This window comes from Haliotis rufescens, unplaced genomic scaffold (genome assembly GCF_023055435.1).
Source record: "Haliotis rufescens isolate VD_foot unplaced genomic scaffold, xgHalRufe1.0.p SCAF_16, whole genome shotgun sequence".
In the NCBI taxonomy this organism is placed as follows: Eukaryota; Metazoa; Mollusca; class Gastropoda; order Lepetellida; family Haliotidae; genus Haliotis; species Haliotis rufescens.
In genome coordinates, this window is record NW_025963846.1 from 13,164,602 (window position 1) to 13,288,469 (window position 123,868).

The window sequence follows — 123,868 nt, forward strand, 5'->3', positions numbered from 1 at the left end:
ACATGAGCTCAGTCAGTATTGTGTTGGATCTACGTCACAAAAATCGTATGTGACGTCATGAACAAGGAACGCAACAATACGTCGGTCATGATTCTGAAGTGTATTTCGCAAACAATAAAACAATGGGGCAATTGGTATGAACTAACCAATCAGCAATAATATCGTGCACATGTTAACACGAACACTTCAGTAAAATGATCACAGTTTGAAAGCCTTCACGTCACAATTCGAATTCCTATCAAAATGTGTGAATAATTCACAAAAGTATCTGCTATTTTTGCATGCACAAGTTTTGCCTTTTTTCAGAATGATTGAATTTGGAGTCGGAAAATGTCTTGGCCATACTGGGCATCTTCTTAGCATTGGTGACCATTCTTCAACGCTGTACCATCCTACCAGATCCCAGGTCACCTCTACCGGACAGAGACCCAAGGAACTTTTATCCGCTCCGAAATACAAAGTCATTTTTGAGCCAAGAACGTCTTTATCAAAGTATGCTAAGAGGCCTTTAATAACACAGTGGTTTTGAACCTGAGCCTATCGCCATCTCATTGTAGGTTCCCTGATTGTCATATGATAAAAAATAATCTGGTTTGAATGTTATTATAGTGTAATGTGTGATTGAGTCCGTGAACTAATGCTTGTTTAGGTCGCTGTCATCTCTATTCAAGCTACATCATGACGACCTCTAAATAAGACCCGTGAAGATCCGGGGTAGAATAGGTCTTCAGCAACCCATTCTTGCCATAAAAGGCGACTAACGGGATCGGATGGTCAGGCTCGCTGACTTGGTTGAAGCATGTCATCGATCCCAATCGTGTTGATCGATGCTCATGATATAAATCACTGGATTGTCTGTTCCAGACTCGATTATTTACAGACGGCCGACTTATAGCTGGAATATTGCTGAGTGCGGCGTAAAATAACAAACCAACCAACCAACCTCTCAATAATTTCGACTAACCCATCGATGGGACCATGGCACACAAGCCAGGTTACATACGTGACATGAGGTGTAATAAGATATATGCCAAATTAACGTTCCATGTTCAGTAATTTTGAATGCCTTATCCTATCGTAGTTTTGATAAAACGCTGCTGACTATATTGATTGCAATAAATTGTTGCATAAATGACACCTTCAAGGTGTGTTCGTGACCTGTTCAATTAGGAGATAAACCGTGTTTTCAAGCTAGAAGCGAACGCGCGGCCTGAGATTTCAAATGTTACGCTTAGGCAGGGTATGAAACTCCCAAAAATTTCAGCCAGACCACAGGACTGGCTAGCTGAAATACTTGCCAGCCCTGACCAAAACCTGCCTGCCCACTATAATCATATGTTTCTCAGGATAAGCTAACGGGGTTTCTTTTTGGTTACATTTTATCATTCATCTTTACATGTGAATTAATGATTATCATCGGGAAATATTTAGAATATTGTCACATATGAAATATAACCCGACCGTCGGGCAGGGGGATTTGAAAATCTGGCAGCCCGAGTTGAAATCAACCCGTCTCGGATGGTCGGGCAGGCAGGTAATTCGAACACTGGCTTAGGGAGGATAAATATACAGGTAAGCTAGCGCTACATTGAAAACACGGGAGGTTTATCTCCATTCTAACATAACAAATGTAATCACGAACTCCTTGCTGAAATAAAGCAGGTACGATGGTTGGTGCTGTGTAGCACTATAAATCGGCATCAGTCCGGACTAGTACAAGCAGCCACACACACACATACACGTACATGCACGTCGCTATATAAGTGCAATAATCTTGGACGCGACGTTAAACCCCATTTCACCTCACCATTATATTGTTGATGCATATTAAACTGGCATTAGCTGCGTGCAGCACAGCAACTGCGTGAGGCAACGTGAAGTCCACACCGCACGTCACTATTATGACGTCACACCGCTCATTGGGACGCAGAATATATGATATCAGTCATACTCGCTTTTGTCCCTAAAAATAAATCCTCCATGTCGATTTGTATCGTGTTATCAAGACAAAATATATTGCCATGTGTACCTTGTAGTAAAAGGGAATCTGCATTTTATAATTAAACTGCATTCGGGTATGTTTACTCATTATTACTTATAAAATGCCCACAGTGATGGATAAAGACGTACCTTTTTATTAACATTTCAAATTGGTTGGTTTGTTGTTTAACGCCGCACTCAGCAATATTCCAGCTATAGGACAGCGGTATGTAAATAATCGAGCCTGGACCAGACAATCCAGTGATTAATATCATGAGCATCGATCCACGCAATTTGGATCTATGAAATGCATCAACCAAGTCAGCGAGCCTGACCACCCACATTCCATTAGTCGCCTCTTACGACAAGCATAGTCACCTTTTTGGCAAGCATGGTTTGCTTAAGACCTATTCTATTTCAGAGTCCGCGATGATGCGGTCGTAAAATCGGCCTTTTCAATCAGAGTTGGTCATTGTGACTTGATACGTCTGACTGACCAATCAGAATTGTGTAATTTCCAAATTCATGTTTGAATGGTGTTTCAATTCATTCCACCGTAAAAACGTCTACCTACAATTGCTCGATGCCTGCTAGGAAACCTACAAGCTGCCCGGCACGCCTGGCCCAGGTGTCTAAAGATCCATGATTCGCTGTGCAGTGTAGTGTCCCAAAGTATTCTGCAAATATTTCTTTTTTTATTTCTTTTTATTTCGTTTTTTTAGGACATCATACATGACAGAAAGTTTTTCTCTCTGACACTAGAGACATTTCTGGAGGAAATTATTCTCTTCCTAATAACATACAAGGATGTTGCGCCGAATATCAACCAATGGTTTGTGGCAATATTCCTGACTGCTGCTGGAATAGTGCTGGATTTGGCGTAAAGCAACAAACAAACAGTGATAAACTAATACATATGTGAGAAGTGAAACCATAATTAAATCAATTGAAGCCATAGTCTACGATAAGTTTGAAAGTGTTCTTGTGACGATGAAATATAGTACCGACCTAGCAGTGGCGCCACAACTACGCTGTGTATTCCAACGAGCGTTGTGGAAAGTCGTTTGCTGAGCACAATCAGCATGGGAAAGCAATATGCTTCACAAAACCCCACGTTTTCCCTGTAATTACACCCAGTGATCTACACAACTAAATTTTGCTACCTAATTACAAAGGTGTTATTGTATCAAAATTATTTACAATGAATAAAGCGAGTTGTTTTTCTTCTGTCTCAACAGTTACAAAGGGCGGATGCTAGTCCCTCTACTACGACCACATGCTGTTTATGTTGTCTGAGTTGTTCGTGTTCAGACCTCATTGCATTCTTTCTCCAAACAACATCCCGACACGAGTTTTATTTAGGAAAGAATCCTTTAATATAATTCACAGCAGCCGGTATGATAGGCGGAAGTATACTGTTGATGATCACAGGTAGAGCAGTTTCCAGCTTGGTCATGATATCGGAATTATCGTCATTTAATTCTTTTCGCGTCTCCTCTCGAAAGTCCGGCTTTTCGGCCTCATGTCTTTTAATGGCTTCTTGCTCCTTCCTCCTGCTCTCCAACTCCAACTGTTTATCTGATTCCTTCTTTTCTTCCTTCGCTTCATTCACAGCTAGTTTCAGTTCTTCGATTTCCTTTGAAAGCGCCGCCATCACACTTTCAGCTTTACTTTCAGCTTTTTCGGTTTTCTCTCTTTCCAGTGCTTCTATTCTCTCCTCCAATTGTTTCCTCATATTCAAGTCTTCATCCTGTTTCATCAGAAGTTTCAGCTCGAAATCTCGCCTGATTGCATTTCTCTCTTCCTGGAGTTTCTGATCATGTTTCTGTCTCAACTGTTCTTCCCTCATCTTCATGTTCTTCTCAGCCTCAACATACATTTCACTGGTGTAGCACTTGCCCCCGTTGTCAAGGAGCATCCGGTCCACCAGTGTGAGGAAGTCCTGGACATCCTTGTTCTTCTCCTCATCACTGCCTCTGTTATTGAAGGCAATACATCTGTTGTTGCAGGACTTGAGTAGAACTTGCAGTTCCTGAGGTACTTTCTTCAAGTACTCTTGTAGAGATATTTTTTCATGTTGTAGATCATCTTTTCTTGTGAACAGAACAATGAGGTAGTTCAACATGTCACACCCGAAGACCTGCCTGAAATGTTCAACGGTATCATGCTCTTCCTTTGTAAAACGGTCAATCCTGACAACGAGGACAAAGGCATGGGGACCAGGGGCTGTCATGCCGATACATTTCACTACTTCCTTCGTGGTTTCAGCATTTGTCATACCTGTGTCAAACAAGCCAGGGCTGTCGGTTATTTGAATGTCCCTGTTAAATCTGCTCCCTCTCCCTCTCTTGCACGATTTGGTTACAGATGACCCACAGGCACTTGATTCGAATACTATGTCCCCCAAAATGTTATTGCAGGTGGCACTCTTCCCTGACCCTGTTCTACCAAGGAAAACTATTCTCCTTTCATTGGTCGGGCAGAGGTCTGTGGAACACCCATACGATGCGCCTGTAATTGAGAAGAAATTGAGAATAACAAAACGATTAGTGATGATAACGTATGAGAATTTGATAGTATATGGCACGTTCAGACATAATTGGGATACCAGCTATGAAAACACTGTCATTGTAAGCATTTTGAATTTGGGCTGGTCCCGTGCGTAATACAATTGCTCATCACGCCGAAGACCAAGGTTCGATTCCCCAGATGAGTGCTATGTGTGAAACCCATTCTTGGTGCCTCCGTTGTGACATGGCTTAAGACTGCTAAATGCGGCGTAAACAGTGTACAGTTTTTACGGTGGTATAGGAAAATTAAAAGAGAAAAAACAAGAGAAGTACCTTTATGCTGTTGTGTTTGATAATAACTCATTGGCTCTGGATAAGTTACATTTGGTAGTCCAGGTTCCCGTCGTGGCTTTGCCCTGTAACATGCCATGCAGTTCTGCCGGTCGCCACTGTTGATGAGTGTGCATGTCCTGCATGTCCATTCCTCATCTTTAAACACACCAGGAAGTCATTTATAGTAATCATTTCCGTCCCAAATATACCAATAAGAAACTGATGTGTTTTTGTTTGTTTATTGTTTGCTTGTTGTTTAACGCTGCAGTCAGTAATATTCCAGCTATATGACGGCGGTCTGTAAAATAATCGAGTCTGGACCAAACAATCCAGTGATCGACATCATGAGGATCGATCCACGCAATTGAGTGAGTGGGTGAGTTGGGTTTAACGCCGCTTTTAACAGTATTCCAGTTATATCCCGGCGTGTCAGCTTAATGTGGGAGGAAAGCCGGAAGTGATGCAGGTCTCAGACGTTTACCACTTCGGTGAAACCCACGAGCACTGGTATGGTGCTGACAAACCAAGAAACATAAAAGGGGCGAACCGGGATTCGAACCCACAATCATAGGTTTCTGGCGTGCCCAAGGGACGCAACTCTGCATAGCGTATCGCGGCGCCTTAGACGACTGGGCCACCCGTGCCCCCTCCACGCAATTGGGATATATGACATGTATCAACCAAGTGAGCGAGCCTGACCACCCGATCCCGTTAGTCGCCTTTTACGACAATCATAGTCGCCTTTTACGGCAAGTATGGGTTGCTGAAGACCTATTCTACCCCGGAACCTTCACGGGTCCAGAAACTAATGAAAGTGTAAACGCATACATGAACATATTTGATCAACCTTCTAACTTATCTATGCAATATCACAACTATAAGTATAGACTTTAGGAGTTTCTTACGTTATGTGATCTAAATAGCAATAACATGTTTATACGTGTACCTATACTGTTCACACAATATATAGAATATTCACTTCATGCCTTTCTGATGTGATAATGGTTATTGATATTTCCTCATTTCTTTAAACATGCTAAAAATGAAAAACAAATATTACACCTACCCATGACTGAAGGTATCCAAGCAGAAAAAAGCGACGATTTCGTCAATCTGTCAAATCAAAAACATAAAGTGATTCCCAAGCTGTTATTTATGAAGGGTCCCAACTATTTGTTTATCTAACTAAAAATTGTCTGAGGTTGTCGTTTAGAGAAACTGTCACAAAACACACCCGGCCATTATAAATCAAAGCATTTGTCAATTAGTAGGATGTGTGAATTCAAAACCAAACTCAAACACCCATAGGTATGTATTTTTGTTTTGTTTCTTAATCACTGGTGGTGCAGAGTTGGGTCCCTTGGACACCCCAGAAACCTGTGATTGTGGGTTCGAATCCCGATTCGCCCCGATTATGTTTTAAGGTTTGATAGCACCGTACCCGTGTTCATGGGTTTCACCAAAGTGGTAAACGTCTAAGACCCAGTTTCCTGCTTTCCTCTAGCATTAAGCTGACACGCCGTGGTATCTTGGAATTCTGTTACTGAACGGCTTTAAACCCGACCCACTCGCTCGGTCTTTTGTTTATAAAATTTTCCAATTCAAAGTTTTTTTGTCATTTTATGTTTCTCCTTAAGAATTATTATGAGATTAAGTCAGGTCATTTACATGAACAATTCCAGATGTATCGCTGTAAAAGGAAAGAAGTATGAAATTTATTTTTATCCTTGTGCTCATGACATGACATCAAGCTACACCGGTGTGACTTGGCAAGTTTGTTGTTTATACAATTCAACGATTGATCAATTCGTGACTCCATGTTCTGTAATAAAACTATATCTTCAATAAATTAATAAGATCGCTGAAATCTTAAAATTTCTTGTTGAGCATGCGTATTTCGAGAATATTACAAAAATAGCTGGTGCTTAATACATAAGAAACATATTTGTAGGGACTAACTGTAATCCAATGGAGGTAACATTGTCGCTTATTTGTCTTGTGTATAATGATTATTGTTCTGGGTGCCGTTGTACAAAACAACCTTAGCGCTACGTTAACGTATGGGAGTTACGATCACCTTAGCGCTAAGATCGCTTTGTACAACGGCACCCTGGATAACATGTCACAGAAACGATATACAGCGGATATTCAATTTTCAAACATTACTGATAATGTGTTTATACTGATCTAACAATACGGATAACAGTTTAATCTTCATTCATCGTGGATTTGTCATCTACCTGCCTTTTTTGCCAAGGACATAGTATTCATGCACAAATCAGATAAGCCGAAAAGCTATGAATTTGTGTTTTGTTAAGAATAAGGGGACTAGAGAGTAACGCACCAAACAGACAATTTCCTTCGACAGCAAAGAAGGTTGATTCACCTGTGTATAACTACACGACGATTCACGTAATTGTCCAAAAGCTTTATATGCTTTGAAACTACAGGTTAGGTAGGCCTTGTTACAAGATAAATAGCTGAAGCATCTACTTACGTATACTAGTATACAACTGTATATCAATACAAAACTGAACTGACGCTTCTAATCACAGTGCATAGAGTGTATTAAGATTACTACATTGGTAGTCTTGAACCACAATGAGTAAATTCAAAATGAAGTGAAATGTATAGAATATTGATACCTGAATCTGAGAATAACGATCCCTGCATATATTCACACGTATCAGTATTTATTACCCACGTGGTGAAAATTCAGGTGGTGAGATACTAAATCCGTACGTCACACGTGTGTCGTACAAGGTTGACCTTGTTTTATTCGTTTTTTAACTGATAACCGTGACCTCTGTCACACCGGGACTACTTTTTTCATTCATAAAAAATCGCAAGACGTCATTCATTTGGCAACCATACAAAATAGTCACACGTATCAAATTCGGTTTGCATTATATATAAGTTATGGATAGAGCTTCTAAAGACATTATATAATTAAGCTATATCAATTTACAATGTAGTATACGACTACCGATCAATAGAGCGAGGGCCCCATGAGCGTGACGCACCCGACCACTTTCGCAACTTTCAATTTGATTTAACGTAAAGGGATAATCGTGGTGAAATGAAGTATGTTTAAACTATCTGGACAGATATTTAAACGTACTTGGGATGATCCGGTTGTGCCATCAGTGTCCCCTTTGAAGCGTATTTTGTGGCGCTGTTTCGGGAGGTGTTGTTCATGAATGAACGTACACGACCGCACTACCGAATCACCAAAAGTGAACAGTTCTGATAGTTCTGATCAGTTGATTTTTTGTTTAGTGACACTTTTGATTTCTGATTTTGAGCTGGGTAAGTTTAAGCTTATTTCTGGGAGTTTAGGCGATAATTTTGCTGCTTTATCTGCCTTTTCATTTCCAAAGATTCCTACGTGGGCGGGGATCCAAATGAACTCTATTTGTTTTCCTGCCTTAGTTAAGTTGTTTGAGCTATTGAGCATTTGATTTATTAGTTTGGGGCGGTTTTTAGTGTTTTTATTTTTGAGGGCTTGTAGTCCACTGAGGGAGTCGGTTAGGATGAGGATTTTTTGGTGTTTTTTAGATTGCTGATTGTGTAGTGCTGAGGCCATGCCCATTAGTTCGGCCGTGAATATGGATTGGTTGTTTGGGAGTCGGTAAGATTGTGTGTTTTTGGTTGGTTGTGCGATGTGGACTCATAAAACCTGTGTGTTTTGAGATCGGATCTGAGGATCCGTCTGTGTATATGTGACACCAATTTGGCCAATTTTCATGTATGTATGCTAGTGTGGTGGTTTTAGCGATGTTAGGACCGGTCTGTTTATTTAGTGTATCGGTTAGTGTTGTGTCTATTTTTTGGTATTTTAAGTTTTGGAGTGAAGATATTGGATGATTTATTGTTTTGTTTAAGATTATTTATTTTGTGTTCATTTAGGTAATTGGTTATTCTTTGGGAAATTGGAGTAAGTAGTGGATGTTTCCGGGCTAGGGCTTGGTTTCTAGGGCTAATATTGTTTTTTATTAAGTTTTGGATTAGAGGGTTTGATTGGGACGCGGACCAGAAGTTTAGGGTAAGTTGTTCCCTACGCAGTTTAAGTGGCATTTCTCCCGTTAAGGCCTGGAGTGAGGTGGAGGGGGTGCCATGTTGAGTTCGTGTGATTAGTTTTAGGGCCTGATTATCTGAGACAGTTGTAATCTGCCATACCGCGAGAATACGTGCTGCATCTCCGAGCAGCTCGTTCTGTGAAAACACACTTCTCCTGAACCTGACTTGGACCACTCAGTATTATTGTCGTGATGGTTAAAAGACGCCATAAAATCTCTATATATCTAGCAACTTTTTTTTATATAAGCAACCCCTAAAGCCCCCTTTTCGGTTGCACACACCACTTTCGCGCCTTTCGGAAACACATTAAATGGCCTGGCCGGGCCCGTGTGCGAAATACGCATCAGTCGGAAAGCGCACGTTAAATCTCCAAAGTAAGTAAGTAAGTAAGTAAGCAACTTTGTTTTACAGTCGTGATGTTTAAGATTATTAACCACCCGGGACAAGTCGATCCGACAGGTTGAATGATACGCAGGATGCAAAAGGAGGTAAGCGCTAGTACGGTACAGAAACTGAAGTAAGTTGGGCTCTCTTAGTTTTCTGTATGCGTACACATCATCACGTCATACTGGATTTAATTTAGTTTCTTATTCTAATACTGCTAATCTTTGTCAGTGGCCAGTGAAAGTATCACAAGGGAAAATTCCAATATATACAAAATATACAATTTGGTATATCCAAAAATATACAATTTTGTATATATGGTATATCCAAAAATATACAATTTTGTATATATGGTATATCCAAAAATATACAATTTTGTATATATGGATAGATTTTACCACTGCTTTACTCAGTTCCTTTTTACTGGATTCGCACAATATGTGGTTGATATTGAAAATATTACTAATAATACCGGACAGTATTATTGCATGTGACAAATATACTTTAAAACTATGTTCATTATGACAACTATATTTGGAGTGTTTTACATAATAAAGAAATAGAAGATTTCAGCAGACTTTTGTAACTGTTAGATATATAATACGTCCGCCTACTGTTTACAAATAAGATGATCTATACATACAAGTAGTTCAGAGTAGTTTTAAACAGTGACGGTAAAATAAATTTATCGTGAATAGCGGCAAATGTGAATATATACAATTTAATATATATGTTTCTGTTATGTCATGGTATGTTGATTCTGAATCTAAAATATTGCTTGATATTGTTTGCCAAACAGTTGTATGCACTGTCCATCGTGATACTTCTACTTAAGTATATAAAAAAGGATGTTTGTTTAGACATGCGTTCATTGTAAACAACGGCGCCGTGTTTTCGTTTGCTGGTTAGCTTTTACAGGTCAAAAGCAAAGTTAATCGCATTACTTTCGTGACGCATTTTAGGCCTGTCATACAGTTCCTGAAACAAATATATCCAATACAGCCGGTGCATGTCAATCATATTTGGCAAGACTAGATTACTGCAGTTATATATTTTATCAATATAATCAAACAATTGTTTTTATTTTTGTAAAATATGTTCATTTCAGAAACTGGATGTTAGTCCAGCCAGCGGTTTAAACTCGCATTAATTTGGTTACACGTTTCATGATTTACAGTATTCGTGAAGAAGATGTAACAATTAGCCACAATTAGAGCCTTTGGTAGGAGTAGAGGGAATGATAAGCATAGACTTGCTAAGTATTTTATGATATTCATGATAGCTCAAAAGAAACTTTGATTTATGTTTGTAGTACACCCCAAAAAGAGGGATAACACAAGTGATATATAAAGATGACATACAACTTATACATACTTACGTGTATAAACTACTATCAAACAGTGAGGATAACAGGTGTTTGCATAGAGGTGAGCGTATCCTGCACCACCGGTGGAACAAACACACGCATAGGCAAGTTAGTTGTTAAACCCGAAAAACACGGAAACGATTAGCACAAGTCAAAACAGAGAATTTCATCGGACATAACTCCATTTGCTACTTCTGTGGTAGTCACCAATCAACCCATTTATACTTCCAAAAATAGCTTTAACCCTTTTAAAGCTTTTGAGAAATTCAACAGTATGGGTTTGGTCTGACAAAGCAAGAAGCACAAATGGGGCATGTTTCGGCCAATGATAAGAGTATTCTTGTAAGTCTAAGGGTCCAACAGAAGTTATTTCTGCGACATGCTATTTCAAACCCCAAAATTCAGAGGGATATATATGAAAAGAAAAATTGAAATAATACAAATATAAATTCCTTCCAGGTGAAGGCTATCACTTGAAATCAAATTAACAAAGCAGATTTTAGTCAATGATACATCTCTTGGGGTAGAAGTTTATCTCTGTCACCATGCTATCGTATTTCTGGAAAGGAAAGTTAACTTACAAAGTTGTAATATACGTGAAAGGCTTAATGTTGCTGATTAAGCGCAAAGATATAAACTCTAACTGACTGCTCAGTAACATTCATGTAATATTAGTATATTCAAATAAGTGTACTTGTTCTAGGTGTGTGTGACGTGGATACATATATCTAAGCGTATAGAAGAAACGTCAACAATCTTGTAACTATGTATAAAATAATAAATAAGCCATGTCCTTCATATATAACTGATCTTATAACACCAGCTGTGTTACAGAAGGTCAGTTATAATCTCAGAAACCGCCAGGATGTTGTAGTTCCATTTGCACGGACATCTACGTTTAAAAGGTCTTATATTATAGATACATTAGGCCAATGGAATAATCTATCATCAGGAATCAGGGATAGTCCGTCAATATCTTATTTTAAAGCTGTCGCATCTGAGCAGCCTACATCACCACCTATGCACTATAACTGCGGTGAGAGATCTACAAACATATTGCACACTAGATTGAGACACAATTGTAGCACACTAAATTCCAACCTGTTTCGTGTTAATTATCTGATACTATTTCCTGTAAATGCGGAGCTCCTTGTGAAAATTCATTCCATTTCTTCTTCCAATGTACCTTATATGATGATATTCGGGAGACATTACTGACAGCTATCGATAATCTTGGAGGACAAAAAACTCTAAATAGTATTCTTTTTTTGTGATCCAAACTTAGATGTTTTCCTGAATACAAAAATATCCTGTCTGTACACAAATTTATAGAAACGACTAACAGATTCAGTAGCTAGCATATTATTGTTTCCAAACTGTTAATCATTAATATTGTTAAATCTATGTACAACACTAACATGTATAATATTAGCATATGTATGAGATGCACACTTTCTTCACTTTCCAGCACATTGTACATATCCTTCATATGAGCACTGTATATAAATTTATATTGCGCCCTATGTTTCCACAATGTGATGCTTCAACTGTAAACTGTTAATTTTCATTATGCAATATTATGTATAACTGTATATAGGGAGAAGGTGGTAATAAGTGCTGCACTTGTGCCCAATCCCTTTGTCTGTTTGGACAATACAATATGTTTTATAATAATAATAATAATAAGCAACCAATGTATTATGATCAGGGTCCATTGTATCCCTTCAGCAAGTGCGAATCAGGTCCTAACACATCTGTTTTGTCATGTATCACGCGCTATACAGTCGAAACTCGCTTATCCGGACAATTGCTTTTTCTAAAATGTTGTCCGGATAAACGAGTTTCTGGATATCTGAATACCTTGTTATCTGACCAGAAGTCCTTCCCCTACCTCAATTCTACCGAGGCATATGTGAAATGAATGGCAAAAATATGATTTATGAAGGATCGACCAATTACTAATAAAATACATTGTGCTGTACAGACCTATGCAGCATGCTGTGACAACGCACTGCATGATTGAAACGGCTGAAGAAATGCATATGTAGCCTAGTTTAGACTATGCACTTGTTTTGTGTACAGATACGACGGCGAGGTTGGGGCAACCTGACGCACATGAGCATTAATAGCCATGTTTACCTGTACTAGTTGAGAGCCCAGGTTGAAGTCATTCATGTGTGAAAAATGTTGTCGAGGCATCTGTAAACGGCTAAAGAAATGCAAATGTAGCCTAGTTTAGACTATGCACTTGCTTTGTGTACAGATGTGACGTCGAGGTTAGGGCAACCTGACACACATGAGCATTAAAAGCCATGTTTACCTGTACTTGTAGTTGACTGCCAAAAATGCTGTCGAGGCATCTGTACATCTTCTTTGTCGAATTGCATTATTAAAGTTCATCAAGATGAGACATCATATACATTCATATATATTTGTTGAGCACGAAACCTTGAAGTGTAGCCAGGACATTTCCTCGAAACTATTGGCGGCCATGTAGCTTCAATATCTTATAAATTATATCACTGAACATAGGTCAAGGTGTATTCAGTCAACAAAGATCTGAAGGGCTCTATTTCCTTCATCGAACACACTATGCGTTCATCACAGTTTGTGACGGATTACGGATACGAACGAACTAGCACTTGTTTGGAAGGTAGGTTTTGTTAAGATTTGTTATCTTGTTCTCTCTCTACCCTCTACTTCCTTAATCACAATTTAAATCCTAAATAGACTTTCGGGCCTAACAGTTCTGACAAAGATTTTCTTAAGAAAATACAGTAAAAATGCTTGACTTTGAGCACCTTGTTTTCTTTAAATACGATGTACCGTGACATTATAAAGTGGTATGTAGGTAGATATAACACTAATCTATAGATGTAAACACATTTGAAGTTACGTCTGTGTGTTTAAAGTTGATTTTGATCGCCCGGGCTAAGTCGGACCCAACACAAGCCAAACACTTCTGATAGAGACTATGTTGAGAATGTAGAGGGAAAAGGGCTTCACTTTGAGCACCTTGTTTTCTTTAAATACGATGTACCGTGACATAATAAAGTGGTATTTAGGTAGATATAATACTAATCTAAAGATGTGAATCCATTTGATGATACATCTGTGAGTTGAAAGTTGATTTTGACAGCCCGGGCCAAGTCGGACCGAACACTTGTGTGACTGTTGAGAGTATACGGAGAAGAGGTCTACTTTAACCAACGTGTCTGCTTTAAATACGACGATCAGTGACATTATAAAGTGGTATTTACTTATATATAGATCATTCCTATAAATATATACACTATGCGCACAGATGGAACGTTGTATCACGATAGCTAGAAGTATTTGATACGTTTCAAATCTTATTTCGTTTAACGATTGCTCTTTTACATGTTACCAAGATCAGCGACGCTTACACACTGCTCAACTTTCTGGTTTTCAAGCGATTTACTCCGAATTACTTATTTATGGTGCACCTTTTTGTTTGGTGATTGTTCATTAATGTCATGTGTGTATGTTGCATCAATTATATGTAGGTATGATCGCCGATAATGAAGTAATTAGCCAGTAACACTTTGGCCCGTCTTGGCCCGGCCCGGCCCGACTTTTAGGCAATGCCGTTTTCTTTTCTTATTCCGGTGGTGACCTTGCCCTTCGATCGTTCGAAGCTGTCACTGACATGCAAGCAGACTTGAGTTTGTTGATTTTCACGTCTTCAGTATAAGGGTGGTACAGTTAACATGAATGTCTTTGGCGAACACTCTGATTTCCCTCTTCCAAAATGGTACGAACATGATATAAATTCAGCTGATAGATCAAGGAAACCGAACCATTTTGATTGTACAGACGGGACACCGGCAGTGCGAGTGACCGACTGTTAGTCCGATATTCAAAGCGCGGCGCTAGTGTGACTTTTCAAATTTTCATATAGGTGTCCTTCGTACAAACAACATGGCGCTTGAATAACCATAAGTTGAAGAATTTCTTCCAAAAGGATCTTGAGCGTCGGTGCTGTTTTGTTTGGAAACACAACTGCAGGGGCATGTTGTTTATGCGTATGCATAGACATGTCAACAATGCCCATATTTGGGCATAGATCAATATTCATGCGCAACCAGATTTTGCAACCGGTTTCAGTTTGGTCGGTCAACGAACGAAAGTTGTGATGTATTTACACTTAAATATATATTTAACGTCGCTCGGTCAGATACCATAGAAAGTCCACTCGTTTCGTAAAAATGGTATCTAACGAGAACGAGTGTAGTATTCTCTATATACGCCCCAGCCACATTGTATAGGGAATTCACGATCGCATAACCCCGTGGAGATTCTGGGGAAGAGCGGGTTTCCGGTATCCAAAGCATAACGTACAAGCCGACTGAAGGGAATCGGTGTGGTCAGGCTCTGTGACTTGGTTAATTGTGTGTACTTTCAAACATTCGATTATTTACAAGCCCATATATCTGCTCTATGACTGGCTGCGGGTTTCACTCATTCACTCACTAATGATCGGATGTCTGTCGCTTGCTGGCACATCGTCCTGTGAAAATCACACATGTCACTAATCTTATAGGGGGCAGTTTGCGTTGCAGAGAATCCACAGGGAGGTGCACGCTGATCCATTACGCTATTAGCACGATGTAGGGCATTGGTACTGCGCACTATAAAGAGGCATTTATTATAATTACGTGTAAAGTTACAAGTTCAAAAATTAAAGTGAATTGCTGCATCTTCTTACCCTGTTTAAAGCGACGTTTATACCAACCACGAACCTTTTCCTCCGGCCCCCGCAAACAGACTGGTTATCGACAAACTACGTGAGTCACTGGGGCATTATGTTCTAACTACATACAATGCACGCATACATATTCCTCAGGATTTGACAACGTTATCGAGAAACAGGACGTATTGACGTCGAATCATTTTTTCTTATGGTTGAATAACGGCGTGACGTTTTGCAAAAGTTTGAATAGATATTTATAAACTGACGTCATAGTAGTGAGCGAGAAAACAGCATGTCGAGTGTACAGGGCGTAGCGGTGTTTAGCGTGACTTTCGGTCTTGTACGCGCAGGTATTTGACTCTAATGCATTCAGATTGTGACGGGTGACACAGGTTCACCTTTTCGCGAAAACCTGATATCATATTCATGCTGTAGTCAGAATCGTACAATGGACTGTGTGCTTATCAGGCTGTGGTTTCTGAATAATGATTATCTGATTTTAGTGATGCAATAAAGTTAAGTCCAAATTCAGATTGTAATCATTGTATCAATCGGATAAGTGAGCAAGCATAACACCTGTTTCGTCCGAGGGGTAGAGTGGGCTAAGGTGTCGGGGTTCGCTGATTTGCGATTCCCAGTATCTCCCTAAGTATGATTCTTGGTTTGTCTGCACCCAACTCGTTCTCGTGGGTTTCAGGATATTTGAAAACGTCCATGACCTGCATCACGTTGGGATTTCCTAAGTTTGCACAGTAAGCTGCAAAGCCGAGATATGACTGAACTACGACCCTAAACTCTCTCCCCCCCCCCCCCCCCCCCCCCCCACACACACACACCTCACTCACTATTGGAATGTTTTCGTTCTGTTTTGCTTCCAAGGTCTTGACGCTTCTTTTTTCATATGCAAATATGAATACACCTTGGTTCTAATTCAGTTCTTGGGTCATGAGCGGTGCCAGAATCAACAATTTTGGGTTGGTTGGAGTACTAACCATAACATGTTCGAGGGTCCACCATAGGGCAAACGCCTAAGACACAATTTCATGACTCACTTTACATGTGGAGTAGCCAGCCTCCATAGAATTCTTGCTAGGTTCACAACTAACCTGGGGTGGTCGGATAGCCTAGTGGTTAAAGCGTTCGCTCGTCACGCCGAAGACTCGGGTTCGATTCCCCACTTGGGTACAATGTGTGAAGCCCATTTCTGGTGTGTTGCTGGAATATCGCTTAAAGCGACGTAAAACCATATTCTGGATCCACTATCACTCACTATACGATGGTATTATTCACTGCCCAAAAGCCCTATAACTTACTGCTTCTCGTAAGAGTTAAATACGGATTATTTGATGAGTTACCACTGAGATAAATAATTGATCGATGATTGATTCAAATTTCGGTGTGACATGTCTAGTGTGAAATCTTGTTTAAGCGGCAGGAACATACATATGCTATACTCACACATACATATGCTAAAAACAAAAGCAAAGCAGTAAAATCGTAAATATGATCATTTCTGCATGGATTGGGTTTGATCAGTGTGGAAAGAATGAGGTACTGCAGAAATGTGGTGAAAAGATGGAAAGATGGAAAAAACTATGTGAGAGCCTGGCGCCGAAACACACCAACGTGATATGCACGTGCAACATCACTTGTTGGGCTATAAAAAGGTTTTCAAGCCATCACAATCGTACAGCAAATGAAAAGCGAAATCATGCCATGACTGACGGAAGCCCAACGCAACAACGCCATCGGCCGTAGCCAGTTTTTTTCCACGTAGTACCAAGCACCAGTAGAAGACTCGGGAAGCGTTACCAGGCACACGGGACAACACTTGAACTTTTCCAGATCCGGTCGACCACGCATGACTAGTGGAGGACAGGACAGATTCATACCGCTACGTCACTTACGTGAAAGGACCACCACAGCCATCTCTGCAACTCCGGCAATACCAGGATTGCGTAGGATATCAGCGGTGACGGTGAGGAATCTTTTACGCGCTTAAGGTATTCGTGCAAGAGGACCAGTTCGAGGTTCCATGTTGACGGACCTGTATCATCGGACGTCAGTGGTGTCAAGGTCACAGTGTATGGCCACAGCTGCGATTGGAACCACTTTGGGTTTGTGATGAGTCAGTGCGTGAATGAGTAACTATTACTTTTAACCTCGTAAAGCAGCCATGGACACTAGACATGGCCTCGCACATTGTACCTACATTACGACATTGTAATTGCACCCCACCATGTCGTCGCAAACGCTTTAACCACTAGGCTATCCCCCAACCATATGTATTCGTTTCACAACGGATCTTACCGACTTTTATCTCATACCTACCTTCTCACAACCGAATCCTTTTTGAAAACGGACTGGAATGGCAGTGTTAAAGAGATAGGTGCTCGGAATTCCAATCAAAATGTTTTGTAGCGAACAAACACTAATCTATCTTATAAACATATAAACATGTCGTCACCGAATTGAATGCTCAATGCACATGTCTACAAAATGTCTACTAAAACTCAAATTTACAAGCACGAAAGTTGCCTGACATACAAATGGCGGACGGACAGACAGCACATCGGATCATGAGATCTATTGAACCTTCGATCTTGTAAACAGGTACTCAATGATAAGTAACCACATTGTCCTGATATAACGTTTACCTGCCTTCATTAAACGAGGCAATACTCTATATGAATGGACTCATCACAATTTGGCTTCATGATTTATGTACACTGGCAAGTAGTTATTGCAGTTTCCAGATTTTTTTAATATCACGGGACGTACATAGGTAGGTTGTGCAGAAGGGAGACTACGAAAACATTTGACGTGATATTAATAAGATAGACCCGACACGAAAAAGACCATTTCCTGACGTTTGGAATGGTTACGGTATTGATGTAAATGTAAACATTTCCAAGTATTCCAAATCATTTGGTTATGGTCATCTGTTTATTGTATGATAGGCCATAGACCCAAATAAATGAGGTGGATACAATACAGTACATTATACGTATACAAGTAGAATCACATGTTTTATTTCTGTACATTTCTGGTCTTGAGGGCATATTTGAAATATAACATAACATATTTTAAATCGAGATAATTTGAGTTTGCGATAAGGCGAATAAATTGTTGGACTGACGGCCGAATTACATATTCATTTTGTATGTATTGCTTTCGAATATTTTTTTTAAGGATGGACATATAAAGGTAAAATGATACAGATCTTCGATATTGCTTAGATTACAATATGTTCATAATCGTTCAGCTGTTGGAAGTATGTGGTGATTCCGGCATCAATAAGCCTATACATCTAACTCGAGCACGAGCAAAATCGGTAGCAAATGTACACAAGGTCGAATCTATTAAATATTACTCTACTTCAAGGCTTATGTTGTAAAGTGTATAATATTCATATCTAGTACTAGATGATAATATATTGGTCTATTCTGGCTGTACATGTCTTTCAAACGGGACTGAAAAAGGTAAGGAAAACTTACTATACACATGTTTTGGTTTGGTTTGGTTTGTGTTGTTTTACGCCGCACACTGCAATATTCCAGCTATATGATGGCAGTCTGTTAATAATCGAGTCTGGTCCAGACAATCAAGTAATTGATATCATGAGCATCGATCCACGTAATTGAGATCGATGACCTGCATCAACCAAGTCATCGAGCCTGACCACCCGATCCCGTTAGTCGCCTTTTATAGCAAGCATTGGTTGCTGAAGACCTATTCTATTCCGGATCTTCACGGGTCGTACATCCAACATCTTGGTAGGCCCAAGCATACCCAAGACTTGAACTGAACAGATGAGAGAAGGAAAACCTTCATTTCGCTGTCTGTGGAAAATTTCAAAGACGTTCCAATCTGAAACATACGTTACTGCCGCTCGTAAAACTCAGAGGTTCACCATTTAATTTAGTACATATCAAACGGAAATCTACAAAACGTTAGGACATATATCTGATGCGAAAGTTCGTTCGAAGGTTCCATTGTATTCTACTATTAAACAGTGCCGAACTCGTTTGTTGTCTTTATATATTTACTTGTCACAAAAAGGTAAAATATAAAACAAACTTCGCCCAATACGTTGTGATGCATAAATTTGATAAAACATAATTGATTGTGAAATGTATGTTCATTTTGTAAGCAGGGTTTAGTATTTTTAAGGAGATAAAACCTATTGGTTAACGTGCAATGTTGCAAAGTCATGGTTAAAAGGAAAACAGTTTAATTCATAAGACTGGGAAGTATGAAACAACGTTTTATTAATAGAAACAAGTACAACATGACAAATATTGCTGTGAAATCTTTTTGTATCACTATGATCTACAGTCATATTCTCTTTTTCGACCCTTAGGTGGGGCGGTCGGGTAGGCTCGTGGTTAAAGCGTTCGCTCGTCACGCCGAAGACCCGGGTTCGATTCCCGACAAGGGTACAATGTGTGAAGCCCATTTCTGGTGTCGCCCGCCGTGATATTGCTGGAATATTGCTAAAAGCGGCGTAAAACCATACTCACTCACTCGATCCTAAGGTAACCCCTTAAGAATTCAGGAGTGGGTTCTTCCGTATCTACCTAATTTGTTTCAAATGGCCCTGCGCGACAAGACTGAAAGCCAAATAGACCAAATCCATTGAAAAAGATTGCCATCATATATTGGATTCCTCAAATTTGTACATGGATTGCAGAACTATTTGAACGTTCCTCGCACTTTCGAAACTTTTGAATTGTGTTTTTAGTAAAGTTCCTCTTGTTAAATCAGACAGCCCGTCTAATAGAATTTACTAACTCTGGATCGAATAGAGAAAATCACACTGCTAAGGGGTTAAGAAGTTTACACAGACTTCACAGACATGCGTTGTATGAGCTTAGAACATGCTTCCGTTTGGTATGTAGTAGGGTCGTTACAAAAAAATTACTTACCACTACATATTACGAATATGTTTCTATATTGATATAAAAATGATGATCTAATGCATTTTCAATTAATTAATTCAATTTGTAATTACAAAGAATTTCTAAGGCACCGATAATATAACAATCTGGCGGACATTCTATTTCTCACGTCACATGTTTTTCAGTACACCTAGCATCGCAGCAAAAATTGATTTCTTTCTCTCTGTCACTCTGATATTTTTCCCCGAAACGTTCTGCAGCAAATCATTCTTTTCAAAAAGGGATTTTGCGCAAAAATATCAACCACTAGTTTGTCGGTAATTTTTTGCTGGCCGCTGCAATATTCCTGACTGTTGATGGTTGGTTGGTAAGTTTGTTGTTTGATGCCGCACTCAGCAATATTCCAGCTATATGGCGGCGGTCTGTAAATAATCGAGTATGGACCAGACAATCCAGTGATTAATATCATACGCATCGATCCACGTAATTGGGATCAATGACATGCATCAACCACGTCAGCGAGTCTGACAACCCGATACCGTCAGTCGCCTCTTACGGCAAGCATCATGGGTTGCTGAAGACCTATGCTACCCGGGATATTCACGGGGTGATTGTTGATGGAATATCACTGATTGTTGATGGAATATCACTGATTGTTGATGGAATATCACTGGATGTGGCGTTAAACAACACACAAACAATGCGCAGGCAAATCCATATATAAGACGTATATTCATCACATGAAGTAACATTTTATGAATTGATTAAATATTCTATTTGTAACCATAAATATGTCACTCCCTGTACATGATTCTAAAGTACTGTCTAAAGTACTGTCCTGAATGTGTAATCTGCATCGAAACACAAGTGTTAACTAAGATACAACGTCTTTCTCGAAACCCCATGTGTATCATGTAATCACACACAGCGATATAGACAAATTGTTAGCTATTTTCATTGGTGTTATTGCCTTAAAAGCAATTGCACTGCATAGAGCTACTTGAATTGCATTTGTATCAATGTTTACAAAAGGCCGGGTGATGGTCTCATCAACACAAACACAAATGCCCATTCCAAACAAGTTGGCCTTCGAGTGGTGTTTTATCTTTTAAACAGCCCTTTTAAAAGCTTCCCAGCAGCCGGTATGATAGACGGAAGGACACTCCCAATGAGCGCAGGCAGCACTGATCCAAGCATGCTCATTATACCGGGTTTCTCTTCATTGACTTCTTTTCGCGTCTCCTCTCGGAAGTCTGGTCTTTCGGCCTCAAGTCTCTTAATGGCTTCTCGTTCACTCCTCCTGCTCGCCAACTCCAGCCGTCTATCTGATTCCTCCTTTTCTTCCTTTACCCCTTTCATTGCTAGTTTCAGTTCTTCCATTTCCTTTGAAAGTGCAGCCATCTCATTTTCAGTTTTCTTTTCTGCTTCTTCGGTTTTCTCTTTTTCCAGTGTTTTTATTCTCTCCTCCAATTGTTTCCTCATATCCGCGTTTTCATCGTGCTTCATCTGAAGTTTCAGCTCGAAATCTCGCCTGATTGCATTTCTCTCTTCCTGGATCTTCTGTTCATGTTTCTGTCTCAACTGTTCTTCCCTAATCTTCATGTTCTTCTCAGCCTCAACATACATTTCACTGGTGTAGCACTTGCCCCCGTTGTCAAGGAACATCGTGTCCACTAGTTTGAGGAAGTCCTGGACATCCTTGTTCTTCTCCTCATCACTGCCTCTGTTATTGAAGGCAATACATCTGTCGTTGCAGGACTTGAGTAGAACTTGCAGTTCCTGAGGTACTTTCTTCAAGTACTCTTGTAGAGATTTCTTTTCATGATGTAGATCATCCTTTCTTGTGAACAGAACAATGAGGTAGTTCAACATGTCACACCCGAAGACCTGCCTGAAATGTTCAACGGTATCATGCTCTTCCTTCGTAAAACGGTCAATCCTGACAACGAGGACAAAGGCATGGGGACCAGGAGCTGTCATGCCGATACATTTCACTACTTCCTTTGTGATGTCAGCATTTGTCATACCTGTGTCAAACAACCCAGGACTGTCGATTATTTGAATGTCCCGGTTAAATCTGCTCCCTCTCCCTCTCTGGCACCTTTTGGTTACAGATGACCCACAGGCACTTGATTCGAATACTATGTCCCCCAAAATGTTATTGCCGGTGGCGCTCTTCCCTGACCCTGTTCTGCCAAGGAAAACTATTCTCCTCTCATTGGTCGGGCAGAGGTCTGTTGACCACCCATATGACCCCCCTGTAATACAAAAGAAATTAAAAATAACTCATTCATATTACAAATTCGTAGTAAATGTAATTTGAATTGCCAAACCGTTATGCATTCACAGCCGTGACCCATAAGTGGTACATATTCCCACCTTAAGCGTATTCATATATGCGTTACAGAGTTGTATCTCTGTCATGATAATTGCTAAACACAATTCTATCTTAAAATCAATTTAATAGTAAAACGTTGATTTCTTGCGCAACCGAGTTGTGAAATGAAAGCATATTCTGCCATAATGGTAGCATACACCATGCACATTGGTCATGACGTGATGGTAATAAAACACTGGTGATGATCTGATATGCCAATTTGCAATTATATATCACTCTCGAAGAAATAATTGTGATACCATCCTGAAAACACTCTATCTTTTTGGACGTTGAGGCAGTCCTGTGTGTAAAGCGTTGGCTCAACACATCGAAGACCCATGTTCAATTCCCCACAATGTGTGAAGCCCATTCGAGGTGTCTTGCATATTACTTAGTAAATAAGTGAAAATTCTACTCAACTAATAATAGAATTAAGGGTGGTTAAAAAACATCAGTACCTTTTTCGGGTTGTGCTTGATAATAACCCATTGGTTCTTGATTGAAAACATTAGGCAGTCCAGGTTCCCGTCGTGGCTTTGCCGTGTAACATGCCTTGCAGTTCTGCAGGTCGCCACTGTTGATGAATGTGCATGTTACGCACGTCCATTCGTCATCTTCAGACAAAGAACAGTTTTTCAGTATAATAGCAAATAAATCAATACACAATCTGACAAAGTAAATGTGAACCCAAATAGGATATATCATTTTGTAATTCATCTTTAAACAAACCAATACTTTATTCATAGTCCTTATTTTAGTCACACACCAAAAATATCAGAAACTAATGAAAGTGTAAACACATACATGGAAATATGTACTAAGTCTACATGCTTATGAATTTACTTGCGCAACTATAACTATTAATGCTTAAACTATAATGACCCAATAGCTATAACAGATGCGTTTACCTTCAGATTTTACACAATGTGCAGGCTGTTCAATTGTAATTCTGATGTAATTATAGTGTTTATTCATATATAGTCAGTTCTTTAAACTGTTACAATAAACAGGCTAAAAATTAAAAAACCCATAAATTCACCTACCCATGACTTTGTGTATCCCAGCAAGTAAACAATTATGAATTCTTCAATCTGTCAAATTAAAACACAATAGGTGAATACAAAGCTGTTATATTTAAACCACAACTATTTATTTTTCAACTAAGTTGTTTTTACGTTTATCGATCCAGAGTTGTCGGCATTTTTGTCATCAGAGCGTCAACACATAGTTGGTGTGTCAGTGGGTTTAATACTGCTTTGAACAGTTATATCATGACGTATCGGAGACAAATTGTCACAAAACACCAATGGCTGTTATACATCAAACCATTGTCCATTGAGGAAATACACCAAGGTTAAATCAAAACCAAAAACCAAAAACTACTAATTGTTTTGGTTACACAAAATATGATAAAATTCGTCCCAGCATATTATATTTCCTTAAAAGGAGCTATCGTGAATAGTCGGGTTACATTCGTCATTTACATCTTGATCTCAATACAGATAAAATGGTATAAAGCTACATGTACACTGGTCTGTGTATACAGTTAGAAGACAAACATAAACATCATTTATACATTTTATACATATTTGTTAATAGATTTCATCGTGCCTCCCAAACAGTAAGAGCTTCTGGTGTAGTCTCTAATTGTGTAACTAGACAGAAACCAAACATATCATTGAGTCAATGGGTGACTCATTTTATACATATACTGAGGGAAACAAATAAAGGAACACCATTTCATTGGAGTGTCCTTTTATTTATTCCCAGGGAGAACGGGTGGCCCAGTCGTATAAGGCACCGCGATTCGCTGTGCAGAGTTGCGTCCCTTGGGCACGCCAGAAACCTATGATCGTGGGTTCGAATCCCGGTTCGCCCCGATTATGTTTTTAGGTTTGTCATCACCATACCCGTGCTCGTGGGTTTCACAGAAGTGGTAAACGTCTGAGACCTGCATCACTTCGAGCTTTCCTCCCACATTAAGATGACACGCCGCGATATAACTGGAATACTGTTAAAAGCGGCGTTAAACCCAACTCACTCACTCACTCACTATTTATTCCCAGATTTTTACCCACAGTGACATCCATAGCTTGGGAACAAATCCTGGAAAACAATAAAGGAGCACTTGTATTTTCGTGTGTTCCCTTATTTGTTTCCTTCAGTATATTTATGCCATTGACGAATCGGTTCATGGGGCTACTGAAAATGCCGACATTGGTTTTTTTCTCATAATTTTGATGAAATGTCCAAAATTTTATCAGACTCTCAAATATAGTAAATCGCCTGTCTCTATTTATGATTTATTAATTGCTGAATTTTTAAAATATACCAGTGATATTCTTTTCCCATACCTTATTGTAAGATAATGCTTATTTCCCGGGATCGTGGTCAGTCGGAATAACTGTTCCATTACACAAGCATGGATATACACATGGTACATCCAACTACAGGTGTATGTCAGTTCTCAGTGTTGTGAATAAACGGTACATGTCTATCCTCAACAGAGGATTAACATACTGGTGTGATGCGTACCGTAACGTTGTAGAATCGCAAGCATGGACATGCAACGGTTGACAATATTTTTACATTACAGACTATTATTGAAAGATACTTACATGAATGTGAACAAAAAGGTAAACCCTTTGCACAGTTTCTGGATTTTTCTAAAGCGTTCGACAGTGTTTATCGTACTAAATTGTGGCTACTCTCAAAAGAAAGAGGTGTATCTCCAAAAATGATGTGTTTAATCAGTCTATAAATCAGTCACATCTCGAGTAATAACTCATTTCCTGAACTGTTTCAATGTCCACGCGGAGTCCGCCAGGGTTGCGTTTCTATTATCTATTTTTATTTATGAGCTAGCAATCGAAATTGAGGAAAGCTGCCCACCAGAAATCCAGCTGCACCCTGTATAGATCTGACGCTATTGTTTCTTTTGCTCTTTGCAGAAGATATTATTCTAATTTCAGATACTATTGGGGGTTTGCAGAAACGAATTGATATTTTTGAGAAATATTGCATTGATTATTAATTAGATGTTAATTTGGATAAAACTAAAGTCTACCATGAATTGAAAAATGGTTTTACAAAGGGACGAAACTTGAGTGTGTACACTTGTACAAATACCTAGGCGTTATGTTTTTTCTAGAAATCTCTCATGGTCCAGACACTTCGAAAATGCAGCTCTACAAGGGAGCTCTGTTTTTGCATTTTAAAGTCTTTATATAAAGTAGATATTCTTGGTCATGACGAATGAATATTTTAGAATATTTGACATGTAAATAACTCCAATATTGCTTTTTGGATCAGCGGAATGGGGGTTGTATCAAAATGATAAAATGGAAACTGTACATGTGTTGGCGTGTTAGCACTTTCTTGGTGTTAAGATGTCTACCCCTAACCACATCGTGCGTGGAGAGTGCGGCCGATATCCATTATCTATTTATGCTTATACAAGATGTATTAGTTCCTGGCTGAAGCTTATCTCTATGCCTGACTCACGTTATCCATACAGTGTGACAGCATGATGTTACAGGCATCTAATAAAGGCAAACAGACCTGGGTTTCGAAATATAAATATATCCCGTTCAGCTTTGGTTTCGGATATATATGGGAACAGCAGTATATTCACCTTCCAAAATCTTTCTTATCTGAATTCATGTCACGCCTAACATATACCTATGAACAGAATTGGCACAGCATGCTCCAAAACGGTACTAAAATATCATCATATTGATTGTTTAAAGTTACGTTTGGAACAGAGCTGAACCTCAATTGTATATCTGTCAAGAAATTCAAAGTGGCCCGAGCACAATTTCGATGTTTTTCACATTAATTGCATATTGAAATTGGTAGATATGTTAATATACCGCAAAGTGGTCGATTATGTCAATGTTGCAATTATGGATATATAGAGGATGAATGTCACTTCCTATTAGTTTGCTCTGCGTACAAACATCTACGTACAAAATATATACAAGAGACTTATAGCCTTCATCCTGATAAGAATAAATTTTATCTTCTAATGATCAAAAGAATCGGTACGTCTATTCAAAATATAGCTATGTACCGTTATCATGCGATGCCCCTACGTAAAATAATTCTAAGAATATCATAAATCTTCTTTCTTGCCAACTATAAATATGCTGTATGTATTGTACACGTCATGTAATCGAATGTACACATGAGCCGTTGAGCAACATTTATCGAAATAAAGAGAGTATAATATATACATTTTCAGCTATTAAACTATGTCCAGAATAAACAGAAATGATGAAACCTATGTTATTGATTATGTGAAGAATATTTCTAAAATAAGGTTTGTACTAAATACAAAACAAACTACATTGCAGGGACTGATGGTAATCAAAGGGAGGTAACTCCGTATTATGTAGCTGCCGATGACATGCCTTGTGTAAAATCACCATCACACCAACTTTAACCCTACCCTATTTATAAGCATACGGCAACGAAGCAAACCCGAACCGAAGCGCTTGTCACAGAAGATAACCTTTGATATCAGGGTTACACTGTACGAGTAACATTCACCGCCTACAACCGCAGTGCATGTATGACGGCTGTGCGCCCGATACTGGGAGCTTCCCTTCATCTGTGCTATTTGGGTTATGCAAGCGACTTATTTTCGCTTTCGCTGTTTTCGATTATCTCAACTCTATTTATATAAATTTAACACGGGTGTTTCAGAGTTTCTCTTTCGTCATTAATTTGATATTTTTAAATCCTGATCATTCCACGTCATAACCTGTACGGTACTATGTTTAGTGTAGTTGCCTGTCGCGACCAGCACTTAACAGAGGTCACAGTGGCATGCTTTGTGTCCATGTTGTACGGTATGGATAGAGACAGGTGGGTGTCGGTGGCGGCGGGTGTCGGGGTAATGGAAGTAGCTGTAGGATTGGTAGTTGATAGTGGATATTTGTTTTGGGTAGAGGAAGCGGTATTGGGTAGGGCGTGGTAGCTGGAAGGGTACCGCGGCATGGTAGTGTCGGTATGGGCAGTAGAAGACGCGTGGGTAGTGAGGCGTGGGTAGTGGAAGTGTTGGATATACTAGTAGTATGTCATACGTACAGACCCTGAAACAAACATATCCAATACAGACTATGCAAGTCTATAATGTTTGGCAAGTCTAGATTACTGCAGTATCAGAAAATGAAGAAAGTCTCTGGGCTCTTTTTTATTATATTTTAATTATTTTAACTCTAATTAACAAATGTTTATTTTTGTAAAATATGTTCATTTCAGAGACGAGATGTTAGTCTATTGTACTACTAGTAGATATGAGTAGTGGAGGTTGTAGCATTATAGGGTAAGAGTAGGAGCAGTTGGATATTTGTAGAATATCTGGGTAGTGGGTAGGTGATAGTGGTGGTGGATATTGATACGAGTAGAGTGTAATGGATAGATGATATCGGCCATGTGTATTAATAGGGGTAGAGTATATTTGATAGTGATTGTCGGTACTGGAAAGAGGATTCACTTGTTGTAGTGGATATTGGTAGGAGTAGAGGGTAGTGCATAGAGGATAGTGGAAATGGGTAAAGGAAGGAGAAATAGGTACGGGTTGCCACAGTTGGATATAGATAATGGTAGGAGTAGAGGGTAGTGAGTAGTGGGTAGTGGGTAGTGGGTAGTTGAAATTCCTAGTGGTAGGTGTAGTGAGTCGTGGTAAGGGTTTTGGTAGAGGATGGTGCTAAGCGTAGGGTAGCGTATGATGGGTTGTAGGGCAGGGTAGGGTTAGAGTATATAAGGACACTCGCTGTGAATAACAAAAACTTATCAATGTGAATCGCATATGCCATTACTACAAGCGTACTAATTATTGACATTTTGAACTCGGGCCCGGCACAAATAGAACATTGATGCAGATCAGAGCTAACTTGGTTTAGATCATGTATACCAAATCCAAAAGTGTATGTTAAGAGATAAGGAGCCACCCTAAAGTCAGAATTTACAAATAGAATGAGGAATATACTTTTTCCACATAATGAGGAATCGAATTTAAACAATGAGAAAGCAGCGTCACCACTAATACTAATGACAAATCAGATGTAATCAGTATTCATATCGTTCTGATATATAGTTTACCTACCTGCATGGGACAAGGCAGAGGTTGATCAATGAATGAACGCTATACTGGTGCGAGGTGGGATTTATACGGCCAGAGAAATAGTTTAGTTGGAATGGGTTTTCCAGTCTCCTGACAAGTGAAACTAACTTGGTTATGTTGTTGAAAATGACCTTGATTTGGATGACGCACCAAGAAGGAGACTGGCTGACGTTGTCCTATTTATAGCACAAGAATGCTATCATCCTGCCTATATAACTGGCGTTTGCAGGATAGTTGCCCACATGCTGGATGAGAATGGTGTGTGTGTGGTTCAGATACTGATAAACAGGAGAACAGGAGAACTGTAGAGTATTGCATCCAGTTGTGAATTTCATTCGACCAATGTTGATTGATCTGGTTACAAGCACGCCGCGAATCGGTTAATTGTCAGATGACTGTTTATGCTTGTAAATGACGGGTTTGATAGGCGTTGTTACAATATGAACAGCTGGGGTACGTGGGACGACTTGGGAAGACTAGGTGTTTGGTATCCAAAGCAAGTCGTAAGAGCCGACCAATGGGAGGTGGTGTGGTCTGTGACATCGTTGACTGTGTCAACACGGGATTGTGTTGATCGGTGTTCGTGCTTTCAAACATTCGATTATTTACAAGCCAATATATCTGGGTTACAACTGCCTACGGATTTGACTTATTTACTCACGTCTGTCCCATGGTAGCACGTTGTCCTGTGCAAAACGCACCTGACAGGAAAAAGCTAAAGGAAGGCTCTTCCTCGCATAATCTCCAAGGGGGTAAAAAGGTAATTTGAGTGTACACTAGTCAATTGCGCCATTAGCACCATTTAGGACATTGATAAGACACAATGTTAACATGAATTTATTATTACAATTATGAAAGGTTTTAAGAACAGAAAGGGTACAAATGGAATGGAATTGACGTCACTTACCTATACCAGCTTTCCCCGAGTGAGTGAGTATGGTTTTACGCCGCTTTTAGCAATATTCCAGCAATATCACGGCGGGGGACACCACAAATGGGCTTCACACATTGTACCCGTGTCGGGATTCGAACCCGGGTCTTCGATGTGACGAGCGAACGCTTTAACCACTAGGCTATCCGACCGCCCTAGCTTTTCCCGAAATACCGTTTAAAGCGACTTAATAACAACCATGAACGTTTTACTCAGGGCCCGTGCAATGTTTAAGAAGCCAGTGTATAGACGTACACAGTACTTACACGAGGCACATGGACATAATTGTTTTCGTGGGTATAACGTCTTGACATGGTAATAGCTATATATACACACATACTCCTCAGGAACCGACCACATTCTCGAGAAATGGAACGTTTGTTTTATATATACACACATACTCCTCAGGAACCGACCACATTCTCGAGAAATGGAACGTTTGTTTATGACGAGTTGGAGCTCCTTATGTTCGATAAGCGCAGTTGTTGGTTTACCCAGATCGGATAACACGGTACATGTACGACTAGATAAACTGATGTCATAGCAGTAAAGAACGAGGTTAAATAGTATTCATGTCACGATGTTCACATGTACAGACAGACAGACAGACAGACACACACAGACAGACACACAAACAGACAGACAGACAGACAGACAGACAGTAGGACAGAGACGGACACAGACAGACAGACAGACAGACACAGACAGACAGACAGACACAGACAGACAGACAGACAGACAGACAGACAGACACAGACAGACAGACAGACAGAGACAGACAGACAGAGACAGACATACACAGACAGACAGACAGACAGACACAGACAGACAGACAGATAGACAGACAGACAGACAGACAGACAGAGACAGGCAGACACAGACAGACATACAGACACAGACAGACAGACAGAGACAGACACAGACAGACAGACAGACAGACACATTCAGACGGACAGACACAGACAGACCGACAGACAGACAGAGACCGACAGACCGAGAGACCGACAGACAGACAGACAGACAGACAGACAAACCGACAGACCGACCGACAGACAGACAATTTATTTGACACAAGCCATGATGACCTCTGGTCATACAAACTATTACAATATATACAGGGCGGCGAAGATGGACATACATAGATTGGGAATATTGGTGAGTGCGGCGTTAAACAATAAACAAACACACAAACAACATAGATTGCGTTTAGCTGTTGTGTCTTAGCTGGAATGCTTCATGTACACATTTCCCTTTCTCTGGACTTTAATATTTTCTGCTGCAATTGACCGAGTTTATACAAGGAGTGATTAATAATATATTCCTTAATTTGACGTGATCTGAGGTGGTAATATAATGGACATTTGCTTACAAAATGAAACCATTTCCTGTGAATCATTATCCTTACAATTTATACACTGCCTTTAATTTCCTCTCGAGGAATACTGTTGTTACCTTGTCTACCGGTCTCAATATATATTACCACACCTCCATGTCAGAATGATGAGATCTGAACGGTTCACGTGATAATATGTATCCCGCCAAGGAGGGAAATAAATTTCTGAGCGGGAGAATAAATCCCTTCTACCCCGTTTGGAAGCAAAAAGCCACACGCTTTTTCAGAGTCAATAAAGGTGACGTTACATAGCACATGTTAACCTCAGCTCAATCGAACAACTATTTTTGACAAACTTTGAATTTGTTTTAATTATTTTACAACGTCATATTAAAACATGTCCGTAAGATAAATTCGTTGTAGAAATATCACTTGGTGTACATGTGGTTTCATGCGTCCCGCTTACAGGTTCATTCCACTCTCGCTCGTGGTACCCCGAGTGATGCTGCTACAATTAACAATGCATGAGATAACAGGCTTTTCAGTTTAATGCATATTATTATAAATTGGTCACTGGTATAAGGGTAACGCTATTTTTCAGGGCATTATCATTTGCAGAAGCCCGAGGTCTTCCATTAACTGCCCGACGAAGGAGGGCAGTTGAAAAGACCGATAGCTTCTGCAAATGATAATGCCCAGAAAAATAGCGTTACCGTTATTATAGCTAAAATGGATGGAATTTTTTATCAAATAAAAAGAAACAACAATATCGTGTTTGAAACATTTACTGCAATCAACACGAATGTCACTTACCCACTTTTACTATATGGAAACGTCATAGAACAAATCAGTTGACGTCACTATTGAACGTGACGTCACCGATCCTATCCTTTGACGTCACCTAACAACGGGCGTGATAATGGCCCGTCGTCAAGTAATATGAGGGCATTATCAAGTTACAGTGGCCCGCTCATTTCTGATAACATGCGGGCGGTTTAATGATAATTCTATCCATTTTAGCTATAAAATGATGCATGACATGACATAGTTAAATCTCAAATAGTGACGATACCAGGTGTTCGCGAAAATGTAAGCGTATCCTGCTCCACCTGTCACAAACACAGGCACATGTGACTCTTTCCATTTAATAAAGTGGACATTATTATAAGGATAACGCTATTTTTCAGGGCATTATCATTTGCAGAAGCCCGAGGTCTTCCATTAACTGCCCGACGAAGGAGGGCAGTTGAAAAGACCGAGGGCTTCTGCATATGATAATGCCCTGAAAAATAGCGTTATCGTTATTATAGCTAAAATGGATGGAATTTGTTATCAAATAAGAGAAACAACATCGGTTTTGAAACATTTACTGCAATCAACACGAATGTCACTGACCCCATTTTACAAACATGGAAACGTCATAGAACAAACCAGATGACGTCACTATAATACGTGACGTCACTTTCTCTACCTTATGACGTCACCTCACAACGGGCTTGATAATGGCCCGTCGTCAAGCAATATGAGGGCATTATCAAGTTACAGTGGCCCGCTCATTTCTGATAACGTGCGGGCGGTTTTATGATAATTCTATCCATTTTAGCTATAATAGTTGATACATACTGACAGTGGAGTCAGACATAGTATGATTGGTAATATACGCATATTTGCGTTTTATTATGCCTCAAAGTGAGATTGACCAATCAGAGAGCAGAACTACTTACTCCATATGAGTGAGTGAGTTAATATTTAACGTCACATCGGCAGTATTTCAGCTACTCCATATGAGCCCGTATACTCGTCAGTAAAATCCAAGATGGTAGTTACTGACCTAATATAAGACCTTTTCTGTCAGTAACAGCGATCTTGGATTTTCCAACACCCACCTCACTTATTTCACATGACAATTCTGATACGGAAATTCTTTATTCGACACTGTTTTGTGTTTCAATAAAATTAATTTTACAAGTACATTAATATTGTTTTAGATCACGTTCGTGACTTTATAATTAAAGATTATAGTTAAAATTATCAACAATGTTTCGCCTCTAAGGTTTGATGAGTAGTCTCCCTTGGACCCTTAACGTCAACAGTTGTAAGTGTCAAGTTTTCATTAAGACATGACATGTGCGATATGGATACTAGACAGTGTGAACTTTTCGGCATAGAAAATTCGTTATGGTGTCTTTAGTTGCCGTATACGCTGTCATATTATGACACCGTACACATCAACTAAATAGTATCCCACTTGAGAAGACGCACTTTTTAAGCTCTCTGCGAATTCCAGGTGAAATTATGTTCTTAGTCAATTGATTAATTATCCCTAGGGACCGATCATCTATTATTCTGGGAATACTTTTTCTCTTACAGGAAGAACTGAACATTTGAATTTCTCACATTACATTATTATCAGGACATCCAACATGCCAACAAAAAAACAAAATATTTTTCTCTCTGACGCAAACAAATCTTTTAGAAAAATACAGTGATGTGCATAATATTAAACACTGGTTTGTCTGGCCCAGATTAGTTTACTCACAGGCAGCTGTGATATTTGCTGACTGTTGATGGAATATTGCTTGATGTGACATAAAACAATAAACAAACAAACGACTCATTGAGATATAAGAAGTTTATTCATCACGTGAAGCCATATTTTACTATTAGCATAACGTTTTATTTGTGACCATGAAATATATCTCAAGTCACGTCCTTGCAATGGCGTCACAACGTCACCGTGTAATCCAGTGAACACTGAAAGTGTTATCTACGTGGGAACACAATTTGTTTAATAAGTACTAAAAATGTGTTGTACCATGTAATTAAGCACAGCGATATGTGGAAATGTTTTGCTGTATAAAAAAAGTTGTTATTGTAGCATAAAAACTTATTGCAACGAATATAGATCCTTGCAGTTCATTTGTACAAAAGGGCGGATAATAGCTGATGATTCGATAACAACCGAATGCCATTTATTTTATTCTCTATCAAACAAGTTTGTCCGACAAGAGGTGTTTTATTTTTTAAACAATCCTATAATTAACTTCCCAGCAGCCGGTATGATGTGATTAATATCATACGCATCGATCGACGTAATTGGAATCAATGACATGCATCAACCAAGTCAGCGAGTCTGACTACCCGATACCGTCAGTCGCCTCTTACGGCAAGCATCATGGGTTGCTGAAGACCTATTCTACCCGGGATATTCACGGGGTGATTGTTGATGGAATATCACTGATTGTTGATGGAATATCACTGATTGTTGATGGAATATCACTGATTGTTGATGGAATATCACTGATTGTTGATGGAATATCACTGATTGTTGATGGAATATCACTGATTGTTGATGGAATATCACTGATTGTTGATGGAATATCACTGGATGTGGCGTTAAACAACACACAAACAATGCGCAGGCAAATCCATATATAAGAAGTATATTCATCACATGAAGTAACATTTTATGAATTGATTAAATATTCTATTTGTAACCATAAATATGTCATTCCTGTACATGATTCTAAAGTACTGTCTAAAGTACTGTCCTGAATGTGTAATCTGCATCGAAACACAAGTGTTAACTAAGATACAACGTCTTTCTCGAAACCCCATGTGTATCATGTAATCACACACAGCGATATAGACAAATTGTTAGCTATTTTCATTGGTGTTATTGCCTTAAAAGCAATTGCACTGCATAGAGCTACTTGAATTGCATTTGTATCAATGTTTACAAAAGGCCGGGTGATGGTCTCATCAACACAAACACAAATGCCCATTCCAAACAAGTTGGCCTTCGAGTGGTGTTCTATCTTTTAAACAGCCCTTTTAAAAGCTTCCCAGCAGCCGGTATGATAGACGGAAGGACACTCCCAATGAGCGCAGGCAGCACTGATCCAAGCATGCTCATTATACCGGGTTTCTCTTCATTGACTTCTTCTCGCGTCTCGTCTCGGAAGTCTGGTCTTTCGGCTTCAATTCTCTTAATGGCATCTCGTTCCCTCCTCCTGCTCTCCAACTCCAGCTGTCTCTCTGATTCCTCCTTTTCTTCCTTCGCTCCTTTCACTGCTAGTTTCAGTTCTTCCATTTCCTTTGAAAGTGCAGCCATCTCCCTCTCAGCTTTCTTATCTGCTTCTTCGGTTTTCTCTTTTTCCAGTGTTTTTATTCTCTCCTCCAATTGTTTCCTCATATCCGCGTTTTCATCGTGCTTCATCTGAAGTTTCAGCTCGAAATCTCGCCTGATTGCATTTCTCTCTTCCTGGATCTTCTGTTCATGTTTCTGTCTCAACTGTCCTTCTCTCATTTTCATGTTCTTCTCAGCCTCAACATACATTTCACTGGTGTAGCACTTGCCTCCGTTGTCAAGGAACACCCTGTCCACCAGTGTGAGGAAGTCCTGGACATCTTTGTTCTTCTCCTCATCACTGCCTCTGTTATTGAAGGCAATACATCTGTTGTTGCAAGACTTGAGTAGAACTTGCAGTTCCTGAGGCACTTTCTTCAAATACTCTTGTAGGGATTTTTTTTCATGATGTAGATCATCTTTTCTTGTGAACAGAACAATGAGGTAGTTCAACATGTCACATCCGAAGACCTGCCTGAAATGTTGAACCGTATCATGTTCTTCCTGCGTAAAACGGTCAATCCTGACAACGAGGACAAAGGCATGGGGACCAGGAGCTGTCATGGCGACACATTTCACTACTTCCTTCGTGATTTCAGCATTTGTCATACCTGTGTCAAACAACCCAGGACTGTCGATTATTTGAATGTCCCTGTTAAATCTGCTCCCTCTCCCTCTCTGGCACCTTTTGGTTACAGATGACCCACAGGCACTTGATTCGAATACTATTTTCCCCAAAATGTTATTGCCGGTGGCGCTCTTCCCTGACCCTGTTCTGCCAAGGAAAACTATTCTCCTCTCATTGGTCGGGCAGAGGTCTGTGGACCACCCATATGACCCCCCTGTAATACAAAAGAAAATTACAAATTCGTAGTAAATGTAGTTTGAAATGCCATACATACATGTATGTGCACTCACAACCATGACCCACAAGTGTTACATATTCTCACATAATACAGATACATCACTGCCGTAAGTCTATGCATACAGTTGTAACTCTGTCGAGTAAATACCTATACGTAAATGTATTTCAAAATCAGTGTGCTATTATAAGGTTGAAAATAGGCGCCACCGATTTGTGAAATGAATGCATCTTCTGACCTGATGGTAGCAATGATGATTATAGGGGTGATACTATAACATTGGTGACATAATTTGGTATTTGATATTGTATAGCACCCTCCAAAATAATAGTAATACCAGCTACTAAACACACCAGTCATCGCTAGCATTTTGAAGTCATGTGGGTACAACGTTGGCTCATCACGCCTAAGGCTCGGGTTTGATTCCCGACATGTGAAACCCATTGATTGTTGTCTCCGATCTAATATGGCTTAAATACTGTTTAAAGCAGCGGCAACATTCAACTCAATTAATCACAGAATTTACAGTGATTTCAAAATATCAGTAGAGAAGAAACAAAGAGAAGTACCCTTTTGCTGTTGTCCATGATAATAACCCATTGGTTCTGGATTGAACAGATTGGGTAGTCCAGGTTCCCGGCGTGGCTTTGACGCGGAACATACATTGCAGTTCTGCAGGTCGCCACTGTTCACGAATGTGCACTTTCCACACGTCCATTCCTCTGCATCGTTAAACAAACCAAGACTGAATTTATACATCTATTCAGTCACAAATAATTAAACCAACAAGAAAACTAATGAAAGTGTAAACATATACATGGAAATATTTACTTCCTCCTTATTTATGTACTCGTACAACCATAAAACTACATTTGAGAAGTTTAAAAAAAATTAAGTTACACTAAATAACAATAACACGTTGTATGTCTACACTGTATACTATACTATACTATACTATACTATACAAAACTATACTATCTATACTATACTATACTATCTATACCATACCATACCATACCATACCATACCATACCATACCATACAATGTACATGTTATTCGGTTAATCTTTTTCTTATGCGATAATGGTTATTGATATTTCCTCATTTCTTGTAACAGATAAAATGCTAGAAATGAAAAAACAAAATTTCACCTACCCATATCCATGACTGAACGTATCCAAGCAGGAGAAATGTAACGGATTCTTCAATCTGTCAAATTAAATATATAATAAGTGATAACAAAGCTGTTATTTTAAAATGTGCCCAAATAGTTGTCACTGTTGTGAGTCGATAGTTTATCTCTGCTTTGAAACAATATTGCAGTTATATCACGACATGTCATAGACTTCTAGAGTAAGAGTGGCTATTAAAATAAAATTATTGTCAATAAATAATGATAAAATAGCTGTATTAAATCAAAACCCAACATATTACACCCAAAAGTACTAATTTTCATTTGTTTACAAAACAATTTCAGATCAAACGCTGTATTTTCTTTACAGTGAAAAGTCCGCTTACTTTCATAAAGCATTACAGATGTACCTCAGTTTTAAAGGTAAAGAAGTGGGATGTTTATTTTGATCTCAATACTCATTAAAAGGTATCATGCTACACTGTTCTGTCTTTACAAGTCCAGTTTGTCGGCACCAACCCGTGCTCGTGAACGTCTGAGACCTGCATCACTCTGGGCTTTCCTAACTCAGTAAACTGACACGCAGTGATATAACTGGAATACTGTTCAAAGCGTCGTTAAAACCAACTCACTCACTCATTTGACAAGTTATTAGTTGTGTACACAGTGAGACAAAGGATCGTACTTATAATATTGTAAGTTTTTATACATGTTCTGTTTTAAACTTATATCTACAATGAACTGATATAGTCACAGTAACGTTTGTTGTTGAGTATACATATTTCTAAAATACGTTTTGTACTTGATAACAAATTACATTGCGTGTAATCCAAGGGAGGTTACATCGTAAGGTATATGTAGCTGCCGCTGACATCTGCAATAAGTAACGTTCCAGTGAGATATTACAGCGGTTACTCTATCCATTGTCCTATTTTGATCACAATTCCTCTTTGTATTTTCACAATTGTGGCTTAACTTCGATCTGTAACTAATACATGTAATTAATTACAGGCAGTGTTTCATAAGTTTAGAGTGAAAAAGACTCACTACATCTACTACTACTCCTCCATTTCTCCTCCTCCTCATCCTCATCCTACTACTACAACTATAACCACCACTCCTATTACTATCATCACACTACTTCTGCTACTGCTGTCACTACTACTACAACTATAACCACCACTCCTATTACTATCATGACACTACTTCTACTACTACTGTCACTACTACTACAACTATAACCACCACTCCTATTGCTATCATCACACTACTTCTGCTACTACTGTCACTACTACTACAACTATAACCACCACTCCTATTACTATCATCACACTACTTCTGCTACTACTGTCACTACTACTACAACTATAACCACCACTCCTATTACTATCATCACACTACTTCTGCTACTACTGTCACTACTACTACAACTATAACCACCACTCCTATTACTATCATCACACTACTTCCACTACTACTACAACTATAACCACCACTCCTATTACTATCATCACACTACTTCCACTACTACTACAACTATAACCACCACTCCTATTACTATCATCACACTACTTCCACTACTACTACAACTATAACCACCACTCCTATTACTATCATCACACTACTTCTGCTACTACAGTCACTACTACTACAACTATAACCACCACTCCTATTACTATCATCACACTACTTCTGTTACTACTGTCACTACTACTACTACTACTACAACTATAACCACCACTCCTATTACTATCATCACACTACTTCTGATACTACTGTCACTACTACTACAACTATAACCACCACTCCTATTACTATCATCACACTACTTCCACTACTACTACAACTATAACCACCACTCCTATTACTATCATCACACTACTTCCACTACTACTACAACTATAACCACCACTCCTATTACTATCATCACACTACTTCTGCTACTACAGTCACTACTACTACAACTATAACCACCACTCCTATTACTATCATCACACTACTTCTACTACTACTGTCACTACTACTACAACTATAACCACCACTCCTATTACAATCATGACACTACTTCTACTACTACTGTCACTACCACTACAACTATAACCACCACTCCTATTACTATCATCACACTACTTTTGCTACTACAGTCACTACTACTACAACTATAACCACCACTCCTATTACTATCATCACACTACTTCTGTTACTACTGTCACTACTACTACTACTACTACTACAACTATAACCACCACTCCTATTACTATCATCACACTACTTCTGCTACTACTGTCTCTACTACTACAACTATAACCACCACTCCTATTACTATCATCACACTACTTCTGCTACTACTGTCTCTACTACTACAACTATAACCACCACTCCTATTACTATCATCACACTACTTCTACTACTACTGTCACTACTACTACAACTATAACCACCACTCCTATTACTATCACCACACTACTTCTGCTACTACTGTCACTACTACTACAACTATAACCACCACTCCTATTACTATCATCACACTACTTCCACTACTACTGTCACTACTACTACAACTATAACCACCACTCCTATTACTATCATCACACTACTTCTGCTACTACTGTCACTACTACTACAACTATAACCACCACTCCTATTACTATCATCACACTACTTCTGCTACTACTGTCACTACTACTACAACTATAACCACCACTCCTATTACTATCACCACACTACTTCCACTACTACTGTCACTACTACTACAACTATAACCACCACTCCTATTACTATCACCACACTACTTCTGCTACTACTGTCACTACTACTACAACTATAACCACCGCTCCTATTACTATCATCACACTACTTCTGTTACTACTGTCACTACTACTACTACTACTACAACTATAACCACCACTCCTATTACTATCATCACACTACTTCTGCTACTACTGTCACTACTACTACAACTATAACCACCACTCCTATTACTATCATCACACTATTTCTGCTACTACTGTCACTACTACTACAACTATAACCACCACTCCTATTACTATCATCACACTACTTCTGATACTACTGTCACTACTACTACAACTATAACCACCACTCCTATTACTATCATCACACTACTTCTGCTACTACAGTCACTACTACTACAACTATAACCACCACTCCTATTACTATCATCACACTACTTCTGATACTACTGTCACTACTACTACAACTAAAACCACCACTCCTATTACTATCATCACACTACTTCTGCTACTACTGTCACTACTACTACAACTATAACCACCACTCCTATTACTATCATCACACTACTTCTACTACTACTGTCACTACTACTTCAACTATAACCACCACTCCTATTACTATCATCACACTACTTCTGCTACTACTGTCACTACTACTACAACTATAACCACCACTCCTATTACTATCATCACACTACTTCTGTTACTACTGTCACTACTACTACTACTACTACAACTATAACCACCACTCCTATTACTATCATCACACTACTTCTGTTACTACTGTCACTACTACTACTACTACTACAACTATAACCACCACTCCTATTACTATCATCACACTACTTCTACTACTACTGTCACTACTACTACAACTATAACCACCACTCCTATTACTATCATCACACTACTTCTACTACTACTGTCACTACTACTACAACTATAACCACCACTCCTATTACTATCATCACACTACTTCCACTACTACTGTCACTACTACTACAACTATAACCACCACTCCTATTACTATCATCACACTACTTCTGTTACTACTGTCACTACTACTACTACTACTACAACTATAACCACCACTCCTATTACTATCATCACACTACTTCCACTACTACTGCCACTACTACTACAACTATAACCACCACTCCTATTACTATCACCACACTACTTCTGTTACTACTGTCACCACTACTACAACTATAACCACCACTCCTATTACTATCATCACACTACTTCTGCTACTACTGTCACCACTACTACAACTATAACCACCACTCCTATTACTATCATCACACTACTTCTGTTACTTCTGTCACTACTAATACTACTTCTACTACAACTATAACCACCACTCCTATTACTATCTTCACACTACTTCCACTACTACTGTCAGCACTACTATAACTATAACCACCACTCCTATTACTATCATCACACTATTTCTGCTACTACTGTCACTACTAATACTACTACTACAACTATAACCACCACTCCTATTACTATCACCACACTACTTCCACTACTACTGTCACCACTACTACAACTATAACCACCACTCCTATTACTATCATCACACTATTTCTGCTACTACTGTCGCTACTAATACTACTACTACAACTATAACCACCACTCCTATTACTATCACCACACTACTTCCACTACTACTGTCACCACTACTACAACTATAACCACCACTCCTATCACTATCATCACACTACTTCTGGTACTACTGTCACTACTACTACAACTATAACCACCGCTCCTATTACTATCATCACACTACTTCTGTTACTACTGTCACCACTACTACAAATATAACCACCACTCCTATTACTATCATCACACTACTTCTGATACTACTGTCACTACTACTACAACTATAACCACCACTCCTATTACTATCATCACACTACTTCCACTACTACTGCCACTACTACTACAACTATAACCACCACTCCTATTACTATCATCACACTACTTCCACTACTACTACAACTATAACCACCACTCCTATTACTATCATCACACTACTGCCACTACTAGTGCGACTACTGCTGCCACTACTACTACAACTATAACCACCAATCCTATTACTATCATCACATTACTTCTACTACTACTGCCACTACTACTACAACTATAACCACCGCTCCTATTACTATCATCACACTACTTCTGGTACTACTGTCACTACTACTACAACTATAACCACCGCTCCTATTACTATCATCACACTACTTCTGTTACTACTGTCACCACTACTACAAATATAACCACCACTCCTATTACTATCATCACACTACTTCTGATACTACTGTCACTACTACTACAACTATAACCACCACTCCTATTACTATCATCACACTACTTCCACTACTACTGCCACTACTACTACAACTATAACCACCACTCCTATTACTATCATCACACTACTTCCACTACTACTACAACTATAACCACCACTCCTATTACTATCATCACACTACTGCCACTACTAGTGCGACTACTGCTGCCACTACTACTACAACTATAACCACCAATCCTATTACTATCATCACATTACTTCTACTACTACTGCCACTACTACTACAACTATAACCACCACTCCTATTACTATCATCACACTACTTCTGCTACTACTGTCACTACTACTACAACTATAACCACCACTACTATTACTATCATCACACTACTTCTGCTACTACTGTCACTACTACTACAACTATAACCACCACTCCTATTACTATCATCACACTACTTCTGTTACTACTGTCACTACTACTACTACTACTCCTACAACTATAACCACTACTCCTATTACTATCATCACACTACTTCTGCTACTACTGTCACTACTACTACAACTATAACCACCACTCCTATTACTATCATCACACTACTTCTGCTACTACTGTCACCACTACTACAAATATAACCACCACTCCTATTACTATCACCACACTACTTCCACCACTACTGCCACTACTACTACAACTATAACCACCACTCATATTGCTATCATCACAGTACTTCCACTACTACTGCCACTACTACTACAACTATAACCACCACTCCTATTACTATCATCACACTACTTCTACTACTACTGTCACTACTACTACAACTATAACCACCACTCCTATTACTATCATCACACTACTTCTGCTACTACTGTCACTACTACTACAACTATAACCACCACTTCTATTACTATCATCACACTACTTCTACTACTACTGTCACTACTACTACAACTATAACCACCACTTCTATTACTATCATCACACTACTTCCACTAGTACTGCCACTACTACTACAACTATAACCACCACTCCCATTACTATCATCACACTACTTCTAATACTATTGTCACTACTACTACAACTATAACCACCACTCCTATTACTATCATCACACTACTTCTACTACTACTGTCACTACTACTCCTACTAGCTACTGCGATCACCACCACTCCCACTTGAACTTTCCCTACATGCATACAGCAACGAAGCAAACCTGAAGCGAGACGCTTGTCGCAGAAGATATCTTCTAATGCCAAGCGTGTATTGCTTATTACACTGTACGAGTAACATTCACCGCCTATATTCCATACAAGCGCAGTGCATGTATGACGGCTGTGCGGCCGATATTGGGAGCTTTCCTATATCTATGCTATTTGGGTCATACAAGCGGTCTAGTTTCGCTTTCGCTGTTTTCTCTTATGACTCATCTCACTGTAATATAAATTACTCATGGGTGTTTTCAGTGTTTCTCTTACGATATCAACTTGCCATTTATAAATCCTGATCATTCCACGTCATAACATGTACAGTACTTTGTTTACTGTAGTTGCCAGTCGCGACCAGCACTTAACAGAGATCATGTAACATGCTTTGAGTGAGTGAGTGAGTTCGGTTTTACGCCGCTTTTAGCAATATTCCAGCTATATCACGGCGGGTGACATCAGAAATGGGCTTCACACATAGTACCCATGTCGGGAATCGAACCCGGGTCTTCTGCGTGACGAGCGAACGCTTTAACCACTAGGCTCCCGGACCGCCCCAGTACGGAATAGACAAAGACAGGTGGGTGACGGTAGGGGCGGGTGTCGTTGTAGAGAAGGCGGAGGCGTAGTTGATGATAGAAGGGGCTGTGGTATTGGTAGTTGAGAGTGGATATTTGTTTTGGGAGGAAGATGTGTTTGTTGGTTTGTTGTTTAACGCCACACTGAGCGATATTCCAGCTATATGGCGGTTGTCTGTAAATAATCGTGTGTGGACCAGGCAATCCAGTGATTGACATCATGAGCATCGATTCACGTAATTGGGATACGATGACATGCCTCAACCAAGTCCGCGAGCCTGACCATCCGATCCCGTTCGTCACCTTTTACGACAAGCATAGTCACCTTTTACGGCAAGCATGGGTTGCTGAAGATCTATTCTACCCCGGATATTCACGGGTGTTTGGGTAGAGGAAGTGGTATTGAGTTTCGGTAGCTTTCGTGCAGTGGTAGTGTCGGTATGGGCAGTGGAATACTTACTGGTAGGTGTTCTGGGTAGTGGAGGTGTTAGGGGTTCTGGTCGTTGGTATGAATAGTGGATGTGGAGGTGGTTGTGGTAGTCTGTAGTTGTCGCTTTATCGGGTTGTGGTACAAGTTGCTATTGGTAAGAGTAGTGTTTTGTTGATAGATGGAAGTGGTAGTGGGTATTAGAAAGAGTAGTGGGTAGTGCATAGGTGATAGTGGTAATGGATATAGGGCAGTGCACAGAGGATAGTGGTAGTAGTATTGATAGAGGTATGGGCAGATGATAGCGGTTGTGGATAAAGGTAGGAGTAGAGGGCAGTGTTTAGATGATAGTGGTAGTGGGTACTGGTAGGAATAGTATGTATCACCAGTTGTAGTTGACTTGGTAGGAGTAGAGGGTAGTGGATAGAGGATAGTGGTAGTGGTATTAATAGGGGTAGTGGGTAGATGATAGTGGTGGTGGATATTGGTAGGAGTAGGGGGTAGTGGATAGAGGATAGTGTTAGATGATAATGGTGGTTGATATTGGTAGGAGCAGAGGGTAGTGGATAGAGGATAGTGGTAATGGTATTAATAGGGGTAGTGGGTAGATGCTAGTGGTGGTGGATATTGGTAGGAGTAGAGGGTAGTGGATAGATGATAGTGATTGTGTGTACTGCAAAGAGTAGTGGGCAGAGGGATCACCTTGTAGTGGATATTGGTAGGATTAGAGGGTAGTGCATAGAGGATAGTGGAAATGGGTAAAGGAAGGAGTAGGAGGTACATGATAGTGGATATTGGTAGGACAAGAGGGTAGATGAGGGACAAGAGGGTAGATGGCAGTTGATAGTGGAAAGTCGTGCTGGTAGGTGTAGTGAGTCGTGGTAAGGGTTTTGATAGTGATAGTGCTAGGCTTAGGGTAGGGTGTTGTAGCATATGATGGGGAGTTGAATGGTAGGGTTGCGTTAGAGTAATGATCATAGCGTACATAAGGATACTCGTTATTAATACAAAATAACGTCCAAATGAATCACACATGCCATTACTACAAGTATAATAATAAAATATTTAGATTTTGAAATATGGCCCTGACACAAACTGATCATTGATGTTAAGGAGTTTAGGGCACAGGCTGGTAGTGGATATTGGTAGGAGAAGAGGGTAGTGGGTAGTTGATAGTGGGATGTCGTATTGGTAGGTGAAGGTTTGAACTAGAGCAGTGACACAAATAGGACATTCATGCAGATCAGAGCTAACATTATTATGTATATCAAATCACAAAGAGTATGAAGAGTTAAGAGTCGAGTCAGATATATATATATATATATATATATATATATATATATATATATATATATATAAAGAATGGGGAATATTCTTGCTGCCGTGATGGTAAACTCTTATTAGCAGCGTTATTACTAATACTAATGACAAGTTAGATGTTATCACTATTCACTTCGTTATGATATAAAGTTTACCTACCTGCATGTGATGAGGCAGAGGTTGATCAAGGAATGTATGCTATACCAGGTGTCAGGTGGGATTTATACATACTGGGAAATGGTGTAGTTGGAGGGTTTTTCCAGTCTTTTGATAAGTGAAACCAGCTATGTCTTGTTTGCGAAAATGTGTCCTGAATTTGGATTAAGGAAAGGTCTGACGTTGTCCTATTTATAGCATTTGTGTTTTGAAACGAACGAGAGAACTGTTGCGTAACGCACCCATCTGTCTATTTCTTTCGACCAATGTTGAATCAATTGTCAGCTTACATTTTTGGCTCGTAAACGACTGTTTTGATAGGCGTTGATACAATATGGGCAACTGGGGAATGTTCGTTACTTGCATTTATGCAACAGTGCATTTCAGTATACAACAGTAGCAGTCGGGTAACCTAGTGGCTAAAGCGTTCGCTCGTCGCGCCGAAAATCCGGGCTCTGGTGTCCCCCACCGTGATATAGCTGGCATATTGCTTAAAGCGGCTTCAAACCCTACTCACTCACTCAATATACCAATTCCATACCCACAGTGCATGAACTGACTGTTTTAAGATAACTGCTTTAATAGTCTTCGAACCGCAATGACTCAATATGAAATGAAGTGAAAGTTATCTACTATCGAGATCTGAATCTGAATATCAAGATACCTGTTCACATTCATACGCTTCAGTAGATTTCAACAACGGTGTCTGAGGAATTAACGACCTATATCCCTGTGTGGATTCAGGGGAAGGACAGGTCCACGTTGTCCAAAGTATCTCGTAAGTTTGATTGTGAGTCAACTCGTGTTTGTGTGGATCGTTGTTCATGCTTTCAGTCTATCTAACATTTACAAGGCAATATATGTGATTCTCAGCCAGCTGTATCATGGTATTTTATTTTATCCACATCTGGCTCGAATTGTGGCCTTACTATCCTCCTCAAATTGCAGGGATAGTTCCCCCTAAAGTTCAATAATCCACATCCAACTTGTAGGCTACTTGTATGCTCATTATCGCACCATTTTGTACCGTTCTGTGTAGTCACTCGCTGTGCTCTGAGGCTCAGAACTATAGCCAGCGTTTGATCCCAATGCTTGGGCATGACCGATGCTCGATCATGTACACACTTAGTGCCAGCGATTTGGCCATGTCATGTTATTATTTGCAAGTGGCCAAATCGTTCCCAATGCTTGGCATGATTGATGCTCAATCATGGGCACCCGTAATCAAACCTGAGAATTCCCCATACGCCAAATTTATAATTTTGTATTTTATCACAATAAATGTTTGAAACTACTTTGTGTTTGGTTGTCGTTATAAACTAACATTTACAAGGCAATATATGTGGGATATGGCTGCCTGGTTGTTTTACGAATTCACTCAATACTGTTCGTGTTTGTCGCATGGTGGCACGTCGTCCTGTGTAAAGCGGACATGGAAAACGGAATGTGTGCCAGGTGGGTAGCATAATCGCTGGGAGGTGAAAATGTAATTTGAGTGTTCAGGGTTCCATGGCACCATTAACACGATTAAGGGCATTGCCAATGCACAATATAACTTTTTATTATGACAATTGCAATTATTATAACAAGAAAAGAAAAAAATAGAATTGACGTATCATACGAGCCTTGCTCATACGATGTGATATAATTAAATATATGTTTAAAGAGACTTTATCCAACCGTGAACCTTTCACTCCGGGTCCGTACCAGGATAAAGACGAACGAGACAGACATAATTGTTTTGGTTTGTATAACTTGTTGGCTTGTAATGCAAAACCTATGAATGCACTCCTCGGGAATTGACGAAATTCTCGAGGAATGGAAAGATGTTATAGTCCCTTATGTGAGATAAGCACAGTTTGTGATTAAGCCAGACCGGAACACTGCACAAGTAGGGCTGGTAAATTGCTGTCATAGCAGTGAGCGAACGAGGTAGTATTCATGTCACGATGGTCCCGTGTATGGGGCGTATGGGTGTGTCCTCAATGTACGCGCAGGCTGTTCAATCTAATGCATTTTAATTGGTAACTGTATCGATGTATGACATCTCATAGTTAAATAAAATCGACAAAACAATTGAACATTACATATTCATAAGAAATATCTGCTAAAAGCAGAGTCCATTGTACGATTCCGACTATATCATGGGCATGTGTATATGAATCACCATCACATAGTGATAAAACCAGGTGTTCGCGAAAAGGTTGCATTCGTCACATTCATCAAAACATTGGACCTCATCTGAAATATGGAAGATGTATTGATAAACTAGGACTGCATTGGACTTTTAGTATGTTGTTTTCGGGACTTTGTAGAAATGCATTGTGGTAAAATAAATAATGTTGGAATTTGTTCCAAGTTGAGTGAAAAAATGGCCTAGATTGCCTAAAGAAGGAAATACAACTGACAACTTAGTTAAAGAGAGTTTCCCGTGTTTTTTTCAGGTAAACAATTGATTTGCCTTTGCATGTGTTTGTGACGGATGCCACCGGTGGGGAAGGGTTCGCTCACCTTTTCGCTAACACCTGGTATCAGCACTATTTGACACATGAATCATGTAATCGACCCCGCTTTTGGCAAAGATTTCTATTCGCTATGGAAAGTTTTTTTCGCTTTATTCCTTAGCCGTGCAAAGTCTGCTGAATGTCGGTCCAAGCCCAGATTCGCTACAACCATTGTCGGTATCGTATCTGTTCTCATGTTTTAACCAAGACGGTGCGTAACTTTGGACGCTTCTCCCTTTTATAACAATCTGAGATGCTGCGACATAACAATGAAGGTATCTGGGGGATCGGAACAGTTACCTTAGGATACAGAATTTTACTACTAAATTGATGACTAAACTATGAATTTTCTAGATGTCATTTATCATTCGTATGTGTTTTTAATAATAATTTGAACTAGAAGTTGGGTTAAAACGAAAGTTCACTGACAAATGTGTTTATCTGGCAATGAGGTTTAAAAGAAAAGCGTGTAAGAGACAGAATAAAGTTAGTAAATGAAGTGAAGTTTATTAGCATTGTAAAGAACCAGTACCGAGCAGTCATTAAGTACTCCCAAAGAAAAGCATGACCGCTTGTCACAAATGTTTGGGGATAAGTGTCTTAGCTATTTCACTGTTAACGTTTGGCAGCTATGTTTAAGACTGGCACCATTCCACTTCTCCGGCACCAACGAAATTCAAATCTTCAGGATCAGTGAAGAAAGTTATGGCCACTGTATTCTGGGATGCAGAGGGAGTGATCCTTGTTGATTACTTAGAAAGTCAAAAGACGATTACCGGTGCCAATTATGCTGATTTGCTTCATTGCGTGAGAGATTCTATCAAAGAAAATCGTCGAGGAACGCTGACTGCTGGAGTTCTACTACTTCACGACAATGCCTGTTCTCACACCTCTCGACTTGCAAAGGCTGCTTTGCAACAATGTAGGTTCGAAGAGCTTCCTCACCCTTCATACTCGCCAGACCTGGCACCAAGTGATTTCCACCTGTTTCCTAAACTGGAAGAATACCTTCGTGGAAAAAGCGCTATGACGCCAACGGTGACCCCGTTGAATGTTTCTTTCCAGGGTGGCTTCAGAAACCTATTCCTGACTGGAATTGAAAAGCTTCACTATCGATATGACAAGTGTATTGAAAAGCATTGAGATTATGTTGAAAATTAAAATTAAAAACACTTTCACAATTGTTGGTTTGGTTTGTTAGGCTTAAAACGTTTTGACCAAGCCTCGTATCTTTGACGATTAAATGTTCAGGTTACAGATAATTACTATAAACTAAGATGGCGTGTCAGTTGCATAGCGTCTTAAGACAAGCAGGTAAATGTTTCCCTTAAGCATAGCTGTTACAGAACCACCGGAAAGACTGGTGAGGCAGGGTACGCTCATCTTTTCGGGAACACCTGGTTTCATCACTATTTGATAGTGAGTGATAAACACATACTCATCATATAGTTGGAATGGTACAACCGACTCTGCTTTTGGCAGAGATTTCTTAGGAGTGTGGAAATGTTTTTTTCGATTATTTACAAATAGAACACTTTCCACCTAGCAAGCAAATTGACATGTTTCAAAGGCAGACGACAGTGGATGACCGTTTGACAATTGACAAAAGACGGAAGTTGCTATCATATATGTGCTGTAGATTGCGCAGTCGCGATTCCTGTCTTTCCATATTACTTTGGTAATACTATTCTTTTACTTTTTGAACAATCCCTTGAAAAACTTCCCAGCGGCTGGTATGATAGACGGAAGAAGATCCCCAATGAAGGCTGGCAATACAGATCCAATAATGCCCATTATGCCGGCTTTCTCCTCATTGACCTCCTTCCTCACCACCTCTCGAAAATCTGGCTTTTCTGCTTTAAGTTTCATCAGGGCGTCCTCCTCTCTCTTCTTACTATCCAACTCCATCTGTATCTCTGATGCCTCCTTTTCTTCCTGCATTCCTTTCACGGCAAGTTTCAGGTCTTCCATTTCCTTCGTGAGAGCAGCAATCTCACTCTCCGCTTTTTTCTCTGCTTCTTCAACTTTCTCCTTTTCGAGGTCCTTTATTCTCTCCTCCAATTGTTTCCTCATACTTGAGGCTTCATCGTGCTTAATCTGAAGCTGCAATTCGAATTCCCGCCTGATTGTGTTCCTCTCTTCATGGATTTTCTTTTCATGTTCCTTCCTGAGTTGTTCCTCTCTCAGCATCATGTTCTTCTCTGCCTCAACATACATTTCACTTGTGTAACATTTGCCCCCGTTGTCAAGGAACATCCGGTCAACCAGAGTGAGAAAGTCCTTGACGTCTTGTTCCTTCTCCTCCTCATTGCCTCTGTTATTGATGGCGATGCATCTGTTGTGACACGACTTGACTAGGGCTTGCAGTTTTACAGGGACTTTCTTTAAATACTCCTGTAGGGATTTATTGTCATGATTGAGATCATCTTTCCGGGTGAACAAAACAATGAGATATTTCAGCATGTCCTCTCCGAAGATCTGTCCGAAATGATCAACCGTGTTCTGTTCTTCCTTGGTAAAGCGGTCAATCCTGACAACGAGGACAAAGGCATGGGGACCAGGAGCTGTCATGGCGACACATTTTATCACCTCCTTCGTGATTTCAGCATTCGTCATACCTGTGTCAAATAGCCCAGGAGTGTCGATTATTTGAATGTCCCGGTTAAATCTGATACCTCTCCCTCTCTGGCACCGTTTGGTAACAGATGACCCGCAGGCACTTGATTCAAACGTTGTATTTCCCAGGATACTACTGCCTGTTGTACTCTTCCCTGATCCTGTTCTGCCAAGGAAAACTATTCTCCTTTCAATGAGAGGGCAGTCAGCTGACCACCCACATTCTCCTCCTGTAATGCAAAGGATACTAAAATATAGTTATAGTGTATACTTATTCATGAGCTCATAACCTCTTCACTGTACAAATTCATGCCTGTTTTGGAGTTTCCGGTTTAGAACAACCTTTGTTGGTCCTACGAGTCTTAATGAATTGGGTGGTCAGGTTTAGTGAGTTGGATTATTGCCTGCCATCGTACCCCAACGGCATGGGACATTGCTTATAATATCAATCATTAGGTTGTCTTGTTCAGGTTGTATTATTATCAGGACCGCTATCATATAGCTAGAACATTGGTATTGAATAACGATTTTCCTTGACCGAAGCAGTGAGTCACGGTGTTGGGTAAAATCACACGCAATCAACGTCACAGAGCCTGACAATTCGATTCCCGTTTTAGTCGTTTCTTACGAGGTACTAGTATTCGGCGGATTCTGACACTGAATTCCAATGGGTGCTTCAATAAACAATGCAATAACCTTAAGTTTTATAGCAGTTTGAATCCAAAGTGATCGTTACCTGTTTGTTTTGGATTGGACATAACAGGCAGTTCAGGCTCCCGACCTGGCTTTGACGTGGCACATGCATTGCAGCTTTGGAGATCGCCACTGTTGACAAGTGTGCATTTTCCGCACGTCCATTCCTCATCTTCAAACAAACAACAATTTATCGTCATGATTACAAATAGGTCAAGGCACAAACTAACAAAGGAAGTGTCTATCAAATAGGATAATATTATGTATATTCCTCTTTGTGTGTAGTTATGTTACTTCATTTTTTTAAAAACAATAATTTGTTTACGAAATTATTTAGTAACTTGTTCACTTGAAATGAGTAAAGATTATTTTTACGTCTGATAAAAATGCATGAAATCTATTATGTTATTTTGAATGTCACTTGTTTGATTGTAAAGATGTACAAAACGCTATGTCCTCAGATGTTTCTTAAATGCACCCTTTTCGTATTCATTTGTAATCACATAATGTGCCGGAGACCATATTGGTGTGTGATCTCTGATTGTGCTGATAATTATGTTTGAAAGTATTCCTTATCTGTCAACATATGCTTCTTTAGTAAATATATAACACATACCCATGATTGAAGTATCACAAGATGATATGGGTCTGTAATGCACCAATCTGATAACAGAAGAACAACATATTAAATATGCGCATAAATGATCTTGTGTGTGCTTAAGGAATATGAATGTGTGTCTGTATTTGTTGTTGAGCGTCGCCCTCAGCGTTACTGCAGCTACATGTATATGAAGGCGGCCTGTAAATAATCGAGTCTGGATCACACAATCCAGTGATCGATATTGTGAGCAATGATTCTGGGTACAAAGACACGCAATCAACCAACTCGCCGAGGCTGACCACGCAGTCAATTTGGTCGTGTCTGAAGAGCAGCATTGGTTGTTGGGGACATATTCTGACCATGAATCCCCAATTGCGAATGCAATATAAGATACTTGGATCTTTTTCTATGATTAAGCATCAGGCGCTATATACAGATAAATGTACAACTGACGTCTTCTCAGCACCCCCAAAGGTTCTTAACACGTTATAAATTAAGTCACCGATTTTGACCAACCCATCCATTTTGTCGCCTCTTATAACCAGCAGATCGCCTCCGTGGTCAAGCGGGTAAGAGCGTCTACCCTGAGAGCGGAAGGTCGGTGGTTCAATCCCCTGGCAGCGTTATATCCCGAGACGTTAAAAGATGATACGTGTTGTAACGCTGCCTGGCGCTCTGCATTAAGGGGATAAAACAAGGACTGAACGGCTCTGAGTTAGTGTACTGTGTCTGAGTAGGTTTGACGTATCCACGTTAAACAGAGGCATGATAAGTGGGTTAGCACTGTATAAAACCGGCAATCAAACTCACACCCACACCTTACAGCCTTGATCAGTCATTAACACAATGGTGGTTTTGATGAATAAGTTAGACGCCTGTTAATCTGCAGTTATTCGTATTTATATCTCATAGTCAAGTCGTGTCACAACAGATGCATCGCCATCAATAACAGAGGCATTGAGGAGGAGAAGGAACAAGACGCCAAGGACTTTCTCACTCTGGTTGACCGGATGTTCCTTGACAACGGGGTGGAAATGTTACACAAGTGAAATGTATGATGAGGCGGAGAAGAACATGATACTGAGAGAGGAACAACTCAGGAAGGAACATGAAAGAAAATTAACCCTAATTAAAATAAGGATAACGCTATTTTTCAGGGCATTATCATTTGCAGAAGCCCGAGGTTTTCCATTAACTGCCCGACGAAGGAGGGCAGTTGAAAAGACCGAGGGCTTCTGCATATGATAATGCCCTGAAAAATAGCGTTATCGTTATTATAGCTAAAATGGATGGAATTTGTTATCAGATAAAAAGAAACAACAACATCGGTTTTAAAATTTTTTGCAATCAACACGAATGTCACTGACCCCATTTTACAAACATGGAAACGTCATAGAACAAACCAGATGACGTCACTATAATACGTGACGTCACTTTCTCTACCTTATGACGTCACCTCACAACGGGCTTGATAATGGCCCGTCGTCAAGCATTATGAAGGCATTATCAAGTTACAGTGGCCCGCTCATTTCTGATAACGTGCGGGCGGTTTAATGATAATTCTATCCATTTTAGCTATAATACTTAATACTTAATATTTGCATACCATCTGCATGCCATATAATTACGCCATAGTTTTCTTCATTACACTCTACACTGTGTTGTCACAGCTTACATCTTTATACAACATGTAAAAGTCTGTGTAGTCCGCAACGGATGGAAACAGGATGTTTGTGAGTTCCGTTACACTTTTGTCTGCAATACAGATGTACATGGGTCGGCTGTGTTATGTAAGGGTCTTGTTTCGCTTTCGCAGTTTCCGTTTGTGGCTCAATCATAATACTAAAATTAACACATGGTGTTTCCGTCTTTCTCTTTAGCTATTTACATATCTAATCAAACCATATTGTATTTCTGCGAATACGGTTTCAATTAATGGTGGGGCAAAGAGGGGTGGGCAATGGTAAAAGTATCCCCTTGGGGAGGTTAGGTGTGTAAGAAGGGTATAAAATGATTTTTGTACCTTTCATTAACCGACAAAAGACCAATGTATAAATAACGTGTAGGAAACAGATAGCGGAAACAGACACATTTTGGCAATTATTGAACAGCAGCTGGAAATAAAAGGATGGTGTTGGTGAGAGGTCAAATAAGTAAGTTAAGTGGAACAAAATCATTATAAAAATGCTGTGAACCCGATATATCCAAAATCATTAACTTAGCGGTGGTAGCCTAGCGGCTTATAACGTGAGCCGAAGGGGCCTATATTTGGATACTCATTGAAACACCGCTTTAACCCTCTGGATGCCGAGGTTTTTTTCTGACGCACATTTTCCTAAGATCGGAAAAGTGAAGGTTGTGCGAGAATTGCGCTCACGCGGCACTGGATCTATCTCTGGCAATAAAATTACGCAGAGGTGGAGAATATTAAATTTCTTATTTGATAGTGTAAATTTAACTGTAAATATCAAACCGGTTTTTAAAAAAGACACTCCTAAGTGTTGTCCGAGAATTTATTCTGCGTTGAAAAACAGTAAATTTCTCCGCTTTTTATCGTACACCGATAAAAGTACTGTGCGACAATTTTTTTAATTAAGAAGCTTTACGGAAACTGTGAGCGAACAAAATACTGCCTAATATCTGAACGACATAACTACATATCAAATGGGGTTATATGCGTATGTATAACGACATACATTTAATTCCAAAAATAGCATGCCGTAAATGACGAAAACTGATTTTTCTCTATGACGTCAAAAGGTGACAGAGAGGTTACACACGTACAAAGAAAAGGGGGCATAACTCCGCTATGCTTAGCTCTAGTTTGTTGTAACTCAGGTCACTTGGTGAGAATTAACTGTGGGTAAGGACAATATATTTTCTTGGTGTTTTGTTCAGGAGGAACCAAACTATTCCAACACAAATATCAATATTGAAACTGTACACGTTTAGTTATAAAATATACCCATCAGAAATGATGAAATCGTACTTCATAAAAAGGAGGTAATAGAGAAATGGATGGCCTTATCTAACCTATAACTTTGTCCTTAGATTCCAACATTCTCCTGATTGTGTAAGTGTAATTTGACTAATGTTGCATCATTATTAATGGAGCACAAGCCTTATCACCAAATGTTATGAAATACCCTAAAAATAACACGATACCTTTTGACGTCATGGCTGGTTTTATGTCTTGGATAACGTCGGAAAAAGACGACACTGGTATTTTGATTAATATATATCTCCCCTAATTTTCGTTCATGGTATGGAAAATCTCGATGTGTGGAACTGAATTTGACGCTTTTTCGACACAACATAAAATGACTGCTCTCACCAAGTAAATAATGTCTTGAATATGTAAACAATTAGAACGTTTATCGAGTATCTTAATTGGACAAGACACGCACCTGTTTGGCATCAATTTACGTAATGAAATTCCCAAAAGAATATTTCAAAACAACAAGAATTATATTCAATATTGGACATATATTTGTTCATGATTATGCTATTTTTTCTTACACAATTAAAGATGCAAAGAAAGCTCTATTGGTATAGAATTATCAGGGTAATCGTATACGTTTGAACCAACGGGGTACCTGGCATGGGTTTTATTTTTATACATTTTACAGTTCCTGGAGAAATAAAGTAAACTGTTTACTATCCTGTGATCACAATATTGAAACAATAATGTAACCATTGATTATATAATGCAAAACGAGAGGATTAATTCGTAAATTGTTTGTGACTAACGCGCACCTGGTGAATCGTTAGATATCACTGTTCTTTGTATCCAACGACATAAAAGACAAATCCAAGACCAAGACATTTCAGAAATGTGTGCATATATTTTACGAAACATATCATCCATTTTGTTAAAGTAATATATTCAGTTTTAGTTATAAAATAAAATGAAACGGCTGTTCATGGACATTGGTTATATGAACTTATAATATTGACTTATTACACATCCCAAGAAATATGTACATGCTGCAGTTACATTTACACTTCATCTTGTAACACTTGTCCAAAGGAAAGAAATATCGTAGTCGACACTATAAACCTATCACATTGTTATGTAAACAATGTTCAAACAAACAGGAGATTATCAAAGGTTCCTTCATGCATGTTGTGGCCTATATGTACGTATGATTTCATTTTGAACATTGACAAATATCCAAAGTGAAATTAATTGTGTGAAAAAATGTATAAAAGACATGCAAAATATACACCATAACTGAAACTGTAAACAGCATGATACAGTGATCGTGTGCACTCTCATTCAAGGACCTTCACCTCAAAGAAATGACCAAATATGTACAACAATGTTGACGTATGACATCACTACCTGTGACCCACTTTTACAAAATGGCGTGTACACTTTCAACAGTACGCGGGATTGTACGAGGGGACTTTCGTTGATTCAGGGATCGTATAAACATAAATGTGACATGTAAGTAATCAGAAACATTCTGACAATCTATGTACTGTTATTTGTTGTCATAATTTTCATAGAAACAAACGGAAATAGTCAGAAATTCCGATAAATACCGTTGTCGTTGTGCGTGATTTTGCGTCAGTCATGGCGTCAACCAGAACGGTAACGTTGACAACTTCTGTTGAAAATATCTAATCATTGCAATGTATCTATTTGAAATTCCGTACTTCTTCCTACGATTCTCTTCCCATGCATGTTCTGAAAATGTTGAGCCAATATATTGAACGAATAGACGAATGGATAGCTCAAAATAGGAGAATATGCTACACTGTGTAAAATCTGAATTTTGCTTTGTTTACATTTCAACCATGTGCAGTTTTTCGAGCACAGCGTTCGTTTTCACACCTAAGTTATTTTGCTTGATTTCATCTAGCCACTTTGTATTGGTGACAAAGACCACTGGTCATTTGATTCTAAAATGTATGAGGAATTCAAGGATGTAGGTATTGCAGATAAGTTTGAAATATACGTGATGTTACAGGCGTCTCATAACCGGTGTAACTGAAACGTGATTTTGTAAACACTATCCAATATGGCGGAAAGTTCACTTGGGCGTTCGTGTTTTCGTTTTTCCCAAAACATTCTAAACGATTCTAGGGTTATCGGAGACGTTTTTGAATGATCATTGGTGATTTCATAAAAGACAGATACCCGTGATAACTAATATGCTATTTTTGAAATTCATTTCTCCGAGTAAATATCCGAAATTTAGATTTCAAAACATGCTGTAAATAACGCCGTGAGTGTTAATTTAGTAATGTGTAAAAAATGGCGACATTTACGATGTACCTAATTTTCAGAGGTCATGTTCAGTACTTTTGCTTGGCCTAAAATGCCAGTGGATGATATCACAGGACAGGGAATTTCCCACCTTATTCAAAACTGTAAAGTGTTGTTGTGTGGGTGATGTATTTTGAATTTTATTCGACTTCAAAGTGAGGGTTGTAGAGGAGGGACATATATGTCCCTCTGGCAGCCAGAGGGTTAACCCTCTGGCTGCCACCTAAAAATAGCCTGTGTACTATCGCTGTGCCGAGTTTATTTGCGAGTGACGTTCTGGAAACTGCACACTTTCGTCTAAAAACGACGTAACGTAACAACGATAAAACCCACAATTTTCAAATTTCACACTATAACAGCACAACCATTTCCCTAACTGTCTATGTAAATATTGTAAAGCATTAACGTTATTAACAGTAGTTTATAGCTCGGCAAACGTATTGAATATGCGATTTTTTACAAAATGTCCATGGCGGCTGTTTTGTTGACATTGCGCACTGGATACTTTGAGCGTCTTGTCAGGTTGTAAATCTCCACCAATGTAAAAACCAAAAACATTATGCGAAAGCCCGTTTGTTTCCCGATTACCGTGTTGAAAATGAAACATCTCCGTGGAAAATCGTCCGCGAAATCGTCGATTACGAATTTGTTCAAATATGTGTGACGCCATTTTGTCCGTAAATTAGTGAAATTGTAACGTTATCGTTTGCATATCATGTCGGAAAAAGCATATTAATGAAAAAACTATTTATGAGTAAGGAATAAAATCTTATCCCTAAAATCTGTGGTTTATTACCTACATGCTGATATAAATTGTAACGTGTAACCTTAGCTATGAAATTCAAAATTACGTACTTTTAGAAAGAAGAGAACGAAATCGCATTTCAAACTAAAACTTATACGCGGTGTTGTGTTTTCTTCATTGCAATAAATGATTTTTCTTTTCGGTCATTATTCATTTTTTAGTAAGAAAATCATACCATGTAATCTGCAAAGAACATGCCCTTATGCATGGCATATTTTTACTTTTCTTGCACCGAAAGGTATTCCTCACGGCTCATGTCAATCAGTTCACTGTAAATACTCCTACCAGGCGATGGCGGACATGTCCATTTGCACGTCGACAAAATTTGCATACAGACGATTGAACGAGTTAGTCTCGTATCTTTATGAATCCTTAATAACGTTGTTTTATTTTCATTTTTAACTAATAACGATTATACAAACACAAAACAATAAAAAAAATTCACATGAAGTAGAAACAATACGAAAATGCCTTTTTTGTTGTCGACAGCTTTAGTTTTGAATATTTCAAAATGTCGTCGACCGTGTTCAGCGGTGTTTGGGATTTTGGATTTACTATAACATCTTTGACAGCAACCGAGATAGTAAGTACATTTGAACATCATTCTGTAAGCAAAGCTTAGTGTTCTAGTGATGGTCTGAAATCTGTCGTAATTTGGAGATGATAAACGCATTGATTCATCAAAGATTCAAACGTTCCGATCTGGTCATATTTTCCCGATTTCCATCTCCGTCCCTGCTTCCATCAGCAGCCACTGAGTGACCATCAAGCAGTATTAAAGACATGGATCCACTGATCACAAACCCAAAGGAACTGTATTAGCTAACATTTATTACAGTCAGATGGATGTATATGTGATTTTTGTCATGAAATGTGCAAAGTATAATCAAAATTGATCTCGATAATTAATCTTTCTTTCGGGAACTTTTTGACGAATGATTTCCATGGCGATGTGGTAGACTAGCTGTTATGAATACCATTATCCGAAGTATATTTCAACGGACATTTAATACAAATCAAACCATGTATTCCTGGTACTGTTTGACGAATTTGAAAAAAGGTAATCTATGAAGAATTTGTAAACACCAAAAGGCACAGGTTACCCGCTCGAAAAAAACGGGCATCATTTCAGATTTGCGCAAGCCGTAACAAATACGTTCACGGCTTGCTGTCTTCTCTCACGTCCGCGCTTGCTCGTGGCATTTACCGCTAAAATTTATGGATAACATTATGTCTGTTGAGCGAACTTTATCAGAATACGTTACGGCAAAGACGTGGCAATTGTCCAATAGTCCTTGCCAAACTGACCAATAGTTAAGGTATAATACAGACAAGAAGAAATTTTCAATTTTTAAGGGTTTATCATAATAAGGATTAGAAGTAAAAAGTTTCTTTAGTTGTGTAGATGTATGTAAGTCATTGGTTATGATAACATTGGAGAATCGATTTCCATATATCAATTAATAATTAAAAAGTATGCTTACATATGCATACATGAATAATCTGTGAACATTTTTGAATATTTTGTTAATATTCCAGAGGAACAACCACACTTTCATATGGCTGTAATTTGAAATACTTTAGAAAATTAATTCTTATTCCAAGGTCCTTACTGTTATACTTACTGTCCTTAATGTCCTTTATTTAATATTTTGAAAAGTATCATCAGTAAAAAATCTTGTAACTGTTTAAATGAGATATATAAGACAAATGTACAAATCTCTCAATCTATACATATTTATTGACAGTATTTACATGTGAATAATATATAAACTTTGTACAATAAAGTTTTAAAAAAAGGCCGCATCTTAGCTGGAATACTGCTGAAAGCGGCATGAATCATACTCACTCTATTTACATGAAGTACATAATTGTGAACAAAAGATCAATAATCCATATACAATGAATCGCCACGAATTAACTGGAATATTGTAAATGTGGCGTTGAATCATACTCACGCACCAACATGTCCTTTTATATATATACACAAATCCATTTTCTATTTACAGTAAATATATATAATATATATCATTAATAGAATTTAATCTATTTACAATTAATCGCTGTGATGTTGCTGCTATATTGCAAATACAGCATGGAGTCATACTCTCACAGATATATCCTGAAATATACAAATAGAGTATTTACAGTAAGTACCAATATACAATATATACAATCTATTTACAAAGATTCGCTGCGATGTTGCTGGAATATTGCAGATGCAGTGGGAAGTCCTACTCACAAACAGATCCTTACATACACACAATAATTACATGTACAATAAATAGAGAACATAATATGAACATAAGTACATTAAACTGCCATATTTTTGCGGGAATATTGCTAAAAGAGGCATAAAACAAACTCACTTCTTTACAATAAGTACATAATCATATACAATAGACAATGATCTATTTACAATAAAATCGCCATGATGTTGCTGTTATATTGCAAATACGGCGTTAGGTCATACTCTCTCACAAAAACATCCTTTAATATATATACACACACATGAAATATTTACAATAAGTACATATATACAATATATTTATCATCTATTTACAAAGATTCGCTGCGATGTTGCTGGAATATTGCAAGTGCGGCGTAAGTCCTACTCACTCACTAGTTATTTACAATGAAGCACACAGATGGGGAAACTGCTTGAAGGGTTGATATGATGGAACATGAGTCATGTTCCATCATATGCCAGTACACACAGCCTTTCACTCTTCAATGTGATCAGCTGTGTGATACTGACGGAAACAGCGTGCACAGAGGCCAACGTGGCAGTCAGGACACCAGGTCCTGACCTTTCCTGCAGAGCCATCGATGGCCCTCTGTCTCTTTCTGCAGAGAACACACTGTTTCCTCTTCCCTTCAGGCAGCACTTCTATGAAGTGACGTCCAGTCAGTCGTCGGGAAGGAGGCTGGGTCCTGGGCCTGCCAGTCCTCCTCTTCACCTGAGTGTTCCCGACGAGTGAGTGGAGAAGGGACATGTGGAAGTCCAGACGGGAGGTCGTTCTACCATGGGTGTTCAAGAATGTCTGATAAAAAGTTGCGGTACCTTTTCTGTGTTTTTGCAGAATTTGAGGCTTAGGAAGCATGAATGGAATTTCTAAGTATACGTATGAATATGAGAAGTGGCACATTTTCACACAGACTGTTTTTAAAAGATGTCAGTAGGTATGTATAACTGTATGAATGTTTTTGAATACGCTTTGATATGAATGTGATGAACGAGGCCTTGAACAAATACTGTAAAAAAAATATATACACTCCATTCACCATCGATAAACTGGGCATTTAGTTGGTTTCATTAGCTAATTAATACATAGATGCGTAGATATTTGACCATTTTCAATCTTTTAACCAAAATATTTATGTAGGTTTCAAACATTCCTTCGCATATGGATTTTCAATCAGTCGGTGCAATTTGTTCGAAATGAAAAAATATTTCAATGGCGGCACATTTGAACGAAAGTGTAAACAAGGGGAATTTGACTAACTCCATATGCGTTATTTATTGACAGTAGAGTTGTGAAAATGACACAGATGTGTTGGAAATTTACTGCTTTTTGCGATGTTGCAATTGCTATGGGCTTGGGTTAATCCAAAAATATTTTATTTCAATTCTTTTAACATGATGTTTCAGAAGGACATATATGTCCCTCTGGCACAGCAACTGCGTTTTGTGTAGGGACATATATGTCCAAATGGCATCCAGGGGGTTAAAGGGACCTAAACTTAGAGGTCACTGATTCATAGGATGTGCAACCCAACCCAGTGAATGGTATCGCACTGAGAAAAAGTCAAGTAAATTGACTATCCCTCCTGGTACATTGTAAGGGGGCAGCGCTGAGGAGAAGGGGTATCCTGAAGACGAGCATGTCTGAGTAACTCTCCATTCCTTTTAAAAATTACAGAGCCGATATACCACATATACTAGTCTAATCTGCAAATATTTACTAACTGGTTAGTAAAACCTCCTAACAAGTTAGTGTCTGAGTGGACAGGAGAATTCATAAAGTAAGTAAGTAAACTTCACTAGCTATTTCTATCAGTGCGATGAACATAAATATTTACATAACTTTGCGGAACAACCTGATAATAACGAGACTTACAAAGCTTGCGCTTGTACTTTGGCTTGTCAATAGTGGCATGATATCACTTGGAATTAAGGACATATTAACCACATGAAACTTGTTGACGGGAAAAATAGCTGGGGTTGATTTAACCTGTGACAACTGTCTCGTACTTTCGGTGTGTCATTCCTCATCTTACAACAAAAGAAAACGAGTCACGTTTTCAATGTCACGATTGCTGTAATAACAATGCCAAACCTAAACCTTACAAAATAAGTATTGAATAAATCTCCGCCTACGGAGCAATATAGGTCAACCAGGAAACAGTGATAATCAGTTTCCGTGTTCGTATGACAATGGCCTGAAACCAGAAATTAAAAATATCACCATCCTGAAGTATACTCAGCAAGTGAGTGGTCACAAAACGGGGGCACGAGTGGCCCAGTTGTCAAAGGTGCAGCGATTCGCTAAGTCTGTCTCACGCGTACGGTCCCCTGAACCATATATTTTCCCTTCCGCCCAGCTTACTGTACTGCTGAAGTACGAAATGAAGCTCAGGTTCTGAATCTCACACCTCACTGGGGTTCCTTCCAGTTTAAATGCAGTTGTTTGGTTCTAACAAAATTGTTTATTTCAGAGAACAAAAGTTAATCTACTATTCGCTGTGGGGAGCTGCTTCTCCCAAGCGTGCCAGGATCCGATTCGCCCTGATTATGACCCTTGGTTGGTTTGCATTAAAAAACGATGATGGAGAACATTTCACACGAACGCGATGCTAGTAGAAAAACAGTTGAACCACTTTCCATTCACGGATGCATAGTTTGCACAGTTATTCATGACCGAGATTCAATACATATTACTTTTTAAAGAGCACTAATTTAAGATTCGTCCATGTCCGAGTCTTGCTTTCTGTGCAACACAAAAGCCCCATACATCTGATCATGGATGTGAGCAAAGTGAGTGAGTGAGATGGGTTTAACACCGCTTTTAACACTATTTCAGTTATTTCGCGGCGTGACAGCTCAATGTGGGAGGAAAGCCCGAAGTGATGCAGGTCTCAGACGTTTACCACTTCGGTGAAACCCACGAGCACTGGTATGGTGCTGACAAGCCTAGAAACATAATCGGGGAGAACCGGGATTCGAACCCACAATCATAGGTTTCTGGCGTGCCCAAGGGACGCAAGTCTGCACAGCGAATCGCGGCGCCTTAGACGACTGGGCCACCCGTGCCCCCTGATGTATTTGAAACGGGTTTACAGTTTCTCGGAGATTGTTTTCATACCAGTAAGGTTTTGACAACGTTTGTAATTCTTTGGTGAAATCTGACGACTGGGCCACCCGTGCCCCCCGTGCCCCCCGTGAGCAATGTGTCTAACATCGGCATCTACCGTTACATTGGGCTCTCCTCCCATAATGAACTGAAACAGTTCCAAAACACGACCTTATGCTCAACTCACTCTCCCACTTCAATGATTGTACACGTCATGTAGTTTTTTTGTATTTATAGTTTGTGGTGTTTGTTTGTGTTTGTATTTGTGTGTGTTTTGTGTCTGGGGAATGTTTATGTCTGATGTGTGTCTGAGTTATGTTTATGATGGTGTGGTGTGTTTGTGACGTGTCATGTGTTAGTGATGTGTGTTGTGGAGTACATGTGTTTGTGATATGTCTTGTGTGTGTCATGTGTGCTGTTGTGTGTGGTGTGTTTGTGACGCGTCATGTGTTAGTGATGTGTGTTGTGGTGTACATGTGTTTGTGATATATCTTGTGTGTCATGTGTGCTGTTGTGTGTGGTGTGTTTGTGACGCGTCATGTGTTAGTGATGTGTGTTGTGGTGTACATGTGTTTGTGATATATCTTGTGTGTCATGTGTGCTGGTGTGTTTGGTGTGTTTGTGACGCGTCATGTGTGAGTGATGTGTGTTGTGGATTACATGTGTTTGTGATATATCTTGTGTGTCATGTGTGCTGTTGTGTGTGGTGTGTTTGTGACGCGTCATGTGTTAGTGATGTGTGTTGTGGAGTACATGTGTTTGTGATATATCTTGTGTGTCATGTGTGCTGTTGTGTGTGGTGTGTTTGTGACGTGTCATGTGTTAGTGATATGTGTTGTGGTGTCCATGTGTTTGTGTTGTGTCTGGTGTATTTGTGACGCGTCATGTGTTAGTGATGTGTGTTGTGGAGTACATGTGTTTGAGATATGTTTTGTGTGTGTCATGTGTGCTGTTGTGTGTGGTGTGTTTGTGACGTGTAATGTGTTAGTGATGTGTGTTGTGGTGTACATGTGTGTGTTGTGTCTGGTGTGTTTGTGACGCGTCATGTTTTAGTGATGTGTGTTGTGGTGTACATGTGTGTGTTGTGTCTGGTGTGTTTGTGACGTGTCATGTGTTAGTGATGTGTGTTGTGGTGTACATGTGTTTGTGATATATCTTGTGTGTGTCATGTGTGCTGGTGTGTGTGGTGTGTTTGTGACGTGTCATGTGTGAGTGATGTGTGTTGTGGTGTACATGTGTTTGTGATATATCTTGTGTGTCATGTGTGCTGGTGTGTGTGGTGTGTTTGTGACGCGTCATGTGTGAGTGATGTGTGTTGTGGAGTACATGTGTTTGTGATATGTTTTGTGTGTGTCATGTGTGCTGTTGTGTGTGGTATGTTTGTGACGCGTTATGTGTGAGTGATGTGTGTTGTGGAGTACATGTGTTTGTGATATATCTTGTGTGTTTCATGTGTGCTGTTGTGTGTGGTGTGTTTGTGACGTGTCATGTGTTAGTGATGTGTGTTGTGGTGTACATGTGTTTGTGATCTGTTTTATAAGTGTCATGTGTGCTGTTGTGTATGGTGTGTTTGTGACGTGTCATGTGATTGTCATGTTTGTTTTTTATATGTGTTTGTGTTTCTAATGAGAGTTTGTCCGTCCACGCCGCTGCTAACTCAAAGTTTCAGTTTTAATTTCCTATTTTATGTTTTATCATTGTGTTTCGCTTTCCCATGTAATTGTTTGTTCCTTCTCCCTATCCACAGCCACCGAAATTAATCTGCTTTTACTGAAACAATATCCTCCCAAATACAAACACAGAAAGTGTATTGATGCTGCTTACGGAAGTTGTTTGCAGTGGGTATTCCCCACATTTAGAGCTTGTTTCAATATGAACAATACGAGCTATTTGGCTCATCTGGACAGACTCGCGTTCCTTTAGAATATTTATACAAAAAGTAGTTTTCCATTTACATGGATATACCTGGGGATAAGTTATATGGGTCATTTAGCAAGAGTACATGTATTAATATACACAATTTAAAAACGCCTTGTTCGTCGAAGACATATTTGTAAAAAAATAGACGATTCTCTATGCGCAGCAATAACATTTTCCTTGAATTGTATGTTCAATATTGGACGAATATATTCATCAGCACTTTTAGCATGGATTTAGGAATGTTAAAAAAACAACCCATGATGGACGTATCTATATCGATACGGACATTCGGCTCAGATAAGTGTGTAAGTTTATGTTTTACGCCGCATTTTAGTAGTATTCCAGCAATATAAGGGCGGGGACACCACAAATGTACCCATGTCAGAAGTCAAACCCGAACATTAGGCCCTAAGCGCGAACGCTTTAACTACTAGGCTACCCTACAACCAGTCAACATACGTTGACACACAATTAATTCAGAAAAAAATATGTTTAACAAGATAAATCATTGCATACAAGACATACAACAACAAAAAATAAAGAATTAGTGATCGACACTGGATATAGGTACAGAATAAATAAGCCCATGTTAAACGCAGTCTGACAAAAAGACGTGTGAGATAAATTCATGATTCAATACTTTTTAATGAATTGCTATGGCAGGTCGTTCCTGTAGCCAGTGGAAAAATGAAACAATAAAATAAAACAACTGAATCAACCATGAATCCATTTAAATACTCACAAATTATCTTTACCAGCTTACCCGGGGTCTTTGGCTTGGTGATATGAAGCTTGCACTAAACTTCCTGTTGCATGACGTACAAGGTAGTGATTGCTCAGGTTCAAATAGAGAACTGATGTATGTCCTAACGGGCAGGACTATATACCTTGGAACGTGAAGATGCGATAAATATCGAAGCCACAAAAGGGGATGTTCACGTGTGTGTGTGTGTGTGTGTGTGTGTGTGTGTGTGTGTGTGTGTGTGTGTGTGTGTGTGTGTGTGTGTGTGTGTGTGTGTGTGTGTGTGTGACCGCATTTACTTGTCCGGTTAAATGCCGGTTTCATAGTGCTAGCCAATTAAGATACCACACCGCAGTTAAACATGTATGCCCCACTCAGACACATACTCGGAGCCGACTAATCCTTGTTTTATCCCCTTAATGCCATCTTTTAACGTCTTTGGTATGACGCGGCCGGAGATCGAACAACTGACCTTCCGCTCTCTTGTCAGTCGACCACGGAGGTGGTTCGAAGGCACCATCAACTTTGACAATAGTACACTGAAACCTACCAACTAAGTCCCTTGTCGGATTCATGAACATTACCTTAAATGTTCCCTTTAGACGTATGTACATTGTAGGAGAGAGAGAGAGAGAGAGAGAGAGAGAGAGAGAGAGAGAGAGAGAGAGTAGGAGAGAGAGAGAGAGAGAGAGAGAGAGAGAGAGAGAGAGAGAGAGAGAGAGGAGGTGGGCAGAGGAAGAGAGAGATAAAGGGGAGGGACAATAAAGTGTGTGTGTGTAAGTGATTGTGTACCAGCGAATCATTGCATAGTTAATACAGGGACACGGCTCTGCATAACAAGTTGTTTTTACTTCTGTACTTCTACTACTGTAATAGGTGCGTCCAATATGCATCTCCGATCCGTACAATATCAGCTCCCGTGGGTACTTCTGTACGAATCGCAGTACCCCATGTTTTGTGTTGTGAGCCGGCTAACACATTTTTAATTTATTTTATTTTGTGTCAACTTGTTCCGACAGCCAGTACCATAGTTAATGCAGTTAACCTCAAACATCATTACAGCCTGTCACAATACAGCTTACTCACGTAAAGCAACATTCACCCCCACCACTGCACTATACGTTACTTGAAAAGACTGTACAGCCAGTGATGCAAGTTTCATTATTTGTAAGGCCGCCTTCGTGGTCTAGTGGTAGAGCGTCCGGCCGGAGAGCAGAAGGTCCGGGGTTCGATCCCCGGCCGCGTCATACCAAAAAGACGTTAAATGATGGTACTTATTGTTACCCTGTCTGGCGTTCGGCATTAAGGGGCTAAAACAAGGACTGGTCGGTTCGGAGTCAGTATGATGTGTCTGAGTGGGGTATTCATGTGAATACATATATCAGTGGGCTAGCACTATAAATCAGTATCAGCCCGGACTAGTACAAACAGTCACACACACACACACACACACACGTGCATGCACGTCGCTATATAAATGCAGTAATATTGGACGTGACCTTAAACCCCATTTCACCTCACCTCATGTTTTGTAACGAATGTACAGCTACGTACAACGCAAACATGCTGCAAGGACAGTTCATGCAGTACATTCGTTATACAGTAAACTACGGCTATAACGAACTGACGGATATAACGAACTACCTTTTTAGTCCCGACTATTTGCTGTAGTTATGCCGTATATATGCTTATAACGAACTACGGTTATAACGAACTAAAAATAGTAGTCCCTTTGAGTTCGCTATAACCGTAGTTTACTGTACATGTCCATCTTTACTGCTTCGTCATCCGCACGGCATCTGAACTAGCCCGTAGTTTGCATTTTGTGTGATATAGTCGTACATTCGTTATGCATGACTTGGAATTAATGCATGAATGCATAGACTGTCCATTCGTTACAGATAATCAGCAGTTGAAACAATATTTGTATTTTGATTAAAGAAACACATCGACAACATAGACTTTTGTTCAATTTATTTTATATCAATACAACATGCGAGACATGTTATTACCATCTTACATCCAAAAGCTCAAATGTATCAGTTCATATCAGTGATTCAAGATTAGTCGTATTGTATCTCATTGTAACATTGTCTCTCCTTCAGCGTGAGGGTATATAATGACATAAAGCCCGCGTCACAAAATGTGCAACAGAAACATATCATTTTCGCCATACATATATGTAAATAAATCCAGTAATATATATCCATATGTATATTTGTAGCATGCATATTTAGCAGAGGATAGTAGGAATTCTTAAACACTTGTAATAATAATCAGTAATACTAACTAGTAAGCATTTGTGCAGCGATAGAATGCAATCAAAGCTATCTGCGTCGAAGCACTGTTCGCTGACTACATCACACTGAATATATTGAGAGAAAGAAAACAATTGAGCATCTAGTCTACATGCATGCCTCAATGAAAAGGGAGTCCTTAGATTGTATTGGATAGTAATCAGGCTTTCGATGTTTTTAATTTGGAAGTGGTTTTTGATCCCAGAGCTCTTACAAAACAGCGATCAGCAAAATGACTGGTCCGCGAAGCTGGAACACACTGGAGTCCTGATGACGCGTACTTCTTGGCGAGTTGTTGGCGAAATGCCGGAGCTATGCTTTGTCTTGTATTTCATTATGGCAGCGATCTGTGACGATCTTTTAAAACCGGACTTTGCTGACAGTTTCTTGAATTTGAGTGGGTGAGTATGGTTTTACGCTGCTTTTAGCAATATATTCCAGCATTATCATGGCGAAGGTCACCAGAAATGGGCTTCATTCATTGTACCCATATCGTCTTGAATTTGAAGTTGTGCGAGTCTGCAATTATCCAGCAGTGACACTAAGGTAGCAGCTCTTTTGGTATTGATGAACCTTTGTCTATTTCTATGCTTCTGGTGGTCGTTTGCACACTTTGTTGATGTGGGACTCAGCCATTGCGAATTAGTCAAATACTACGCCCAGATTACGAACCGAGTTTTGGGGTCGACAATGAAACCCCTATTTTAAGCACGGGGAGTGTCAGCATTAAGTACCGAGAGTGTCAGATTTCTTCTTGTAGTCTTGGAATAGATTATCATTAAGTTGTTCAATCTGTTTAACACTGTTCCGTGAGTGAGTGAGTGAGTGAGTGAGTGAGTGAGTGAGTATGGTTTTACGCCCTTTTAGCAATATTCCAGCAATATCACGGCGGGGCACCAGAAATGGGCTTCACACATTGTACCCATGTCGGGAATCGAACCCGGGCCTTCGGCGTGACGAGCGAACGCTTTAACCACTAGGCTACCCGACTGCGCCCGTTTGAGTAAGTTTAGTGCCATTCAGGTCTTGATGTCACCTACGCATCTCAATTTAGGATCGAAGGCAATGTCGACTGATTGTCAGTTTACAGGTAACATATAACAGATGTCACTTATAACTGTGTGGCGTCTGTGTAGAGATGGAAGGAAAGAACGTGACCGCTTGAGTGATGTCTCCTAGCAGGGAAAAGACAAATTGACTGGACAAAAAGACATTTACATTTTGAACAGCCCTTTGAAAAAAGTTTTAATCCTGGGAAGGACTGAACCGATGAGGGTTGGCAGTATGTTTCCAAGCATGGACATTATCCCCGATTTCTCGTTATTGACCTCATTTCTCGCCGTTTCTCTAAAGTCCTGCTTTTCTGTCTTCAGTCTTTTCCGGATTTCATTGTCTCTCCTCTTTCTCTCCATATCCAGCTGTCCTTCTGATTCCTCTTTCTGTTTCTTGGTGTCTCTCAAAGCCACTTTCAGATCCTCTACTTCCCTACAGAGATCAGCTATCTCGTCTTCAGCCATAGCCCCAGCATCTTGCTTGCTTTCAAGCTCTCCTATTCTCGCCTCCAGCTGTTTTCTCACTTCCGATGCTGCATCATGCTCCATCTGAAGCTTCAACTCAAATTCTCCCCAGATTGCGTCTCTTTCTTGTTGGATCCTACATTCATGTTCCCTTTTGAGTTGCCTCTCTCTCATCATCATGTTCTTCTCAGCCTCCTTATACATTTCATTTGTATAACACATGCCTCCGTTGTCATTAACAACGCCTTCCACCAGTGCGAGGAAATCCTGCACATCTTGTTCCTTTTCCTCGTCACTGCCTCTGTTATTGAAGGCAACATATCTATCCTGGCATGACTTCACTAGGTCTCGCAGTGGCTGGGGGACTTTCTTTACATACTCCATGATGCTTTTTTTATCATGCAGAAGATCATCCTTCCTGGTGAACAGAACAATGACATAATCCAACATATCTTCTCCAAACACCCGTCTGAAATGATCTACCGTGTCCTGTTCTTCTTGAGTAAAACGGTCAATCCTGACAACGAGGACAAAGGCATGGGGACCAGGAGCTGTCATGCCGATACATTTCACTACTTCCTTCGTGATTTCAGCATTTGTCATACCTGTGTCAAACAACCCAGGACTGTCGATTATTTGGATATTTCTTTCAAATCGGTTGCTGGTTCCTCTCTGGCACCTTTTGGTAAGAGATTCGCCACATGCGCTTGATTCAAATACTTCTTTCCCAAGGATGTTATTGCCCGTAGCACTTTTTCCTGATCCTGTTCTTCCAAGGAAGACTATTCTCCTTTCGTTGGTCGGACAGAGGGCAGAGGTCCCTGTAATGCAGACGATGCACCATGACAGACACGAAAGGTAAATTTATCCCTTCCACATGTAATCAATATTTACTGTTTTTCTGTACACAAACACAGCGATACAGTTCATATTAATTTTGCATCAGATTGATTTGAATTTTATCAGGCTGGATTATTCATGAATATTTTGAAGAAAAAACTGAAGTATTAAAAATCGTTAAGTGTGCATTTGTTTTAATTAAGTTCGTTACCTGTCTTGCACAGATTGGGTTCTGGATCAGCCAAGAGACTGGGTTCCTGTCGCGGCATCGGCGAAGAACATGCTTTGCATTTTTGCATGAGGCCATCGTTCTCGAATGTACAATGTCCGCATATCCATTCCCCATCTAATGACACAAATGACACAATTCTATGAATATGGTCAATACCACAATCATTCCGTAAGAATAAATTACAGGTGGATGCAACACGTGAGATAGACATGTGAGTTGAGGTAAATATTATGCCAGCAATCCTAAAACGCCTTCAAATGCTCATATAGCATCATTTCCCGTGAGGATTACGGTTTGATCATAATTAAATTATATCAATCATCGATACAACTGAAACTTAGATTAAACTTCTTGGCCTAATTTCCTTATTGAATTTTGCCAATCCGAGCAGAAATTATGACTCGTATGCACATATCAGCAAGGAGGGGCATTTCATAAATTGTATTCTTAGTAATGCTCAGATGACATTTGCTTCTACTTTTTTATTATAGCGGTTTTGATTTTACAACGTTTGTGAAAAATATCTCATTGTGGAGTTACGCACGCACGCACGCACGCACGCACGCACACACGCACGCACGCACGCACGCACGTACACGTTTTGGTTTAGTTTAACTTGCTTCAAAGCAAAACAATACTATGAAAACACCTTTCACTTACCCATATTCGCTCTGATCTCAGTTGACGCAATTCAGCAATTCTTCCTGAAATATAAACAGAAACAATCTGACAAATAGCTCAGTATACGAAGACGTCCGGTGTTTGATTTGTTGGTAGAGATGTTTTACCGAAGGAACGTAACCAACAGATAATGCCTTCACACATAGGGGGATTTATGGTAACAATTTAGTGGGTTCACCCTCAGTGTGTTCTTTCCTCCTTGTTGACTATTTAAACACTGTTTAGATGGATGGATCAGATTAAACCAAATTACAAGAATGCGCTGTTATATTTTACTTTCCACAAAACAAAAGGAAACTGATGAAATAATAGTCAACATATCGCTGGCCAGTCAAATATCTATTCAGAATACCCAAATCAGTACGTCTGTCATGTCGAAATACCTCCCTACACAATGACACTACAGACCCCATACCGATCAGGGTATATAATTGTTACCCTAGCAAATCGCTGGCCGCTACGTCGCCAACAACGTTTTCTGCCATCTGTGAATCGGAGGCAAAACCTTCATTAGTCTGTAAACATGGTGTGACGCCATTGGCGCACTTTGTTGTTACCTCACCCGCCTCAATCGTTACCGCGCCAGGTACTCTGTTAGTGTAAAACCTTTCACATGACATCTTGCTTTCATGCGGGCTGCGTGAAGCCGGTTTCTAACGGCACATGTTGACATTCGCTACACCAAGCTACATTGCAGCCACACACATGTGACGGTACTTATCCCAAAGTAAAAAACATACGCTTTTTTATTTCCAAAAAATTCGGGCACCTACGGATATTCACTGTCTAATGTATTCACTTACCCATGTACTCACGCACTTACTGTCTCATGTATTCACTGTCTAATGTACTCACTGATCCGTGTACTTACGTACTTACTGTCTCATGTATTCACTGTCTAATGTACTCACTGATCCGTGTACTTACGTACTTACTGTCTTATGTATTCACTGTCTAATGTACTCACTCACCCATATACTCACGTACTTACTGTCTCATTTATTCACTGTCTAATGTACTTACTGACCCATATACTCACGTACTCACTGTCTCATGTATTCAGTGTCTTCCGTACCCACTGACCCATATACTCACGTACTCACTGTCTCATATATTCACTGTCTTCTGTACTCACTGACCCATATACTCACGTACTTACTGTCTCATGTATTCACTGTCTTCTGTACCCACTGACCCATATACTCACGTACTTACTGTCTCATGTATTCACTGTCTTCTGTACCCACTGACCCATATACTCACGTACTTACTGTCTCATGTATTCACTGTCTTCTGTACCCACTGACCCATATACTCACGTACTTACGGTCTCATGTATTCACTGTTTTCTGTACTCACTGACCCATATACTCACGTACTCACTGTCTCATGTATTCACTGTCTTCTGTACTCACTGACCCATATACTCACGTACTCACTGTCTCATGTATTCACTGTCTTCTGTACTCACTGACCCATATACTCACGTACTTACTGTCTCATGTATTCACTGTCTTCTGTACCCACTGACCCATATACTTACGTACTTACTGTCTCATGTATTCACTGTCTTCTGTACTCACTGACCCATATACTCATGTACTCACTGTCTCATGTATTCACTGTCTTCTGTACCCACTGACCCATATACTCACGTACTTACTGTCTCATGTATTCACTGTCTTCTGTACTTACTGACCCATATACTCACGTACTCACTGTCTCATATATTCACTGTCTTCTGTACCCACTGACCCATATACTCACGTACTTACTGTCTCATGTATTCACTGTCTTCTGTACTTACTGACCCATATACTCACGTACTCACTGTCTCATGTATTCACTGTCTTCTGTACCCACTGACCCATATACTCACGTACTCACTGTCTCATGTATTCACTGTCTTCTGTACCCACTGACCCATATACTCACGTACTCACTGTCTCATGTATTCACTGTCTTCTGTACTTACTGACCCATATACTCACGTACTCACTGTCTCATGTATTCAGTGTCTTCTGTACCCACTGACCCATATACTCACGTACTCACTGTCTCATGTATTCACTGTCTTCTGTACTTACTGACCCATATACTCACGTACTCAATGTCTCATGTATTCACTGTCTTCTGTACTCACTGACCCATATACTCACGTACTTACTGTCTCATGTATTCACTGTCTTCTGTACTTACTGACCCATATACTCACGTACTCACTGTCTCGTGTATTCACTGTCTTCTGTACCCACTGACCCATATACTCACGTACTCACTGTCTCATGTATTCACTGTCTTCTGTACTCACTGACCCATATACTCACGTACTTACTGTCTCATGTATTCACTGTCTTCTGTACTCACTGACCCATATACTCACGTACTTACTGTCTCATGTATTCACTGTCTTCTGTACTCACTGACCCATGTACTTAGGTACGTACTGTCTACTATCTGCCATATTGAGTATCTGAACAACAGTCACCGTGTTTCTCTGTTTCTGACTCGTCTTTCTAATAAGGATTATAACGAGACCTACTTCATTTCTCTTTGTATCTTCGGATAATGAATAGGTTCTATAACAAGAACCATTTATATTCATTTCTATTAGACCCGTGAAGATCCGGAGTAGAATAGATCTTCAGCAACCCTTGCCTGCCGTGACAGACGACTATGCTTGTCGTAAGAGGCGACTAACGGGATTGGGTGGTCAGGCTCGCTGACTTGGTTTGATGATGCGTCATCGTATCCAAATAGCGTTGATCGATGCTCATGATGCCAATCAATGGATTGTCTGGCCCAGACCCGATTATTTCTTTTGCGTCCCCTGGGTACGTCAGAAACCTATAAATGTGGGTTCGAATCCCGGTTCACCCCGATTATGTTTCTAGGTTTGTCAGCACCATACCCGTGCTCGTGGGTTTCACCGAAGTGGTAACCGTCTGTGACCTGCATCACTTCGCGCTTTCCTCCCACACATAACTGGAATACTGTAACTAAGCGGCGTTAAACCCAACTCACTCACTCACTTTGATGAGACAATTTGGTCATCGGACTCTGTATACACAAGGCTTTACATTTGGCATATCTAAATGTCCGTTCTATTAGTGTCTGAATCGCAGCGAACTCAAGTACATTGTAAAATTGCATTTTTGCTCAAACGGGGCACGATATGTCCCAATTACATAGGATAGTGCTTAACCTGTTATGGGCATTAAAGCTAGTGAGTAACTATTAAGAGAAATGGTCAAGAAGACCAAAATACATAGTATTACATCAGTTAACACTCTAATAAAAAAGATGATAGTGTAACTGGATTCTAATAAATAATTCATTTTATCCAGTTATGAGTATTTCAGCTACCTGAACAGATCCAAGTTTTGTGCGGAATTAACCCAAATCTCGATTTAATGACATTATACAATTAATATCGAAAAGAACCCCGATGGTATTAGGGTTGGTTTTTCCAAAACATGTTATCGGTGCTATATTTGCCCATGAGAGAAGGCTGCCCCTGCTATGACACCTACATGGATCTAACAATAGCACCAAAATCTATAATGTCGTGCCTAGTACTGTCTTTAAACGTAAGGGGAATAGAAAGTAAAATCGACGCTACTGAAACACCTCTATCAACAATAAAATGCAGGGTGAGGTGAGGTGAGGTGAAATGGGGTTTAACGTCGCGTCCAAGATTATTGCACTTATATAGCGACGTGCATGTACGTGTGTGTGTTTGTGTGGCTGCTTGTACTAGTCCGGACTGATGCCGATTTATAGTGCTAGCTCACTGAGATACCATGCCGCAGTAAAACATGAATACCCCACTCAGACACAGTATACTGACACCGAGCCGACCAGTCCTTGTTTTAGCCCTTTAATGCCGAGCGCCAGACAGGGTAACAGCAAGTACCATCTTTTAACGTCTTTTGGTATGACGCGGTCGGGGATCGAACCCCGGACCCCTTCCGCTCTCCGGGCGGACGCTCTACCACTAGAGTGAGTGAGTGAGTGAGTTGGGTTTAACGCCGCTTTTAACAATATTCCAGTTATATCGCGGCGTGTCAGCTTAATGTGGGAGGAAAGCCCGAAGTGATGCAGGTCTCAGACGTTTACCACTTCGGCGAAACCCACGAGCACGGGTATGGTGCTGACAAACCTAGAAACATAATCGGGGCGAACCGGGATTCGGACCCACAATCATAGGTTTCTGGCGTGTCAAGGGGACGCAACTCTGCACAGCGAATCGCGGCGCCTTAGACGACTGGGCCACCCGTGCCCCCCTCTACCACTAGACCACGGAGGCGATCTAAAATGCAGGGGAAAAGAAAGTATATAACGCCTACGTGTTTGCGTAACGTCGTGGTTTTTTTAAATGGTTGCAGAGGGCTTACAATGATTGATTGTAATCCCTCCTACAAGGGCTACAATCATTGTAAACCCTCCTTTGAGGACTTACTAATACTTCTATACGTATACATTTGTACTTGGTGTTTCAAACGTTCAACGTTCAAAAATCGGAGACAAGACATGAAAGTTTTCATTATGGATGACGGGAACCTGCAACCTCACACGTCGTGTTTTGTAACCCACCGTTTTCCCGCTGAGCCATCGAGGCAAGTGATAAAATGTTGTTCAGTTTTACATGTCATGAATCCAGTTGGTCCATGCTGCACGTGGTATCTCTCTCGCACGCTATGATCGAATTCCTTTTATACCGCGACACACGGTATTGTTTTACTATAAGGTATCTCGATGTTTTCATATTTTTCTCCTCGGGATTACTTGAGATTGTAAACCCTGACATTCTCTCCTGTCAGGGTTTACAATTTCAAGTAATCCCGAGGAGAAGTGGTTTCTCCTTTAATTATACACTTGAACATTGGATTTTGCCAAACAATTACAAACGTTATCAAAACAGCGCTGTTCAAACGCAACCTGATTGGTAAGTGACAACACGATCACCTTGAATTTCTACCACATAAAAACTACCGGAAAAAAAAATAGTATACAGGTGAAAATAAGATTTCACCAAAGACTTACAAACGTTGTCAAAACCTTACTGGTATGAAAACAATCTCCGAGAAACTGTAAACCCGTTTCAAATACATCAGGGGGCACGGGTGGCCCAGTCGTCTAAGGCGCCGCGATTCGCTGTGCAGAGTTGCGTCCCTTGGGCACGCCAGAAACCTATGATTGTGGGTTCGAATCCCGGTTCGTCCCGATTATTTTTCTTGGTTTGTCAGCACCATACCCGTGCTCGTGGGTTTCACCGAAGTGGTAAACGTCTGAGACCTGCATCACTTCGGGCTTTCCTCCCACATTAAGCTGACACGCCGTGATATAACTGGAATACTGTTAAAAGCGGCGTTAAACCCAACTCACTCACTCCCTCACTCAAATACATCACCATCCAATAACCATGTGTTGTTTGTTTCACGTTTAGTCACGATAAAACATGGGCGTATACTTTCTTTTGCCCGGCGGTTTACAGCAAGTACGAGTGAACATGACCAGACCAATACAATAATAATCTAATACGGCAAGGCCGGGGAATAACCAGTCTCGCTTATCCGACGACACAGATTCCATTGGGCGTAAAGGACAAAATGACGGTGGACACAGAAGATCAACAGCAACGCAGGGCTGTGTGCGGGTCAGCGTCGTTGTCAAGCGCAATGTGTGGAGAAAGACAGCACGCTTTGTGTGATCTGATCATCCTCATGTACTGAGGACGGAAGTTGACTACCCTCAACCGGGAACAGAGCGGCGTTACCGGTTATAAAGTATATTTTTTATGAGACGATATATAATAAGGTCCTTGTGCCGCAGTGGAATAACAACTCATGTCGGTTGGACAGACCAATCTAATTTAAATGTATGTCTTTGTAAGTAGTTCTACGGTTTGAAGTTTAGATATGAATGTAGTGAACGTTTCGCGAACACCTGTATCATCACTGATTTTCAGTGATCCATTGATATAATGTTCACCGCTCTTTCGCTTTTACACCCAATGGAATCTGTTTCGGCGGATAATGGAGACAGGTCATTCTCTGGGGTTGACGTGGTATATTTAATATTTTTTAAATACATGTTTCATGAATTGTTTCAAAAATGTAATGTTTGTGTCTAATCGACGGGGGCGTTATAGATGAAGAGGGGGGCACGGGTGGTCCAGTGGTCTAAGGCGCCGCGATTCGCTGTGCAGAGTTGCGTCCCTTCGGCACGCCAGAAACCTATGATTGTGGGTTCGAATCCCGGTTCACCCCGATTATGTTTCTAGGTTTGTCAGCACCATACCCGTGCTCGTGGGTTTCACCGAAGTGGTAAACGTCTGAGATCTGCATCACTTCGGGTTTTCCTCCCACATTCAGCTGATACGCCGCGATAAAACTGGAAAAGTGTTAAAAGCGGCGTCAAACCCAACTCACTCACTCACTATAGCTGAAGAAATGTTGATGCGACATACAATCCTAACCTACTCACTAATGGAGAGGTCCATGTTGTATACTGATTCATGTATTCACTTCCCAATAGGCGCCCTTCACCCTAATCGTCCTGCCATCACTTTAGCGAAACCTCGATTCTGATGAGGATTCAATGCCCTCAACTCTGAGGTAACATTATAGTTAGTCATTGAAAACACAGTTCGTTTATCTCATATATATCACATCGTAGCATAATTAATGGTTAAATCTATAACGAAAATCAACATTATTATAGAATTTGCGGATTGCGCAATGTCAATTTTCGTCAACGCGCATTAGTTAATAAAACTATCACTTTGATGTTTACGGTATTGGTTGTGTTTGTTGTTTACCGTCGCCCTCCCCTGAATCCGAATACCATATGAGTTTACACAATGAGCCTCATTGCTGTCCCCTGAATCCCGAATACTACTTGATACAATGTCAAAGCATTGAGAAAAGGATGCGATTTGAAGTTAAATTACTGAAAAGACATCGAAAAAATAAAATGTTTAAAAATTCTTTACATACACCATTATTTTTTAACGATTCTGTTTGCGTCCCGTTCTTAAACCCCCAAATCCCGCGTACCAGAATGGATTTGACAGCCTCATAGGTCCATAGGCTGATGTGTTATTCTTCTCTGGTGAAAGTTTGATACACGAGAAATCGCGGACTGGGCAAGCGGAATTACATGCTATGCGAATTAGACTGTAATATATTCTTCATTTATCAAAAAGAAACATTCACATGTACACAGTATAGGATTTACTTGATGAAAGTATGGAATGCATTGCTGCAACACTCAGACATGAAAAAGGGGAGGGTGAGGTAGCTTGTCATCCCGAAGTCCGGGTTCGATTCCCCACATGGCTACAACTGGAATATTGTTAAAAGCAAGGAAAACATACTCACTCACTCACTTATTCAGCCATCAAAAGATCACACAAAATGTCAATACTGACTGATAAGTTCAATGTAATTTTCGCGAAACAGACACTTTGTAGATGCTAATGTATTATAGCGAGCATATGTATACATGAACTTGTACATATACCAGGATACAATGAAACTAATGTTATGCTTCCTTGTTTCCCGAAATACTAATTTAGGTACGTACATGTAACTGTTTTCCTCAAGTGACTTGGTAAATAAATAAACGCATTTATTACGTTCTTTACCAAGGGACACATTACAGGATATAGTGTCATGTTTCCCGAAATACTAATTTAGGCACGTACATGTAAATGTTTTCCTCAAGTGACTTGGTAAATAAATAAACGCATTTATTACGTTCTTTACCAAGGGACACATTACAGGATATAGTGGATCAGATGTAATTATTGTATCGACAATAGTGTTACTACATCCGGAATCACTTCACCTTAGATAAAAGTACCTTTTATGGTTAATATATAGTGCACTTTATCATCGGTGTAAAATGTACATTCCATATGCACGAATGTCCGAACAATTCGTCCGAAAACGGTATTGTTTGTATTTCTCGAAAGTTTAGACAAGTACCATTGTTTGATGTCTCCGACTCAAACAATTTGGATTACAATCCATGAATCTAGAAAGAGCTTTTGAACGTGTAATGCATACAACATGTGTTTAGATATCAGGTATCATTTTTGGATTCCGGTATCAACTTTTTATTTTTTTATTTAGTTGGTATATATTTAGAGTAGGAAAGTTTATTGGAAACATTAAACATTTAATAGTTTTGAACCTACCTTTAGATATGGTTGTTACCTCAGACAAAGATTTTTTCAAAATATCCTTATAACAATATTTATATTGAAGCATACTGTTTCATCCAAATACCGTTATTAACCAAGCAAAGTAAATAAACATTGATTGATCATTTGCGACTTAATGTAGTATACCGGTATCAGTATATTGAGCGCTTACCTCAAAGCTTGATAAGAGTTCAGACAGCCGTTTAGAACGAAGCACATCTAACGTCTACTATATAATTGTGTGGCTTTATATGTAGGCATTATACTTCCCCTTTGAAACAACAGGAAAGAAGACAACGTTATCTGCAAAGGACATAAATTAACCTCGCTACTGTCATCCATTGTTGTAAAACATTGTCTCACAAATGGCATAACCTTATATATATTAAAGTGATTAATCATAGGAAGGCTCTAAACTGTAAAGGTTTTTGATTTCCAACTTTTTAGGGTCCGCACTTAAACGTTGTGGAATTTCCCAACTTTAAGCGAACATGCATTGAAAATGTGTTCAAAGCCGCGTTGAACACAACTCACACACTTTGTAGTGATACAAATGGAAGAAAGCTAAATAAATGAAGACAACTCACTTTATTCAATAGAACTACATTTACAATTATTTACAATATAAGACATTTGTTACAATATACGGGGGCACGGGTTGTCCAGTGGTCTAAGGTGCCGCGATTCGCTGTGCAGAGTTGCGTCCTTTGGGCACTCCAGAAACCTATGATTGTGGGTTCGAATCCTGGTTCGCCCCGATTATGTTTCAAGGTTTGTCAGCACCATACCTGTGCTCGTGGGTTTCACCGAAGTGGTAAACGTCTTTGACCTCCATCACTTCGGGCTTTCCTCCCACAATAAGCTGACACGCCGTGATATAATCGGAAAACTGTTAAAAGCGGCGTTAAACCCAACTCACTCACTCATTCACTGTATACGTTGTTCTTAGGGAGCTACACAGCACAGAATTAGTCATATCACGGATAAATATTTTGATATATGATTGATGATTAAACACACATACACCTCAGGATACATAGTGCAAAATTATATCTGCAGTGAGCGGAATGAATGGAATTTAGCTATGGCTGCATTCACAAAAAAACAACAACATTGAATGTGAGTGAGTGAGTGAGTGGGTGAGTTGGGTTTTACGCCTCTTTTATCAATATTCGAGCAATATCACCACGGGGGGCATCAGAAATGTTGTATCAGTGTGGGGAATCGAACCCAGACCTCAGGCGTGACGAGCGAATGCTTTAACTACCCACCGCCCCTCTTCGAATGTGAAATATTGCTATATATAATCATAATAATAACCATAATAACCCGTAGACCAAATCATCAATAAATAAGCTTAAGACAAACAAGAGATGATATACAAATCCTTAAAACCCTACATTTAACTTGGGCAAAAACATGAATGTAGAACAACTTTCAGAAGGGCAAAAAACGACGAATAACAAGCTTTAAAACAACCGATCCAACCAGCTTCAATCCATTTGTCAGCATGTTATATATTACAGAGTCTCCCTTGTCTACCTCATCGCAAGCTCGGTCCCTGAAGTCAATCAATGCCGTTTCTTCATCAATAGCTCGCTCACGTTCTAATCGTTCCTTGTCTATCCCTCGTTTATTCATGTCTCTCACCCTCTTGAAATCATCAATATCCTGTTTCAACGCTGCAATGTCCGATGTGGCATCAGCAGCTCTACCCTGTTCTAGAACCTGTAGTTTCTCCTGAAGTTCGCCGATGGTCTTGTTTGTCTTTGCTTCAGCTTGTTTACACTTTCTCTCACACTCTTCTCTGATCACTTTTTTTTGTAGCTGCACTTCCTTGTCATGTTGCACTTGCAACTGTTGCTCTCGTGTCCTCATAATCATCTCAGCCTCCTGGTACATCTCGTTGGTGTAACAACCCCCTCCGTTAACAAATAACATTGTGTCTACGGTGCGAAGAAAAGCTGTCACATCTTGTTCTCGCTCATCCTGAGAAGTTGCCCTGTTGTCAAACGCTACGCATCTGTTTTCGCATACCGCAAGAAGAGTCTTTAGTTCGTGTGGAACTCCTTCTATATACTGTTCGATGGTGATGTTGTCATTAATCAAGTCATCTTTCCTTGTAAACAAGATAACCAGGTGGTGTATCATATTGTCCCCAAAAATGTTCAGAAAAAGACGAACAGTTCTTTGCTCTTCTTCCGTGAACCGATCAATCCGTACAACGAGGACCGGGAGCAGTCATTCCCACACACCTGACAACCTCTCTGGTGATATCTTCATTAGTCATTTCAGTGTCAAACATACCGGGTGTGTCTATTATTGCAATATGACGCCCACATCTGCTGGCCTGACCTCTCTGGCACTGGCGTGTAACCGACTGAGCACTAGCAGTTGAGTGGAAGCAATTACCGTTGAGGATATTGTTTCCTGTTGCACTTTTACCAGACCCCGTTCTCCCCAGTAACACGATTCTAAGGACATCTGTAGACCTGTAGCCTGTAACATATAGAACCACATTCAGGAATTAAGACATTGGTGTTAAAATAACTTATTCGTCTTTAAATGATATCTTGCGTATTTATACTATTAAAAATTACCTTTCATGTTACTATAGTTAAATTGTCATGACAGATTAATTATTTTTATATGAAGGAATCGGGTGTTCTTTAAGTGAGTGGATATTAGTATTTAACGCCTCTTTGAACAGTATTTCAGTTATATCATCGCGTGTCGGCTTAATGTGGGAGAAAGCCCTTTGGTCAAACCCACAAAAACGCGTATGGTGCTGGCAAACCTCGAAACATTATCACGATCATAGGTTCCTGGCGTGTCCATGGGACGCAACTCTGCACAGCGAATTCCGGCGGCTAAGACAACTGGGCCACCCGTGGCCTTTAACGTCTTTTGAGTACTATATCAAATCTCAATATACTTTGAAAATGTCTTGTTATAATAATTTTAGTAAAGGTACATATAAATATAATGTGAACTCCAAACACGGATTAGCTGAAAGCAAGGTATAAAATGTGAACATAGTTCGGAAATAGATTAATCCCCATTGGCATATGGTAGTTTGTAGAAAAAGTGGCAATAGTCGTAGCTTTGTGATGTAAGATTTCATGACACAATACTAATAACAAATTACATACCTATGCTTTGCACAGTGTTAGGATAGCCTGAGTGTGATTCCAACTCCCCAGGAGGAGAACTGCTTGAGGGTGGTGACCATTCGTTTACCTTCTGTGACAGTTCACAGGACTGCTTGCTTGCCAGACACTGCATTCCAGATATTTTAGGTTCTGTTTCCTCCGACAGATACGTATACCCTGGTTCTCCTTTGTCATCTGTCCTGCACAAGGGAATATCATTTCTTCTGTCGTAAACATCGGAAAATGTTCCGCGTAGATGTGTTTCTCTGGTATCTTTCTCACTCGTTACAACAAGATGGTCGACGTCCCTCGTCATTTCGCACACCTCGCAGTCGACAGACCCCTGTCTGTTTATATATGTGCATTGTGAACATATCCAATCTGCAGAGAAACCATGTATGATTAGGAGAACCTTAATGATTTCGATTTAAAATTTCAGAAATTTACTTGTAAGAAAAGGTCCAATGTATGCATGTACTTCATTGTAATAAGATTACTTTTGGAACACTTGATATCCTCAGCTCCACATATGACAATGTAATTAACTGTAATCACTGACTATTACTGTATTCAGTCTTCAACAACAGAGAGGTCATGTGTATTTTTACATACAGTATATATAGTTACACAGTTCGTCAAAAAGATATCAACATTCATGTGCTGACCGTATACAGAACACACTACACTGTGAACACCATTGATGAAGGTACAAACAGTACACTACACTTTGAACACCACTGATGAAGGTACAAACAGTACACTACACTGTGAACACCATTGATCAAGGTACAAACTGTACACTACACTGTGAACACCATTGATGAAGGTACAAACAATACACTACACTGTGAACACCATTGATGAAGGTACAAACTGTACACTACACTGTGAACACCACTGATGAAGGTACAAACAGTACACTACACTGTGAACACCATTGATGAAGGTACAAACTGTACACTACACTGTGAACACCATTGATGAAGGTACAAACAGTACACTACACTGTGAACACCATTGATGAAGGTACAAACAGTACACTACACTGTGAACACCACTGATGAAGGTACAAACAGTACACTACACTGCGAACACCATTGATGAAGGTACAAACAGGACACTACGCTGTGAACACCATTGATCAAGGTACAAACAGTACACTACACTGTGAACACCATTGATGAAGGTACAAACAGTACACTACACTGTAAACACCACTGATGAAGGTACAAACAGTACACTACACTGTGAACACCATTGATGAAGGTACAAACAGTACACTACACTGTGAACACCATTGATGAAGGTACAAACAGTACACTACACTGTGAACACCATTGATGAAGGTACAAACAGTGCACTACACTGTGAACACCATTGATGAAGGTACAAACAGTACACTACACTGTGAACACCATTGATGAAGGTACAAACAGTACACTACACTGTGAACACCACTGATGAAGGTACAAACAGTACACTACACTGTGAACACCATTGATGAAGGTACAAACAGTACACTACACTGTGAACACCACTGATGAAGGTACAAACAGTACACTACACTGCCACTCTGAAAATTGAAATAAATGTTTGGTAAAGATTTGTTGACATAGTTTAAAAGGGCAGCGAAATTCCTAAATTCTCAAAAATGCGGACACATATCATTTCGACGCTACTTTGGTTACCCCCTGTTATCTTTCAGTTACCTCCTGTTATCTTTCACCAAGTATTGAAACAATTTTCACCGAGGAAAACTATGTACTAGTGTGCATAGTTTCCAATTTCATTTCAGATCAAACCTTGATTCTGTTGCTGTTGTTTTCGATTATCATTTAGGTATACAGTGATCCTATGAAAAGAATACGGACGTTTTTATTATTGTACAAACATCAGGAATATAAAACGTGTAATTGTAAATCTCACATTCGTCTCGCTGGATTTAGTTATCATTTGATGAAATAATTTCAAACGTGTGATAATAGCCACTCCTGGATGAGAACTGTTTTTTTTTCTTGACTTCAGAAAATGATAAAAAAAAATTACAAATTGCTTATAAAATAGACTCTTACACCGAAACATAAAGGAACAGTACAATGGCAAATACCCTTCGCAAACCTTCACCCACGCATCAGTAACAACACGTTGCGTCAGTAGGTGGAGTGCCCTCAGGTAAAGTTGTCTTAGAGATTTGATTAGGCAACAACTCAGGTGAATCAAATAGTCACAATACCACTATGGACATGGCCAAGTTGATGCGAGGGATCAACACAAAACATAAAAGAAACCATTAGTATCACAAACACCACTAGTAGTAACACCCACACCACCAGTAGTAACACCCACACACCACCAGTAGTAACACCCACACACCACCAGAAGTAACACAAACACCACCTGAAGTAACACCCACACGACACCAGTTGTAACACCCACACACCACCAGTAGTAACACCCACACCACCAGTAGTAACACCCATACACCACAAGAGGTAACACCCATACACCACCAGTATTAACACCCATACACCACCAGTATTAACACCCATATACCACCAGTAGTAACACCCATACACCACCAGTAGTAACGCCCATACACCACTGGTAGTAACACAAACACCACCAGTAGTAACACCCACACCACTGGTAGTAACACTCATACATCACCAGTAGTAACGCCCACACACCACCAGTAGTAACACTCACACATCACCAGTAGTAACACCCACACCACTGGTAGTAACACTCATACATCACCAGTAGTAACGCCCACACACCACCAGTAGTAACGCCCATACACCACCAGTAGTAACACTCATACATCACCAGTAGTAACACTCACACATCACTAGTAGTAACGCCCATACACCACCAGTAGTAACACTCACACATCACCAGTAGTAACACCCACACCACTGGTAGTAACACTCATACATCACCAGTAGTAACGCCCACACACCACCAGTAGTAACACTCACACATCACCAGTAGTAACACTCACACACCACCAGCAGTAAAACTCACACATCACTAGTAGTAACGCCCATACACCACCAGTGGTAACACAAACACGGCGACAACGAATTACCATTTCCTTATCAAAATTGAAAACAAATTAAACTTACAATAAAATAATTTCCCCGAAATGTTTAATCAACACATGCATGTTTAATATAATATTCCAAATTCATTCCCTGTTTTACATCTTACGCCATATTTTTCTGCTGTGCGATTAACTTCCTTACATACATGATTTGATAAACATGGTCTTTCAAAACTAAATGAGCATTTCAGAGTTTAAATACAATATATTGGGAAGTTTAAGATATAAGAGACCAAAATATTATAACATGCTGAAAACAGATGTTTAAAAGATAGAAAACTATATCAAATAGACCACGGCAAAGGAAAAGGATATAATGATGGACTGCACCCTAAAAGCAGGCAAGGAGGTAAATTCTGAGGAAATAAATATCAAGCAGGAAGATACTTTCTTTGATGAGGATGTCATGAATAAATAGATATTACTCACAAAGCACGCGACTAAACATGACTCTCAGAACAAGGCAGATATAATTCGTTGATACTGTCTCTGAGTCATTTGAAAATTGTGAAAGTTTGTTTTCCGATGTTAAAATTCATGTAACTGATACCGGCCATTAGTTACGCCTTGTGTTAGTCATTAGTTAGCTCCAGTGATAACTCTTACATCTGCCTACCAGCAATACGGTTTAATCACAGTAGAATATGCATGTCGTGTGTCATCCTGCGAGCTTTGCCTTCCCCTCTACGTTTCCACAACAATGACGATCTTGTTTGCATTCAACATACGATATGATTGATTTGCTTTCAAAAGGAATATTTATTGGTGTATTTTATCAAGGGCGATGGTCGTATGTTTTTTTGCAATATATGCCTTTTCATTTATAACAAGATGTTGGATATGAGGATTCTAAAAATGTAGATTGATTTTAAACACATGTAGTAACACTCACACACCACCAGTAGTAACACTCACACACCACCAGTAGTAACACCCACACCACTAGTAGTAACACCCACACACCGCTAGTAGTAACACTCACACACCACCAGTAGTAACACCCACACACCACCAGTAGTAACACTCACACACCACCAGTAGTAACACCCACACACCACCAGTAGTAACACTCACACACCACTAGTAGCAACACACACACCACCAGTAGTAACACTCACACACCACTAGTAGCAACACCCACACCACCAGTACTAGTAGTAACACTCACACACCACTAGTAGTAACACTCACACACCACTAGTAGTAACACGCACACACCACTAGTAGTAACACTCACACACCACTAGTAGTAACACCCACACACCACTAGTAGTAACACCCACACACCACTAGTAGTAACACCCACACACCACCAGTAGTAACACTCACCCACCACTAGTAGCAACACCCACACCACCAGTACTAGTAGTAACACTCACACACCACTAGTAGTTACACTCACACACCACTAGTAGTAACACTCACACACCACTAGTAGTAACACCCACACACCATCAGTAGTAACACCCACACACCAGTAGTAACACCCATACACCACCAGTAGTAACACCCACACCACCAGTAGTAACACCCACACGACACCAGTAGTAACACCCACACCATCAGTAGTAACACCCACACACCAGTAGTAACACCAATACACCACCAGGAGTAACACCCACACCACCAGTAGTAACACACACACGACACCAGTAGTAACACCCATACACCACCAGAAGTAACAGAAACACCACCTGAAGTAACACCCACACGACACTAGTAGTAACATCCACACACCACCAGTAGTAACACCCATACGACACCAGTAGTAACACCCACACACCACCAGTAGTAACACCCACACCACCAGTAGTAACACCCATACGACACCAGTAGTAACACCCATACACCATCAGAAGTAACACAAGCACCACCAGTAGTAACACTACACACCACCAGGAGTAAGACCCATACACCACAAGAGGTAACATCCATACACCACCAGTATTAACACCCACACACCAAAAGTAGTAACACCCACACACCACCAGTAGTAACACCCACACCAACAGTAGTAACACCGACACACCACCAGTAGTAACACCCACACCACCAGTAGTAACACCCACACACCACCAGTAGTAACACCCACACCACCAGTAGTAACACCCACACTACCAGTAGTAGTAACACTCACACATCACTAGTAGTAACGCCCATACACCACTAGTAGTAACCCCCATACACCACTAGTAGTAACACCCACACCACCAGTAGTAGTAACACTCACACATTACTAGTAGTAACGCCCATACACCACCTGAAGTAACACCCACACCACCAGTAGTAACACCCACACACCACCAGTAGTAACACTCACACATCACCAGTAGTAACACTCACACATCACCAGTAGTAACGCCCATACACCACCAGTAGTAACGCCCATACACCACTAGTAGTAACCCCCATACACCACTAGTAGTAACACCCACACCACCAGTAGTAGTAACACTCACACATCACTAGTAGTAACGCCCATACACCTCCTGAAGTAACACCCACACCACCAGTAGTAACACCCACACATCACTAGTAGTAACACTCACACATCACCAGTAGTAACGCCAATACACCACCAGTAGTAACGCCCATACACCACTGGTAGTAACACAAACACCACCAGTAATAACACCCACACGCCACCAGTAGTAACACCCACACCACCAGTAGTAACACCCACACACCACCAGTAGTAACACCCACACCACCAGTAGTAACACTCACACATCACCAGTAGTAACACTCACACATCACTAGTATTAACCCCATACACCACCAGTAGTAACGCCCATACACCACTGGTAGTAACACCCACACCACCAGTAGTAACACCCACACATCACCAGTAGTAACACCCACACCACCAGTAGTAACACCCACACCACCAGTAGTAACACCCATTTACCACCAGTATTAACACCCATACACCACCAGTATTAACACCCATATACCACCAGTAGTAACACCCATACACCACCAGTAGTAACGCCCATACACCACTGGTAGTAACACAAACACCACCAGTAATAACACCCACACCATTGGTAGTAACACTCACACACCACCAGTAGTAACACCCACACACCACTGGTAGTAACACTCACACATCACCAGTAGTAACGCCCACACACCACTGGTAGTAACACTCACACACCACTATTAGTAACACTCACACACCACCAGTAGTAACGCCCATACACCACTGGTAGTAACACAAACACCACCAGTAATAACACCCACACCACTGGTAGTAACACTCACACATCACCAGTAGTAACGCCCATACACCACCAGTAGTAACACAAACACGGCGACAACGAATTACCATTTCCTTATCAAAATTGAAAACAAATTAAACTTACAATAAAATAATTTCCCCGAAATGTTTAATCAACACATGCATGTTTAATATAATATTCCAAATTCATTCCCTGTTTTACATCTTACGCCATATTTTACTGCTGTGCGATTAACTTCCTTACATACATGATTTGATAAACATGGTCTTTCAAAACTAAATGAGCATTTCAGTGTTTAAATACAATATATTGGGAAGTTTAAGATATAAGAGACCAAAATATTATAACATGCTGAAAACAGATGTTTAAAAGATAGAAAACTATATCAAATAGACCACGGCAAAGGAAAAGGATATAATGATGGACTGCATCCTAAAAGCAGGCAAGGAGGTAAATTCTGCATGAGGAAATAAATATCAAGCAGGAAGATATTTTCTCTGATGAGGATGTCATGAATAAATAGATATTACTCACAAAGCACGCGACTAAACATGACTCTCAGAAAAAGGCAGAGATAATTCGTTGATACTGTCTCTGAGTCATTTGAAAATTGTGAAAGTTTGTTTTCCGATGTTAAAATTCATGTAACTGATACCAGCCATTAGTTACGCCTTGTGTTAGTCATTAGTTAGCTCCAGTGATAACTCTTACATCTGCCTACCAGCAATACGATTTAATAACAGTAGAATATGCATGTCGTGTGTCATCCTGCGAGCTTTGCCTTCCCCTCTATGTTTCCACAACAATGACGATCTTGTTTGCATTCAACATACGATATGATTGATTTGCTTTCAAAAGGAATATTTATTGGTGTATTTTATCAAGGGCGATGGTCGTATGTTTTTTTGCAATATATGCCTTTTCATTTATAACAAGATGTTGGATATGAGGATTCTAAAAATGTAGATTGATTTTAAACCCATGTAGTAACACTCACACACCACCAGTAGTAACACTCACACACCACCAGTAGTAACACCCACACCACTAGTAGTAACACCCACACCACCAGTACTAGTAGTAACACCCACACACCACTAGTAGTAACACTCACACATCACTAGTAGTAACACCCACACACCATCAGTAGTAACACTCACACACCACTAGTAGCAACACCCACACCACCAGTACTAGTAGTAACACCCACACACCACTAGTAGTAACACTCACACACCACTAGTAGCAACACCCACACCACCAGTACTAGTAGTAACACCCACACCACCAGTAGTAACACCCACACGACACCAGTAGTAACACCCACACCATCAGTAGTAACACCCACACACCAGTAGTAACACCAATACACCACCAGGAGTAACACCCACACCACCAGTAGTAACACACACACGACACCAGTAGTAACACCCATACACCACCAGAAGTAACAGAAACACCACCTGAAGTAACACCCACACGACACTAGTAGTAACATCCACACACCACCAGTAGTAACACCCATACGACACCAGTAGTAACACCCACACACCACCAGTAGTAACACCCACACCACCAGTAGTAACACCCATACGACACCAGTAGTAACACCCATACACCATCAGAAGTAACACAAGCACCACCAGTAGTAACACTACACACCACCAGGAGTAAGACCCATACACCACAAGAGGTAACATCCATACACCACCAGTATTAACACCCACACACCAAAAGTAGTAACACCCACACACCACCAGTAGTAACACCCACACCAACAGTAGTAACACCGACACACCACCAGTAGTAACACCCACACCACCAGTAGTAACACCCACACACCACCAGTAGTAACACCCACACCACCAGTAGTAACACCCACACTACCAGTAGTAGTAACACTCACACATCACTAGTAGTAACGCCCATACACCACTAGTAGTAACCCCCATACACCACTAGTAGTAACACCCACACCACCAGTAGTAGTAACACTCACACATTACTAGTAGTAACGCCCATACACCACCTGAAGTAACACCCACACCACCAGTAGTAACACCCACACACCACCAGTAGTAACACTCACACATCACCAGTAGTAACACTCACACATCACCAGTAGTAACGCCCATACACCACCAGTAGTAACGCCCATACACCACTAGTAGTAACCCCCATACACCACTAGTAGTAACACCCACACCACCAGTAGTAGTAACACTCACACATCACTAGTAGTAACGCCCATACACCTCCTGAAGTAACACCCACACCACCAGTAGTAACACCCACACATCACTAGTAGTAACACTCACACATCACCAGTAGTAACGCCAATACACCACCAGTAGTAACGCCCATACACCACTGGTAGTAACACAAACACCACCAGTAATAACACCCACACGCCACCAGTAGTAACACCCACACCACCAGTAGTAACACCCACACACCACCAGTAGTAACACCCACACCACCAGTAGTAACACTCACACATCACCAGTAGTAACACTCACACATCACTAGTAGTAACCCCATACACCACCAGTAGTAACGCCCATACACCACTGGTAGTAACACCCACACCACCAGTAGTAACACCCACACATCACCAGTAGTAACACCCACACCACCAGTAGTAACACCCATTTACCACCAGTAGTAACACCCATACACCACCAGTATTAACACCCATACACCACCAGTATTAACACCCATATACCACCAGTAGTAACACCCATACACCACCAGTAGTAACGCCCATACACCACTGGTAGTAACACAAACACCACCAGTAATAACACCCACACCATTGGTAGTAACACTCACACACCACCAGTAGTAACACCCACACACCACTGGTAGTAACACTCACACATCACCAGTAGTAACGCCCACACACCACTGGTAGTAACACTCACACACCACTATTAGTAACACTCACACACCACCAGTAGTAACGCCCATACACCACTGGTAGTAACACAAACACCACCAGTAATAACACCCACACCACTGGTAGTAACACTCACACATCACCAGTAGTAACGCCCATACACCACCAGTAGTAACACAAACACGGCGACAACGAATTACCATTTCCTTATCAAAATTGAAAACAAATTAAACTTACAATAAAATAATTTCCCCGAAATGTTTAATCAACACATGCATGTTTAATATAATATTCCAAATTCATTCCCTGTTTTACATCTTACGCCATATTTTACTGCTGTGCGATTAACTTCCTTACATACATGATTTGATAAACATGGTCTTTCAAAACTAAATGAGCATTTCAGTGTTTAAATACAATATATTGGGAAGTTTAAGATATAAGAGACCAAAATATTATAACATGCTGAAAACAGATGTTTAAAAGATAGAAAACTATATCAAATAGACCACGGCAAAGGAAAAGGATATAATGATGGACTGCATCCTAAAAGCAGGCAAGGAGGTAAATTCTGCATGAGGAAATAAATATCAAGCAGGAAGATATTTTCTCTGATGAGGATGTCATGAATAAATAGATATTACTCACAAAGCACGCGACTAAACATGACTCTCAGAAAAAGGCAGAGATAATTCGTTGATACTGTCTCTGAGTCATTTGAAAATTGTGAAAGTTTGTTTTCCGATGTTAAAATTCATGTAACTGATACCAGCCATTAGTTACGCCTTGTGTTAGTCATTAGTTAGCTCCAGTGATAACTCTTACATCTGCCTACCAGCAATACGATTTAATAACAGTAGAATATGCATGTCGTGTGTCATCCTGCGAGCTTTGCCTTCCCCTCTATGTTTCCACAACAATGACGATCTTGTTTGCATTCAACATACGATATGATTGATTTGCTTTCAAAAGGAATATTTATTGGTGTATTTTATCAAGGGCGATGGTCGTATGTTTTTTTGCAATATATGCCTTTTCATTTATAACAAGATGTTGGATATGAGGATTCTAAAAATGTAGATTGATTTTAAACCCATGTAGTAACACTCACACACCACCAGTAGTAACACTCACACACCACCAGTAGTAACACCCACACCACTAGTAGTAACACCCACACCACCAGTACTAGTAGTAACACCCACACACCACTAGTAGTAACACTCACACATCACTAGTAGTAACACCCACACACCATCAGTAGTAACACTCACACACCACTAGTAGCAACACCCACACCACCAGTACTAGTAGTAACACCCACACACCACTAGTAGTAACACTCACACACCACTAGTAGCAACACCCACACCACCAGTACTAGTAGTAACACTCACACACCACTAGTAGTAACACTCACACACCACTAGTAGTAACACGCACACACCACTAGTAGTAACACTCACACACCACTGGTAGTAACACCCACACACCACTAGTAGTAACTACCACACACCACTAGTAGTAACACCCACACACCACCAGTAGTAACACTCACCCACCACTAGTAGCAACACCCACACCACCAGTACTAGTAGTAACACTCACACACCACTAGTAGTTACACTCACACACCACTAGTAGTAACACTCACACACCACTAGTAGTAACACCCACACACCACCAGTAGTAACACCCACACACCAGTAGTAACACCCATACACTACCAGTAGTAACACCCACACGACACCAGTAGTAACACCCACACCACCAGTAGTAACACCCACACACCAGTAGTAACACCAATACACCACCAGGAGTAACACCCACACCACCAGTAGTAACACTAACACGACACCAGTAGTAACACCCATACACCACCAGAAGTAACACAAACACCACCTAAAGTAACACCCACACGACACTAGTAGTAACATCCACACACCACCAGTAGTAACACCCATACGACACCATTAGTAACACCCACACACCACCAGTAGTAACACCCACACCACCAGTAGTAACACCCATACAACACCAGTAGTAACACCCATACACCATCAGAAGTAACACCCATACAACACCAGTAGTAACACCCACACGACACCAGTAGTAACACTACACACCACCAGGAGTAAGACCCATACACCACAAGAGGTAACATCCATACACCACCAGTATTAACACCCACACACCAACAGTAGTAACACCCACACACCACCAGTAGTAACACCCACACCACCAGTAGTAACACCCACACACCACCAGTAGTAACACCCACACCACCAGTAGTAACACCCACACTACCAGTAGTAGTAACACTCACACATCACTAGTAGTAACGCCCATACACCACTAGTAGTAACGCCCATACACCACTAGTAGTAACACCCACACCACCAGTAGTAGTAACACTCACACATCACCAGTAGTAACACTCACACATCACCAGTAGTAACGCCCATACACCACCAGTAGTAACGCCTATACAACACTAGTAGTAACACCCACACCACCAGTAGTAGTAACACTCACACATCACTAGTAGTAACGCCCATACACCACCTGAAGTAACACCCACACCACCAGTACTAACACCCACACACCACCAGTAGTAACACCCACACATCACTAGTAGTAACACTCACACATCACTAGTAGTAACGCCCATACACCACCTGAAGTAACACCCACACCACCAGTACTAACACCCACACACCACCAGTAGTAACACCCACACATCACTAGTAGTAACACCCACACATCACTAGTAGTAACACCCACACACCACCAGTAGTAACACCCACACATCACTAGTACTAACACCCACACATCACTAGTAGTAACACCCACACATCACCAGTAGTAACACCCACACATCACTAGTACTAACACCCACACACCACCAGTAGTAACACCCACACATCACTAGTAGTAACGCCAATACACCACCAGTAGTAACGCCCATACACCACTGGTAGTAACACAAACACCACCAGTAGTAACACCCACACCACCAGTAGTAACACCCACACACCACCAGTAGTAACACCCACACCACTAGTAGTAACACTCACACATCACCAGTAGTAACACTCACACATCACTAGTAGTAACGCCCATACACCACCAGTAGTAACGCCCATACACCACTGGTAGTAACACCCACACCACCAGTAGTAACACCCACACACCACCAGTAGTAACACCCACACCACCAGTAGTAACACCAATTTACCACCAGTAGTAACACCCATACACCACCAGTATTAACACCCATACACCACCAGTATTAACACCCATATACCACCAGTAGTAACACCCATACACCACCAGTAGTTACGCCCATACACCACTGGTAGTAACACAAACACCACCAGTAATAACACCCACACCATTGGTAGTAACACTCACACACCACCAGTAGTAACACCCACACACCACTGGTAGTAACACTCACACATCACCAGTAGTAACGCCCACACACCACTGGTAGTAACACTCACACACCACCAGTAGTAACGCCCACACCACCAGTAGTAACACTCACACATCACCAGTAGTAACACTCACACACCACCAGTAGTAATGCCCATACACCACTGGTAGTAACACAAACACCACCAGTAATAACACCCACACCACTGGTAGTAACACTCACACACCACCAGTAGTTACGCCCATACACCACTGGTAGTAACACAAACACCACCAGTAATAACACCCACACCACTGGTAGTAACACTCACACATCACCAGTAGTAACGCCCATACACCACCAGTAGTAACACAAACACGGCGACAACGAATTACCATTTCCTTATCAAAATTGAAAACAAATTAAACTTACAATAAAATAATTTCCCCGAAATGTTTAATCAACACATGCATGTTTAATATAATATTCCAAATTCATTCCCTGTTTTACATCTTACGCCATATTTTACTGCTGTGCGATTAACTTCCTTACATACATGATTTGATAAACATGGTCTTTCAAAACTAAATGAGCATTTCAGTGTTTAAATACAATATATTGGGAAGTTTAAGATATAAGAGACCAAAATATTATAACATGCTGAAAACAGATGTTTAAAAGATAGAAAACTATATGAAATAGTACCACGGCAAAGGAAAAGGAATGCATGCTAAAAGCAAGCAAGGAGGTAAATTCTGCATGAGGAAATAAATATCAAGCAGGAAGATACTTTCTCTGATGAGGATGTCATGAATACATAGATAGTACTCACAAATCACGCGACTAAACATGACTCTCAGAAAAAGGCAGATATAATTCGTTGACACTGTCTCTGAGTCATTTGAAAATTGTGAAAGTTTGTTTTCCGATGTTAAAATTCATGTAACTGATATCGGCCATTAGTTACGCCTTGTGTTAGTCATTAGTTAGCTCCAGTGCTAACTCTTACATCTGCCTACCAGTAGTCTGTCTTACAGACCCTGATACAAATATATATCAAATACAGCCCATGCAAGTCTATAATGTTTGGCAAGTCTAGATCACTGCAGTATCAGTGAAAATGAAGAGAGTCACTGGGCTCCTTTTTATTATATTTTTATTAAGATAACTGAACAACTGTTTTTTTATGTACGATATATTCATTTCAGAGACTAGATTTTAGTCTAGCCTACCAGCAATACGGTTTAATCACAGTAGAATATGCATGTCGTGTGTCATCCTGCGAGCTTTGCCTTCCCCTCTATGTTTCCACAACAATGACGATCTTGTTTGCATTCAACATACGATATGATTGATTTGCTTTCAAAAGGAATATTTATTGGTATATTTTATCAAGGGCGATGGTCGTATGTTTTTTTGTGCAATATATGCCTTTTCATTTATAACAAGATGTTGGATATGAGGATTCTAAAAATGTAGATTGATTTTAAACACATGTAGTAACACTCACACACCACCAGTAGTAACACCCACACACCACCAGTAGTAACACTCACACACCACTAGTAGTAACACCCACACACCGCTAGTAGTAACACTCACACACCACCAGTAGTAACACCCACACACCACCAGTAGTAACACTCACATGCCACTAGTAGTAACACCCACACACCACCAGTAGTAACACCCACACACCACTAGCAGCAACACCCACACCACCAGTACTAGTAGTAACACCCACATACCACTAGTAGTAACACTCACACATCACCAGTAGTAACACCCACACACCACCAGCAGTAACACTCACACACCACTAGTAGCAACACCAACACCACCAGTAGTAACACCCACACACCACCAGTAGTAACACTCACATGCCACTAGTAGTAACACCCACACACCACCAGTAGTAACACTCACACACCACTAGTTGTAACACTCACACATCACCAGTAGTAACACCCACACACCTCCAGTAGTAACACCCACACCACTAGTAGTAACACCCACATACCACTAGTAGTAACACCCACACACCACCAGTAGTAACACTCACACACCACTAGTAGCAACACCCACACCACCAGTACTAGTAGTAACACTCACACACCGCTAGTAGTAACACTCACACACCACTAGTAGTAACACCCACACACCACCAGTAGTAACACCCACACACCACTAGTAGTAACACACACACACCACTAGTAGTAACACCCACATACCACTAGTAGTAACACCCACACACCACCAGTAGTAACACTCACACATCACTAGTAGCAACACCCACACCACCAGTACTAGTAGTAACACCCACATACCACTAGTAGTAACACTCACACACCACTAGTAACAACACCCACACCACCAGTACTAGTAGTAACACTCACACACCACTAGTAGTAACACTCACACACCACTAGTAGTAACACTCACACACCACTAGTAGTAACACTCACACACCACTAGTAGTAACACCCACACACCACTAGTAGTAACACCCACATACCACTAGTAGTAACACCCACACACCACCAGTAGTAACACTCACACACCACTAGTAGCAACATCCACACCACCAGTACTAGTAGTAACACTCACACACCACTAGTAGTAACACTCACACACAACTAGTAGTAACACTCACACACCACTAGTAGTAACACTCACAAACCACTAGTAGTAACACCCTCATACCACTAGTAGTAACACCCACACACCACCAGTAGTAACACTCACACACCACTAGTAGGAACACCCACACCACCAGTACTAGTAGTAACACTCACACACCACTAGTAGTAACACTCACACACCACTAGTAGTAACACTCACACACCACTAGTAGTAACACTCACACACCACCAGTAGTAACACCCACACACCACTAGTAGTAACACCCACATACCACTAGTAGTAACACCCACACACCACCAGTAGTAACACTCACACACCACTAGTAGCAATACCCACACCACCAGTTATAGTAGTAACACTCACACACCACTAGTAGTAACACTCACACACCACTAGTAGTAACACTCACACACCACTAGTAGTAACACTCACACACCACTAGTAGTAACACTCACACACCACTAGTAGTAACACCCACACACCACTAGTAGTAACACCCACATACCACTAGTAGCAACACCCACACACCACCAGTAGTAACACTCACACACCACTAGTAGCAACAGCCACACCACCAGTACTAGTAGTAACACTCACACACCACCAGTAGTAACATCCACACACCACCAGTAGCAACACTCACACACCACCAGTAGTAACACCCACACACCACCAGAAGTAACACGCACACCACCAGTAGTAACACCCACACACCACTAGTAGTAACACACACACACCACTAGTAGTAACACCCACATACCACTAGTAGTAACACCCACACACCACCAGTAGTAACACTCACACACCACCAGTAGTAACATCCACACCACTAGTAGTAACAACCACACACCGCTAGTAGTAACATCCATACCACCAGTAGTAACACTCACACACCACTAGTAGTAACACTCACACACCACTAGTAGTAACACTCACACACCACTAGTACTAGTAGTAACACTCACACACCACTAGTAGTAACACCCACACCACCAGTACTAGTAGTAACACTCACACACCACTAGTAGTAACACTCACACACCACTAGTAGTAACACCCACTCACCACCAGTAGTAACACCCACACACCACCAGTAGTAACACCCACACACCACCAGTAGGAACACCCACACCACCAGTACTAGTAGTAACAACCACACACCGCTAGTAGTAACATCCATACCACCAGTAGTAACACCCACACACCACCAGTAGTAACACCCACACACCACCAGTAGTAACACCCACACACCACCAGTAGTAACACCCACTCACCACCAGTAGTAACACAAACAACACTAGTAGTAACAATCACACACCACCAGTAGTAACACCCACACACCACCAGTAGTAACACAAACACCTGTAGTAGTAACACCCACACCACCAGTAGTAACACTCACACACCACCAGTAGGAACACAAACACCACCAGTAGTAACACCCACACCACCAGTAGTAACACCCACACACCACCAGTAGTACCACTCAAACACCACCAGTGGTAACACCCACACACCACCAGTAGGAACACAAACACCACTAGTTGTAACACCCACACACCACCTGAAGTAACACTCACACCACCAGTAGTAACACCCACACCACCAGTAGTTACACCCACACTCACATACCACCAGTAGTAACACTCACACACCACCAGTAGTAACACCCACACACCACCAGTAGTAACACCCACACCACCAGTAGTAACACTCACACACCACCAGTAGGAACACAAACACCACCAGTAGTAACACCCACACCACCAGTAGTAACACCCACACACCACCAGTAGTACCACTCAAACACCACCAGTGGTAACACCCACACACCACCAGTAGGAACACAAACACCACTAGTTGTAACACCCACACACCACCTGAAGTAACACTCACACCACCAGTAGTAACACCCACACCACCAGTAGTTACACCCACACTCACATACCACCAGTAGTAACACTCACACACCACCAGTAGTAACACCCACACTCACACACCACCTGTAGTAACACTCACACCACAAGTAGTAACACCCACACCACCAGTAGTAACACTCACACACCACTAGTAGTAACACCCACACCACCAGTAGTAACACTCACACACCACTAGTAGTAACACCCACACACCACCAGTAGTAACACCCACACCACCAGTAGTAACACTCACACACCACCAGTAGTAACACTCACACATCACCAGTAGTAACACCCACACCACCAGTAGTAACACTCACACACCACTAGTAGTAACACCCACACACCACCTGTAGTAACACCCACACCACCAGTAGTAACACTCACACACCACTAGTAGTAACACTCACACATCACCAGTAGTAACACCCACACCACTAGTAGTAACACCCACATACCACTAGTAGTAACACCCACATACCACTAGTAGTAACACCCACACCACCAGTAGTAACACTCACACACCACTAGTAGTAACACTCACACACCACCAGTAGTAACACCCACATCACCAGTAGTAACACTCACACACCACTAGTAGTAACACCCACATACCACCAGTAGTAACACTCACACACCACTAGTAGTAACACTCACACACCACCAGTAGTAACACCCACATCACCAGTAGTAACACTCACACACCACTAGTAGTAACACTCACACACCACCAGTAGTAACACTCACACACCACCAGTAGTAACACTCACACACTAGTAGTAACACTCACACACCACTAGTAGTAACACCCACACCACCAGTAGTAACACTCACACACCACTAGTAGGAACACCCACACCACCAGTAGTAACACCCACACACCACCAGTAGTAACACCCACACCACCAGTAGTAACACTCACACACCACTAGTAGGAACACCCACACCACCAGTAGTAACACCCACACCACCAGTAGTAACACTCACACACCACCAGTAGTAACACCCACACCACCAGTAGTAACACTCACACACCACTAGTAGGAACACCCACACACCACCAGTAGTAACACTCACACACCACCGGTTGCACACTCTCGCGTCACCAGTGGCAAAACTCGTAGTGGACTTGTATCAATACTAATTTAAGCGTTTGACGAAATGATGGGTACAAAGTAATAAAATAACGCGTTTATGTGTTAATTAGTTAAAAGCAGAACGAAGAACAGCCACTGAGAATGCTTGTTTTAATGTGTTTAAAAGGACTCACTGGCCACGACTCAGATACTCGAGTCCGACCTCCGCAGGTCCAAGAATAACTCGCTGGGGCAGCCCAGATAGGGACAGAAATAGCCTTGCTGTCATGGTGTGTACAACGCAGAGCTGATGCATGGTCTCCGGTAGGTACTGCATGTTCTCTCGGCTTCAGGTAAATCATCATCTGCTGTTTAGTATTGAGAGTTTTAACTTAACACAACCTCATGTCAAAGCATTCGTTTCATTCTGAATTCTTTGATCAAGGAAAATATTGATTATGTTTTCACAGGATTTTAGTTGTGGCGTCAGATGTTTCAATGTGGGTTTATTTAAGAACGTTGGCTGAAGACCTATTCTAACCCGGACCTTCACGGGTCAGCTCTTTTGTAGTATATCTTATTTCTTGTATACCTTCAGATCACAGTCCTGATTTTGCATCAGTGGCCACGACAATATCGAGCTGCTTACCCATTATTGATTACGGCTATTTAATTATGGTCAGGCGAGTTGTGTTTCTGGGAAGAACCGGAGCTGGTAAGAGCGCATCGGGAAACAACATTCTACAACAAGATGCGTTTTATTCAAGTACAAGTGGACTATCAGTGACCAAACAGTGTCAAAGAGGAACAGGTATCAGAAATGGTGTCAGTGTCGAGATCATTGACAGTCCAGGATTATTTGATACCGGATTGTCCAATGAAGAAATAACTAAAGAAATAGTTAAATGCATTGCCATGACAGCCCCAGGTCCTCATGCCTTTGTATTGGTTCTACGGATCGACCGCTTCACACAGGAGGAACAGGACACAGTAGAACATTACAGAAAAGTCTTTGGAGACGATTTCCTCAGATACCTTGTAGTGCTGTTCACTAGAAAGGACGACCTTAATGCGGAGAATAAATCTATCGAAGATTACATACAGCATTCCCCGGAGAGGCTTAGGAGGCTGCTCGAATCCTGTAATGATCGCTACGTTGCCTTCAATAATAGAGGTTCCGAGGTAGAGAAGAATCGGGATGTGCAGGACTTCCTTAATCTGATTGAAAGAACTGTCCAAGAAAACGGCAACACATTGTACACCAACGACATGTACGAGGAAGCTGAACGTGCTATGAAGATAAGAGAGCAACAACTTATGAAGGAGCATGACGAAGACGTTGATAAGGAGAGAAGACAGATAGAAAGAGAATGCAAGGAAAAGATGCAAAAGATGGAGAAGAACCAGGATGAAATCATTAAGTCTCTCCAGGACGAAGTTGCCCGAATTGAAACTACAAAATCCAAAGAAGCCAACACGACACCTGTGGTGAAGGAACTCCAGGATGAGCTGAGGAGAGTGAAGGAGTTGCTGGAAGATGCCAGGAGAGAAGCTGCAGCACAAAGAGCTCAAGCAGCAAAAGAAGCTGACGAAAGAAAGAAGTTTTCTGAATCCACTGTTCCAAACTACAGGGAGCAGGCACAGCAGGAGGTCAACAGAGGACAAGAGATGGTCATGTCTGTTCTGACATTCTTAGGGGACACTGTGTTGAAGACCGTTATGATTGCAGTAGGCTCTGCTTTGGCTGGTGGCTTGGAAAATATGATCGGGGCTAAGTTTCAGAAGATTTCTGACAAAATAAGACCACCGACCGGTGACAACAAGGGAAAGCATGCTGGTGGCGACACGAAGAAGAAACATTAGATGGCTAGCAAGTCGGGAATTCAGTGATATTCATATGCCACTGAATCCAGAAAAATAGTATGGAAATTTTCAATGATATCAAGTTTCATTTAATATATAACACAAAACACTGAGCGACATTAAGATTTAGCACTGGTGATAGGCGAATTGAATAGAAAGGAACAGCCATAGAAGCACCTTTCCCTCCGCTTACAGTGAATTTATATTTTATTTTTGTCTGTGTTACCTAGGTATATCACCAGCTATAGAAGCCTTTCTAACATATGTATTTCTTTAAATATTTTGTCACAATTGCAAACAATATAAATGTAGATTATGTTCATGAATGTATCACTTGATTGTATGTACTTGATTATTACTACACTTTGCAAAGAATGACTGACATCACAAATCAATAACAGAAAGTAAAAAAATATACGATATTCTATTTACCCGTTGAATTTATGATTATTACTACACTTTGCAAAGAATGACTGACATCACAAATCAATAACAGAAAGTAAAAAAATATACGATATTCTATTTACCCGTTGAATTTATAATTTCAAAATTATGATGTACGCTATCAACAATATTTGCATATCTTCAGATTATTCGTATTGTGACAATTATGAGAAATAATTTAATATTTGAATTTTGAAAATTCATGAACGCTTTTTCCTGGCTTGTAAGTTTTTCGTTAATAAATTGTGTGTTTCTGAATACGTGTTATTCAATATATCGATCGCTATGCAGTTATCAACATAGTGAGTTGTGTTTGACTCCTTACAGAGCAACATTAAGCCAAACCTTAGCGAGCTTTTGAAAAAGGTTCGCATATTCGTATTGGTCATATAAAATGTAATAGCTCACAATTGACACTCAGAGTGAGTGAGTATGGTTTTACGCCGCTTTTAGCATTTATATAAATACTGGTAAGCATGTGATACGTCTTCGTTGAGGGTGTTGTGTCATTCAGACAGTCGGCGCTGTTGGCACGGGATTTTTAGATGGCATTAATGTAGTACTTGCATGAGGCCTGCATGTGGGGAACGCAGATATGTATCCAAAGCGCAAGTCAGCTGCAACATGTAACAGATTCATGCAAATAATAACAGCACCGTTTTCCTGACGTAAGACTTGAGTATCGTCAACAACAGACTCATAAACCTACTCCTTAAGTACGAGTATGCTAGTCCATGTTTCGCAAAACAAGTCTCACTGTCGATTCAACAAGAAGCTATGCCTAATTATGCCATCCACAATGCAAAGCCTTAATACAAATATGACAAAACGTTACCCATTTTCCACGCAACAGTCAGCTCAGTTTCTTTCACATTGTGGGTCGTCTTCTTATAAGGAGGAACTCTCGTTATAACGCATTGTCTGGTTGGCGTTGCAGTCGACTGGACTGTCGCGTTTATAAACGATGCAGGGAACAGCAAATCTCTCTTGCAGACCCCAGGGCATACATTTCATTCCGAGACTATATATAGCTCTGGGCATACAGTGTGTTCTGAAGTCTTCTCCCGTTGACTAACCAGATTCTACTCGAAGTACTTTTGTAGTCATGTAATACCTACGTCATCGAATAAATATCCAAAACTCACAATAGCGATAATCTGACCGTAATTTGATTGAAATATATCCCATAGCCCGAACCAGTGTGTACTATTTTAGAGCGTGGGTTTTACACGTCTGGAAATATATTCCTAAAAACAAACACCCATCATACCTTCGTTTTTATTTGCACAAGTTACAACTGCCCACATCGCAACAAAAACTAGCCGTGTTATAGTTTTATATTTACATTATTAAGGACTCGTTTCTAATTACGTGAATTCCTGTCTCTAAACCTTAAGATGGTTACAATGTTTGTCATTCAGGGGTGATGGTGAATGAAGATTTAACGTCCCGTTCAAGATTATTGCACACGTGTGTGTGTGTGTGTGTGACCGTGTGTGTGTGTGTGTGTGTGTGTGTGTGTGTGTGTGTGTGTGTGTGACTGTGTGTGTGTGTGTGTGTGTGTGTGTGTGTGTGTGTGTACTTGTACTATATGATTTTATGGTGCCAGCACACTGAGATACCATACCGTAGTTTAACATGATTACCCCGTGAGACACAGTATACTGACTCCGAGCCGACCAGTCCTTGGCTTATCCCTTTAATGGATAACAACAAGTCCAAGTCTTTTTATGTCATTTTGCAAGACACGGCCGGTGATCGAAAATGTTAAAATGCGAATATCGGAAAAATAATATGACACAACCTTGTAATACAGTTGGTAAGCTATGTATTTAAAATGTTCTACTTACTTACATGCCTATTCCAGATTGCTTTTATGACATAATGTCAGTTGCAGATTCAGCATTTCTGTCCGATGCGTATGAGTCCATGTTAGTTGTAACTAATATTGTATATATGGTTCCTATCAGAGGGGTGAGGTCAGGTAAGGTGCAATGAGGTGTAACGTCTTATTCAGGATTGTTGCACTTATATAGCGATATATATGTGTGTGTGTGTGTGTGTGTGCGTGCGTGCGCGCGCGCGGGTGTGTGTGTGTGCGTGTGCGTATGCGTATGCGTGTGCGTGTGCGTGGTTGCTTGTACTAGTCAAGCCTTATGCCGACTGTCCCACTGAGATAACATACTGCAGTTTGTCATGGATACTCCACTCAGACACAGTAGAGTCAGTACCTACAAGTCCTTGTCTTATCCCCTAATGCCGAGAGCTAGGGAGGCTAACAAGTACCATATTTGAGGTATGACGCAGCCAGAGGTTTCAACCACCATCCTTCCGCTCTCCGGGAACATGCTCTATCCTTCTACAGGGCTATCTGATATATGTACACGTCAATTGATAACATATCATTGTCGCTATTTGACCTGAAACATGCACTTTACCACACTGTGATATCACTGAAAACAATCATGACATCAGGTACTTGGAAAGCCGCATGATAATCATGCCTTGCAGCTGCCCTTACAGGAGCAGGAATGAAGGTCAAGGTCGTCAGATCGTCAAAGTGAGTCAGTGATTGAATGAGTGAGTCAGTTTTGTTTAACGCACCAATATTCCAGTTACAGCACGACGTGGCACCTTGATGTGGGAGTAAAGCCGGAATTGATGCAAGCGCAGCGATAATGTGATTTTTTTAAGAACGTATAGAAAAAGTAGCAGATAAGCTGGAGATTTCTATCTTTTAACAATAGGACACACGTGGTAAATTAAGAAACTGAGAGGATAATGATGAGGATCAGTCGAAGCTCCAATACCAACAGATGGCACAGAGACAAACGACAGCGACAGGAACGAGGGTGGCGAAGTCTATTATCAGACATGCTGCTTCTTGTGAGGTGGCCAAGACTTGTTTTATGAAACTCGCCAAAGGAATATGAAAGAACATGCCAAATGCAGACATGGATTTGTGGTCTTGAGCTTATTTCGAACACTAAGCTCTGATTTTCTACAAACGAAGATGTATACTCTACCCGAGGCTTTTCTTGAGGCATTCTGGAACATGTCTCCCCAAATCACTTGCATTCCAAAATTGGTCTTGATCTGATTTTCCAACCGACGCTCAAGTACTCCTTTCCCTGGATACATGCTCTAGGGGGCGGTCGGGTAGCCTTGTGGTTAAAGCGTTCGCTCGTCACGCCGTAGACCCGAGTTCGATTCCCGACATGGGTACAATGTGTGAAGCCCATGTCCGGTGTCCCCCGCCGTGATATTGCTGGAATATTGCTAAAAGCGGCGTAAAACCATACTCACTCACTGATACATGCCTCAGACGTTTACAGCTTCAGTGAAACCTCGTCCATTCTGACAGACCAAGGGTCGTAATCCAGCCGATTCTTAGCTTCAAATCAACGACCAGTGCATCCCAGACCGTTCTTCCATAAATATTAAACAGTAACATTGTATGACATTGTACTTACCACCATTTTCTAGGTGACTCTGCGTAGAGCGATAAGTATTACCATCTGCTAACAGATCACCATTTGTGGCACACCCCAAGCCATGAGATGGATCACAATTTGGCACAGACATGTCATTGTCTTTAAGATCAGCCACACGACACGTGCTATTTCCACCGCTTGATATATTTTCTTTTCCAGAGATTCCATGGCCTGTTCTATCCAAGCCGTCTTCATTCTGTACCTCGTCATGTGTTCTCTCTTCAGGGTCAGATTTGTTTATCAGTTCACTGCCCACTTTTAACTGAGTATTATCATATTCTTGTTGTGTTCGAACATCTTGATCAGGTGAACCTGATTCTTTCAGTGTCCGCTCATTTTCACACATCTCGCAATGGTTGTTACTGGCGGGGTTTATAAATGTGCACCTTGAACATGCCCAACCTGGAAATAAATGTGTCATGTAATATACATGTAACTAACATTTTAGCTATCTATTGCTCGGCATTTACTGAACGATTGCTACAGCAGGAAGGTACCGACATATATATTGAATTTGAAATTGTGATTTTTTTGTAAATTCCAGGGAGAGGGCATTCTAAGTTGGAAGAACTTGTCCCCCGATCCCGTTCACTCCTTGTGAATAAATAATTATGTTTAAATCAAGGTACTGACAATTACACAGAGTTAACTTCGATTTCGACTGTTGTTTAAAGGACAGACGTAAGCGTTGCATATATATTCTTCTCAAAATGCTGGTACAACTCTTTAATCGGAGAATATTGTGGTACATCGACACAATAATACGACACTCAAAAGAATGTACCCATTACACAACGTTGTCATCTGGTCACAGGTACAGACAGTCATCATTCACAGACATTATAAAGTAACTAGGTTTCTGACGAGGGGAATACATAGCGTTCCCATTACACAACGTTGTCATCTGGTCACAGGTACAGACAGTCATCATTCACAGACATTATAAAGTATACTAGGTTTCTGACGAGGGGAATACATAGCGTTCCCATTACACAACGTTGTCATCTGGTCACAGGTACAGACAGTCATCATTCACAGACATTATAAAGTATACTAGGTTTCTGACGAGGGGAATACATAGCGTTCCCATTACACAACGTTGTCATCTGGTCACAGGTACAGACAGTCATCATTCACAGACATTATAAAGTATACTAGGTTTCTGACGAGGGGAATACATAGCGTTCCCATTACACAACGTTGTCATCTGGTCACAGGTACAGACAGTCATCATTCACAGACATTATAAAGTATACTAGGTTTCTGACGAGGGGAATACATAGCGTTCCCATTACACAACGTTGTCATCTGGTCACAGGTACAGACAGTCATCATTCACAGACATTATAAAGTATACTAGGTTTCTGACGAGGGGAATACATAGCGTTCCCATTACACAACGTTGTCATCTGGTCACAGGTACAGACAGTCATCATTCACAGACATTATAAAGTATACTAGGTTTCTGACGAGGGGAATACATAGCGTTCCCATTACACAACGTTGTCATCTGGTCACAGGTACAGACAGTCATCATTCACAGACATTATAAAGTATACTAGGTTTCTGACGAGGGGAATACATAGCGTTCCCATTACACAACGTTGTCATCTGGTCACAGGTACAGACAGTCATCATTCACAGACATTATAAAGTATACTAGGTTTCTGACGAGGGGAATACATAGCTCGGAGTACGCGGCCACACACAGAGGGCATGAAACCGTATTTTTGGAGGGATAAGCCAACATGAATTTATCCTACCGCCATGTTTATCATTTGCCTCAATTATTTGAAAATAAGATGCGAATATTTTGTTTGTAACCATATTGTGAAACGACAATTTGTTGATGCTTAGGCTCTATGCATAACGTACATCAGGTCAGTGTCAATAACATTACGCGACGCTGTTTCTTTGGAAGGAGCTTAAATTGAAAGCGATTGCAGACATCGGAAAGCGAGCAAAAATGTTTGTTGCTTTATATTTTTTTTTCACCGCATATATCAAAACGACATTGACCAAAAGAATTCACGTAATTTCCATGTAAGGTAAAATAATATCATGTTATGTGACTTAGCAATCTATACAAAAGCATATTATAAAGAAAAAGCAAAAAAAAAAGCGTTACCTTTTTCAGCGTTTGGCAGACATGTTCCTGATATTGCTGCATTCTGTAGTAGCGATCTCGGGTTTGAGCACATGGTGCATTTCAATGACTTCGGACCATTGAGATATGTACAGTGTTGACACTGCCACCCTGAACAAACAACATATCTGTGTGAGCCATGGGGTTTGATGAAATAAAACAGGTGAGGTTTGGGTTGGCTTGAAGGTATATGTTGGCTTGAAGGTATATGTTGGCTTGAAGGTATATGTTGGCTTGAAGGTATTTGTTGGCTTGAAGGTATATGTTGGCTTGAAGGTATATGTTGGCTTGAAGGTATATGTTGGCTTGAAGGTATAGGTGTAACGTAACGGTCATGCATGATCAAGTGCATGTACACACGTGACCTCGCGAATCTCTCTCATGCACATACATTAGCGTAAAGTATATTCGTGAAGAAATGTGCGAATCAAATGTAGTGCAGCACAGAATGTTGGATATGTGTAAAGTACAAAGTAAACACAATTTATGGATAACAACTTCTTTGACAACGGTATCATGATCTGTACCGAAACATCGCTATAAGAGTATGTTAAAGAAGTTGTTGTCCATATGTTGTGCTTACTTCGTCAACTTCTTCGTAGACCACCTCCTTGAGCGCCCGCACAGAGAGCGAAAGGTCACTTCCAACCCCGGGCGCGTCATACCAAAAGACGTTAAAAGATGGTAATTGTTGTCATCCTGTCTGGCGCTCGGCATTAAGGGGCTAAAACAAGGACTGGCCGGCTCGGAGTCAGTATACTGTGTCTGAGTGGGGTATTCATGTTAACCTGGGGCATGGTATCTCAGTCCGGTATTAATCAGCATTAGTCCGGACTAGTACAAACAGCGCCACATGCACGTCGCTATATACATGCAATAATCTTGAACGCGACGTTAAATCCCATTATCTTAGAAATACCTATCAAAATGTATATAGGTTCTTACCCATTATTGTTGAAATTCCTCAACTTCCCATGCGAATCTTTAACTCACTCTCATGTCTGAGAAAAAAATATGTATCAATATGATGAAGTTAAACGACAACGTAAACTGATGAAACTAATGTAAATTGAGGGATGAATTGAACATAATATGCTTCAGGGGCAAAATCTATTGATATTCCAAATCATCAAACTCAAACTTCTTCAACAAATGTCCTATCATGGTGATAACTATTCACTGAAGCATGTTAGCTACTTGAAAGAAAGGGGGAATGAATTAAAAGCGACAAAACCCTTTCCATAGCCTCAAGAAATCTCGAAAATATTCATCTATACTATAATATGTACCCGGCTGTGTTTTCAGCATAACTCCAACACAGATTCCTCAGGAAGATTTTCTCCTCCCCGAGAATCTACAATCGCGAGCAGCGATAACAGGGTGTCTTGCAGTGACTCACTACACTCACGAATTGATGACACAACCTCCCCAGGTAAGCAGCGCGTGACGCTCTACACAACGACTGAAACGCCTGTAATGAAATAGTGTGTATCCATTATCTGAAAATCGGAGACGGGCACTGTCGCTGACTCTATTTCCAGCGACATCATAGTCACTGTGAGCTCCATAACAACGCTCCCACAACTGTCCACATTACGGGTATATCCAGTCTAAATATATCGTGTTGTCATTCTCCACAGTGTTCAAACTAGATTTGACAACGGACGACCCGTGCTTCACCAAAGGGTACGTACCTACCTGTTGGTAGTTTATAATCAGTGTTATAGGATACTTTTGATTAGAATTTAACACATTATCACGAATCGATAGCGTACGCTTATGTGATTAATAGTTATACGTAATACCGTTACCTGATTATGGAGGGCTGGTGTTTGTTGGGCGTGCCCGGGACAACCGTGAGACGGTGGTGTCTTGTCTTGTCTTGAATGTGTTATGTCACACTTTGCTAGACCGTTCGGTGGATTGGACTGTGAGTCCTGATCACTAACATGACGAATATGAACAGATGTTACCCGGAATCAATGTCTAAGCAAACTAGCGGTGAAAATTTTATGAATGGCTCTCTGAAACACGTTCATTACCAACATTGGTCAACATGTTCACACAATATATAATGTTTTTTTCTAAAATCAAAGATTAAAATTGTTGTGATTTATTGCCATGTGTACCTCAATGTAAAGCTTTGAACCAAATTTAAACTAAAACTGTGACCCTAGTTTCCTCCACGCTGTGACGGGAATGGATGAGAGTGAATTAATGTTTTAGATAACTATCTTTCAATGTAATTGGTAATATACAATCAGAAACATGACACTTTGGGTAATGTGAAGGAAAACCGAAGCAATGTCTATTGAAAGCACATCTCAGTAGGACAATCTGGGTGACACAATCAACAATATTCAATTTAACACTTGAAATGTTTCAAAGGCGTGCACTTATAGGTATATATGTTAATATATATCACTCGCATTATGAATAACGTGACCTTAATATGCATGGAAACAATGAAATAAAAAATAAATTAGGGCCAATCAAATGCCCATATAAAAAAATAATGTGTTTATGTTGTCTTAAAACAGTGAATGTTGTTTTCTTTCCAGGTTGTACCAAGCCTATGTTTCTTGTCACGAACGCAATTACCTTCCCCTGGTGATCATGCAATCCGCCGTCCCTGATTCTGCCAGCATGGATAGACGAATCGTGTTCCTCGGGCGAACTGGTGCTGGTAAGAGCGCAACGGGAAACAACATTCTTAAAAAGAATGTTTTTATTTCAAGCTCTTGTGGATCATCGGTGACCAAAAATTGCCAAAGAGGAACCGCCACTCGATATGGAGTAAACATCGAGCTCATTGACAGTCCAGGGTTGTTTGATACAGGAATGACTAATGAACATGTTACCAAAGAAATAGTCAAATGTATTGCTATGACAGCTCCGGGCCCCCATGCTATTGTGTTGGTTCTACGCATCGATCGTTTTACCCAAGAAGAGCAAAACAGAGTGGAACATTTTAAGAACGTCTTTGGTCACGACATGCTGAAACACCTTCTGGTCCTTTTCACTAAAAAGGACGACCTGATTGCTGATGGTAATTCAATCGAAGATTTCATTCGCGCATCACCCGAACCGTTGAGACAGCTTCTAGACTCCTGCAATAATCGTTATATTGCTTTCAACAACAGAGGGTCTGAGCCTGAAAGAAATCAGGATGTTCAAAACTTCCTGAGTCTCGTGGATAGAACTGTGAGGGAAAATGGCAACAGATACTACACCAATGAAATGTACGAGGAAGCTGAACGGGCTATGAAGAGGAGAGAGGATGAGCTTAAGAAGGAGCACCAGGCGAATGTGGAGAGGGAAAGAAGGCAGATAGAAGATGAATGTAAAGAGAGGCTGCAAGAAATGAACAAGAACACGGACGAGGTGGTCCAAGCTCTACAAGCGAAAATTGCCGAACTGGAAATAGGAAAGCAAAAGGAAAACGAATCACAGTCAGTCGTACGAGAACTTCAAGGGGAACTAAAGGAGATGAAACAGTTAGTGGCAGATGTAAAGAGGGATGCTGAGGAACAGAAAGCTCAAGCTGAGAAAGAAGCAGCTAAAAGAAAACTGAATAATCAGTCAGTGACGCCAGATTTCAGGGAACAGGCGAAGCAGGAAGTCAACAGCAACGAAGGGAAGGGGATGGCTGTTTTGAAGTTCTTAGGGGAGACTGTGTTTATATCAGTTTGCAGAGGAATCGGTGATGCTCTTGCGAGAGGATTGGGAGATGTGATAGGTGCTGGGTTTAAGAGGGCAACTGACAAGATCAGCAAACAAACAGACAAAAAACATCAAAATACCAAGACAGCCAGTGTTGTAACAAAAACAAAGGCAGATTCTGAAACGGAAAGCAAGGCGACTAATGACAAGAAAAAGGCATAGATGCACAGGAATACAAAGGGAATACAAAGGAACAGCGGTATGGATTTTACATACATGTGCGGTTTGACCAACTAAAGAAGCCAGATATATCATCGTTTCTATCAAGGTTTTGTACTTCTTACAATCATTCCATCAACCCTGCCTTCCCCAGCAAAACCTTTAATGAAACAATGGAAGATGAGTTGAGTTTTTCGTCGACTACAAGATTAATAAATGTTGAATTAAAATGCCTGACCGTAGTATCTATATGTTTTATTCCTTTTATTATACAAGTGTATTGTTCTGCACACATTATCGTGGTGTTTTATGTAATCCGTACGGGATGCCTGTACATACAAACGTTGTTTAAGACGGTAGTGAAGTACTGATTAGGCCTGTGTTCCTTATTGCACACCATAAGTAATGAATTCGCTGATCCTATTTGATACAACCTACATAATTATAAATAAAGTTAATACAGCAGAAACACCGTTTGTTTATTTATTCCCACTAGATAAGTGTTTAGTATATGAGGAAGCATCATAATAACACTGTCGCCACAATAACGACCATTCCATGTGCGGGTGAATGAATGTTGCAGTCAATATGGATAAGATCAGATAAGTATAGAGTTATTATTGTATTATCATTATTGTGTCACACAACATACCGTACTCATATACATACAGTAACATATACATGTGTGTATGATATATTTATAGAATAACCCACTCGGTACGAGTGATTACGGAAAATATGTCACGAGTGAAATTAATGTTTTAAGTTCCGAGCTTTAGCGAGGAACTTAAAACATTAATTTCACGAGTGGGTTATTCTATTTATTACCCATATTCATATTTAAGACATGTTTCAAGAAAAAAACAATCAACTCTCGCCGATCAAGAATCAGCTGTTTTGTATCAATCCGCGTGTGAAAAAACACTGTCCACTCATTCCAACCGCATTACTCAATTAACGTGTTGTTACGCGTGAAAATATAGTTCTGTTAAAAAATTGTAAAGAGCACATTAATGCAGTTATATTTCTGTCCGATTTACACAGCGTACACTATCTAGCATTGATAAAGAAGACAGGTTTCCAAAAAGGTTCATCAGGTTTTTTAATCAAAGCTTGTTTTGACAAGATCTCGTCACTGACAGACAGCCCCCGTCGTGCATCGGCAGATACATGCATTTCACATTGAGAAGAGGAAACACGGAAAACCTGTCAATTTTTTTATGTGTCATTTGACAAAAATGCCAAAACCTATAACAACAACATAGATGTAATGTACAGAAGTCGTGTTTGTTAGAGAAAAGTTACGAAAAGAAGCTAAACTTTAAAAAGTACGATTGCTGTCACAGTGTCGGAATGAATGACCCGACTTGACCCAGATATGAGACAGCCGAAACCAGGAATGACAAGAGAACCGGTTACAGTTTAATCCGGACAACAAGTTTAATTAACATTGTGTGTGATTTGAGACAAGTGTCACTGTTTGGAAACGTGTGCATGTGGGATTTCAGGAGGATTTGTCATACGCGGAGTGGACACAGTCAGATGACGGGAGTTTGTTGATATTTTGATGTGATTCATAATGGTCGAATACCTGTTGATAGACAAACACAGTATCTGAAGATTTGGTGCTAAGCTGTCCGCGTTCAAGGAGTTCATTTGGTTCAATATCGGACACAGGATCAGCTCGCTGGCAGATACTAGTAATCGCCATAAGGGGCTTTGATTTTATATCCCTTGAGATCCGACAAGGGCGTGTTACACTGATCACGTTGATAATATCATTGTAAAGATCAACTCGCGACCGCGTTTATACCACGTGTCTCCACAACAAAGAACATTTTACGTGCATTAACTGAAGGGCGACTCACACAATAAAAATACAGACTACAAAGAGTTCTTGCATATTTTTCAAATATTTTACAAGGAAAGTAAGGATGTGTTGTTTTTAGTTAGAGAACAAACTTGTAACTGGCGGTTCGTGCTTGGCTCGGATGATGCTATTTACGAACTGACAGTATGTTCTCAACAGACATGAAAGTCTCGTTAACCAATTGATGAAAACTGTGACATATTTGTATAATGATATATTCAAGCATTGACGTGTAATATGGACAATATTTACACTTATAATTTTACATATATCAGATGTTCATTAAAATGCTGGCACACACCTGCCTCAAAATGTCACCAACGACACCATTACACTACACGGGTGAAGAATATGAAATAGGTTTATAATTATAATTACAGCTCGAAATAACACAGCCACTCTCACATCAACAACAACTGTGTATTTTATAACATATTTGTGGAGTGACACAATACACATATACAATATCTCTGACTGTACAAACACAGAGGAATCTACATAATCACAATACACACAGTACAACTCTAGCTTCGCGCTAGTATCGAATCACGCACTGATATACAATTCTCATGAAGTCATTTTCCATACGAAATTCCCGTTTTACTCGGAGGTGTCTCCTATATTTTGCCTTGCTTGGATTGTAAAGTCTCAACCATTAATTGTTCTTTCATTTATCGATAGAGCATGCTCGCCTTTCATAAAAAGTGATTAAACATGGGGAATTGGGAAATCTGCTGGTTGGTAGAAAACTATTTTTGTATTAAACATAGAATGTTTTCATTGATTATGCTGTTTTTATCTGTCAGGCTCTGGTGCTTGCTTTATTAGGAAGAAAGGGGGCACACTGATATGTGTAGTTGAATCTTTATGGGTCTTTGAAAGATCCAAGGGACAGAACATTCTGTTTCCCAAAAAGTCAGCTCACTAAATTTAGCATCACAATTGATGTCTGTGGATGCCATTAACATATCTGTAAATGAATACGGACTTGCTTCTTATAATTTTGTCAAAGTGCAGGAATAGACATGTAGGGTTAGGCGTATCTGTCTCATACGTAACAAGAAGAATATACTAATAGTGTGACTGACAATGCAAATCAATGTAGATACTGCCAATGCCTGAACATGATAAAAGCACATTCAAAAGCGGGATGCATTGAGACAAAAAATGATGGATACCCCCCATCTCTCTCTCTCTCTCTCTCTCTCTCTCTCTCTCTCTCTCTCTCAAACATCTAACAGCACGGGTAGGTTGATAGACACTAATGTTGTCGACCAGATAGCAGAATATGTTCGAGAGAAGCAGGCTAATATTTCAGTGATGAACGCGATATAGATATAGTCTCGTTTAGGGATTCTCGTGAAACACAGACAATGAATGATCATAATGCTTAGGTTCAGGGTTTGGTGACCCAGGTTTTGAATGCAGCTTATGTGCAATCTGGAGAAACATACCTGGTGAATAAAAGATATACATGTCCTAGTATCATAGAGTTAAAGGATATTGGCAGTTTACCATATGAACTTCTACTTGCATTGGAAGGATGCATTTGCACAGTCACAAACATGATTCTAGTTCTGCTGTACATAGTTGCTATGTAGTTTTCCATTGATATCAACACATTTCAGCTTTGCAAAAACAGAAATTCTTTACCGGTCATGCTTTAAGTTTTGAAAGGAAAATGGACAAAAGTCTCTTCCAAAAAACATTTGTATGTCCCAAAGTAAAAACCGAAAAATATCCTGGTGTAAACAATAATCACAACCCCGTGAATACTAAATGATCGGTCCCTTACTTAGGGTACACCATCTGCACTGAACAACACTGATGTGTCCTTGGTGATCGTTGATATGTATTATCCCCCCTATGTCCATGTGGAATCTATTTGCCATTAAGACTATCGTGTATGTTTGAAGGGAGCTCGAGGTTCACCCCGAGCATGGTAGATAACATACCCGTTACCTCAGTTGCAAACATTTTTAATGCAGTTTCCAGATCACGAATATTGATCTTTGCCCCTTTTACCATTTCTTCTCGGAATGTTTCTCTGAACTTCAAATACATAGTATTTTCTATCTCTTGTTCTCGTTGCAAACATTCCTCCTCATACTCTCTTTGGTGTTTTCTTACCATTCTTTTGTAATCCAGAATCTCTTGTTTCAGTGTGTGTATTTCTGATGTTTCCATAGCATCATCTGAACTTTTCTGTTTCAAGTCTTGTAGTCTCTGTTGAAGTTGGGCTACAATTTCAGACGTCTCAGCTTTAGCCTTTTCATGTTTTTCCTTCCACTTTCGCCTGATGGAATCTTTCATTTTCTTAACCTCCAATATCTGCTCCAGCTTCAACTGTTCCTCAGTGTCCTTCATAATCCTCTCCGCGGAAACATACATCCAGTTACTGTAGCATTTTCCTCCATTGGCAGATACCATTTTATCAACTACATTGAGTAATGATTGCACATCTTGATCCCGCTCATTCTCAGACTGTGCCCTATTGTTGAAACACACAAATCTGCTTTTACATGCTAGGAGTAGAGCCTTCAGCTTATCTGGTACTTTTTGAATAAATTCTTCAATGGTGAGATTTTCGTGAATCAAGTCATCCTTCCTTGTAAATAGGATTATCAGATAGTCCATCATGGCGTCTCCAAATATTTGTAAAAAGGATTCCACAGCAGTTTTATCTGTAATGGTAAAGCGGTCGACCTTGATCACAAGGACAAAAGCATGAATACCCGGAATCGTCATCCAAACACACGTGGCCACCTCTCTGGCAATTTCTCCTATCGTCACATTGGTGTCAAACATGCCAGGTGTGTCAATAAATTGAATCTCGCGCCCATTTCTTTTGGCCTCACCTCTCTGACATTGACGTGTTTGTGACTGGCTAGAAACACCTTTGTTGAAAATCTCTCTGTTGAGGACGTTGCTACCAGTGACACTTTTACCGGATCCTGTTACCCCCAGGAGTACCAGTTTGACAACATCAGTGGGATTACCCTGTCCGCTATCTGAAATATATGAGTTAAAAGGATCACGATATGAACTCTCGACACATTAAATGAAAGTGTTTTCTGACAACACAATGTATAAGCCAGTTGACAGACAGACGTGATTAAACTCATAGATGTCTTCTTGGGAAATTTGGCGATCGGTGCATCAACCCACGCGTGCTTATTGGTTGACGAGAAAACGACAACAGTCTTTGTAACCAAATGTCATTGGACATCAGACAAATTTCTCCATTTTCGAATGTGTAAACTTCTGGTCCTGCCCTATCATGGAACACAATACCATTGAAATGGTTTATGTTAACACTAAGTACACATTTGTTTGTACCCTGAATTGGATATACATGTACCGCTATCAAATCTGAAGGTGCTTCCCTAAATGCTCCTCTGCCAGTTAAAACTAACATGTCCGTTTTCAATTTATTGTCTAGACTTTGTATCAATTCATTTATGTCGACGCGGAGATGAAATCCAATTTTTTGCCGTGTCTTAGTTTTATAATCTCCTGGATAGGGTGTCTCTGGGATGCCGATACAGAATCTCCCACCTCTCGGAAGCTTTGCCATTGAAGTGATATTGTGTTTCAGTTTCAAATCATTCCAAATGCAGTTAGTTACACTTTCAACCGTTGCACCTTCTTGCTGTCGTGGAAACGATTTCAACTCTGTCGCTCTGTCTTCATGCAATGGTATATCGTCAATACCGGTGTGTGGAACTATGTTTGAAGGGTGTTGCGTTTCATCATCTCCACAACATTGCAGTATTGTAGCGATGACAGCACATGGAGCATTTACATTTTCAAAGTCATTTCGCATCTTGGTTTTACTATCTAAAGTCGATACACCATTTATTTTGGCAATTCCGAATAATAGAAAGTCATCCGCATATTCAAACGACTTGACATTCGACAACCATTCCCGTGAAAAATAGTCACAGTATTGACAACCATCGTGAAGAAGAGTAGAAAATCTTTTCCCAATAGCTTCATCAAGTACTTCCAAGTCTCTGTCCCATTTCTGCTGACCGTCAACGTGTATCAAAAGCTTTCCACCGTCCGCATTTAGCAAAGCGTTTGCTGCTTTTGCGAGCTGATGCAGTGCCTCCTCTTTTTCCGGTGTTTTCTTGTTGGTTATAGTGGCCCTACATACATGTATTAACAGTATGGTTAAATAACCATATTTATTTTTGTACTTTTCTTCTGTTCGACTGCAAGATTCGCATTCTGAAACGAATAATATAAATTCACTCAGAGTATCAATAATTTAAATAAACGCTTCACTCTTTTCATAATCATACGAAATCTCTGCTACACGCAGGGACAACTGAACTGACTCTACGTCATCAGTAAATGGTTATAGATCAGTATCAAATAGTGATGATGCCAGGTATCCGGGAGTTCAAAATGAATCATTATTGCATCAGACATCATTATATAATTTTATGCATATAAGTTAGTTAGGTGGCTCAGTTGCTCACCTTCACTTGCAGTCAGCAAAATTGTTCAATCACAGGAGTAAAATATATCAAGAAAATGTATCCGACAATTACATAGGACACCAGGTATCTTTGTTTATACCCCGATATATCCTAGCCTTGCAGTATATCGAGAGAGCACTGCCTACTTTCACGATAAATGAAACCGGTTGAGTTTGGCTGTGACGTAAATTCAGTCGCGTGTTCAACATGTTGTAAGTGTGTTGTTTGCACAGTGCTCACTTTAGCGCCGTAAATGCTGCAAGGCATTAAATTGTGTACACAGGAAGGTACCTGGAACGCCTCTCTGTAGTACTTGAGCCGACAACGACCGCAGTTGCGACACTGACGTGCGAGGACACAATAGTTTTACAATGTTCTAAATAAAGTGTGGGCATTCCCCCTCTATAAATACCAAGAGATGGGCTTTCCCGTTTCTCCCAGAATATGTCCACGTCACAATACTCTGTACAGGCCATTTTGTTTCTTCCAATGTTAACTTACTATTAATATCTATTTAACGTACGTGTTACTTTTCGTTTAAGTACAGTCTTCGGTTATGGTGATGAACATGTGCATGTCAGTGCACATCCAAATAGGGACTTAGCAGCCACTGACGTTTCAACACTATGATATGTTGTGAATGTGTCGGCTCATTATGACTTCCGTAGCATGTGGGCAGAACTTGCATAACACTACAGGTACAATATACCTTGACTAGAACAAGCAAACTAGAATATTGATGACATATAAAACGTCAGTCTCGATTATCTGCCGAAAAACGTTTCATTAGGCGTTGAACGCACAATAGCGGTGAAAATTATATGAATGAATTACTGAAAATAAGGGATGACACCGGGTGTTCGCGGAAAGCTATTCTCAGATGGCAGGTTGACCAATGGACTTTAAAAAAGCATGATCAGTTCGTAATAGTACCGTTCACAAAATTCTTCTACTATCCTTGAACATAAATTAATGTAAGTATTCTTGATACATTGTAAATAATATACACTTACTCTCCATCCTTCAAAGGCAATAGAGGCTTTTGAGTATTCCGAGTCGTATCTCTTTAGATTAACATACGTCCTATTTCCCAGTTATTTGCATTTGATAAGTATAATTATTCATGATCAGGTTGAAATTGCATGCTATGGACCTACAAACGCCTGCAAATGCGTTGTGTAAAAATAGCCCCACGTCAGGTTATATTACGCCGCGCTTTTGCTACACTAATTCAATGGGTTTTTTTAAATAATTTCTTCCTCGTCAGAATATGTTATGACTCACCCTTTCACGAACACCTGGTAAATATAACTTGGAACTCTTTAGTCAAGTACATGAATTGATAAAGCAATCTGAAAGACCATGACATTTTGTATATTTGAGTATCTCTGACATACACGCCCTAGACTTGTGTCCCATATGTCTCATATAAAATGAATTGAATATCAACTTGTGATCGTCATTTACTTGTAAAAATCAACGGATGCCGCCTGGACGAGTATGTTTGTGCGTGGGAAATAGGTCATAACGGTCGAGGCCTTCATGCGTAATGACATGCTGTAAACTCTCAAAGTTTATTTAAAGTTAAACAGTGAGACGATGACAGATGTTGCGTCACATTGTATGTAATGGATACACACATGTCGTCACACCGGAATCCATTTTTTAGATATTGGGAATAACGATACAGATAAACATACGTAGCAAACGTTTAGACCTACTCGAGTAACGTCCCTTGTTAAAAATGTACTGTGACAAGCTGAATTCCTTCACAAGCAGTTCTCAGAGGCGAGGCGGATCTGTGTGAATGCTCACTGATACCAGACGCTTAGGTTAATAGATCCAACAAGGGGCGTTACTCGTGTTGGTCTGTAGACCATTCGGCTCGACTCCCCTCGTCCCATTAGAACACCGTATGATAACGAAAAGATCATTTTTTATTATCCCGTGGGGAACTTGGTTTATAGCGTCTGAGATATTACTTAAACAGCAATATACAAAAAAACAATACACAATATTTCAGCAGTTAAGGGTTAACACTAACACACGCATATGAACACACGCTCATATGAATAAAGTAAGGAAGTAAATAAGTAAGTAAAGAAATAAATAAATAAGTAAAGAAGTGATAAGAAAGAAAGTGTAAGTAAGTATGGTTTTACGCCGCTTTTAGCAATATTTCAGCAATATCACGGCGGGGGCCACCAGAAATGGGCTTCACACATTGTACCCATGTCGGGAATCGAACCTGGATATTCGGCGTGACACCCATTTTGTGGTTTTGCCGGCGATCACTTAGTGAAATGTAGCCTGTTTCATTACATATTTTGAGTGAGTGAGTGAGTGACTTTGGTTTTATGGCGCTTTTAGCAATATTCCAGCAACATCACGGCGGGGACACAAGAAATGGGCTTCACACTCTGTTCCCATGTCGGGAATCGAACCCGGGTCTTCGGCGTGACGAGCGAACGCTTTTACCTCCAGGTTACCCCACCTCCATCATAAAAATATATTAGAGGATATAAACAGAGATTAACGATATAAAGGGGGTTGTAGAAGGGAGATAAAGGGATATTAATATAGATGACGGCAGATAAAGGGAGATGAACGGATATAAACGGGAGATAAAGGATATCAACAGAATAAACAGAGATAAACGGAAAAAGGATATCAACGGATATAAACAGAGATAAACGGATATAAACAGAGATAAATGAAGATAAACAGATAAACGAAAAAGGATATCAACGGATATAAACATAGATAAACGGAGATAAACAGAGACACGGAAATGAACGATATTTTGGGAGTTGAAGGGAGACAAACGGATATACAGAAATGAACGGATATACAGAAAAGAACGGATATACAGATATAAACGACAATAAACAGAGATGCTCATCAAGGGAGATACTGATTCACTGATGTACCGGTAAATAATAAACAAATTGCGAAAACGAACCACATTATATACTGAACCGCAAAAAAAACCCGTCACCCCAACTAACATTGCATGAAAAGTTGTCATTTAAATATCTGAGTAATTTTTGTCAAAGTTTCTGGAATTTAACATTACCTCGTCGGGAAAATGAAATTTGATGATAAAAAAACCAAAGCAGGTGACAATAAAACAGATCGACCAAACGTTTCACGGCAACGGCCATGGTAACCCGATGCACGTGAGTTCCGTGCAAATTGAAATGCACATGCGTTCCCCCATTTCTTGCCCTATAAAAATCCACCCAGATCGGATAACACTCATTCGTTATTGAATTGCTACCACATGCCAAGATTGACAACAAATCAGCCACACCAAGCCCTTGGACGATTGCAAGCTGGACAAACCGCCCGACAAGTAGCCAATGGATTTCAAGTCCACGTAAGGACCATATACAGGCTCCAGCAACGGTACCAGACCACCAACTCTACAGATGACCGACCATGTAGTGGAAGACCAAGGGTCACCACCCGACGTCAGGATCGTCTGATTGTGCAACAGCATCTTCAAGATCGCTTTGTTACTGCTGCGGAAAGTGCTCGACAGACCATGGGGACACTACAACAACACATCAGTGCGGACACCATGCGTCGACGTTTAACGAGTAGACACCTCCGCTGTCACAGGCCACACCGAGGACCCATTCTGACACAACATCATCGCCGGGACCGTCTTCAGTGGGCAACACATCACCAGCATTGGCGCCGCCAGCAATGGAGAAGAGTCCTCTTCTCAGACGAGAACCGTTACTGTATCTCAACAGCAGATGGCAGAGTGAGAGTCTGGCGACGCCGTGGGGAACGTTATTCGGATGCTTGTGTTTGTTGAGAGAGACTCGTGGGGTGGTCCGAGCATCATGGTGTGGGGTGGTATTGGTCTTGCACAGAGGGTCGGCCCTGTGGTCTTGCAGAACATCGGTCCAGGAAGAGGCAATGGTGTCACAGCAGCTCGGAACATTGATCAAGTCTTGAGACTACACGCCATACCTCATTTGGCACGTCGCCAAAACCACGAGTTTTAGCATGATAA

At 40.4% G+C, this 123,868-nt stretch overlaps 7 protein-coding genes and 1 pseudogene across 18 annotated transcripts; 1 reads left to right on the plus strand and 7 right to left on the minus strand.

The window, feature by feature from the left end:
- Positions 1-2,397: 2,397 nt before the first annotated feature.
- On the minus strand, positions 2,398-15,514 carry LOC124135793 (GTPase IMAP family member 4-like). Its single transcript, XM_046501344.2, has 4 exons — positions 15,383-15,514; positions 5,890-5,936; positions 4,824-4,979; positions 2,398-4,491 (listed from the first exon to the last, which is right to left on the minus strand). The coding sequence occupies exons 2-4, from the start codon at positions 5,891-5,893 to the stop codon at positions 3,335-3,337; spliced, it is 1,317 nt and encodes a 438-aa protein (XP_046357300.2). The 5' UTR covers positions 5,894-5,936; positions 15,383-15,514; the 3' UTR covers positions 2,398-3,334.
- A 4,104-nt stretch (positions 15,515-19,618) lies between these two features.
- Positions 19,619-29,994, minus strand: LOC124135833 (GTPase IMAP family member 4-like). 3 transcript variants are annotated; one of them, XM_046501463.2, is made up of 4 exons: positions 29,973-29,994; positions 23,689-23,736; positions 23,104-23,259; positions 19,619-22,526 (listed from the first exon to the last, which is right to left on the minus strand). In XM_046501463.2, exons 2-4 carry the CDS (start codon positions 23,690-23,692, stop codon positions 21,370-21,372), a joined length of 1,317 nt encoding a protein of 438 aa, XP_046357419.2. In that variant the 5' UTR covers positions 23,693-23,736; positions 29,973-29,994; the 3' UTR covers positions 19,619-21,369. The 3 variants fall into 3 exon arrangements, with proteins under 3 accessions (XP_046357419.2, XP_046357410.2, XP_046357402.2); XM_046501454.2 differs by lacking the exon at positions 29,973-29,994 and adding an exon at positions 29,683-29,706; XM_046501446.2 differs by lacking the exon at positions 29,973-29,994 and adding an exon at positions 28,758-29,181.
- Positions 29,995-33,656: 3,662 nt separating this feature from the next.
- Positions 33,657-66,597, minus strand: LOC124135817 (GTPase IMAP family member 4-like). Of its 5 annotated transcripts, none has more exons than XM_046501428.2 (5): positions 66,446-66,597; positions 52,344-52,390; positions 51,771-51,899; positions 51,196-51,264; positions 33,657-35,938 (listed from the first exon to the last, which is right to left on the minus strand). In XM_046501428.2, exons 2-5 carry the CDS (start codon positions 52,345-52,347, stop codon positions 34,854-34,856), a joined length of 1,287 nt encoding a protein of 428 aa, XP_046357384.1. In that variant the 5' UTR covers positions 52,348-52,390; positions 66,446-66,597; the 3' UTR covers positions 33,657-34,853. The 5 variants fall into 5 exon arrangements, with proteins under 5 accessions (XP_046357384.1, XP_046357375.1, XP_046357393.1 ...); XM_046501419.2 differs by having other exon boundaries at positions 66,425-66,592; XM_046501437.1 differs by lacking the exon at positions 66,446-66,597 and adding an exon at positions 58,584-58,706.
- Positions 49,297-51,189, minus strand: LOC124135919 (GTPase IMAP family member 4-like). Its single transcript, XM_046501607.1, has one exon. The coding sequence runs from the start codon at positions 51,032-51,034 to the stop codon at positions 50,111-50,113; it is 924 nt and encodes a 307-aa protein (XP_046357563.1). The 5' UTR covers positions 51,035-51,189; the 3' UTR covers positions 49,297-50,110.
- On the plus strand, positions 58,912-113,556 carry LOC124135860 (GTPase IMAP family member 9-like). Of its 4 annotated transcripts, none has more exons than XM_046501476.2 (3): positions 58,912-58,991; positions 101,843-101,979; positions 102,254-104,220. In XM_046501476.2, exons 2-3 carry the CDS (start codon positions 101,970-101,972, stop codon positions 103,516-103,518), a joined length of 1,275 nt encoding a protein of 424 aa, XP_046357432.1. In that variant the 5' UTR covers positions 58,912-58,991; positions 101,843-101,969; the 3' UTR covers positions 103,519-104,220. The 4 variants fall into 4 exon arrangements, with proteins under 4 accessions (XP_046357432.1, XP_046357465.2, XP_046357473.2 ...); XM_046501509.2 differs by lacking the exons at positions 101,843-101,979; positions 102,254-104,220 and adding exons at positions 110,908-111,034; positions 112,164-113,556 and having other exon boundaries at positions 58,920-58,991; XM_046501517.2 differs by lacking the exons at positions 58,912-58,991; positions 101,843-101,979; positions 102,254-104,220 and adding exons at positions 111,108-111,288; positions 112,164-112,966; positions 113,021-113,556.
- LOC124135872 (GTPase IMAP family member 4-like) lies at positions 68,384-80,945 on the minus strand. The gene is made up of 4 exons (XM_046501529.2): positions 80,376-80,945; positions 71,971-72,014; positions 71,290-71,424; positions 68,384-71,059 (listed from the first exon to the last, which is right to left on the minus strand). The coding sequence occupies exons 2-4, from the start codon at positions 71,972-71,974 to the stop codon at positions 69,936-69,938; spliced, it is 1,263 nt and encodes a 420-aa protein (XP_046357485.1). The 5' UTR covers positions 71,975-72,014; positions 80,376-80,945; the 3' UTR covers positions 68,384-69,935.
- LOC124135800 lies at positions 81,024-111,015 on the minus strand (annotated as a pseudogene).
- Positions 113,557-114,569: 1,013 nt separating the features above from the next.
- LOC124135905 (GTPase IMAP family member 9-like) lies at positions 114,570-121,065 on the minus strand. Of its 3 annotated transcripts, none has more exons than XM_046501578.2 (2): positions 120,855-121,065; positions 114,570-119,587 (listed from the first exon to the last, which is right to left on the minus strand). In XM_046501578.2, the coding sequence occupies exons 1-2, from the start codon at positions 120,859-120,861 to the stop codon at positions 118,476-118,478; spliced, it is 1,119 nt and encodes a 372-aa protein (XP_046357534.2). In that variant the 5' UTR covers positions 120,862-121,065; the 3' UTR covers positions 114,570-118,475. The 3 variants fall into 3 exon arrangements, with proteins under 3 accessions (XP_046357534.2, XP_048252849.1, XP_046357551.2); XM_048396892.1 differs by having other exon boundaries at positions 120,855-121,055; XM_046501595.2 differs by lacking the exon at positions 120,855-121,065 and adding an exon at positions 119,842-120,195.
- Positions 121,066-123,868: the final 2,803 nt, after the last annotated feature.

Coding starts and splice junctions, on each gene's coding strand:
- LOC124135919 (XM_046501607.1), bottom strand. CDS start 51,034: ATGACGAATGCTGAAATCACGAAGGAGGTGATAAAATGTGTCGCCATG.
- LOC124135833 (XM_046501463.2), bottom strand. Junction 22,527..23,103: donor TCAAGCACAACCCGAAAAAG/GTACTGATGTTT, acceptor TTTGTATTACAG/GGGGGTCATATGGGTGGTCA.
- LOC124135793 (XM_046501344.2), bottom strand. Junction 4,492..4,823: donor TCAAACACAACAGCATAAAG/GTACTTCTCTTG, acceptor TCTCAATTACAG/GCGCATCGTATGGGTGTTCC.
- LOC124135872 (XM_046501529.2), bottom strand. Junction 71,060..71,289: donor ACCCAATCTGTGCAAGACAG/GTAACGAACTTA, acceptor TCTGCATTACAG/GGACCTCTGCCCTCTGTCCG.
- LOC124135817 (XM_046501398.1), bottom strand. Junction 36,011..36,600: donor TCATGGACAACAGCAAAAGG/GTACTTCTCTTT, acceptor TTTGTATTACAG/GGGGGTCATATGGGTGGTCC.